The 125,039-nt window shown below is 43.7% G+C and overlaps 1 protein-coding gene across 13 annotated transcripts; it reads right to left on the bottom strand.

Moving 5' to 3' along the window:
• Positions 1 to 29,922: 29,922 nt before the first annotated feature.
• CREM (cAMP responsive element modulator) lies at positions 29,923 to 116,354 on the bottom strand. Of its 13 annotated transcripts, none has more exons than XR_003091180.2 (9): positions 99,496 to 99,774; positions 97,750 to 97,873; positions 79,364 to 79,510; positions 73,114 to 73,211; positions 72,651 to 72,793; positions 57,330 to 57,518; positions 44,570 to 44,637; positions 34,499 to 34,655; positions 30,281 to 30,504 (listed from the first exon to the last, which is right to left on the bottom strand). XR_003091180.2 is itself a non-coding variant. In XM_025189627.2 (8 exons), the coding sequence occupies exons 1-8, from the start codon at positions 99,537 to 99,539 to the stop codon at positions 30,360 to 30,362; spliced, it is 1,047 nt and encodes a 348-aa protein (XP_025045412.1). In that variant the 5' UTR covers positions 99,540 to 99,759; the 3' UTR covers positions 29,923 to 30,359. The 13 variants fall into 13 exon arrangements, 11 of the variants coding, with proteins under 11 accessions (XP_025045412.1, XP_006133077.2, XP_075778808.1 ...); XR_012902103.1 differs by lacking the exon at positions 30,281 to 30,504 and adding an exon at positions 30,772 to 30,908 and having other exon boundaries at positions 99,496 to 99,766; XM_025189627.2 differs by lacking the exon at positions 44,570 to 44,637 and having other exon boundaries at positions 29,923 to 30,504; positions 99,496 to 99,759.
• Positions 116,355 to 125,039: the final 8,685 nt, after the last annotated feature.

Here is a 125,039-nt window from a genome sequence, read left to right as displayed (position 1 = left end):
CACACACACACGCTTAATTTTAGGTATCACAAATCAACACACACACACACACACACACACACACACACACACACACACGTGCTTAATTTTAGGTATCACTGATTAGGAAAGTTCCTTTGTGACATAATGTGGGACTATACCAAGGGAGTCATTGGAATGAGATCTCAGAAGGCAAGCAAATAATGTTGAGCCTTGTTGAGACAAGGTTTTGTCTAGAAATGAGTGACAGGGGAGAGATCATGTGAGGATTACCTGTTGTGTTTCTTCCCTTTGGGGAATCTGGCATTGGCCACTGTCCACAGACAGAATCATAGAATCATAGAACCATAGAGCTGGAAGAGACCTCCAAAGGTCATCAAGTCCAGCCCCCTGCTTTAGGCAGGACCAATCCCAACTAAATCAACTGAGCCAGGGCTTTGTCAAGCCGAGACTTAAACACCTCTAGGGATGGAGACTCCATTACTTCCCTAAATAACCCATTCCAGTGCTTCACTACCCTCCTAGTGAAATAGTTTTTCCTAATATCCAACCTGGACCTCTCCCACCTCAACTTGAGACCATTGCTTCTTTTTCTGCCATCTGTCACTACTGAGAACAGTCTTTCTCCATCCTCTGAAGGCTGAAGGCTGCTATCAAATGCCCCCTCGGTCTTTGCTTCTGCAGACTAAACAGACACAACTCCCTCAGCCTCTCCTCATAGGTCATATGCTCCAACCCCCTAATAATTTTGGTTGCCCTCCGCTGAACCCTCTCCAATGCATCCACATCCTTTTTCTAGTGGGGGATCCAGAACTGGACACAATACTCCAGATGTGGCCTAACCAGAGCCGAATAAAGGGGAATAATGACATCTCTGGATCTGCTGGCAATGCTCCTCTTAATGCAACCTAATATGCCATGAACCTTCTTGGCTACAAGGGCACACTGTTGACTCATATCCAGCTTCTCATCCACTGTAACCCCCAGGTCCTTTTCTGCAGAACTACTTCTTAGCTGGTTGGTCCCCAGCCTGTAACAATGCTTGGGATTCTTTCGTCCCAAGTACAGGACTCTGCACTTGTCCTTGTTGAACCTCATCAGATTTCTTGTGGCCCAATCCTCCAATTTGTCTAAGTCCCTCTGGACCCTATCTCTGCCCTCAAGCGTATCTACCTCTCCCCCTAGCTTAGTGTCATCCGCAAACTTGCTGAAGGTGCAATCCATCATTTTATCCAGGTCATTAATAAAGATATTGAACAAAACCAGTCCTAGAACCGAACCTTGGGGCACTCCACTAGAAACCAACCGCCATCCTGACATCGAGCTGTTGATCACTACCCGCTGGTCCTGGCCTTCTAGCCATCTTTCTAGCCATCTTACTGTCCATTTATCCAATCCACATTCCCTTAACTTGCTGGCAAGAATATTGTGGGAAACCGTATCAAAAGCCTTGCTAAAGTCAAGGTATATCACTTCCACTGACTTTCCCATGTCCACAGAGCCAGTTACCTCATCATAGAAGCTAATCAGATTGATCAGGCAGACTTACCCTTTGTGAATCCATGCTGACTATTCCTAATCACTTTCCTCTCTTCCAAGTGCTCCAAGATCCTTAAGGATCTCTTCCATGATTTTTCCAGGAACCGAGGTAAGACTGACTGGCCTGGAGTTCCCTGGATCGTCCTTCTTCTCTTTTTTGAAGATGGGCACTACATTTGCCTTTTTCTAATCATCCGGGATTTCTCCCGACCTCCACAACTTTTCAAAGATAATGGCTAAAGGCTCCTTGATGGCATTTGCCAACTCCTTCAGTACCCTCTGATGCATTAAGTCTGGATCCATGGCTTTGTGTACGTTTAGCTTTTCTAAATAGTTCCTAACCTGTTCTTTACCCACCAAAGGCTGTCCATCTTCATCCCATCTTGTGTCACTTAGCGCATTAGTCCGGGAGCACACCTACTCCATGAATACAGAGGCAAAGAAAGCATTGAGTACTTCAGCTTTCCCCACATCATCTGTCACTAGGGGTATGTCTACACTACAATGCTAATTCGAACTAACTTAGTTTGAATTAGTTAATTCGAACTAAGCTAATTCGAACTAGCGCATCTAGAACTAAAAACTAGTTCGAATTAGCGTTTTGCTAATTCGAACTAGTGCGTCCACACTGATTGGACGCAGGGGGGCATTTAAGGGCAGCTGAAACGGTTCTGGCAGGGCATCAGGTCAGTAGTTGCTTTGTGTGGCTGCTGTCTGAGGCTATCTGAGGCTTGAGCTTAAAGGGACCCCCCTGGACAGCCGGTTCTCAGCTTTTCCTGCTTGCTTGCCAACCTCGCCGAGGGACAGCAAAGCGTTGGTCTCTGTGCCCGTCTGTGTCAGTGCTTCCCTTCGGGGGGGCCGCCGCAGGTGGCAACATGGAGCCAGAGCTCGCCCTGCACCTTCTGGTGCACTTTCTGGACTTGCTGCTGCAAGCCTGCCACCAATGGCTCAAGGTTGCCTGGCACCTCCTGGTGCACGTCAGCCCCCTGCCTCTCCGCCTGGCCACCCTGGGGGCCGTGGAGGAGCCGCGGCGGCGCCCCGGCACCGGCGTGCTCCGCCGCGTCTGGCGTCTGGACACCAGCACCGACTGGTGGGACCGCATCGTCCTGGAGCGCTGGGAGGACCGACAGTGGACCCAGAACTTCAGGATGAGGAGGGACACCTTCCTGGAGCTCTGCGAGTGGCTCACCCCTGCCCTGCGCAGAAGGGACACTCGCATGAGGCCCGCCATCCCCCTCCAGAAGCGGGTGGCCATCGCCCTCTGGAAGCTCTCCACGCCGGACAGCTACCGATCCGTCGGGAACCAGTTCAACGTGGGGAGATCCACCGTCGGAGTGGTGCTCATGCAGGTATGGCACTCGTCGGCCACCGAGCCGGGGGCGAGGGGAGCTGCGAGGAGGGGATGGGCCGCCCCAGGGACAAAGGGGGGGCGGGAGGAGGCGAAAGCTCCCCGCACCGGAGGGGTCGGTCTGTCCCGGCCGTACTACACACTGCCAGGGGAGTTGCTTCCGGGAGTGGGGCGCGGGGCACTGCCAGGGCACGAACGCTCCCAGCCACCTGGGCGCCCCACTGATTGGCGCTTTGCTGTGTCTCTCTCTGCAGGTGGTCAAGACCATCAACCGGGTGCTGCTCCGCAGGGTGGTCCGCCTCGCCGACCTGGATGCCGTCATCCGGGGATTCAGCGCCCTCGGCTTCCCCAACTGCAGGGGGGCCATCGACGGGACGCACATCCCCATCCGTGCCCCAGAACACCAGGCGTCCTATTACGTGAACCGCAAAGGGTACTTCTCCATCCTCCTGCAGGCTGTGTGTGACCACCGGGGACAGTTCACGGACATTAATGTGGGCTGGTCTGGCAAAGCACACGACGCCCAGGTGTACCGCAACTCCTCCGTGTGCCAGCGGCTGCAGGCCGGGACCTTCTTCCCCGACCGCCACATCAGGGTCGGGGATGTGGACATGCCCGTGTGCCTGGTGGGGGATGCCGCCTACCCACTGCAGCCGTGGCTGATGAAGCCCTACACGGGGCACCTCAATCCCTCCCGCCAGGCCTTCAATGCCAGGCTGACCAGGGCCCGCATCGTGGTGGAGGGGGCCTTCGGGCGACTGAAAGCCCACTTTCGATGCCTCCTCACCCGTCAGGACCTGGCCGAGCACAACATCCCTCCCGTGGTGGCAGCATGTTGTGTGCTCCACAATTTATGTGAGCGAAAGGGGGAGGCTTTCCTGCCAGCCTGCATGGCTGAGGCTGACCGCATGGATGGACACTACGGTCAGCCCCGCACCACCGCCGTCCGGGAAGCTCAGCGGGGGGCCGTCCGGATCCGGGAAGCCCTGCGGGAGAGCTTCCTGGTGGAGGAGGAGGACTGACCTCTCCCTTGCATGCCCCACTGGGGCCTTCTTCCACCCTACCCCCTTCCGCTTTCCCCTCCCTACCTACTGTCAAATAAAGACACCTGTTTTTCAAACAAAAATGTCTTTTTATTTAACATAACTGGGGTGGGGGAAGGGAGGAAGAAGGGTGGGAGAGGGGAGGGGGAAACCTGGGATGAGGGAGCAGGAAGGGGAGGGAAGGGAGGAAGGGAAAGGAAAGCTCAGGGGTGGGAGTCCAGCTGCCTCTCCCGTCTCGCCACACTGCGGGTCCGGGGGCATTGGTGGGGAATGGTTGTGGAGGGTGGGGCAGGAGGGACGGCGGGTGTGGAGGACACAGGAGCGGGAGCAGGAGGAGGAGCAGGGGGAGCAGGTGCAGGAGCAGGAGGAATTGGGAAGCGATCCAGCAGGCTCTGGAGGTGGCCTCGCAGGGCACGGCCCTCCTCCTCCAGGGCCTCCAAGCTCCTCCGGCGCAGCCTCAGGTCCTCCTGGACCCAGTGGTCCTGGAGACGGAGCTGTTGCTCCAGGAACTGGAGGTGCCGCCTCTGGTACTCCTCTTGGTTCCTGGCTCTCCTGCTGGCCAGGGCGCGGGCAGCTGCTGCAGGCGGGGTGGTGCACCCTGCAGGCCCAGGTGCTGCGGCTGTGGTGCAACAAGAACAGCGGTCAATTACCCCAGGGGCCCAGGTGTGAAACCCAGCTCCCCTCTGCAAGGCCAGGGCCCCTGCAGGATCCACAGCTGCTGCTCCGTGGTGGGCAAGGCCCAGGTGCACAGTCCCGGGGCTCCCTCTCGCCCCAGCCCCCCGTACACATAAGGGGAGCACGATGGTACTCACAGGTGGACGCCTCCCCGGCCTCAGACGACACAGGCGTGCGGCTCTGTGGGGTGCCTCGGGGGTCCCGGGTTCTGGGCAGGCTCCTGGCTCTCGGAGCCCTCCTCCTCGTCCTCCTCGGTCTCTTGCAGCGGTCCCTCTGCCCCGGGGTCTATCACGTCCCGGGGGCAGGGACGGCATGAGCCCCCAGGAGGCGGTCCAGGGCGTGAAAGTGGGGGCAGGCCTCCGGGTCGGCCCCTGGCAGGCAGGCCCGGGAGTAGGACTGCCACAGGTCCTTGATTTTGCAGCGCACCTGCTCCCGGCTGCGCTGGTGGCCCCTGGCGGCCAGGCTGGCAGCCATGCGGCCGTAGATTGCCGCGTTCCTGTGGCTAGTGAGGAGATCGTGGACATTGGAGGCTTCCCTCCAAACCTCGATGAGGTCCACGATCTCTGCACTAGACCACGCGGGCACCCGCCTTTTGCGGCCCTGGGCAGGCTTCTGGGAGCCGCCAGGCTGGTCCCGGGAAGAGGGAGAGGGCTGGGTGTCCTCGGGTGGCTGGCTCATGGGTGTCAGGTGCAGGGTGTGCTGGCACGGGTGCTGGCAGGCTTGCAACTGGCACAAACTGTGTAGCCAGCCCGTGGCCCTTTAAGGGCTCCGGGGCCGGAAGGGGGGCAGACAAGTTTGCCTGGTGTTGGCCAGAGTGGCCACCAGGGCAAGCTGGGAAGGGCTAGCCTCCCACTAGTTCGAATTAAGGGTCTACACAGCCCTTAATTCGAACTAGCTAGTTTGAACTAGGCTTAATCCTCGTAAAATGAGGTTTTCCTAGTTTGAACTAAGCGCTCCGTTAGTTCGAATTAAGTTTGAACTAACAGAGCGCTAGTGTAGCGCCTATGAAAGTTAGTTCGAACTAACGTCCGTTAGTTCGAACTAACTTTGTAGTGTAGACATACCCTTACCCATTACCGAGATAGCTTCCCCAATTATCACCTCTAATACCATTAACTCACAAACATCCCACTCTCCCCACCTCTAATATCATCAATTCACAGACACTTACCTTCCTTCCTTCCTCGCCCCCGCATCCCCCTCCTGTTCTGAAATGTGATTTGTCCTTTTCATATGTGTTCATTTTTTTTAATTGTATCCTTTGGTATATATGGTTGTGACTATTTTCTTCCACTATTTGATCTGAGGAAGTGGGTCTGGCCCACGAAAGCTCATCATCTAATAAACCATCTTGTTAGTCTTTAAAGTGCTACATTGTCCTGCATTTTGCTTCAGCTACCCCAGACTAACACGGCTACATTTCTATCACTATATTTCACTAGTAATGCAATGTAGTTGCCTATTCTAATCTGGAGGTTTGCTGATGAATATGCCTTTCTCGCCATTGTGTCCAACCTCCTCCAATCTCTGTTGTAGAGAATTGTACATGTAGCTTGTTGCTTCTCTCTTTGATTCATGGCTTCCACTCACTACAAGAGAGTTTGGTGTCAGGTGAGAGAACAGGAATTCTGCTCCTCTGGGATGACATAGTATTTTCTATCTGCTCGTTTGGATGTTGGCGAGCTTGTAGCAGGTGTGTGCCAGATATTCTTGGTGGGATCCATAAGCGCTTCGTTCACGGGGATAGCCAATTCGCATAGAGAGATGTGTGCAATATGTTTGTCAGCTTATGTTGTATCTGACAGGAAAATCTCTAAGGTGTCTGCAACTCTTTCGTAAAGTTCCTGGAATGATTTACAATCATCCCCCGTGGTTGGTGGTGGGGGCATGATTGTATTGTCAGGAAGTGAAGATGAGGTGTGTGTGAGTGGAGGAGAGCGCACTTTCTGTTCCTGGCCCGTAATATCCATATTCTGCTCCTCTGCATCTGAACTATACTGCTCTGGAGACTGCACTGTTGGTGTGTGGGACTGCGGTGCTAGGAATGGGTGTTGTGGCTGTTGCACCTGCTGTGGTCTATAAGTCACCCATGGGGTCTCCGTGTGGCCAGTTAAGCAGAATAGGTGGTGGAAACCACTGTGGAGGCTGCCATTTTTGCATTTGTTGTTGAGGCTTAGGCGAAGAGTGTCCCAGTAAGTGTGCTCAATTAGACATCTTCTCCTCGTCATCACTAAACATTGGGGAAGCTGAAGTGGCTGGAGTGGATGAGAAGCTGTACCTTCAGGTGTACATGGTGCCGCCAGTATCAAACAGAGGACTCTCTGGTACCGAGTTTACAGAGAGCTCCACTGCCGTTGTAAAGTGTGGTATTGGCAGGGGAGGAGTAGCAATAGAGCTGCGAGGTGTGTGGAGTGTGCAGTGGTGGTATTTTGAATGCTGGCTACTTTTTGTGCGAGGTTGGCACTGAGTGCTTTGGTGGTGCTGATGCTGCCATCTGAGGCAGAGCGCTTGTGCTCGGTGCTGCTTGCAGGCACTGCTTCTTATGCGCTATGGCTGGTGCTGAGGGTGTTTTAGCCGGTGCTGACAAGGGGGCTTTGTGTTTTGTCTCTGTTGGTGCCTTAGCTTGGGATCATGGCTCCTTCCATTACCAGTTCCGCTTGTCCAACCCCTTTTGTGCTTGGGATGGAGGTGTAGCATTTTTGTGGAGAGGATGCTTCCTCAGGGGAGAATCAGTCCCTGAGGAAGAATAGGACCTTTTCTTTGGGTGAGTATTATCACAGTCCTTTTGGCTCAACCCGATGAGAGCCGCTCTCTCCGACCCTGTCTAAGCCTTTTTCTTCAGCTGGAGCATTTTTAGTTGTAATTCCCTCAATTTCCTGGTAAACGCTGTCAGTTTCTGACAATGAGGACAGTGTTCTGTGGGATGCTCTTCCTGCAGACAGCAGACACACTGTTTGTGTCTATCTGAGATAGAAAGAGACAGCCCGAAGCCCATACACGTTTTGAAGCCAGGTGAACCAGGCATGTCCCAGACACCAGTCCAATTTGTGTGGAGCTGCTATGTCCGCTTGACCATTTGTCTAAAAAAATCTAGCTATAGTAGGACTTATCTATAGAAAACAGTTTTTAACTATCACTAAAGTCGAAGAGAAAGTGTAACGAATAATAACTAGGAAAGGATTTCTGAGGTAATAACTATCTAAAAAAACTGGCTAACTAAATAACTTGTCAATGAGGTAAAGAGCAATTGCTGAACTGTGACTGAAGCCGCCCTGAACTGCGACCAAAGCTGGTGGCGGTTGAGAAGGAACTGAAAAGGTGGCTGGCTGTGCATGCATGGTAGCCTCTTCAGATCGCATGCTGGCCTCCATGCATGCAGCTGGCCATGGGCATTGCTGTCTCAAATCTCTGATTAGAGGCACAGCAGCGCTGAGACACCTGAAGGTGGAGCACCCCCGGGGACACTCCTCTAAGAAGAAGGAACACTTTCCACTCAAAGGGTGGATTTTCTCCACCCTTTGTCTCCACCATTTTGCTTTGGTTTCATGTCTTCTAATAGTTTTTTCTTCTACTATCTCTTTTCTTCCTCTCTTTCTCCAACACCAAAATTACCTTTCAACATCCCAATTAAAATTAAAGTATTTCCTTCCACCTCCATATGCTTTTTCAAAAGGACTGATTTTTAATATATTTTACAATTTTAATCATCACTAACTACCTGCCAACCTCTAGGAACCATCAGATTTATCACGCTGAATAAACTTTGCGGTGTAAATTCTTGACATTTATGTAACAGTTTATATTTAATGATTTTTTTCAGTAGTCACAAAACAGCTTTTAGTCTGGAATTCAATGCTAATTATAAAATAAATTCTTTATGCCTTCCATTGGCATTGTTTGATCCTTTACAATACATTGTTTCTTGGAAAATGATAAATCAAGTTAATACTTTAAGTCCACTAGGTGTCACTATAAAACAATCATAAGACTCATTTACTTTCTCTCTGTTTGGTCACCACACACACACACACACAAAACCAGCACAATGGGGATTTCTACAATTAGCAAGTATATTTAGAAGCCAACCTATTGAAAAAGTATTTATCAGATTTGGTGTTACAAAAATGTTAATATATAATGCTCCATTTTATGTTAACATCTATGTGTTACTTATTAAGGATACACTTCACTGCCTTTTACACAACTAAAATTGGCTTAGCAAAAGAGCAGAGGACAATTTGATGATTTAGGCATAAAAGGAAGTTACTTACCTTGTGCAATAATGACTGTTCTTAGAGGTGTGTGCCCCCATGGGTGCTCCATGTAAGATGATGGATCATCCCCAGAGCTGCAGAGTTGGAGCTTTTTCATAGCAGTTAGCAGTCGGGCTGCGCATGTGCAACAGGTGGCTCATGCTGTTGGCAGCTGGTCACTTCACGTGCGGCCCAACTCCCCCCTTCAGTTCCTTGTCTACTGCAGAACAATTGGACTCCAAGTAGTGGGGAGGAAGGGAGGGTCATGGAGCACCCACGGGGACACACACCTCAAATAACAGTCGTTACTGCACAGGGTGAGTAACTTCCTTTTCTTCTTCGGGTGATATCCCCTTGGGTGCTCCATGTAAGGTGACTGCAAAGCAGTACTCACTATGGCTGGTGAGACTTGGAGTTACTGCTTCGTAGCAGCAGATAGAATTGCCGTAGCCACTGCTGTGTCTGCCGCTAGCTGAGGCATGACAGCGTAATGCTTAGAAAACATGTGGTTGGATGACCAAGTGGCTGCCCGATAAATGTCTTTGAAAGGAACACTGCTGAGGAATGCCATGGATGTTGCTGTAGCATGAGTAGAGTGTGCTCTTGGTGCCATCCTCAGTGGTTTGTTGCAAAGGGAATGGCACTGGAGTATGCAACCTGCTATCAGTTTGGAAATGCATTGTATGGAAATTGGGTTGCCCGAAGTAGTTTGCAATAGAGACGAACTGATGTGGGAACTTGCGAAACATCTGAGTTCTGTGGATATAAAAAGTGAAAGCCCTTCTGACATTCAAGGTGTGAAGCATGGCATGTGTGGGAGATGCATCCGGCTTTGGAAAAAACATAGGTAGGACTACAGGCTCATTAATGTGGAAACAGGTACTGACTTTAGGTAGAAAAACCAGATGCAGTATCAGAGTCGCTTTGTCTTTGGCAAATACTGTATATGGTGGGCCCACCATTAGGTTTCCTATCTCGCTGACCCTTCTTGTGGAGGTGATGGACACTAGAAAAAGCACCTTCATAGTGAGGAGTAGGAGAGGGCATGTGGCCATAGGTTCAAAGGGAGGTCCCATACGGGACTGAAGAGCCAGGTTTAGGTCCCATGAGGGTGGTGGGGGTCCTGTGAGGAGAGTAAAGGTTCTGGAGTCCCTTGAGAAATCTTCTAGTCACTGGATGTGCAAACACTGATGTCCCCTCAATGAAGTCATGGAAGGCCGCAATGGCTGCCAGGTGTACTTTAGTGGACGAAATAGATAGGCTGCTAGTCCTCAAGCCATGTAGGTAATAGAGTACCACATGAAATGGAGCTTTGCTAGGGTTGACGTGCGTCTGATGACACCAGGATGAGAAGCGCTTCCATTTTTTTAAGGAACATTTTTCTAGTAGATTGCCTTCTGCTAAGAAGGAGGACGGTTCTTACTTGCTCAGAGCAGCCCACTTCAGCTCCATGGAACCAGACAGGAGCCAAGACTGTAGATGAAGGGTCTGACGATGGGGGTGGTTGAAAGATAAATACATGAAACTGAAAGCTCCTGTGAGGAGAGAAAGAGTTCTGTTAACAACAAAGGGCGGTAGCAGAGGAACTGGAAGGGAGAGTCAGGCCACATGAGAAGCGGTTAACCGCCAACAGCGTGAGCCACCTGCTGTGCATGCTCAGCCCGACTGCTAACTGTATGAAAAAGCTCCAATTCTGTGGCTCCATGGATGACCCTATGTCACCTTATGTTGAGCACCCATGGGGACATCCCCCAAAGAACAGGGTTTTAAAATTCTTATATTAAAAATGTGTTCTCTTCCAAGGAAGTTTTTCTAACCATAACATCCACACTTACTTTCCCCTTTGAAATACAATGTGATGTATGCCAAAAAAAGTTAGGCACATTTTTAAAAATATCAGAAAAGCAAGATCTCAGTTCGAAAGAACCCATGCTATTAAAGTACAGATTTTCAATTTGTGTGCCTAAGAATGTGTTTGTTCCAGGCAGATGGTGGCAATAGTTTATCCTGGGAAGAGATCCTTTTTTAAGCATGTGCAAATTTCATCATAGCCTGTTTTAAAAGCAAGTGAAAGAATGGCTGAGGGGTATCCAGAGTTGAGAGTCCCAGCTCGGGAGATGGGGAGGAAAGCTGGCTGGGGTGGAAGAAAGGAATGCTGCTGGAGTGGGGTTGAGGGACCATGCTGGGGAATGGAAGGAAGGCTGGCTGCAGTGTGGGCTGAATTGGGTACACAGGTTGGCCTACAGAAGCAACCAAGTATGCAATTTTCTAGTAAAAATGTTGTGCTTTATCCAAAGCCATAAGACCTCAGGCACTAATTCTGCCCTATTCAGTAAAGTCCTTGAACAAGCTTAACTTCAACAATGTGCTTAATAGGACTTGACTTCAATAGGAGCTATTAAATGCTATGCTGAATTTGAGAACTTCTTCAGTAGAACAAGCATCTCTGGCCCTAAGTCTTAATTTAAAATAATTATTCTTTATAATAATTTTGATTATTTCATTAGACCCTGCTGGTGCTCAATATGTGATTTATGCAGCTATCTATTGAGTTATATATTATGCCTTTTCAGATAGGTAAGTCCTCCTTCTGCCTCTTGTGTTTTTCTCTGGGAGATAACAAGTGTAATAGAACTATTTATCTGGTGTGTGCTCAGCCACATATGAAGCATCATGGAAAAACATCCTCACATGTGGTTGCAACGGCCAGGAAGTGGCTCATATTCAAGACCACAGAACTGTTACAATCTTGAAAACAACCAGGAGCCACATAACAAAACAATAGCTTAGCTGCATCACAAGACTTCTGAGTAGAGACATTTTTACAGGATGAATTAACCACATCAGCCTTAACTCATGTGATCATTAAAGAAGAGGGAAAAACTCAGGAGGTAACAAAACAAAACATTTCTTTTGCTGTTTTTTCTATTTAATTTTAAAAGATTTCAAGCTGCAACTGATATGACTAAGAGCTTTCCACTTAAATTGATACCCAATGCTAAGCTCTCACAATATCAGCAATTGTTTTGATTGTGTGAGGTCACTGAGGCTTGAGATGTCATTTCCAGGTTATGGGAACCCTGCAACCTCTGTAATTTAATGTGGTGGTAAAACAAACCACCTCTTTTTGTGAGGGGCTACACCACTACATCCCCATGTCAGTTGCAGTTACTACATTTTACTGACAATTACTAGAGTACTACTCTCATCATTACCTACCTGCTGGACACCAATGATGTCATGGAGGCTCATTAGAAATCTGTGAAGAGTAAACAGGAGAAGGACTGGCTGTGGAATAGACATTAGATATGGAAAAGATCTATTTGATCCGCTTATTTCCCTCCCTCCTCCCCCACCAGATTGATTTGGTGTAATTATTCCATTTGCCCTAAATCTTAGTACTTAAAATACTGAAACTTAAGAAAGTTATAAGTTAATGTTCTCCCATTAGCCAATGACACTAATGACCCTTTTACTGACAGTTCCAGCCCTAGGATTCTATGATTCCATGACTCTAAGATCTCTTGTGTAGTTGTAGCTAAATTAGTCCCCATTATTTTGTATGTATAGTTGGGATTATTTTTTCCAGTATTTATCAACATTAAAATTAACTTGCCATTTTGTTGCCTAATCACCTAATTTTGTGAGATTCTTTTGAAGCTCTTCACAGTCTGCTTTGGTCTTAACTATCTTGAGCAGTTTAGTATCATTTGCCAATGTTGCCACCTCATTGTTTACTCCTTTCTCCAGATCATTTATAAATAGGTTGAATAGGATTGGTCCCAGTATGGATCATTGGGGGACACCACCAGTGTCCTCTCTCCATTCTGAAAACTGACTATATATTGCTAGGATATTTTATTTTCCCCCTAAGGGTACCACCTCAACTGACCCCTGGAATGGTGCCTCACTGGTGCAGTTTAAGTGATGCTGCATGTGTAACCACCACCAGGTGGATTTGAACCTGGGACCTCTGGAGCTGAGTATAGGAGTCTCTACCCTCTGAGCTAAAAATCAGCTGCCTCCTAAACCCATGCTGTAGAGATCTCTTGATCTTAACTGTTGCTGTGGTTTAAGTGCATCGGACAGTAAACCACATTAGGGCTATGTCTGCACTGGCAGGTTGTTGCGCCAGAAGTATGCAAATGAGGCTAAGCATGGAATATCGCTGAGCCTCATTTGCATACCTAATCAGCCATCATTTTTGTGGAAGAGGCTCTTGCGCTAGAAGGAGCTGTCTACACTGCCCCTTCTTGTGCAAGAAAAACCCTCTTGTGCAATGCCGTTATTCTGGAAAATAATCAGGGTAGCAGCATCACGCAAGAGGGTTTTTCTTGCGCAAAAAGGGGCAGTGTAGACAGCTCCTTCTAGCACAAGAGCCTCTTCTGCAAACATGGTGGCTCATTAGCCTCATTTGCATACTTCTGGCGCAACAACCCGCTAATGTAGACATAGCCTAGGTATGTGGGTTACACATGCTCCTCCCACCCTCGGTTCCTTCTTCCCAGAGACTCCAACTGTGGGAAAGGAGAGCAGGATGTGGAATCTGAGGAACACATTTTTTATTTTAGAAGGTGAAGAAAGCTACTAGGGGGAAGACTGTTGGAGTGGGGAACAGACTGGGACTGAGCAGGGAGCTTGGGGGGCCATGAAAAAATGTAAATCAAAATGGGGGTCCTTGGGTTGCTAAAGTTTGAGAACTGCTGTCCTAGATCATAGTTACCCTCAATTCCTGGGGGTATGTCTACACTAGAAAGTTAGTTCAAACTAACGGACGTTAGTTCGAACTAACTTTAATAGGTGCTACACTAGCGCTCCGCTAGTTCGAATTTGAATCGAACTAGCGGAGCGCTTAGTTCGAACTAGGTAAACCTCATTTTACGAGGACTAACGCCTAGTTCGAACTAGCTAGTTCGAACTAAGGGCTGTGTAGCCCTTTAGTTCGAACTAGTGGGAGGCTAGCCCTCCCCAGGTTTCCCTGGTGGCCACTCTGGCCAACACCAGGGAAACTCTATGCCCCCCTCCCGGCCCCGGACCACTTAAAGGGGCACGGGCTGGCTACGGTGCCCGTGCCAGGTGCAAGCCTGCCAGCACCCAGCTAGCAGACCCTGCACCTGGCACGGCACAGAGCCACCCACCCGATGCCCCCCAGCCCACCCCCTCTTGCCGGGACCAGGCTGGCGGCTCCTGGGAGCTTGCCCTGGACCGCAAGAGGCGGGCACCTTCCTGGGCTACTGCGGACATCGTGGACCTCGTCCACGATCTCCGCACTAGGCACAGGAAAGTGGCCGTCTAGGGCAGGAGAGCTGCCAGCCTGGCCACCCAGGACCAGGTGTGCATGAAAATCAAGGGGGTCCACTGAGACCCCCGACACTGAGCCCTGAGCTTACAATGGCCGTCCTGGGTCAGACCAAAGGTCCATCTAGCCCAGTAGCCTGTCTGCCGACAGCGGCCAACCCTAGGGACCCTGGAGGGGATGGACCGAAGACAATGACCAAGCCATTTGTCTCGTGCCATCCCTCTCCAGCCTTCCACAAACTTTGGGCAGGGACACCACTCCTACCCTCTGGCTAATAGGACTCCATGGACCCAACCTCCATGACTTGATCTCACTTCCCTTTAAACTCTGTTGTAGTTCTAGCCTTCACAGCCTCCTGCAGCAAGGAGTTCCACAGGTTAACTATTTGCTTTGTCAAGAAGAACAACTTTCTCTTACTAGTTTGAAGGCTGCTACCCATTCCTTTCCTCTGGTGTCCTCTAGTCCTTCTTTATGGGAACTCAGGAAGAACTTTTCTGAATGCACCCTCTCCACCCAACCCCTGCTTTTAGAGACCTCTATCCTGTCCCCCCTCCGTCTCCTCTTTTCTAAGCTGAACAGTCCCAGTCTCTGTAGCCTCTCTTCATCTGGGACCTGTTCCCAACCCCTGATCATATTAGTTGCCCTCCCCTCTCCCAGCCTTTCTCTTCCCCTCTCCCACCTCCTTTTCCCAGTCTCCCCCAGTTTTTTTTCAATAAAGACAGAGTCAATGTTGGAAGAAACGTTATCTTTATTTTGTACATCAATAAGAAGGGGGGCTAAGGAAGGGTAAGTGGAAGGAGGTGAGGGAGGAATGGGGTACGAGCCCCCGATGGGGAGGACTGGGCTGGCTCTGCGGGCTTCTGGGGGTGGAAGCTCTCCTGCAGCCCCCCAATTACTCCCTCTCCCCAGATGGCAGCCTGCGGCAAGTGCAGCTGGGCTGATGGCCGAGTGGTGTGATGTGCCCAGTGTGGGCACTCAGGGCACTCCAAGCCAGAACTTCTTTGCAAGCGGGGCACCCCTTAGAACTGTGTGTCCGGGGTGGGGGTCGGGACCCTTTAAGCGCAGCCCTCGGCTAGCCTGAGACAGCATCTCCATGCTCTAAGTCCTCCTTTTATGCCCTGCCGGCACTGCTTCCGGCCATCCTTAAGCCCTGTTCAGAGTCCACTCAATGTGGACTTGCTAGTTCGAACTAGCAAAACGCTAGTTCGAACTAGTTTTTAGTTCTAGACGCGTTAGTTCGAACTAGCTTAGTTCGAATTAACTAATTCGAACTAAGTTAGTTCGAACTAGCGCTGTAGTGTAGACGTACCCTGGGTGATTTTCTAATGAAATTCACTAAAACTTTATCTAACTGATCTCACTAAGGTAGCCAAGAGACTGGGTATTCTTGTTCCAAGAAGGAGAAAAACAGTTCCCTGAAATTAGCTACTAACTATAATCTGGGCTTCTTAAAGATAGTTTTTATAAGGATCCGAATCCAAATTTTATGAGAAAACAAGTTGCATATTTTATGAAAATACAAGTTGGGTCCATATCCCAGGGCATAGATCTTGCCTTTCTCAGTTCATCAATATAGCTTGGGAGAGAAAAGACATTACTGTAGTACTAGCCTAGACGTTTCCCTTATGGAGTCCGGTGCAGGTGTGAAGAGGACCCCAAGCGTAGGGGTGCCCCTGCCAAGCATAGGTGTGCCCCTGGAACATAGTCACAGAGGTTTGAAGTGCTGGTACCAGCGACCAAGGTGGCAACCACTGAGGTAGGTGGCGATAAATGGTTGAATGAGTAGCATAGGGTGATGCAGTTGGAAATCCAATGAGATAATCTTTGGGATGATATGTGACTTCTCTTGTTGTGATCAGCAATGGAAATGAAAAGTCGTGGAGAAAGTCTAAAGGGGTTTGTTCTGTGGATATAAAAGGAGAGCATCCTTCTGACATCAAGGGTATGCATCTGTGCCTTGAAGGCATTGGTGTGAGGTTTTGGGAAGAATACAGGTTAAGTGTAGTGTATAGTTTGGTTTAGATGAAAGGAGGAGCGCACTTTTGGTAAGAATCTGGGGTGTGGTTGCAGCCAGGGCTGGCCTTAGGCCGATTCGACCAATTAGGCTGAATCGGGCCCCGTGCCTAAGGGGGCTCCACGCCCCTGAACCTGGAAGTGCCGGCGAGTTACTATTCAGAGCCAGGGGCCCTACTCCAAAAATATGTGGAGCTGGGTCTCTCCCCTGACTCTGCCTGGAACAGGCCCTGTCCCCCCCCCCCCGCCATCCCTCCATGTGTCCTCCCATCCCACCTCCAGAGCGTCACCCTTGGCCCTGTCCCGTCCCTGACGTGCACGGCTCCCCCTCACCAGCTGCTGCTGCCATGCGCAGCATTGCAGGTGGGTGGGGAGGACACTCTGGTGTGATGTGAAATCACAGCCCAGGATTTTAAAACTGCTGGGAGCCACGCTGCAGGGTGTGGCCTGCCTCCAGGTTCGGACTCTGGTGCTTGAGTGCAGACTCCGGCCCCGCAAAGGGGAAGGCAGAAGGTAGGGAAGGGGCTTGGGCGAGGGGGGAGGGAAAGGGGCTTGTGCGGTGGGGAGGGGGCAAGGGACTTGTGCGGAGAGGGAGGGGAAAAGGGGCTTGGGTGGAGGGGGAGGGAAAGGGGCTTGGGTGGAGGGGGAGGAGAAGGGGCTTGTGCGGAGGGGGAAAAGGACGAAAGGGGAAGGCACCAAGAGACAGGGTGGAGGAGAGACAAATGGCAGAGAGCCAAGTGCAGACAATGAGGGAAAGGACAGGAGGGGAAGTGTCAGTAGGAGGGGGGACAGGGTGATGCTGGGAGAGGAGAGGGTAAGGGCATTGGGGGCTAGAGGGGGAGAGGGAGGTGCTGGGAGAAGGCTTGAAAGAAGGGATGGGCATGAGAAAGGTGGGGATGGAGCAAGTCATGTGTGAGGGCACAGAGGGGCAAGAGGGGAACGGGGCAGAGTGTGGTGAGGGAGTGGGCATCAGGGAAAAAGAGGGCAAAGGGGGCAGGGGCAGTAAAGGAAGGGGGAGGCACCAGGAGGGTGCAGGGCTAAGGGAAGGTGCAGGTTCCAGGGGATTCTGGGGTGAAGCAGAAGGGCAGACACCTGCAGGGGAGGGACCAGCACCAGAGGAGAGAGGCAGGGCAGGTGTATAAATGAAAGTGTTTGAAGAGGGTATGAGGAGGGGTAGCTCACTTGATCAGAGTGGGCTACTGGAGGAGTGGGCACCGGGGTGAGTGAAGGGCTTGTGGAGAGGGACAAGTCGCAGGAGGGCTGAGGGCAGTGAGAAGGGCAGGAGTCAGGACAGCAGAGGAGGATGAGGAGTTGGGGAGCAGCAGGCACCAGGGGAGATGATGGAGCAAGGAGAGGAGACATGGCAGCAGAGAGAAAAGGTAACGGTTTGAAAATATTTATTAATAATTTGGTATGCTGCCCACGGCCAGTTTGTTTGTCACCCGCGGTGCAGTTTGAGTTTATGTGGGCATCAACACGTGGCCGGCAAGTGGGAGCCAAAACACAAAAGTAGTCAGTGTAATGATCTGTTGATATGCATTTTAGTAGTTAAATTCTTGGACTGTCACTGCTCATGAAAAATGCTGTCACATAGGTAGAAATCGGGTAAATACTGCATTTTATTAATATCAGCAGAACTGACTTAAATGGGGCCTGTGTGTTGTGTAGTCTTGCTTTAATCTTTGTATTCATGCCTGTCTGTGTGAGAGATGCTATTTGTATATATTTGCTTGCATATGCAACCACACCTAAGTTGAGGCCTTCAGCACGTTCTGTAAGTATCAGAGTGGTCCCTAGGGCTTCCAAAGTTGAGTTTCCCTAGCTCATCCCTGACAGGTGTCTGTCTAACCTGGTCTTAAATATCTCCAGTGATGGAGATTCCACAATCTCACTAGGCAATTTATTCCAGTGTTTAATCACCCTGACAGGCATGAAGTTTTTCCTAATGTCCAACCTAAACCTCCCTTGCTGCAGTTTAAGCCCATTGCTTCTCATCCTAACCTCAGAGGCCAAGGAGAACAATTTTTCTTCCTCTTCCTTATGATACTCTTTTAGATACTTGAAAGCTGCTCTCATGCCCTTTTCGGTCTTCTCTTTTCTAAGGTAAACAAGGCCAATTCCTTCAGCCTTGCCTCATAGCTCATGTTCTTTAGACCTTTAATCATTTGTGTTGATCTTCTCTGGACTTTCTCCAGTTTCTCCACGGTTCCTGAAATGTGGCGCCCAGAACTGGACATGATACTCCAGCTGCAGCCTAATGTAGATGGCTCATTCCCTGCCTAGGGGACGTGAGACTGGGCGGGTTAATTTCCAGTCCTCCTGTTTATTCTTTTCCTAAGCCAGGAGGGCACAGTAGTTCTGATGGAGGCTCTGCAGGAAGGCAGCCCACACTGCCCCCTGCCTGAAACCTTATGCAGGTGTTAAACAGCTGTCCAGCCCACCCTAGAAGTGACTATATTTCAGCGCGCCTGAAGCAACACAGCACCAGCAATGGACAGGAGAATGGCTCCCGGGCATGGTTTGCTCATGACTGCTTCAGTCCCTTTGGATGGACTTCAGCCTCTTTTCTTCCCCTCCCCTGCTTTGCAATGGGGCTGTAGACTCTGGAGGGAGAGGGGTGGAGGCAGGCAGAGGTGTCTCCCTGCAGCAGATGTAGACACGTCTCTGTATTAATCATTCTCTCATTGAAGTTTTTAGCTTTGTATTGAGTCCTTTTACATGGAAACTTTGTATTAAGTCTTGGTAGAATAGTCCCTAGGACAAGTGAGGCAGAGACTGTCCCTGTTCGGTGAATGAGGTGGGAATGTAGAAGGTGGAAGGTGAGCACCTCTGGGCAGTTGCAAATGTTGGAGAGGGGATGGAAGCCATACCAAAGATCAATGAGCCCTGGGAAATGGGCCCATTGAAAGGAGACTGGACCCGTGGATGCCTTGGGGGTCAGCAGCAAGGGCCGGCTTTGGGAAGCCCCGTCTTTGGAGGTGTATGTGGCAGCATTGACACACCACCCAGAAGCCGGCAGACATTAACTGCAGGTTCATGGGACGGATCTCACAGATCTTGCACACGCATAAGATGATAGATCTGCGGGAAGGAGGGGGCGGGAGGGGAGTGGAAAGGGGGCCAGAGGGATCAGTTTTCCCTGGGTACCATGCTAGGTAGGCTCCAATTTAATCCCATTCTGCTCCCCCCATTATTCCTTCAGCTCACGTGCTCCTACTCTGCCTGCCACCAGCAACTGGAGCCTCCTCCCTGCCTCTCTGCTCCAAGCCTGACCCTGCTCCAAGCCCAACCCTCCTCCATCTCCACTGGAGGGTTAATGCTTGTGGGAGCCCGGCCCCAAACTGTAGGGGGAAGATTCGGTACAAGTTTCCCTCAGCTGTGCACCAGGCTTGGGGCCGTGCCACATGGCGGCGGGGGGCGCAAATTTTTCCTTTGCCCCCGGGCACATAACACTCTCGCTACGCCTCTGATGGCACATCCAAACAAGCCATATGAACTCAGTACAGGTTCACAACACAAAATCCATTCTGCTCATGAGAGGAAACTCTTAGGCTATGTCTACACTGGCGCAAGAACATCTTGCGCAAGGGTTCTTGTACAAGAAGTCTTGCGCAAGAACACGTCCACACTGCCATGTGCAAGCTGTGCATTTGCTCAAGAGCATCCATGGCACTGTGGACGCTCTCTTGCGCAAGAAAGCTCCAATGGCCATTTTAGCCATAGGGGTTTCTTGCACAAGAAATCCCTGCCGAGCATCCACACTGACCTCTTGCACAAGAGAGCTTACATCTGTTAGAAAAGAGTATAGCTCTTGCGCAAGACGCCCTCTCTTACCACGCCATACTGTAAATTTTCTTGCACAAGAGCAGATGGGCAGTGTGGCTGCTCTGTGGGTTCTTGCGCAAGAACGGCTGTGCAAGAAGCCATGAGTGTAGACATAGCCTTAGAGGGAACACTTCCCCCAGCCTCTCTGCCCCCAAGTTAATGTCACACACATTGAGTTAATGCAACTGCAGGATAGTTGCATGAGGGGGGTTTGGTGGGGGCCAAACTAATCCCTGTTGGTAGGAGAATGGTGGGAAAAGTCCTTCGAGAGGGGTGACATGACACCTTTTACTTCTGGTCATGTGTCCATCTTGCCCTGAGCATGTTGCCTCCAGAGGCCTGGCTAATATGGGCCAGGGGGTGTGGCTAACGGGACACTACCAAAAATTATACAAATCTGCTGGCCCTGGAGGAGGAATGCATTGGCTGCCTGTGCCACAGGCGGTGTGAGTTTAGCGCAGGGTGTGTGTGTGTGTTGGCGGGGGATTTTTTTTGTGCTGTTTGGATTTTTTTTTTTTTTTTGCTCAACCAAAATTGGTGTGGAGCCCCGTCGAAATTGTTCGAATTGAGCCCCACACTTCCCAAAGCCAGCCCTGGTTGCAGCAGGACTTTATTCTTAAAAAAAGATGGTAAATGGTGGGTCAGCCATTAGGGTAGCCATCTCACCCACTCTACGTGCCAACGTTATTGCGACTAGGAATGCTGTTTTTAGGGTTAGATGGAGTAGAGAGCATGTGGCCACGTGTTCAAATGGAGGTTTCGTAAGCATTCTCAATACCAGGTGTAGATCCCTTGGTTCCCGAGAAGTGTTAATGTCGGGATATAGGGCCTCTAGGCCTTTTAAGGAGCCCGCAGTTACAGGATGTGCAAACACTGTGGTGTCATCAACTGACATGTGGAAGGTTATTATTGCTGCCAGATGGACTCTGATCGAGCTCAGGGAAAGTTGTGATTACCTACTGCATCTCAAGCAATCTAGGATTGTAGGGAATGGGGAATCCTGCAGTGATATATTGCAGGAGGCTGCCCAATGAGTGAAACGAGTCCTTCTTGTTGTAGGGGACCCGCTGTATGAGAGGACGTTATGTACCTGTCATGAACATTGGAGTTCTATGCCTGTGAACCATCGAGGTACCATGCTTTGAGGTAAAGAGTTGGAAACTGAGGGTGAGGAGTAGCGGTCCCTGGTTGGGATAGTATGGTCAGGCTGTACAGAAGGGTGAATGGGCGATGTTGGGCCATTCTGTTTAGGAAGGGAAAACATGGTTGTCAAGGCCAGTAAGGTGCTATTAGGATCACTCTCAATTTGTCGATGATGAGAGCTTGTTGGTATCCTGTTTTCTGGATGTCGAGGATGCCGGTGCCACTGTTATCAGTGCTGCCATAATTTTGCAGAGGTCCTTTGGTTCTGTGATTTTGGCTTGACGGCTATGCCCGGTTCCTGAGGTGCCCAGCTTATCACCAGAGCTAATGAGGTTCGATGTCAATGGCAGCAAAGACAGCGCTGGTGAACTTGCATGCTGTTTTTCTGTCCTGGGTGGCTCAGGGTGAGCAGTGGAGTCCCAGTAGGTGAAGGCTGAAGAGCCTTATTGAAGAGGAACACGCAGAGCAGCATCTCCCTATCTCTGCGAGCTCAGGCTGTTAGTTTGCTTCAGTGAGGACATTTCTGCAGAATATGTCCATCACCAAGGCAGCAAAAGCATGAGGAGTGGCCATCGGAGACTGGCATGACCTTCAGGCATGGTCCATCATATTATTATTATTGTTAGATTCAAATATTATATATTTTGGGGGTATTTTTTTTGGCAGCCGGGCTATAGCAGTTTTGGGTTTGCTTTCTGACTGACGTTAAAATTCTGAGGTGGCTCTTTGAGGAGAGCCGCTCAAAGTTCCATCTGCAGCTGAGGGAGGCAATGAAAGAACTGAGGAAGGGTCGGCTGCACATGTGAAACAAAAGGCGTGAGCATCACGAGGTGCCTACTGCGCATGCGTGACCCAACTGGCTACTGCTGTGCAAAACTCCAATCTTCAGTGCCGAGGCAACCCAACACGTAGAGTGGAGCTCCCCCTGAGACATCACTTGAAGGAGAACAAGAAGGCCATCGCTGCATCCAAATAGTTCCCGGCCCCTTTTTTTAATAATAAATAAACTCATTGTAGTTGATGCCAAACGAGAGGCAGATTGATGTCCCTAAAACAGGGGTGGATAGTAATTTTTAATGGGGTCCGCTCCAAGAATTTGGAAAATGGTCAAGGGTTGCACTCTTCCATGATTTTAATGGAGGAGATGTGGGATCCAGGATGGAGGTTTGATGCAGAAGGGAGCTCGGGGTAAGGTATTGGGGTGTAGCGGTGGTGTAGGATATGTGAGGGAGTGTGGATGGAGGGGTTATGACCTGTGGTAGAGGACTGCGGTGCAGAGGGCTTGGGTTACATGAGGTAGGAGTGCAGGAGGGAGGGCGGGAGATTGGAGTACATAGTCTAGAAGGGATATAGGAGACAGGAGCGGGGAGGGGATGGATTGCCAGAGGCAGGCTCTGGCTAGGGCAGTGGTTTCCAACCTTTCTACACTTTATAAATGGCAGGGCAAGCCAGGATCTACCCCATCCCTTCCCCAAAACCCCACCCCTTTCTCAAGGCTCTGCCCCCTCCAAACCTTTCCGTGGACTATCAGTTGCTAATGGAAACTCACCATTAATTACATAATTACACCCGAGCTATTTTGCTAGTGCTGCAGCTGAGGAGAATGGTTTAAATTAAATTAGTAATCAGATTAAGCATTTTAACTTTCTGAGGTTAGTTGATCAAAGTTCATTTTAAATAAAATAAAACATTATGTCCAACACAAAAAGTTTCAATGTTTTATTTATGGCAGAGGTGGGGAATCTTTTTTGGGTCGGGGGCCACTGACTCACAGAAAAATCAGTTGGGGACCACACAACTGAGAAGCAAAAAAAATCCTCCCAATACCCCCAAACCTCACTGATGTGGCCCACAACTGACACACCTCACTTTTCTGGCACTCCAGCCCCAACAAGGTGAGAGGAAGGGGCAGGGAGGACTGAAATTCAGGGCTTCCCATATACCAGATTTACTTTTCTGAGGTTTCAGAGTAGTGGATTTTGTGGACCCCTTTAGGCTTTGGGTAGGAACAAAAATGAGGGGCTCAATGTGCATGACAGACACAAATCCATGGGTCCGGATTTAATGCCACTGAGGGTACTGAGGGAGTTGGCAAATGTCATTGCAGAGACTTTAGCCATTATCTCGGAAAACTCATGGAGACCAGGAGAGGTCCCAGATGATTGGAAAATGGCAAATGTAGTGCCCATCTTTAAAAAAGGGAAGGACAATCCAGGGAACTACAGACCAGTCAGCCTTACCTCAGTCCCCAGAAAAATCATGGAGGGGATCCTCAAGGAATCCATTTTGAAGCACTTGGGAAAGTGATCAGGAATAGTCAACATGCATTCATGAAGGGCAAGTCATGCCTGACCAATCTGATTAGATTCTATTATGAGGTAACTGGCTCTGTGGACATGGGAAAGTCAGTGGATGTGATATACCTTGACTTTAGCAAGGCTTTTGATATGGTCTCCCACAATTTTCTTGCCAGCAAGTTAAGCAAGTATGGATTGGATGAATGGACTAGAAGGTGGATAGAAAGCTGGCTAGATTGCCGGGGCCAGTGGGTATTGATCAATGGCTCCATGTCTGGTTGGCGGTCGGTTTCAAGTGGAGTGCCCCAAGGACTGGTTCTAGGATGAGGGGATGGATTGCATCAAGTTTCCAGATGACACTAAGCTAGAGGCAGAGGTAGATATGTTGGAATGCAGGGACAAGGTCCAAAGTGACCTAGACAAATTAGAGAATTGGGCCAAAAGCTATTTGATGAGGTTCAACAAGAACAAGTGCAGAGTCCTGCACTTGGGAAGGAAGAATCCCTCCCAAGCATTGTTACAGGCTGGGGACTGACTGGCTAAGGAGCAGTTCAGTAGAAAAGGACCTGGAGATTACGGTGATAGAAATGTAGTCGTGTTAGTCTGGTCTAGCTGAAACAAAAAACAGGACTATGTAGCACTTTAAAGACTAACAAGATGGCTCATCATCTAATAAACCATCTTGTTAGTCTTTAAAGTGCTACATAGTCCTGTTTTCTGGAGATTACAGTGGATGAGAAGCTGGATACGAATCAACAGAGTTCTCTTGTAACCAAGAAGGCTAATGGAATATTAGGGTGAATTAGGAGGAGCATTGCCAGCAGATCTAGTGATGTTATTATCCTCTTTATATGGCATTGGTGAGGCCCCATCTGGAGTATTGCATCCAATTCTGGGCCCCCTACTACAGAAAGGATGTGGACGCACTGGAGAGGGTCCAGAGGAGGGCAATCAAAATGATTAGGGAGCTGAAGCACGTGACCTATGAGGACAGGCTGAGGAATTTTAGCTCATTTAGTCTGAAGAAGAGAAGAGTGAGGAGGGATTTGATATCAGCCTTCAACTTCCTGAAGGGAAGTTCCAAAGAGGATGAAGAGAAGCTGTTCTCAGTGGCGACAGATGGCAGAACAAGGAGCAATGGTTTCAAGTTACAGTGGGGGAGGTTTAGGTTGGATATTAGGAAAATCTACTTCACTAGGAGGGTGGTGAAGCTCTGGAATGGGTTACTTAGGGAGGTTTTTAAGTCTCGGCTTGACAAAGCCCTGGCTGGGATGATTTAGTTGGGGTTGGTCCTGGTCCTGCTTTGGGCAGGGGGCTGGACTCAATGACCTCCTGAGGTCTCTTCCAGCCCTATGATTCTATGACAGGGATGTCAGCAAGTGGGATAGGGATGCAGTATCTGGGTGGGAGGTGGGGTGCAGGGTCTGGAAGGGAATTTGTGGGGTGGGGGTATGAGAGGGAATTTGGGGGCAGGAGGGGGTTGAGACAGTAATGTAGAAAAGATGAAAGGGTGAGAATGCACCCAAATAACTAGGTGGGGAAGGAGGCAAAGAAGTGGGAAGTAAAGAAAAATTCAGCTTCTGCAAAGTAAAATTGTATCCCCCTCAAATCTTACCTCTGCTCCAGCCTCGCTCCCCATGATTCCCCCACCCTGATCCCCTTCATCATCCCATACTCCTCAGTGCAACCCCTACCCCCTCCCATTCTGTCCCTGCATCCTCCTTCACCCCACAGACCTGTGCCCCCAGTGCACTCACCAGATGGACAGCAGAACTGGGACTTGCAGCCACTAGCGAGCATGACTGGGGCAAGGATGGGGAGAGGGCAGAGTCTCTTCCTTGCCCAGCCCAGCCCTTTCCTGCAGGCAGCAGCTCCGGGGCTGGGCAGGCAGAGCGTGGGGTTGCCCAGGGCTGGCTTCAGCTGGGCCATGGGCAGCAAGGCGCTGGAGAAAGAATTCCCCGAACCCACACACATCCCGGCTGAGTGCAGCGGGATGCTGGGGAAGGTGGCTCTCCAAACCCCACGCAGTCTGCAGGGAATAGTGTGGTGTAACTCTGTCCCCAGCACACCACCTGTGCCAGCCACCCAGCTCCCTCCCGGAGCAGGAGGCAAGAGTGGGAATGCATGCATGCCTCTTCCCCTACTCCAGCCAGAAAGCTAACTTGGGGTATGTCTACACTTGCACCCTCTTTCGAGAGAGGGATGCAAATGAAGACATTCGAAATTGCAAATGAAGCCGTGATTTAAATATCCCACGCTTCATTTGCATTTTCACATTATGGCGCTATTTCGAAATAAAAGATGCTGTTAAGACGTGGTTATTTCAAGAGAAAACCCTTCTCTTGAAATAACTGGTAAGCCTCATACAATGAGGAATAAGGGTTATTTCGAGAGAAGGGTTTTCAAATGTCTTCATTTGCATCCCTCTCGAAAGAGGGGGTAAGTGTCGACATACCCAAAGAGGGACAGCCGCCTCCGTGCTGAGGCTGCGCTGTGCTCAAACTGGGCTGGATGAAAGAAGGGCAGCTAGCAGGGCGGCTGCCCCTCTTTGATCCAGCCCAGCTGGAGCACAGTGCAGCCTTGGTGGGTTGAATGCCAAGCTGGGCAGGAGCAAACAGGGGCAGCTACCGGGACTGTACTGTGCTCCAGCTGGGCTGAATCAAAGAGGGGCAGCCTCTTTGCCAGCTGGCTGCAGCAACTGACCACTTGGCTAGGAGATGTTTACTTGGGCAACTCCCAGCCAGCAGCCCAGCAAGTTTTTCAACCAGGCTCCCTGCCTTCCATGTCCCCACACACCACTGAGAGCAGCCAGCTGCAAGGGGCCATGTGTGCTTCCCTGAAGCACCTAGTACTGCAGGGTGGGCAATAATTTTCTCAAGGGGGCCACTTCCCAAATTTTAGTACCTGGTTGTGGGCTGGCTCTAGCCCCCCTGGAAGGGGCAAGGCCTCGGGCAGAAGGAGCAGGGCTGGGGGGGGGGGCGAGAGAGAGACAGAAAGAGAGAGACTTTGCGTGTGAAACCCACAGCATAGGTGGGGAAAAGAGACAGCAGTGTATGTGGGGCAGTGATTGTGTGCAGCACAGAGACCGTTTGGCACGAACTGGGTGTGTGAGACAGTGACACATGGTGTGTGCTGGCTAAGTTTCTGAGAGAACCCATGCTCTGTCTCCTCCTGCCCCCACTCTGCACTCCTCTGAGATGCATGCTTCAGATTGGAGCAACTCTGCTGCCTCTGCCTCTACAACCCCTGTTCTGCAGAGAAGGGATGCAGACACAGGGAACAGCCTGACTGTAGCTCTCTCCTTTGTCCTCCACCTTCCTGCACAGCTAGCAAGAAAATCCTGGAAACAGCTCTACTGCAGAATAGAGCAAAATGAGGAAGGGGTAGCTGAACACATGCTACTGGTTGCCAGCTGTAAGTATGCACCTATGCTAATTAGCTGGGCAGGCTGCAGAGAAATGCTTGTCAGGTTGAATCTGACCCCTGGGTTTGAGTTTTCCCACTCCTGCCCTAAAGCAAGCAAGGAAAGGGTAACAAGATCCAATCTAAGTGGTCACTAGATTGCTGTAAGCTACAGACTCTCTCTCTCTCTCTGTGTGTGTGTGCGCGTGCGTGCGTGTGAATATGCTTTTCAATTTGGATTTTCAATAAACATTGCTTTTTCCCCAGAAAAATATCCTGTGTGTTTCTTATCAGCATAACTTAGAAGATTTATCTGGCATTGCTCAGATCTTTAACTCCATTTTTGTTTTTTTGGAAAATAAAGTAAAAATGTGTTTCATTTAAATCATTGCTCTGGGTTGGGACTGGGATAAAAGGCTCATTATGCAGGCTGCCCTGGGAAGAGAAGACAACCCCAGCCCTCTCTCATCACAGGAGCTTGGGGCTAGGTGAGAAGCACCTCTCCATGGCCACTCCACCTCCAGTGAGTATAGTTGTGGAAGGGGTGTATGTTCCCTGGTTGTGGAAGGTCCAGGTTAGACAGAGTAGAGTCCACAGAAGGACCACCTATCTCTCAGTAGCAGGAACTCTGGGGCAGGTCCAGATGGGGTGCCATGGCTGGGCGGGGAGGTGCTCTTTCCTCTGGCCCCACTTTGGAGAAGACTCAGCTGGGAGTGACAAGGGGTGCCTCCAGCATAGAGCTGCTATGGCCAGGGGGTGAGACACCACCACCTCCTAAGGCCTCAGCACAGAGCAGCCACAGCTGGGGGGAGGGGAGGCACAGCCCCTAGCAGGCCAAGAACAGAGCTCTTTGAACATTTGCTCAATTATAGCAATTTTAAGAACTATTTGATTTGGTGATTCTGTCTCTTCTGTTTGGTTTTATGAACAGCATCCCATTCCAGTCACGTTCCATTTTCCTGGCACAACCAAACCCTTATGTTGCTTTAAGTTTTAAGAGGAAGCTGTATACTAAATTTGGTGATCCTAGCTCTGCCTACTTAGTTCTTGAGCAAACCAATATAATACAAACTCTCTCAAATATATAGTAGACAATGGTGTCACTGTCCTCTTTTTGCCAAAAGCTGGGAATGGATATCAGGGAACATATCACTTGATAACTATCTGTTCTGTTCATTTCCTCTAAGGCCCTTGTATTGGCCACTGTTGGAAGACAGGATATGGGGCTAGATGGACCTTTGGTCTGACCCAGTATGGCTGTTCTTAAGTTTCTTACGTTATAAACTGAAGTGGAAGACTTGTTTAGGAGATCCCAAAATGAAGGAGAGAGTTCCCTAGCACCTCCTTCTGAGTAAGTAGTACCACTAAATAAAACCACAAAGTTCCTGATAACTACTCTTGATTTAAGACTGTTTTGGAGGAGTGGGGAGAGAGAGTACTAAGTAACGGGATCCATTGTACACAGAGGAGTAGAAAAATGGAAATGGTTTGTACAGGAGACAGCACCATCTTCCATATGCACAAATATCTTCCCATCTAGTTTCTGAAGAGGTTGGGGAGAGCAGTACTTGAACTGCTTACAGTGAATGAAACTGAGTTCTGAGGTGCAGATGGCTTTCAAAAGTCACTGAGCCCTGCAAGTCAGCCAAATGAATGGCCAAGCAGGGGACCTTTTCCTGGTGCCTTGCAAAGGGACTTCTCTCCTAAATCACTTCTGAAAATGGAAGTTAGAGTGGTAAGCCACTTAAATTGTTTTGAAATTTTGACCCAAAAGGCCAGATTTTTTAAAGTGACTTAGGTATCTAAAGATGCAGATAGGTTCCTGATGGGATTTTCAAAAGCATCTAAGAAGACTGAATCCCTAATTCTCATTGATTTAAATCCCTATGAAAATCTTGTCCTACCTGTTGAAGGGATAAAAAAAAAACCCTCCAGCTAGCCCTAGGCAGCTGACTTGGGCTTGCAGCATTTAGAATGTGGAGCTGAAAAATCATCATGTAGATGTTCAGACTTTGGCTGGAGGCCCAAGCAATGGGACCTTGCAGAGGGAATGGGGAGTGGGTGGGAAGAGAGTCCAAGAGCTTGTTCTCCGAGCTAACCCGGGCAACAGATCTATTATTTCCATGCAGACATATTCTAAGTGATGTGGCCCAAATCAAGCAAAGTCAGGACTCACTCAAGTTTCTCATCTTTCAGTCTTCGGATGAAACTGTGATCCCACTGAAATCAATGGGAGTTTTGTCATTTACTTTAATGCGGACAGGATTTCATCCTCAATTTCTAAAAAAACAAATTAAATGAGTTTTTTTCTTCCCTTTTTATAAGGCAATGTGAGTGACTAGTTACCATATGTCCAAATGTCTTATATGCACAACTTGGACCTATCACTGACTATTTGATCACTCCTGTAATATTTTATAAAATTGTCATATACGAAAAGATGCAATAATGCATAATGGCAAGCTGAGTTTACCAGAATTTTCAACCAATTTAGAATGGATTTATTTTTAAAACATTCAGCTCTCAAAAGCCACTGCAGAACACCATAAATCAGCAGAGAGCTAATGTTGATAGGAGAGCCTCCCTTATTTTAAAAGAAAACAAAAACATTTCTGTCCTTTTTGCCATCTCACAGAAAGACAAAAAAGATTCCACATATCAGCCCCCATTATAATTAACAGCTTGGTCCTGTTCAGAATACTGATCAGTTAGCAGTCAAGATGCAAAGTCAATTCTGACACATAATCCACTATTACATCAGATATTTTGTATAATGCTTGAAGTAAAGGTAACAAGGAGCCATCTAACAGGTATTTGAAATTTCACCCAGGTATTTAAAATATTATAATATTTAAGAGCTTGCTCATGTTATATAAAGTTAATACTAAAAACTTCTCCAAGGTATTTTTCATATCGCACCATCAGTTTAAAAACAGCCTAAGCATGCCAGATATTTAAATAAACAATAAATGCTACAAAGGGTAAACAACATTGTTCTATTAAAAACTGTCTTCAACTATGGTACTCAGTGACAGAAATATAATATTTTTTTGGCAAAGCAACTAAGAAAAATAGGCCATAAATTCATTTATCAGTAGTCTAGTAGTCTGATACATTCATGTAATTATAGCATACTTTATATAAACTATTTCCTGAGATACTTTGGGTAGTTTATTTTTGTTGTATTACTGGATGCATTATCTTTGATGATTCACTTTAAAACACCTGTGCAATATTTTTGTGTAGCGGACACAATCAATAACACATAAAAAGTAGTAAATGCAAATATATGGCAATGGGACAGCTCTTATAAATGTTGCACTTTCAACCATGTTACACATACTTTAACATCTGTCTCTGTTGGGGGAAAAAATGAATTTACAGCTAAGAATCTACAAATGCAAAAAAGTATTTCAGGAATGTTGGGGTCAAAGCATAAGATAAATGACACTAAGAAAAAGTCGTAATTCTTATTATCTAAGTATTGTCTTCAAAAGCAACTGGACATGTTGTAATCAGTTCACAGCATAATAAATATTTCTACTAATCTGTTTTGGAAGAACAAATGTCTTTTAAGGTTTCAAGCTCCTCTATAAGTTTCTTGTTCTGAACTTCTAGCACTGCAACTCGACTCTCCAGACATTTTATATATTCTTTCTTCCGACGTCGACATTCTTTAGCAGCTTCCCTGAAAAAGCAGAAGTAAAGAGTGCAAACAAAAAAGCCATTTGGAGCTATTATGAAATGCAGATTGAAGAAAGCTCAGTATAATATGGAGATCATGACAGCATTCCAAATTTCCCAAATCAGTCTGAAAACACTAAACAAAACTGGGTTCACAAGGGTCACAAGCGTCCCTTCCTCAAATTCACATGGCAATCTGTAGAACTGCTTCATCTCATGACTTGATTAAAGTTCATAATAAACAAAGTCTAAGTCAAAGACAGTTATTCTGCCTTATGGCAATAAAGATCTTTGAGGGCCTTGAGTTCCTCAATCAGTGTCTTGTTTTGGTTTTCAAGCACAGCCACACGATTTTCAAGACATTTGACATACTCCTTCTTCTTTCTGCGACATTCTCGAGCAGCTTCCCTAGAACCAACACAAGGTAAATAACTACAGGAACAGCCACAACACGGCAAACTCTGGATAAGTGAAATTACCTGAAATCCCTACAAATTCCACAATAAATCAATCATGCATCAGACAAAAAGAAAGCTAAGCAATAATTGTAGACAACTGCACGATTCAGAAGCAACTTAATACAACAGGAACAGCTTGTTAATTAATACAGGTTGCACAGCTTCTACAGTATGAGGAAAGAACTTTTTATTCACATGAACTGATACACACAAACAGTGGAGACAATAATCAGATGTTAAGAACTGCCTTCAACTGCACTATTACAATTAAATTATTGCTTTCATTTCTGCAAACAGAATCTGTTATTCCCATCACATCCCACATCCATTGATGTGCTTATGGAAGTATTTAGGGCATCATATTCTGCAACCAAAAAGTTTAACTCCAAAAATGTTACAGAATTGCTTTTCTGAACACTTAATGTAGCAGCAATTCTCTCCAGATTAAATGCTAAATAACAGTCTAAAAGATGATGTAACTTTGACTTGACTTGCAAAACTACAGGTTAGGATTGTAGTTCAAAATGGGTATATATGTTTTCTTTAAACACATTCACTTGTACATATACAGTCCTGATTCTTCTTTTTATGCAAAGGTAACCACCCATTTCACAATCTATTAACAATTCTGTTACATAAAAGTTAAGCAGTTTGGGAAAGATTTTCAAAAGCACTTCAGTGAGTTACCACTCACTTACTGGTATTGAAGCATTCCTTCATTAGGCATTTAAGCACTCCTGAGAATGTCACCCCTTAATATTTACAGGGATGATGTTATACATTATCATAATATATTTTTTTTAAAATGCCTTCCTGCATGCTCTGAATAAGTAGATGTGAAACTAGCTCAGAAACTGAAAAGAAAAACAAGAGAAAGCAGTATAAAAACACATCAGTCCTCAAGAGTGATTTAAAACAAAGACAGGCAAGGCAACACAATATGATGAGAAATCAGAAAGGATGCAGCTATTTAGTAACTTAGAGATCTACAGAGAGGTCTATTTCTTCCTGCTACGTGTATGCATCTAAGTTCCACTGAGGTTAGAAGCAGGTATGCACATGCAAAGATGAGAAAACACCATTATAAAACAGGCAGAGTAATGCATGAAAAAAGCATGATAGTTTAGCTTATTCTGCACAACAAAGTACATCCAAAGAAATTAAAATACCTGTCCAAAATGACCCAATACATCACTGTCCACATAAATCTCCCAAAATCAAAGTTATCCTGTGGCAGTTATATTCTGCAAAAACATCTTCCTGCCAGCATACCACATAACACAATATACAACAATCATTTTGAAATACAATAAAACTTTCTTTTACAGTTCACACTGCACAGATATTTCATTACAGTCACCAAATTTAAATGTAGTTTGTATTTTAAAAGTACCAGCCACAAAGGAGAGAGTGTAATTTGTGTTACACAGAAAATAACTGCTTTTAATTGCACATATATTTTCATCCTGCAGGATTTATACTTTTGATATATAGTTGGGATAAAGTTTTGAACATAATGCAGATATCTGAGTTTCAGACAGCAATAGTTTTATGCTTCCTTCCAAAAGGAGCAAGCAGATTGCAACTGCAGCCCATATGCTTTTTATTTATGGTTGTCACCCCTCCAGGATTGTCCTGAAGCCTCCAGAAACTAAAGATTAATTTTTAATTTAAGATTATGTCATGTGAGGAAACCAATCCAATCCAATCCATCCAATCTAAATTGGCAGCCCTATTTATATTGCATCATTTGACATCATCTGAAGATGTACGGAGTGTAATGCAGGGCAACATAGTTAAGTTATGTCTACAACTGTATTTGATCAACAAAACTTTTGTCATTCACGAGTGCTTAAGAAACCACATGCAACAAAGTTTTGCTATGGCAAGTGAAAATGTGAACACAGCTTTCTCAGCAGGAGCTCTCATGCTGACAAACTGAAACTCCCTCACAGAGGGTGGAAGTATTTTGTCGGCTAAAGTGCTGATAAACAGCGTTCACATAAGCTGATTTTTAATAACTAGCCTGTGTCAACATCGGCTTATCGCTAAAAGCTGGGTAGACATACCCTTAGAAGGGCTCAAAAATATAAAGAAATATAGTGTGGCAGTTACTTAAGTGCATCTACACTGCAGGGCTTTACTCGAAATGCACTACGCAAATTGAGCTACATCAATTATGTAGCTATTTCAAAATAGCTTATTTCAAAATTGGGAGTGTTTACACAGCACTTATTTCAAAATAGAGCACACTTCCTCTGACTTTTCTTACTCCTCATAAAATGAGGGTTACAGGAGTTGGATTAAGAAGTCTTGCAGCTTGACAGTATTTTAACATTATTTCGAAATAACTGCCTGCTGTGTAGACTTGGAAGAAGTTATATCAAAATAATGCTAGTTATTCCGAAATAATATTGCTGTGTAGATGTACCCTATTAGACATACTCGTGCCCTTTTTCTGAAAGTGTATAGGAAGCTTTCATTGTGGATGATCTGCCTAGCTTGACAGGTCACTCCCAGAGAGGTGAGCCAATGAAAGAATACTGGCAAAGCACAGGACTGACAGAAATATCTGCTGAAAAGCTGGGTCCCAGTACCTATACCCTTCTGAATGCAGGCTAAAGGTTTATTTTTCACTAGCAACCAAAGAAACTAGTGTGCTATTCCAAAAGCTGAATGGTTCTTGCTGTGGAGGTCTCTAGACTTTCTGTCTGCTGACAGGATTCTGAAGAGTTTGAAAGGAATGAGATGAAGCCATTTTCCCCAAGCTTTGAAGAGTCCAGATGATACATATTACATATTATGACTACACTACAGTATAAAAAAAATTATCTGAAAGATGATCAGAGCGGAATGTGTTTATATATGCATGTTAAATAACAAACTGTAAATGTAATGTTGATAACTTATATTTAGATATATTTTAGAGCAGCAAAACAATGGGTTTTTGGCTCTGGAGAAGTGTAGATGATTGTGATGACTACATAAGTACACTAACTGGATACTGCTACAAAATATGATGACCGGCAATGAATAAGTTAACATTGTTATTTAAATTGTTATATTTCAGCATTGAAAATCCATGGGGTTGAGTAGGTCAGCTCATGCCTTTTAGAATGATTGTTTCAGTCTCTCTGTAGACTCAGGAAAACAACACAGCACTGATTTCTGCTCTATTAACTGTGAATATGTGATTTTTCACAATCATGAAGTCTAGAAACATTACTTGTTTTCAATGAAACTGGATTTAGTAACATTGTTTTGCAGGAAAGGGTGTTCTTCATGACTCAGTGGAAGAAAAGCTACTTATGGTTTAGGCACTTATTGGCCATTCTACATCAGTGCTTTGTAGGTACACACTTGCTGGTGACGTGATTTAACAGTTAAGAATGTTCTGCTCTCCCTCCATCACATCAAGGGCTACATGACCTTAAGAGTAAGAATTTATTGTAATATTTTCCTTTTCAGGTGATTAATCTTAGCTGACATTTGCCCTTTGCAGCAGTGACTAATAATTATATTATAGTTACATTGTCTTACCTATTTTTCATAAGTCTCAGCTCCCTTTTGCGTGTTGCCTCTTCTGCTAGCTGCTGAGGGCTGTGCAAAGTTCCTGGAGAGGCTGCCATTACCACTCCTTGAGGCAAGGCTGTAGTGGGAGTTCGGATCTGGTAAGTTGGCATGTCTCCAGTGGCAGCTGTATTAAGAAGAAGATTATATGTTCATACAAACGTATCTGTCAAAATGTAACTGAAATAGCAGACTTATTTTATAATGTTAATCATTAAACATTATAAACTTATTTTATAATGTTAATCATTGTTACATCAAACATTTCAGAGACTTGTGATGTGATGATACAAAAGCTAACAAATACAACTTACACAGTCTTCTATCTACTTTTTAACACATTAGTTACACAATACATTTTAAAAGATGCTTTTATGTTTTTAACTCGGAACCAGTTTAATGTTCTCTGTTTTCTTATTTCCTGTAATTTTTTGCTCATTTCTAAGATATTCTTTTTGTAGTTTTATGACAAAGACAACCATTAAAATGTCATTAAAGTTGGGTAAGTCAATGTACTTGGCATATCTTAACATTTAAAGTTACTATACATTTAAATGTTGAGTGTCCTATACTTAAAAATAAGAGCAAATTCTTGCCTGTTTATTTTTATGTTTTTCATATCATTGTCAACAAAAAAGCATAACTTTTCCTCATCACAGCAGATGAATAGAGAAGATAAATCACATTTCAGGTGTTGTCACATCATCTCATTAAATTTTGTACTTTGTTTCTTTAAAAGAATGCTACACAAATAATGGAACACTCAGTAAAATTCAGGAATGGACTAAAATAATATAAAAGGTAAAACTTCTTCAACAATACACTTTTTTAAGGAGGGGGAAGATTGGGAAGATGGAGAAGTCAGTTAGATGGAGGAAAATATTGTAAAAAGCTAAATGAATAAATAATTACCCTTCTTATAGACTTCTTCCACATCTTTTTACACCAGTGGATCTTCTAAAGCAGTGGTCAGAATTTGTTAAATGGAGAAAAAAAATGTAAAATAATAGACTCCTAGGAAGACCATACCAAAAATTCACTGGACATAGTCACATTCAAGCAGGAGAGGATGGCCTGGTACATAAGGCACAGGAGGACTGGGATCTGGGATCAGTATTGGACTCCCTGTGTGACCAAGGGTCAAGTCAGTTAGATTCTGATTTGTACTTAAGCACCTTGATTTTTGTTTTAATTTACTATCTGTAAAATGGAATACTAATACTTCCTTAGTTCTAGACTATGGCCAGGTCTACACTATAAGGCTAAGTCTACACTGCCCAGTCTTGTGCAGGAACATATGCAAATGAGGCACGGCGATGAATATGCTTATTTTCAGGCAGAACTGCTCTTGAGCAAGAGGGAGTTTTTGCACAAGAAGGAGCAGTGTAGACTGTTCCTTCTTGCGCAAAATGGTGGCTCATTAAGTATGCAAATGAGGTGCAGCGATATTCATCACCACGCCTCTTTTGCATATGTTCTTGCACAAGACTGGGCAATGTAGATGTAGCCTAAGAGAAACTTGACCTAAGGTACGCAACTCTAGCTATGAGAATAGCATAGCTGGAGTCGACTTACCTTAGGTTGAAATTCTATAGTGTTCCCAGTGCAAGAGGTCGATGAGAGAAACTCTCCTGTCAACTTCCCTTATTTCTCGCAACAACATGGAGTATTGGGGTTGATGGAGGCACTATTAGCATTTGATTTAGTGGGTTCTTTATAGACCTGTGGTGATGGGGTTGCAGGGGCCAACGGAGAAAGTCCCGCACCCCGCACTAACGTGGTGCACCACCCAGCTGTCACAGGAAGCACCCGGCGGTGCCGGGTGTGTTCCGCCGCAGCTGCAAGCGGCTGCGCGGTAGCCCTCAGCTGGCGGGAGCCAGAAGGAAGAAGAGCGCAGGTGCCGGCGTCCGGGGCGGATGGCACCACCTTTGAAAAAGACCAGCTAGGGGTGGTAAGGGGGGGCGGTGCGGAGAGAAGGGGACCCGGCAGGGACGAAGAGGTGGCGGTGCCGGCTGGCAAAGGGGGGAGAGTTCCCGGCCACAAGGGGTGCGCCGGGTAAAGGATAGCCCGGGGTAGCGCACGAACCCTGCAGGGTTCCATGACCCCTCACCAGGGGGTAGGAAGCAGTCCAGGAAAGGGAGATCACGGAGCCCATGGGCCATACAGGAAGGTCGGCTTCCTATCCTTAGGGTCCTGGGCTGAGACCTGGAGAGAGGGTGGGCCCACGTCTCCCTTTCCTCCCTCCCCCGCCCCCGGCAGACCTAGATTACTCAAGCCCTAAGACGTTCACGAGCCCTCAATGAGGGGAATCTTACGGGACGGCAGTTGCTCCAGAAGGTGCCAGGGGTGAAATTCTAACAACCAGCTAAATTGAACCCTGGGAGATGAATCTCTAGAGCATCTAGCTCGGGGAAAATAAAAACAAGCCTTATATTTCATAGAATCATAGAATCATAGGACTGGAAGGGACCTCAAGAGGTCATCGAGTCCAGCCCCCCGCCCTCAAGGCAGGACCAAGCTCCGTCTACACCATCCCTGACAGATGTCTATCTAACCTGTTCTTAAATATCTCCAGAGAGGGAGATTCCACCACCTCCCTTGGCAATTTATTCCAATATTTGACCACCCTGACAGTTAGGAATTTTTTCCTAATGTCCAATCTAAACCTCCCCTGCTGCACTTTAAGCCCATTACTCCTTGTCCTGTCCTCAGAAACCAAGAGGAACAAATTTTCTCCTTCCTCCTTGTGACTCCCTTTTAGATATTTGAAAACTGCTATCATGTCCCCCCTTAATCTTCTTTTTTCCAAACTAAACAAGCCCAGTTCATGAAGCCTGGCTTCATAGGTCATGTTCTCTAAACCTTTAATCATTCTTGTCGCACCGCCCCCCCTTACCACCCCTAGCTGGTCTATTTGTCATGTCTATTTAGATTGTAAGCTTTTCAGACTAGAGATTTAAAACAACAGCAGGTTTAAAACAAACAAAAGGAAGTTTTTCTTCACTCAGTGTATAGTTAACCTATGGAACTCCTTGCTAGAGGATGTGGTGAAGGCTAGGACTTTAACAGGGTTCAAAAAAAGAGCTAAATAGATTAATGGAAGTTAGGTCCATCCATGGCTATTGGCCAGGATGGGTAGGAATGGTGTCCCTAGCCTCTGTTTTTCTGGAAGTGGGTGACAGGGGAGGGATCACGTGAGGATTACCTGTTGTGTTCCCTCCTTCTGGGGCATCTGGTATTGTCCACTGTCAGCCGACAGGATACTGGGTTGTATGGACCTTTGGTCTGACCCAGTATGGCCATTCTTATGGATGTAAATTCTCTGCAGGATTGCATCCTAAGTACCATAATTTGCCACAAATGGTCTTTCAGTAGGTGTCTTTCCTTAGGAAAAAGGTGTCATCTTAAACAGAGTTAGCTAACATGAATCAAAATCCTAGTGAAGATAAGAAAGGTTTTAATTAAGCTCAGCTGTTAACTTCTGTGAAAACTACAAATTGCCTTTATTTTCTTCACTAGGATTTTACTGCATGTCAGCTAACTCAAGATGAAAACACGTTTTTCCTCTAGTGAACACAATGCGTCTGTGTGTGTGTGTGTGTGTGTGTGTGTGTGTGTGTGTGTGTGTGTATGTATACACACAGGCAGTCCCCGAGTTACGCGGATCTGACTTATGTCGGATCCGTACTTACGAACGGGGCTTTTCTTGCCCCGGAGGATGCGGGCGGCGGGACCGCCGAGACGCGCCGCGGTCCCGCTGCCCGCGTCCTCCGGGGCGAGAAAAGCTGCTCCGCGTCTCCGTGGTCTGCTCGGGGGGGGAGAGGGGAGGGCCAGCAGCGCCCCAGCTGCTCTGCCCCAGGCGTCCTGATTCAGCCGCTGCTGAAACTGACCAGCAGACCGGGCTTTTCTTGCGGACGCCTGTGGTAGAGCAGCTGGGGCACTGCCGGTTGGTCCCGCAGTGCCGCTCCTCGACGCTACTGGAGCAACCCGGCAGCGCCCCAGCTGCTCTGCCCCAGGTGTCCCCAAGTCAGCCGCTACTGAAACTGACCAGCGGCTGACTACAGGAAGCCCGAGGCAGAGTTGCTCTGCCCCGGGCTTCCTGCAATCAGCCGCTGATCAGTTTCAGCAGCAGCTGACTTGGGGACACCTGGGGTAGAGCAGCTGGGGTGCTGCCGGGTAGGTCCCCGCAGTGCCGAGGTGCAGCGCTGCGGGGACCTACCCGGCAGTGCCCCAGCTGCTCTGTCCCAGGCGTCCAGATTCAGCTGCTGTTGAAACTGATCAGCGGCTGATTCCAGGAAGCCCGGGGCAGAACTGGTCAATTTCAGCAGCGGCTGAATCTGGACGCCATTTCCGACTTAAGTACAAATTCAACTTAAGTACAAACCTACAGTCCCTATCTTGTACATAACCCGGGGACTGCCTGTATATAGTTCTAGCCCAATTAAGCCCTTATCCCAAATGGTGCCTCTAGAGGATGCTACTGTAATTCAAATAAATAATGCTAATAATGCCTTGACCAGGTCAGCATAATGTCTTTCCCTCCCTAACAAATAGCTGCCAGTGAGTTCTAAAAGCGTGATGTTAGAGGAAAACAATTGTTTTGATCCAGCAAAGCTAGCAATTGAATCACTACACGAAAACTCAGACAAAGCCTCAACATTTTTAGTTTACATCATAGGATAACAAGATAATATAATTACGCAGTAGAGTAAATTTCTTTAATGTACTTTACAACACACTGAATGACATCGGTTTTGAGTTATGGTTATTTCTACCTGCAAACCATTTTATATAATGTCTCCAAAAACTGGAAGTAACCGGAAAGGAAATTGCCAATTTTCTTAAAGACAAGCTGCTAAAAGTGATGTGAACAGTTGTACATACATAGTATATCCACCTGTTTTTCTGTTATTAATTATTAGTTGCTTTGCACCAAGAGCCTTTGGTGCTATCCAACATGCAGTAATAAAGATAGTTCCTGTCCCAAAAGATATCACAGCCTAAAAGACAGACCCAAAAGATGGGGAACACTGTGTACTCCAGAAAATGGGGTTGTTTTATTTAATTTGTTGATGGTGGTGGCTGAGTTTTAATTATCGGTAAAACAAATTCTTATGAGACTCACAAAAAAGTGGGTATTTAAGAGGAACTTGAAAGTGAAGACAGGACTATACTTGGAAAGCTGGTATGAGCACTATTGCCTAACCATAAGGTGGTATAAAAATGCAGAGCCATGAAGAGAGAAAGAAATTATGCACTGAGACTAGAATCACTGTGTGAACTGGTTAAGAGGGGACAAAAGGCAAGGTTTAAGATTTAAGTAGGGGATGGAATTATGAAAAGTTTTGATAAGAAGACTGAGATGCTTTACAGGTACTGATGTTTGATACCATTCTAAACTACATGAAATGTGTCCAAATGCCATAGTGATGAATGCCTCACAAATACGTGCAATAACTAATAAAATAATAACGATAAATTAAACACTGGAAGAGTGGAAGTGAAAAGCTTCAAAATAAAGAGGGTCATTCAAGTTTATTTTTTTCTTTAAACTAATCTGTTTTGTCGTTCTGGTCCCCCAACATACAGATTCACCAGCTCCTGCCTTATATGATACTGTACCACGTATTCTTTTGGTGACTTCCCTGGCAGGTATGAGATCACCGTCACAGAGAAAGTCAAAGCATCATATGGAGTAGGAGTCTATGAGACTGTATTTCAACAACCTAAAAAGCAAAAGAAATAATATAATCTGATGGGCCCCTAAAAACATGTGAAACCCTATTGTTTTAAATGGTATTCTATTCAAGTGTAAGAGTTTGGTCTACCATATAAATCAGACTGAAGGATTTTATTAGAGAGGAAAGTGGTCTTTTTTCGTCCTGAACAAAATCCCCAAAAAATCTGAGTCACAATAAAAAATATGTGATTAATTTTCTTATCTTATGAAAATACAGTAATATTCATTATGTCTCTGTAAAAAACTGCATGTACATTGTTATTGTAAATTATTTTCACAATACAGACCAAACTGAAATCAAACATTAACTCAGTGGTAGAAATTGGTAACAGCCAATGACTAGGAACCAGGACAGTTCTTTAATGGCTGACCCAAACTCTCACTGCATTGCCCAGGCTAGTTACTTTTCCTTAAGATTATTGAAAAGAATTAAGCAAATTTTGCAAAAAGCATCACTGAAAGCCTTGGGCTGTATCAGAGTTCAGGTACATAATTTACAAAATGACTAAATTACCAAAAAATCCCACCTAAGAAACTTTTAATCTTACTGCTATTAGGCAAATTAACCCTGTAAATTCATCTTATCTGGAAGGCTTAATAAGAACAATATGCTAATAAAATCCCTTTAAAAACAGGCTTTTGAATTTTTTTCTGTTTCTAAACACCAGAGAGTATGCAGAGTTAAATTTTTATAAGGGCTATTCAGGAAAAGAGAATCTGACATGCTATATATCTTTCCCCCTCGGTGAAGCAAATGTAGTGTCTACCTTATTAGAAAGGTTTTTAGCTTTACCATATAATCTTTCTAGTTAACTCCTAAAGAATTGTTTGTTTGAGCACTAGAACTTGAAGAGTAGACCTAAAGAAGATACACTTTTGGAGTAATAAAATAAAGTATATGAAACAGTTTTACTCAGCTAACAGTAGCATGTAGGCACAGGCTGCAAACTAGTTAAGATTACAACTCTGCCATCAGCGTTTGATGAAGCAGAAAGGAACTGACTAAATCACAGCATGACTCGGAGCTGACGTCAATGTGTATCTTGTTTGGAGTTTAACTTTTCCAGTTCCCTACTGCAACATGATTCCAGGAAATCTAATGACGTCAGCCTTTTGAACTCAATTAGCTGAGGAACGCACCATTTTAAACAGAGGAGGAAAGAAACAAGCAGGCATTACAACACTCAAAACACTGCAGCTCTTTCACATGCATTTGTGCTCTCTATTTTATTTAGCAATTAATAGAAAAGGCTTATTTAAATAATTGGAACAGAGAACATCTTTCACTTACAACTGCACTTTAGTTTTGACAGACTAAAATAATCTAACATGAGTTTTATTTTTAAACCAAAAAGCAAAAGACCAGCTGCACATATCATTTATAAAGAAAAGAGACTGCTGCAGTGCTGAAGTTAGCAATGCAACAACAAAGACACACTAAAGAGTGCTTTTAAAATGGCAAATTTACACTAAAATGTTTATCAGCTAATGGGGAATAAAAATAATTGGCACCAACTTTTGCCAGTTAGCATTATACGTTAAATAGGTACTCCATCAAGTTCTAAAAACAAATTCCTCATACTTCTAACCACAAAATATTTTCTTTATTTCCAAATAATCTATGCAGCCTGCTATTTTAAATACCCTGACAAGAGATTCTTACCTGTTTCATCTCCTGTTACTGCCATGATCAGCTTTTGCATACAGGATTCTCTTGTTGCTCTATCACAGCCCAACATGAAATGTTCCAAACTAGCAAGCATGTGCAGGATTACAAGCAGGAACACTGACATCACAATGACCTCACTGGCCTACCACTGTTATTACCATGCTTTGTCCTGGAGCAGCTCACTAAAACTGCAGCCCAAAAAAACCTGCTTTTGACGATAAACCATCCTTTCATATTTCTGTAGCATAGCTTTGTTTTTTTAATTTACATATGCACCTAATTTACAAAACACACTCCTCACAGATCTACTTGCAATCAGACTCAAAGATACATGACAGCAAAAGCTGATAAAAATTATTTCATAATCTTAGTGTTGCCAACTCCAAAAATCAAGACCCAGGTGATTAAAATCATTAAAGTAGAACAAAAATAAAGCTCATCATCTGAAGAAGTGGGTTTTACCCACAAAAGCTCATGATACTATATATTTCTGTTCATCTCAACAGTGCCATAGGACTACTTGTTGTTTTTAAAGTTACAGACTAATACAGTTATATCTCTGAGACAAAAATAAAGAGATTTTAAAAAGAAGTATGAATCATATTTTTGGTCTGTCTTCTAATTTTTCAACTCTTTCTGCCATCTCACAATACATGTAATGATTATAGAATTACCAACATCTACAAATATACAGCAAGTAAGGAGGTTTTGTTTCTCCGGCAGAAACTATTCCTAGAATACCCAATTGAGACCATTGCCCCATTGTGCTAGGTATTGTTGAAAAACATGGTAAGACATAGTCTCTGTCCCCAAAAGCCTACAATGAAGTGAAAAATATAGTGATGAGTTTGTGACATGGGAACTCAAACTGGGACTCACCAATCTCATCTCATATGGGACTACAAAACATCCATTAGATGGGAACAATCCTTGCTGAACTCAGAAAGAGTGGTGAAAGCCTCTATAGCTCCTTAGCAATGCCCTGAGGCATCCAGTATTCTGTACGTACAAATGTTATATCTTTGAGAATGAGGCTGCGTTTTGGAAAATAAAGTTTATTAAATCAAGTTCTGACTTACTTGGCATTTGCACAGATGGGTCTTCCACTCTCTGGCCACACAGGCAAAATATCCCACAATTGCTCTTACCACTAAAATATGCTCTACAATGAAATCCCATGCCTGCTTTAATAGAGACTGCCTCCCATTAATCAAAATACAAATACTAAAAATGCAATAGTAAAAAACAAGTATGAATGCAACATCCAATTTCACATCCAAGATAAAATGATTCCACCACTTACTATATCCAAGGTCCTTACACTACCTTGGGGACAAACATATACAATTTTGCACCTCTGCTAGAGTCATCAATGGGATATGACTCCTCAGTCTTCAGATTCACAACACAGACCTCTTCTACGTTAGCTACAGAAGAATGAAAGTATACCCTTATCCTTACGTGGACTAATCCATAAAGAAAAGCACAACACGCATTACCAGTGGGTTACACAAGTATTTGTTAGACAGCAACGCAATTCTCAGCATCAGGATTTCTGGTTTCTATTCTTGGATCTGGAAGCAAATTGTATTCTAGAGTTACAGACCATGTAGCCAAATGTAACAAAACCCCGTATGAGTTGTCTGCAGGGACAGACTAAACTGTGGAACCTCTGGATATAAATGCCTGAGCTAAAGATTTAGAGTCCAAATATGGAAGTCGCAACAGAGTTATAAACGCTCTACATGTGATCTAGTCACTAGTGGAAAACAAAAAGCCACACTATTTGTGTGAATTATAGAAGCACATAATTTGACATGCTCCTTCTGAAAAGCTGTTGGCAAACTGAATAAGATTTGGCTTTATTAGAGACTTAGGCTCAATTCTCCACTTGCCTGACCCTGTATAAGCTTCCAATGATCTTTTCTGAAAAATGGGTGAACAATAGTTATGACAGTTACTGATCCCTCAAGGTAGCAGTAAGAAGATACATTAATAGTTACAAAAGCACAGCAATATTAATAGCAATCAGCTGGGATGTAGATGGGTCAGGCCTGGTGGTTTGTGCAGGGAAGGGTGAACAAATCTTCATGCCAGATAGGGTTCAGAACCAGGAAGTCAGGACTGAGATCAAGAACCATAAACAGATATCAAGAACCAGACCAAGTCAGGAAACCAGGAGGTCATCATCAGGAATAGGCAGTGGTGGTGCAGTCCAAAGCAGGATGGAATCCCAGTATATAAACAACCTCCTGTTCCTCCTTTTATCATAAGTAGGATGAATGGGCCAGTCAGAAGCTCTAGTGTTCTGCCAATTGGAGCCCAGGACTGGAGCCTTCTATCTGAGTTGGGCAAGGAGTCACAGTTCTAGTGATATAAATAAGCCATCAGGTGGAGGGTGAAGCATGCTTCCCCTCCACCCCACCCCCAAAGGAACCATGCAGACCTGGGTTTGAGAGCTGTGGGTCATGACATCACCTTCACTACAAGCACCTTCCTGATAATTCTGGTTTAGTCTTTCCAAGGTTACTATTGTGGAAGACTCAAGCCTGGGTGAACTTTTTTTTTGCTGATTCCCAGGTGTGCTCTTCAGGACCATAACCTTTCTAGTAAATCAGGTACCAGAGCCTACCTTATTTAAGTTGGAGTCTAAAACTTCATGAATGGTGTATTCCTCATGGCCCAGTACATGGTTGGGTCCTGTGGGGAAATGAGTTCTTTCAGTTTGATTTTAGGAGTGATACATGGAACACTGGATGGATTAAAAAAGATCAGGGTAGGTGGAGCTCAAATGTTACAGACTTAATTTATCACTGGATTTGACAGGGCCTAACAACCTGGTAGTAAAGTTTACAAGAGGGTATGTCTGTACAAAATTGCTCCATAAAGAGCCATACTATTTTTGTCCCTCTGAACAGGTCCCTGCTGACAACGCTGACCTGCATATCATTTAGTCTGTTTTTGCCTTTTCCAGGTGTCCCCTCACCTCCTTCTGGATTTGATTATTTTGTTGTGCCAAATTCAAGGCAGTCTTGTTAGAGGAGGTTGCCCATAGTTTCAGATGAAATTAAAGGTGGCAAAAAAGGTGGATTTTACCATGAGTCACTATACATAAATTTCACATATGAAAAAAAAAGTGATGACACCTCATACTGGTGGTAACTGAGAAACACTGCAGTTACCGTTGAAGGAACCAATTCACCCTCTTTTGTCTTGCTGTTGGACTAGGGATGTTAGGCAGAGGAAGTCTGTGTGTGGGAGCCCTCCCTCTTTTCCCTCTCCACCTCTCTCCCCACAAGTATGCTCAGGTTCTTGCATCAGGACCAGGAAATCAATTGTGGTCCTCTATTGGCGGTAAAATGATCCATGTAACCTTTGGGTTAAGATATAAGTAGAAGTTAGGTTTGGGGCCTAAGTATAGAGGAGCATGAGAAACTGAAGTTGCTAGTGTGAAAAGAGTCAAAGATCAGTTAGAGACAAATGTTTTATGAGAGGGTAAAAGGTTGTAAGGACATGACTCATGTTTATGTTACGATTATGTTTTGGTTATTACTGTTTTGAGCAAGGTTATGTTTTTGAGATCTGTGAATGTATTATTACTATATGCTATCTATACTGATAGTACAGCAAGAACACTGGTGCACATGTCAATTTAAATAATGTTCAATGTAAACAGTCAATAAAAAAAGGTGATGGAATTTAATTATGGTAAACAGCAGTTGAATGTTAATTAGTATTATAATCATGGAATACAAGAGAAATAGATTTGCTAAATTGCAGGAGATTTCCATTTAATATCAAAAGAGTACCACTATACTTCAGAATTATAAGGCTACATTGCACTCTGTTGACAATGCACAGATCATCCATTGAGACCCCATTTCATTCTTGAGTAGTAGTATGGCAGTAGCTTTTGTGCAAATAGAAATTGTATGCCTGTTTGCTTAACCAATCACTTTTCTTTTAAAAATGGACCCTGTGATGGATACGAAGAGTGCTGGCCAGCCCCCGGTGACTAAGGGAGTTTTTGTAAGCAGAGACTATAGAGTCAAGGTATTTAAAGTCTCTTGTGGGCCCTCATCTTCTGCACTTGAAGTGCCAGAGTGGCGAACAGCCCTGACTGATCTCTACTGGTCTTCCACTGAATATATTTTTAACCAGCTTAGAAACATGAACTTAATAACTAAGTTAGGTTTTATTGTACCCTTATCTTTAACAATTTCATTTTAATTGGGAACTTTTTAAACAAAGGTTACAAAAAGCTACACCTAAGGGGCCATGGAGACAGACTGTGTTGTTTATCCATAGTTGAGCTGTTTCCTTAACAGGGAGTAGATTAGTTTAAGGAATAAAACTGTCCATCCTGGTGAAGTGGATTGTGATCAAAACTGTCATGAATCTATTAGATTCCAGTACTTCCATGATGAGAACCTAGACAACAGCTGCCCAGAATTTCCAGAGATTGGGGAAGACTGCAGGGTTTTTGATGGCTGTCTGGATGTAAGTAAGATATGCTAGAATTGAGGGTTATTTGGAGTCACAAAAAATGGAATGCTAGCCGTTGGATATTAGAGCACCAAAGTCCCATGATAGAGGGAAGTTATGACATAACTTAGGGATACCTCTCTTGCAGGACCTGGAGGAATATAAATACCGTCATCCATGAAATGATCCCTCGAACTGTATGTGGTTCTTTGTTTATAATGGCAAGTTCATCAGATGGAATCCCTGAGGCGGAAGCAGAATGTATCAGTGTGAATAGAGCCTGGTGGAGAGCTGCATTAAGGAAGTGCCCAGGCTTCAGAATGTGGGCCAGTTCCTGGCTGAGACCTCATGCGCCAGTTCCTTATCCTTTTGTGATAGGGAATTAACCCGGCCATTTTTGGTCCTGGGGTAATACATAATGGTAAAACTGAAATTTGAGAAGAATACAGTCCACTAGAGCTGCTATTGGTTCCAGGGCTTGTCCCTGTTGTAAGTGCTCTATGATGTGCTGATTGGTAAACACTTGGACCAAGTGATAAACCTTTCCAAATAATGTCACCACTACTCAAAGGTGGTTTTGACTGCTAGAAGTTCTTTAATTGTGCTCTTACAGTTTTGTTCCACAAAGGTAAGTTTTCTAGTAACATGAAAAGATACAATACTTGCTTTGGTCTTTGTTTTTGGGAAAGAACTACTCTAATTGCAATGCTGGAGGGGTCAACATCCACAACAAAAGCTTGGAGGACATCTGAGTGAGCCAATATAGGAGGGATGGTGAAGGTAAGTGTGGCCTGGTTCCTGGAGGCTGTGTAGCCTAGTGGCTAAGTCACAGAATAAGCAGGCAAGGAGAGGGGGCATTGGGCCCCCTGTCGCTAGTGCTCCTGGCCCAGGAAATCCAAACCACTGCCTAGTCAAGTCCTTAAGCTTGGGGCATGGTCCCAAGATTCCAGATTTGCCTTAGTTGGGGCTTCTCCATAGGTTCCCCTCCCCTTTTCCCAGAGGGGTTGGAGTGGGGAATTACTTGCTCCCATGGCTGCAAAGCAGACAGGTTCTGGTTCGTGTTCTGTAGACTGCTGAACCAGGCTCCCGCTTCCTTGCTTGTCAGCCCTTAACTGAGCCAGGCTCCTTCTTTTTCTCCTGCCTCCAGGCCTGGCACTGTCCGCAAATAAAGCAGGATGGGACTAGCTAGACCCAAAACTTTCTTTAACCCTTGTGATACCCTTTCTCCATTCCCTCAGAGTAAGGCTCAACTGTTCAAATGCACACAGGGTCTCAGGGGACCAATGGAGCTGGATGTTTTCCAGAGCAGACTACTGAGGGGTGGAATTTGTTTTGAAACATTTGGAATGAACTGTTAATACAAATTTAACAAACCCTCAAAAATTATATAGGTTGCATACATTACATGGAGCTGCCCAGTCACAGAGAGTCTAAACCTTGGGTGAGTCCATCTTGATTCATTTTGGGGGCAGAATAAACTTTGTAGTGTTCTAGTCAAATGACTCTCTTCAAACTTGGCATAGAGACCATGCTGCCATAGCCTCTCCAGGACAGTTCAGACATGAACAGTATGCTCTTCAGGTTCATCTAAAAAGACCAATATGGGAAACTCTCGCCATTCATGGTAGATGCTTTCCTGGTACCACCACTAATGATGAAATTCATAAATACTGGGAGCTGTAGCTCCCAGCCCCTGGAGTCAGCTCCCCATAGCTTCTGAACTCACAACAGGAAATTCACCATGGGGATCAGGATCAATGGGGAATTAATTTCAGCTGCCAGGAGCTGTAGGGAACTCACTGCTCTCCCCTCTTCTCAGTTGGAACAGGAGACCGCTCGCAAATATGCCACACCGCAAACAGCAATTCCGTGAATCATGAGGGTATCCTGTGTATATCATCCAGGTAGACTACAATGTACTGATCCAATATATTTTATATCACATTGTTTTTAAAATGTTGGTTGAACATGGGGCATTTGTCAACCCAAACAATATTGTTAAATATTCAAAGTGGTCATAGTGAATTCAGAAGACAATCTTCATTCATCCCTGACCTGCTGAAAACAATATTGTAGGTTACCAGGAGCTCCAGGCTGGTGTATATACTTGAATGTCCCTACACAGCCCAAAAATTCTAAAATTAGAAGAAGCAAATACCAGAGCCTGATCATTGTCTGATTTAAAGCTCAGTCAACACAGGGTCAGAGACTGCTATCTTTTTTTCTTAATGAAGAGGCCAAGAACACAACCCGAGGACCTGATGTGTAGGTGAGCTTTCTGACACCAGCTGGGTTCTGAGTGGTATTTTCACTCTTTCCTGAAATTCAATCAAAGTCCTGGTATGGAGGGAAGTTTTATGTGCTTTTCTTTTCAAATATGTTGGTGTGGTCATGATATTTAAGGGAGAGTACTGACCTATTTTCAGTGACACAGCTACTTAAACTCTACACAGGAGCTCAGGGCAGCCGCATAGCACCCCACCTTTGCCCACAAGCTCCAACACACAGCTGCTATGGCAGGTGCTGTCAGGGAAGTGCAACTCTTCCCCGGCTGTGTCAGCTCCTTGCTGTGGCAAGGGGCAGCAGGGCCTCTCCAGTGACCACATCAGCTCCATGCTGGGGCCAGCAGAGAGGGATGCCTCCTCCCCAACTGCAGCTGCTCTGTGTTATATGATACATCACCTCCATATTGGCGCACATAACAAAAGTTATTCTGCACACAGACATAAAGCACAGGTTCCAATATAGGTTCAGCAGATGTCCCTGCCTGGGTGATCATCTCTTTCTGAGGTTTGTGCCTAACAACACTGCTGACAGAATTCTGAAGGGAAACTGACTTCCTATTCTTGTCAGTGAATGAGATTATGAAGGGTCAGCCAAGAAATATCAAGAATCAGAGGAAAGAGTGGGGATTTAATTACACCAAATCTCAGTATTTCTTGGAGCCTATGAATTATAGCTTCCAGGAGGACTGTCTCCTCATCTACGAGACACAAAGACAATAGGGAGCCATCAATAGTTTTTTTAGGAATGAAGTAGTATTCTGTTACAAAGAATCTGTGAAATTGTTGACTGCTTTCAAATTAAGGCGAGTCCATTGTATCAGAATCCACTGGGGATGTGCATTGCTAGATATATACTTGAAAATGGGAAGCCTCTAAATGGGATTTGGTGCGTGTTCCAATTAGGATCAAGGTCTTTTTTATCCTCACAGAGCCATGTCAGTCACTCTTACCATGCCAGAGCTGACTCATTTCCCAGCGTCTTTGGGGTCATGCAGGACAGGTGGAAATGGCTTGTTGCAATAGACGCATAGGTGATGCCAATGGTGTCATTCCTTTTTTTAGGGGTGAATTGTTAACAAGCCAGATTGACCTCTGTAGTGAGGTGTCTACTTCACTCTGCCCAGAAGGGGTTAAAGCACACTGGAGGGAGACTGCACAGAGCCCCCATACAATGAGGAAAGGGCTCCTATGGGAGCCAGAGTGCAGCTTCCTGGGGTAGCCCTGTTTATAAGGAGGTGCTCAGCAAAGCAGAGAGCAGTTGGGTTCTGACCAAAAAGGGTGCAGGAATGGCTCCCAGTGAAGAAGCTCCTTTGATAGAGCAGTGCTGGACAGGCTCATGGGAGCCAAAGAAAGAGGCTCTGGCCTGACACCTGCCAGACTTTAGGCCTTGATACAGAGGCCAAGGAGGTGCAAGGGGAAGTGTGGCCCAGGAAGCGAGAGGTCAGGAGTAGGCTGTGGCCAGAGAGTCCCTGGGCAAAGACCCAGAGTAATAGGCAGGCCTGGTTCTCCTCCACTTCCCTCTTTGCATTGCATCTAGCCACCACAGGAGCGTAGCTTCTACAGGCTGTAGCTTGCCCCTGAGGTGAGGGTCTAAACATTGGCTGCAGTTGGTCATGGTGGTAGGTACAATATTGAGATCTGCTGATACCCCCAGAGTGGTGGGCACTGCTGGAGGGCAGTGTCTTGAAGAGAACAACATGGTCCTGAGAACGATGTGGGGCCACAGTTATAAAGTAGAGAGAGTACAGAGTGACAACAGGTGAGAGACCAGCGAGAAGGGGCACCCTCCTGAGGACTGAGCTAATGCCCAGAGTGACATGCAGGAGGCACCATGCCGGTAAGTCTCAGACCCCATTATAACCTCCTTTAGTTTAGCAGGTGAAATTGGTGCTAAAGTAACAGCATGAAGATGGAAGAACTGTAGAGGCCTTCTCTTTTCCCATAACTGATTATCTATGTGGTTAGCAGTCAGTGAAGGCATCCAGACTTATAGACGCCTCAACATAGGTCAATTAATCTTTCATCTCTTCCCACAGAACGGGTAATGCTACGTAACCTTCTTCCATTCTGTGTCTGCAGTGAAATGAAGAAATGCACTATGTAAGTAGCAATGGCATCCTTACCCTGCTGTAGGTTCTTTAGAGCAGCCTTGAATGAATGTGCTTTATAGAGACTGTCAAAGATCAGTAATACAGATTGCAGGAAGGAGTTCCAATTTGACATCACTGTGCTGTTAACACTCCAGCAAGGGAAAGGCCCAGTCAGCAGACTGATTACCAAGCTCACCTTGGCCAGGTGAGAGGCACAGTCGGAGGATGCAATAGGAACAGAGGGGGGCATTGATTCATTAAGGCCTTGAATCACTGGTGACACCTACTAAATCATTCTGGTGTGGATAGTACAGGCCCCTGTTCCAGAAAGGGCACTGTTGGCTATGTCAAAGAACATAAGAACAGCCATACTGGGTCAGACCAATGGTCCATCCAGCCCAGTATCCTGTCTGCCGACAGTGGCCAATACCAGATGCCCCAGAGGAAGGAAACACAGCAGCTAATCCTCACGTGATCCCTCCCTTGTCACCCACCTCCAGAGAAACAGAGGTTAGGGACACCATTCCTACCCATCCTGGCTAATAAGCTATTGATGGACATAACCTCCAAGAATCTATCTAGCTCTTTTTTGTTCCCTGTTAAAGTTCTAGCCTTCACCACATCCTGTGCCCTTGCTATGGCTGGGGGAGAAGCAACTATCCTGTGGTCCTAGCCCTAGAGTCGCTGTGGCAGGGAGAGACTTCTCTCCCTCTAATCCCAGGTACTGCTGCAGGTAGGGAGTGCTTGGGGGAGTCCTCTCTCCTCACTGTAGCCATGGGGCAGCCTGCACCCCAAACCCTCATCCACAGCCCCATCCCAGAGCCCACATCCCCAATGTTTCCATTTGATAAAAGTGGTGAAGGGTCTATGTTCAGAAAATCATATGTAAGGAATATTTGCCTGAGTATGTACCTTTTGCATCCCCACTCAGAGATGCATCTGGGGTAGTTGTTCATCTATTGCCTCCAAAATTAAGGAGTTAAGGGCCAGACGGGAAAATAAAAATCCTGAACTCTTGCCCTGAAAGTAGTAAGTCTGTCTGTCTACTTTATTGCTAGGCGTGTGGGTGGACAGTAGCTGAGGTGTGCTAAATTGTCTTGTCTTTGTTTACAGGAAGGTCTATCTGTGCTGAAGGTGATGTGTGAAGAATGTCCAGTTATTTGTGCTGAGTTTCTTGGATCTCTTCTAATGGGATTTGAAGTGTATTTATTATTCTTTTCATAAAATCCTGAAATTGTTTAAAATTGGAGGTGGATAAATACTTCATTGAGAAGAGTGTACCCCTTCATTAGCTCTCCTTTCTTCCTCCTCAGACATCTCATCCTGCAGTGAAGACTGCTGTGGAGGAATAAAGGGAAATGGAGAGTGCTGTCTTTGGTATTTCCTGCAAGCACTGTGTACCTTGGGAAATAGTTGGAGGTTGTGATGCGGTGTACTAACCCCCCCCCCCGGCCAGGGAGGGGTTAACCAGGCTTACTGGGCTAAGAAGGCTCCTCCCCTGCAGCCCTGCTGGTCATGCTCCCACTGCAGAACCAATATAAAGGCCAGAGGAGCTGCTCAGTTGGGACTGACCACCAGAGGAGAAGAAGCTCCTGCCAGAGCACAGAAGACACCACCGCTGCTAGACCAGCTGCTGCTGCTGCACCAGCTGCGAGCCACAGCCGCCGCACCAGCCACAGGTGCTGACACCAACGCAACAGCATTCGCCAGCACAGGTGCGGACTGTGCTGGCCAGTGGACAGGTGTAGGAAGCAGTCCAGGGCGGGGAGCAGGAAGCATCCTCAGTGTACTTCGGGGGAAACTCTCAACCAGGCCAGTGGTGGGAACCACCTACTGTTGAAAGGGCCCTGGCCCTTGCTCCCCAGAGGAGGGAGCCAATCTACTGAACTACACGTGGCCGCTGCGTAGGGTTGCTAGATACTTTCACAAAAAATCCTGAACATGGCGGGGAAAATTTGGTTGAACAAAAAAACAAAACAAAACAAAAAACCACACGCCATTTAAATCCCCCGGTATTTTCTGGATTGTTTTTTTACCCGACAGGGGCCACAAATACCAGTTCATACCTAAGTTTACCACATTAGCAGCACCCCTAACCGACATGACAAAGAACTAGTGACCCCGGAAAGTCGAGTGGACAGCAGGATGTGAAGCAGCTTTTGAGGCCATGTGGGACCACCTGGTACAAAAACCGGTACTTGCCCAACCAGACTTCACAAAATCATTTATTCTCCAGAAAGACACCTCAGAGGTGGGTCATGGGGCAGGAGACAGGAGGGGAAGAACACCCCATTCTATATCTGAGCCACAAACTGTTCTCCAAAGAGACAAGGTACTCCACGATAGAGCCGGAAGTGTTGGCAGTGAAATGGGCTATTAAGGCCCTCCAATATTACCTTTTGGGTAATCCTTTTACGTTAGTGACTGACCATGTCCCGCTGAACTGGCTACATAGCATGAAAGATTCAAACATACCAATTATGCGCTGGTATTTATCATTACAACCCTATTCGTTTCAGATGCGCACCTCCCCAGGAGTCCCTCTTAAGGGGAAGTGTGTGTGACTGAGTATACCAATCCCGCACTGGCTGGGGAGGGGTTAACCAGGCCTGCTGGGCTGAGAATGCCCCTCCCCCACAGCCCTGCTGGGCACACTCCAACTAAAGACCCAATATAAAGGAGCAGCTCAGTTGGGACTGACCGCCGGAAGGGAAGGAGCTCTTCCCAGAGCACAGAAGCCACCACCCCCTCTAGACCAGCTGCAGCCACCATGTCAGCCACGGGCCATAGCTGCCGCTGCACCAACTGCAGCCGCCGTACCAGCCACAGCCGCCAATGGAGCAGCATTCGCCAGCACAGGTGGGGACTACACAGGCCAGTGGACAGGGTAGGAAGCAGACCAGGGAGGGGGAGCAGGAGGCTTCTTGGCTGACTCGGCTTGCTTCGGGGGGAACTCCTCACCGAGCCAGTGGCGGGAACCACTTACCACTGACAAGGCCCTGGGCTGGGGCCCGGTAGAGAGGGAGGACCTGGGCCCCCCCAAGTCCCTTCCTTACTCCCCAGAGGAGGGAGCCAATCTAGTGAACTATAGACTCAGCTGGGTCATATTTACCCCATGGATGGGGGTGCTATAGACACAGCTGATGGGCCATGTCACCCTGCAGATGGGAGGCGCTAGAGACTTGGCCGCCAGCCCGCACCACCCCACCAACTGCGGCATGGTAGACTAGGCCCCGAGCTGTAACGCCCACTCTACAGGGGCTTTCGCTGGGGCTAGACTACGGGGTGAGCTGCTGTGCCTGGGTCCCCAAAGGGGGGTCAGGCTACCCACCCCGTGACATGGCACCAGGCAGAGCAAAGCAGGGAGTAGGAAGCCCCTTTGCATAACAAAGGGACATTCTGCAGGACCCCCAAATGGATTAGCCTCCGTCTCACCCAGAAATGGGGCAGGACCAGAGAATCACTTCCTGCCCAGCAGCCAGGCTATGAGGTGCATGGCTCCCATCTCACTGGGAAGGGCTACCCACCCCGTGACAGAGGTCAATAGCCTAAGAGCCTCAATATAGCAATACGGGAATGGAGGAGGCATTTAGAATGGACAATACCAAGGAGGATGCTGAGCAGATCAAGGCTTCCCTAATTTTAATATATCTCTTGAAGGAACAGATTCTGGAAAGGGTGGCCAAAGTAGGTAATCATAAGACCTCTCAAGATAGCCTAGGCAGAAGCCATTAGTGGATGCAGGATAGCTGCTATAGTGGATCTCTTAGAGGTATGCTATTTCTGAAGAGTGTTAGTACTCCTTTTTCCCATATTGCTTGCAGGTCTCCTGGAGGCCACTGTATTGGGGAGGATTTCTAGGCCTACATCTGAAGCCACATGAAGGTAGCATTACATCATAAAGAAGCAAAGTTTAATTTTCCTGTCCCTCTTGGAGTAGATCTTAAAACCAGTGCAGATTTTTCACTTTGAGGGCATGTATGTATCTCTGAGGCACTGATTACAGAAAAAGTGGCCATCACTAAATGGGAAGGACTTCCAGCAACTAAGGCAACATTTGAAGCCTCATTTCTTAAGCATACTCCAAAACAAAACAGGCTTCTGTGAAAGGCGGACGACCTCTATACATGAGGCCATGGGTGGAAACAGGAGGCAAAAATGTTGGCCAATGGAAAAAAGAACTGGCAAAGAATAAAAGAATAAAATAAATAAAAGAATAAAAACTATTGGTTATAAAAAACCTATAAAAGTATCAAGTAGGCAGGAATCTGCAAGCACTATGAATGCTCTCTCTCTGCTAGGACAGTCAACAAGGAACTGAAAGTGATTGGTCCATCATAGCTCCATGTATCCGCAATACAAGGCACAAAGACAGCTAGAGTACATTTGCAGACCAAATGAAGAGTACTGCTGAAAATCTCTGACACAAGATGCACAGGGCACATGCATACCTCAAGTGAGTACCCATAGGAGCAATACGCCAAGAAGAATTTCATATTCCCAAAAATAATAAACCTAAACCTGAACTTGGTGGTAAATGAATGAAAAGAACCAAACAAATATAAATGAACAATCACTCGGTCAATCAACATTTTTAGAAGGGCCATTTGACATGCATGCACTTTTTCTGATACAGTCATCTATTTGGATACCACGGTGGCAGAGGGCAAGTAAAACTTTCCATCATTACAGTAGGATTTTCCACAGACTGCCCTTGCACTTTCAAGTTACATTAATTTACACTTACTCTTATCAGCCTAAAACTTCTAATTAATTCAGTGGTATCCTTTTTCTTTAAACCAGTAGCAATATTGTGTTGTCTTACTCGTTCAATCTGTTTCTTACAATGAGTAAGTTAATAAAATCATATGACATCTATCCAGAATCCATAGTAAGATTTTTAAACACACTGCTTCTTTTATATTATTAAAAATTGTGTCACCACAGAATTAATAGTCAACTATATCACATAGTGCGTATATACTATGAAATGCTATTGTACTGGATTCCCACACCAACAATATATGACATTTCCTTCCATCACACCTGGCAAGGAGATAGCAGACAATCTTAGTTTACAAGTTTTAAAATGCACTAAAGTGTTATGTACCCTGTGACTGTATTATTTTCTCTTGTTCTGACTGATTCAAGGTGATTGGTGATATATAAATAGCCTATCAGACAGAGCTGTGCAGTATCTCTCTATTTCTTAGGGAAACACACCCATAGGAGTCGTCACAAAATAAAAGAAAAAGATTAAAAAAAGATAAAAAAAGATTTTTTTTATCAAAAACTGTATCATCTTGAAATCTTGTACATTTCAATTGTTTACATTAAATACAAGAACTTATAATTCATGCCGAGCTGACTTCTTTCCCTTTTTATTTATTTTGCCTTTTTCCCATTTTATGTAATGTTTTCTTTCCTTCTGTTAAGTATGAGGATCACGCCAGTCACTGATAACTCACAGAAAAATCCTCCCCATAAACTCGTCTGAACAGCCTTTACGGCTGCTATAGTGACCAGCTCCGCATATAGAAGCAGCATTCTCCTTGGCCCATGGAGAGGTACAAGAAGTGAAGAAGGGGACTCCCTCACGCCTACCACTCCACTTCTTGGCACTTCCCACCTCATGGAAGTAAGGAAAGATCATCTTATCCCCTGCTGCATCTTTCAGCTCCATGCCCTGTAGAGCGATCCAGGAATTGAAGCTCTCCAGGAATTTGCCTTCCTTGCCACCTTCATCTCTCAGTTCTCTCCACAAGGCAGCCCTAATGTCACTGCTGCTTCAGTTAGTCTTGATCAGAATCCAAGAAGAAACCTACTGGCCTTACTGAATCCTATTTGTCTCCTCTTTCAGTTATTTCTCTGCTGTTTGGAATGGCTAAACAGAGAAGAAGGAAAAGAACCTGTAGGCCTTTGCTACTGCTTAATATACCAAAAAGAGTAATTCATCATCCATGGCTCAGTGCACAGGGATGGAGTAAAAGAACTACTCTCCTGACTGCTCTTCTATGCGCCTATCTAGCTACCCACAGAAGTTTCCTGATTAGTAGAACAGATTTCCATCTTATCCTGACACCTGAAGCAATCTCAGATTGCATGGAAATACTGTCCCAAACATCCTATCACTTCTTAGGCTCCTATAGGACATATTAAAGTCCTATGTCCATTTTCAAATGCTTGATTAGAAAATTCTTAATTTCATTTTATTTACTAGACAGCAGCTTCACTCTTGTGCTACTATGAAACTCTCTCACAAGCCCTGGACAAAAATGTACATATGAACAAGCTATTGCATCATGCTCTTCCTTCACTACTGCATTTCAACTAAAATATATAAATGTTTATTTTCAAATGAAAGTGACTGTCTTTAATGGGCAAACCAATCCTTTCTTTTCCTAACACTAATTTTTTCATTTTGTTTTACTAGTAACTCTTCCACTGATTTAATATGATACTGTACACCAACAAGCATTATGTGAAAAAATCATTTGTTTAAATCTAAAATTTAGTAGATCACAAAATATACCTTGGACAACAACTTGGCTTCCAGGTACAAAAAATTGCTGTGTGCCATCAGGTGTTTGTGCTGCATATTGAACAATGGTAGCACCTGGCTGAGGAGCTCCTGAATTTGTCATTGTTAAAGTCTGCAGTCCCTGGACACCATCAGATGCTGGATTAGAAATCTGGATTGCTCCACCTTGGGCTATGGCAACTAAATAAAAAAAAATATATGTATTAGTCAATAGAAACAAATATATACAACATACTATACTATATTTACCACTTTGGGAATAAAAGGTTTTTTTCCATCAGCTAGGGACTTCAAATCATATATATCTACTTAAAGAAATTTTAAGAACTAATATTATATGCTGAATTAATGTATTTTCAAAAAACTGTACCAGACTTTATGTGATATACTTCTGTTGTCTATTAGTCACTTCTTGGGTCAATCACATGGAGAATGCACTACTTCATCTGTTTTTTTTCAATTTCTAATCCCAGCAATTCTAATGCTTCAGTAATGATTTCCACATAAGTCTGATAAAGATACAGGGCATCAAGCCCTTGGGAAAATGGAGTAGATTGAGATTAATTATAACAGATGAAACAGGAAAAATAAAAAGAGAATCAAATTTATCCAGATCTTTGCATAAGATGCAAAGTACTAGGGGATCAGAGGGAAGGTGTAAAGGTACATTCCCTGGAACTCAAAATCTTCCTCCTTTTCTGAAGTTAGGATGTCCACAGTTTGACCCCTTGGAATTTCTAGTTCTCTCTGTGAGAAAAGACTGGGAAATTTTGTTCTGACACAGCAAAATGTGAAAATCAGAATCTATTACCACGCAGTAAAAAATGAGAGAAAGTGTATATATGCATTTTGCTCGTCAACTTGATTAAATTCTTCCATCTGACTCAAGGAATACTTAGCATAATAACTGTTGTAAAAATAAAATTCATTAAAGGGGTAGATGCTAATTTCAGCAGAAATTCACAAATACTCATTTTAAAAAACCAGAATATATTACTGATTTCTATAATACTCGCTTAGAAACATCATTTAGGGAGCACCCATTTCCCCGGAAAAGCAAATGGTCTTTCTATAAATGTATTTAAACTGTATACATCATCAAAGTATTTAAATGTTGCGATGTGATAGTACATAAAAATCTATTATAAGCATAGATCAGTGTTGCCAACACATGATTATACTGTGAGGCTCCTGTTACTTGGTGGTGTTCTTAAAGTCTCAGCTTCTGGAATCATATGAGTAAAGGAGAATCTCAACTTTCATTATTTTTTAAAAATAAGTTTTTACCTTTCTTTGTTTTGGAGAAAAGCTATAAAATGTGAAACCTAAAGTTTCACAAACAATAAAATAAATAAAAATGTGTGTATTATTTTTACACATCATGATTTTTAAACAAATTAGATGATTTGAGGGGTCATGACTTGTGCTTTTTGAATGCCTGTGGTGAGCAATATAGGATATTTTTCTTTAAAATGCAACATAGTGCATTAAACCTAGCACATATTAGAGACCCTTCAATTACTGACAGTTATCTAGACAGAAGATACACATAATGTAACTTCATATGGTTAAAACTTTTGAAATGCAGGGCTCTTTTTTTTTTTTTTTTTTTTAGAGAGAGCCAGATATGATGGTGCAGTTGCCCCATAGGTAACTTAGCTGAATATAGAGAATTTGCCCTCTATACAAGGTTGGATGAAGAAATTAGCCTCGCTTGAATCACTGAGATACGGTTCAATCCTATCTTCAAACTGACTCTAGTGCAATAAACCCTACAGGATATTCTGTATGTCGCAAGCCAAACAGACTTGAGAGAGCAACATAAAAAAAGAGAGGAGGTCAACCAGGATTAACGAGGAGATCTATGATCTAAAAATCAAAGAGGCGTCATATAAAAAGTAGAAAGTAGGTCAAATTACAAAAGATGAATATAAGCAAACAACACTTATGCAGGGGGAAGATTAGAAAGGCAAAGAAGAAAACCAAGGACCAGGGCAGGCTCATTGCTCAGTGAAAAAGGAGAAGCAATAACAGGAAACTTGAAAATGGCAGAGGCGCTTAGTGACTTCTTTGTTTTGGTTTTCGTCAAGAAGATGGATGGTGACAGGATGCCTAACATAGTGAATGCTAGTGAAAATGGGGCATGGGGTAAGTTTAGAAGTTAAAATAAAAAATGAACAACTTAAAAATTACTTAGAAAAGTTAGATGTCTGCAAGTCACCATGGTCTGATGAAATGCATCCTAGAATTCTCAAGGAGCTGAAAGAGGAGGTATCTTAGCCTTTAGCTCTCATCTTTGAAAAATCACGGATGTTGTAAGAGATTCCATAAGATTGGAAAAAGGTCAAATATAGTGCCCATCTATAAAAAGGGAAATGAGAACAACCCAGAAAACTACAGACCAGTCAGTTTAACTTCTGTGCCAGGGAAGATAATGGAGCAAGTAATTAAGGAATCCATGTGGCAAACATCTGGAAGATAATAAGGTGATAGGTAACAGCCAGCACGGATTTATAAAGAGCAAATCATGTCAAACCAAGAAGTGGTGGACATAGTATACCTAGACTTTAGTAAGGCATTTGACAAGATCTCATATGTCCTTCTTATCAATAAACTAGGGAAATACTCCCTATATGGGGCTACTCTAAGGTAGGTGCATAACTGGCTGGATAACCATTCTCAGCGTAGTTATTAACGGTTCACAATCATGCTAGAAGGGCATAACAAGTTGGGTTCTGTAGGGGTCTGTTTTGGGACCGGTTCTGTTCAATATTTTCATCAATGATTTAGATGATGGCATAGAGAGTATGGTTATTAAGTTTGCAGATGATTCTAAGCTGGGAGGGGTTGCAAGTGCTTTAGATGATACGGTCATAATTCAAAATGATCTTGACAAACTGAGGGTGGACATGATAGCAGTGAATTGCCTAGGAAGGTTGCCTAGGGAGGTTGTGGAATCTCCATCACTGGAGATATTAAAAGCAGATTGGATACACATCTATCAGGGATGATCTAGACAGTACTTGGTCCTGCTGTGAGGGCAAGGGACTAGACTCAATGACCTCTCCAGGTCCCTTCCAGTTCTAGGATTCTATGAGGTGAAAAAACAGTTACCTACCTTTCAAAACTGTTGTTCTTCGTATGTGCTGCTCATGTTTATTTTAAGCAGGTGTGTGCACACTGTGTGCACAGTCATCAGGTTTTTTCCCTTAGAAATACCCGTCAGTCAACTGTGGAGCACCCTGAAGTGGAGCCACTATGGTGCTATATATTGTTCCTTCTTGCTGAAAGACTCCAACACAGGGGAGGCAGATAGGTTTTGGAATAGACATGAACAACACATCTTGAAGAACAGATACAAAAGGTAGGTACCATTTTTTCTTCTTTGAGTGATTGCTCATGTCAGCTTAAAGCAGGTGACTCCCAAGCAGTTATCTGGTGGAAGGGTGGGAGATCACTGAGTTACCAACTGAAGCACTGCTCTTCCAAAAAATGGCATAGTCTCTGGTGTGCAAATGAATAGCATAGTGAGATGTAAGTGTATGGACTGAAGACCAAGTTGCCACCCTGCAAATATCCTGGATCAACACCAAGTATGCAGTGGAGGAAACCTGTGCCTGTATAGAGTGGGCAGTCAGCAGAGGAGCCAGGATCTTGGCGAGATCATAACAGGACCTAATGCAGGTTATGCTCCATGAAGAGATTTTCTGGGAGGTAATTGGGAAGCCTTTCATTGTATCAGTAATGGAAACCAACAGGTGGATGGATTTCCTGAACAGTTTAGTATGTTATAGATAAAAAAAAGTCACACTGGATGCTGAGAAGCTCCTTGTTGGAGTTATGCAGCTTGGGGTAAAAACAATGTAGAAAAATATCCTGGTTGGCATGAAAATCTGAAACCATCATAGGTGAAGAAGATGGGTATGGCCTAAGATGGACCTTGTTCATATAAAAGACTGTATAAGAAGCTCGGACATCAATATCTTGAGTACAGAAACCCTCCTGGCTGATATGATAGCCACTAGAAAGGCCACTTTCCAAGACAGATATAAGAGGAAATATGTTGCTAGAGGCTCAAAGGACAGTCCCATTAATTTAGATAGTACTAAATTAAGGTCCCATTGAGGAAAAGGGTTATATGGGGATAAAGTCTGTCCAAACTCTTCAGGAAATGGGTTATCACCGGATCTGTAAACACAAATCAGCTTGCTGAGCTGGGATGGAAGGCTGAGATAGCTGCCCAGTGTATGCTCACAGAAACTACTGCCAGCCTTTGCTGCTTTAAAAGAAGGACATAGTCCAGAATAACAGGAATAGAGACGTCCTCTGGCTGAATACCCTTTTCAAGTGACCGGACCGAAAACCTCTTTTGTTTGGCAATATAGGTAGCAAGTTTAGAAGGCTTTCTACTGCCTAAGAGAACCTCATTTACCACTGATGAACATGCAATCTCACGCAGATTTAACCATGGAGCATCCAGGCTGTCAGATGGAGCAGCTTCAGGTTGTGATGCTGAAGGTGACTGTGGACCTATGTGAGCAAATCTGGAATTGGGGTAAAGGGAAAGAGGTGTCCACTGACAGGTGTATCAGAATGGAGAACCAGTGCTGCCTGGGCCATGCTGGGGCTACCATGAACACTGGCGCCTTGTCCTGATGAATTTTAAGCAGGACTTTGTGGATGAGGGGAAGAGCAGGAAGGCATAAAACAGGCTGCCTTTCCACAACATGAGGAAAGCATCTGCCAGGCTATTAACAAGGAAGGAATAAAAACTGTGACATTTCCTGTTCTGGCATGCTATAAAGAGGTCTACCTGGCGAGACCGTCGCCTATGGAAAAGGAAGCTGTCTCTGTTCGGGACAAGCAAACACTCATGACAGTGGAAAAAGCAGCTGAGGTGATCGGCCAACTCATTCTGAACCCCTGGCAAATATGAGGCCTTTAGGTGTATTTTGTGGCCAATGCAAAAGTTCCACAGCTTGAGGGCTTTGTGACAAAGGGGAGAAGAGTGAACATCACCCTGGTTGTTTATATAAAACACCGCTGTGGTGTTAGCTGTTAACATTGAAACATGTTTGCTCTGGAGGTGTGCACAGAACATTCTCCAGGCGAAATAAACTGTCCACTGTTCTGTAATGTTGATGTGAATAGGGATCTCTACAGAAGATCCTCTCCAGAGACCTTGTGTACTGACACCACCTAAGTGAGCTCCCCAGCCCATTGCTGATGCTGAAGCAAGGTGAGGACCTGAAGAGTAGCAGTGACTACTAAGTCCAATCGATCTCAATTCAGTCTGTACACTTGGACCAGCCACGTATGCAGAGGCCAGAGTAGAAGTCTGGCATATTGTACTGCATAAGTGCAGGATAACATGTAACTGAGGAGCTTAAGGTAGTTCCTGGCACTAGTGGTGGGAAAGGCTATAAGGTTCTGCATTAGTGCACTCATTGTGAGACTGAGGAAGGTAAGCCCTGGCCTGTGTGTAGTCTGTTTGAGACCTTATGAATCCTATCCTTTGAGATGGAGTTAGCGTTGATTTTACTGTGTTTAGAACCAGGCCTAGACTTCAAAAAGTATCCCATACCAGGTTCACATGCTCCTTGACTTGGACCTGGCATCTGCCCTTGATGAGTCAATTGTCCAAGCAGGGGAACATCTGGACACCCTTTCTCTATACAGGGCTGGATCAAGGGGTGGGGGGGCTAGCCGAGCAGCTGCCCGGGTCGCCAACATATGGGGGGGTGCCTGATGGCAGCTGTAAGGGGCGCCGTGTGCCTGGCCACGCGGCACTCCTCAGAGCTGCCATCAGGCGCTGCACGCCCAGGGCCTGCACGGCACCCCTTAGAGCTGCCATCAGGCGCTGCGCGCCCGACTGCAGCTGTAAGGTACACAGCGCGCTGGGGGTGGGGCCGTGCATGCACCATGCACCCAGGGGTGGAGCCGCGCATGTGTTGCGCGCCCGCTGCCCTGGACACAGGAATGGCTCGAGCCGGCCCTGCCTCTATAGGAAGGCTGCTACGATGGCCATGCACCTTGTAAATACCCAAAGGGCCACAGGCAGACTGAAGGGGAGGATCATGAACTGAAATAGCTGGTGAGATGGAGTTATGGCAATGTGAAAATAAGCATCTTTCAAATTGAGGGCAGCACACCAGTTGCCCAGATCCAGAGAAAGGACGATAGTGACTAGCGACACCATCCAAAACTTCAGCTTTTTCATGTACTGGTTTAGGTTGCGGAGGTCTAAAATAGGTTGGAGGCCTCCATTTGCCTTGAGGATTAGAAAGCAACCAGAGTAGAAACCCATGCCCCTGAACTCTGGAGGGACCTGCTCCATTGCTCCTAATTGTAAGAGCAATAGCACCTCCTGAACTAGAAACTGCTCATGACAGTAGCCCCTGAATAGGGATGGAGAGGGTGGAAGGAAGGCATTGTAGAAAACTAGAGGGAATATCCCAATTCAATTATGCTTAAGACCCACCGGTCCAAAGTGATCTGAGACCAAGGGCAGTAGAAGTTAGATAACTGGTTCCCAAATTTCGGGGTAGGATCCAGGAGTGAAACAGTAAAAATGTTTGTACCCTTTAGATGGAACTAAATATTTCCTCTCCACACCTTTTGCAGTGAGAGGAATGAAGATGGGTTCTGCCACATAGACTTTGTCATGTTAGAAATTGTCCTAATGAATGGCAAAACTACCCTAGAAAAGCTCTCTGGGGCAAGAATGTTTACCATAAAGTTGAGATCTCCAGTGATCTCCTCTGTCTGCAGGCCTAAATTTTGAGCCTCCCTCATGAGCAGGTCATGGTGAGCTCTATTGTCAATGGATGATAAGGAGGTAGGTGAACTTGCCACTGTCTCATCGGGAGAGGAGGAAGATGACACTTCAGTGGTCCTCTTGCCCTTCAAGCTCTCGCAAGATGTCCATGGACAAAGACGGGACTACTGGCCTCACCTCTGTATCACAATGATAGATGCCAGTTACAGTGCCGGGTTGCACATTGTTTGCAACACAGGGATGTGTACCAGTCACGGTGCTGGGTTGTATGCCAACTGCAGGACTAGATTGCACACCTAAACAAGCCAGATTTGCCTAATGATGACACCAAAGTGATCGCTGAGATAGGTCTAGCAATTACTCTCTGAGAGGAGGAACAATGGGCTGTCATTTTTTGCGATCCCATGCTGCTTCAAAAGTCTCAAATCCCCTATCTGGTTACCCCGTGTTCGGGAGTCAAGAGGCACCAGACTGGATGGTTCCCCTGGTGGTGCCACAATTGACAGCCCTGGTTGATCCACAGGCACCACAGAATATCCCAATGCAGGATGCACGCCTTTGACCTTATTAGCCTTGGTCACTGGCAACCCTCCTCACTCCAGTCATTCATCTTATGAGGTACTGGAGAGTGAGTGGTACTGAGAAGCTGTCTCTGCAGCTTTTGATCCCGGAGAGTGCCGGTGCCAAGGGCTCTTAGAGGCTGATTCTTTTGATGGTGCCAGGCTGCCCCTCACAGAAGACAGCATGCTAGGCACCAAGGAGGCCAGTTTTGGGATCAGTCCCAGCTGTGCAGGCTGAGGGTGCAGAGCTGACTTCATCAGGAGGAGTTTTAGCCTGAAGTCTCTTTCTTTTTTGGTTCTTCAATGAAAACCCCCTACAAATCTTGCACTTGTCCATTTGATGTGCTTTGCCTAATCACTTATGGCAAGATTTGTGATGATCTCCTGTGGACATAGGCTTCTGACAAGAAGCACAGAATCTGAAACCCTCAGACTGAGGTATGCCCCAGCCCCCAGGGAGGAAGGATGGGATTACTCTCCACTGACTAAAAGATAATACTTAACTAGAAAAACCAACACTAACAACAATATTAAGAAGTATTTACACTACAAAAGCTAAGAGCTAGGGAAACTGCTTACCCAAGGCAAGAGAAGTTGAAACCTCCAATGACCATCACTGGCAGTAAGAAGGAACCGAGCAGGAGGAGGATTGGCAGTGGACTATATACATCACCATAACTGTACCACTTCAGGGGATTCCACAGCTGACCAATGGATAAAGCAAGGGGAAAAGCCTTCCAACAACTGTGCACATGGTGCATACAAACCTGCTGGGAATCAACATGAGCAATCACTCAAAGAGGAAGCAGCAGTTCTGCTCCCCTCTAGCCTTGGATGCAGAAAACTTAGTGCATGCCACCCAGCCACTGTAGCTGTGGCTGTGGGGTCCTGCTGCAGTTGGGAGGTCCTGCCAGCCCCTCTAAGGCCAGGGCTGCTCTAACCTGGCATGGCTGGCCGCCGGCAGAATTCACTGGCAAAAGCCAGTTAACCAGTAAGCACACTGGTAAGCCTCATATTCATTGGTATGCTTGCTAGCTAACTATCTAACATTCCTATTTCCTGCTTGATTATACAGAGCTGCTCTCCAGCATGGTACTGGAATCATCAGATTCCCTCAACATTTGCAGGCAACCTCAATGATTCAGCAGCACTTGCTGTCATGCTTGCATGGAAACCATGGGACTCTCCCAAGCCATCTCTGGACCTATATAAGCAACCAGACATAAACAGTACTTGTCATTGGAAACTTCATCAGTATCACCAATCTTCTAATCCAATTCCAAGCAGACATCAGACCTTTTTCTCCTTCCAATCAGGTAGTAAACAACCAAAACTGATCCTCCCGCAAGACTTCTGAATACCTTAGGTTTTCTATTCATCCCAGAAGAACAAGCCTCCCAAATACAAAGTCAAGGTGCAAATGAGTTTGTACAACAGTATAATAAAAGGGATGTAAAATTCCAGTTGTACAACAGTATAGTAAAAGGGATGTAAAATCCCAGTTAATCAGCTAACTAGTTAAACTTTAGGTTAACTTAACATAAAACTGGTTAACCACTTAGCAGGATCTCACCGCTCCATCCTAGGGATGTTAAATATCGGTTAACTGAATAATCGATTAACCTCATGAATTCTTAACAGTTAGTCAACTATTCCATAGTCCCCGGGGTTGGGGCCAGCAGTCAGTGTGCTCTGTCTCCACTCCCAAGGAGCCCTCTACCACTCCATGCTGCTGCTTCTGTATCAGAGGCAGCAGCGCAGGGTACCAGGGGGAACTGGTCTGCGAGGGGAGCCAGTTTAAAAAGCAGCTCCCCTCATGGACCAGCTTCCTATTGCCCCATGCTACTGCGTCTGATACAAAGGCAGCAGTGCAGGGTGGCAGCAGTCCCTGTCTGGGGGGGCGGGCCTGAGCTCCTGGATCCAGTGCGAGCCAGAACTGAGACAAGCTGCCTGCCCGCCTGGCTCCTAATATACCTTAAATGCAGAGCCACAGTGGGGTAGGTTCCACACCGGGTGGCCAGCCTGCTAAAAATTTACTGGCAAGGGGGAAGAAAGGGATGCGTGTAGTCTATAGCAGTGATTCCCAACCTTTTTCCCATGGAGGAACCCCTAAAATAATTATTCATATCCCGAGGAATCCCTACCTATGAAAATGTTTGCTTGGCCAAAAAAAGTTGACAGCAGGGAGCGCAAGTCAATTACTGCTAAATTATTGTCAAGAAAATGTATTTGTAAAGAGCTGTTTTTATACATACACACACATACACACACAGGGCTCAACAAACACTACAATCTACTCACCCATGGCAAGTAGATTTCAGCCGCGTGCCCTGTTCATTCGCGGCACGCGCATGCACAATGTGGCTCTTGCACATGCACGGTATGAGGCTGGTGAGCAGTTTTCGCAGCCATTTGTCAAGCTGTGTGTGTGTGTGTGAGCTTAAATTTAAAAAAATGTCTTACAATGTCTTTGTTCCACGACTTCTCACAGAACCCCTGACAATGGTCTGAGGAACCCCAGGGTTCCGCGAAACCCTGGTTGGGAAACACTGGTCTATAGCATTAATCTATAAGCTTTTGCTTACTGGTTAATCAGTTAATCGACTACACGAGGGGTTCTCAAACTTTGTGACACCGCGACCCCCCTCTAAGTTGCTCGTGACCTCCCTCTAAGTTGCTCGCAACCCCCTGGGGGGACCCACAGTTCGAGAAATGCGGCACTACACTATTATATCCCTACATCAGCCCCTTGCCCACGGCCAGCATCCTGCTCCTGCCACTAGCCACCTGGAGCTGGCTGCCCAGGCTGGAGCAGCCCTCCACTCACAGCAGGCCAGAAACAGAGGGCTGCTCCCTGAGGAACCAGTTAACTGTTACCCGGTAAGCATCACCCAGGTAGATCCCTATATGGCATCTTGTTGTCTACTACTACTAACAGTTTGGTTCAAGCCGTCCCCCCACAGAAATAACAATGATCACTATGGGTCACATATGTGCTCTGCCAGAAGAAGCATACATCAAGAAATGTTGAATGCCAGCGATGCAAAACATGTTTTGAATTTCCAGATAAAACTTATAGGACTATAACACTGCAGCAAAAATGGCAAAATGAAGCTTCTACTACTCTAGAATCAATGTAGCAGAAACAAAGCCTACAGAGATATCTTGCACTGTGATCTGCCTAATCAACCCAAACTGGATAGCCCAAATATCAAAGCTGTGAAGAACTGTCAAAATATTTTAATTATATTAACTAAATACATATATAAAACTGAGACAGAAAATTCTATCCCAACCAGATTGCATTATCCTCCACTCTCCAAGTTAGATGTCTTCAAGTTACCAGGGCCTGATGAAACGCATCTTAGAATACTCAAGAAGCTAATTCAGGAGATATCTGAGCCATTAGCTATTTTCTTTGGAAAATCATGGAAAACAGAACAGATTCCAGAAGACTGGAAAAGACACATGAAGTGCACATCTATAGAGAGGGAAATAATGGCAACTCAGGGAATTATAGACCAGTCAACTTAACTTCTTTACTGGGAAAAATAATGGAGCAAATAATGAAAGAATCAATTTGAAAATATCTGGAAGATAATAAAGTGATAAGTAACAGTCAGTATTGATTTGTCAAGAAAAAAACTTGTCAAGCCAACCTGATAGCTTTATTTGACAAGAGTAACAAGCCTTAAGGTGAAGATGGAAGAAGTAGACATGATATATCTAGACTTTAATAAAGCATTTGACAGTCTTGCATGGCCTTCTCATTAACAAACTAAGGAAGTACAAGCTAGATGGAATTACTATTAGGTGGATACTAAGGATGTGAATTGATAACTCATTAAACGGGTAGCCGGGAGCAGCCCACTGTGGGTGGAGGGCTGCTCTAGTCTCGTGGGGCTGCTGGCCCCCAGACTGCATGGGCTGCAAGTCAGCAGCTTCATAGGGGCAGCCTGTGTGGGCTTACAGGCTGGGAGCCTACAGTCTTCCCCCTCCTGCTTCCATCCCATGCAAGCCTGCTGATTCCCAGCCTGCATGGGCTGGGGACTGGCAGCCCTACTGCCCCACTGCCTCTTCTGCTCCTCCCCAGCTACCACTCCAGTCCAACCATGGCAGGCCGTTTAATAGGTTAACTAATTAAATGGGGGGATTTTACATCCCTAGAGGATATATATCTGCTTGGATAACTGATATACTAAGTATGCTGCAATAAAAGATGGATGGGATTTTGTTTTCAGGTTTTTTTCATTTTTATATACAACGGAGAACTTCTTCTGACCAAGTTAATGAACTGAAAAATTATGGACTAAAAAAAAAACTGCTTGCAAAAAGATATGGCTTTAAAAACAAAGTTCCCAAACCAGACTCTATCATGGCATAAGAAGTTTGTTGTCTGAATCCTTGAACAGTGCCTAATATTGAAGTATACTGCTGCAAATACATTTAACAAATCCTGCATATTAAATCAGTCTAAAAATGTAGCACATGTTTTTCTAAGCTATTAGCATGATTTCTTATTTGAGGGAAGAACAGCATGCATTGGGACTCTTGTAGCTCAGACTCATGCCAAAGCCTGTTTAAAATTAGATTAAGTACGAATTAATTAAATTTTGTATGTCCTTTGCTAATTCAAGCAAACATTGGTAGGGTTTTTTTTGTTTTGCTTTGTTTTTTTGTTTTTGCTTATTCCAAAGTAGATGTCTTACTGAACAAATATTTTAGTTAAAATAGAGAAAAAAGCCTAAGCTTCTGGTTAGTACAGATTTAGCAAATTATAAAAAAGGAAAGTGATGTGCAATTACAATTTTTAAAAAAATCTTGTTACTAGAGTTTGCACTTAATTTCTTTTAAAACATTCAATTTTTTAAAAACATACTAAACTCTTGCACAAATGATCAGAATAAAGTTTAAATGAATTCTTTCAGATTAAACAGAAGAGTGATCCGTGAGCCCAGAAAGGAAGGATGGCTACCTAGAGAGTATTTCCTTTAAATAAGCCCAAAATGAAATGGAAAAGCAAAGAGCAGATGCATGCAAGAATGCCCAGGAGTGCTCCTGATATACTGAAAGCCAGGAGGTGGAGATCCCGACCAATGAAATCACACAAGTTCTTCTTCAGGCTTTACCTAATGACACCTCAGACCTTAGCTGCTAGAAGGAAGACAATGATTTGACTAGTGAAAACTCTGGTCCCCAGATGGACTGGCAGCTGAGTTAAGATATTTTAATTCCTAGTCTATCACAAACCTGTAGGTCCGAAGGTTCATTGTGTATCTGTTACAATACATCTCCTAGGGAGTTCCCCTTGTACACCAAAGATGATAAATGTCTGATTGCACATACAACCAACCCAACCCAAAACTAATGGATCACTGATATTTAATGATACCTACATTTCTGACATGAGGAACACAGTTAAGAAAAGAAAAAGTTGGAAAACATGTTGAAAGGAATTTTTTACTCAGAAAGATTTATTCTTTGTAACACTCAGTAAGAGTATTTGACACTCGTTTTTTATGCTGATGGAAATGCTTAACCATTCATACATAAGGTCCCATTCTTTTTCCATTCAAACCAGTTTTCCAAATGCATACTGACTGCAACAAAGTAAAATTGAACTACAATTCATGTACAGCTTCTTTTATATATACTGAAAATTGCTGTATAGCATAAGTAATCACTGAATTTGCTTTTAATTTCCAAATGTAGATAATTTCTTCTAGCACTTTTTTTTCAGTCTTGAGAAATAGTCAACTCTACTGATTTGTGTTTTACTACTTTCATTGCTTCAAATCTATCCAGGTTTTCCTGAAAAGGTTACATTTTGGAATGAATTTTTCACATTTTTTAATATAACTTCAATGCTGACTCTTGATGAAAGTGTACTTTGATCATGAAGACCCAAAATGTAAAGGTAACAACTACTAGATGCAATTTCCAACTGAATGGCATAATTTGCGAGCAGCTCCCAAGAGATCCTGAGCCCTTCTGTTGCAGTCATTGGGAATTAAGGACTCAGCACCAAGCAGGAGTGATTATCAATGGCAGGGATGTGAATAAGTAACTGGTTACCAGGCAAGCCGGAGTCTTAATGGGTGATGCTTACCAGGTAACAATTAACTATTACCTGGGAGTAGCTCATGGCAGGCCCATAGCTGAGCATGGACTCGCAGGCTGGGAGTCGACAGCATTGCGTGGGGCTGGAAGGAGCTAATTCCAGCTCCACATGAACCTGCTGACTGCCAGCATGTGAGTCTGCACAAGCTGGGAGCTAGCAGCCCTCCTCCCGCTACCACTTCTGGCTTCGCGCGAAGCTGCTAACTCCCAGCCTGCACAAGGCTGCTAGCAGGTTCCAACATACTGGAATGGCCCCACCCCATCCGACCCTGCTTAATCAGTTAGCCAGTTAAGCTTAACGTTTAATTGGTTAACTGTTTACATGGGATTTTAAATCCCTAATCAATATCCTTACTTTTTATATCCAAAGGATTTAAGGACTTTCATATTCTACAGAATCTTAATTTGATCATCACCATTAACATTTCTATAACCAAAATAATAATATGAAGAGTAGTAATTACTAGTTCAGTGCTAAATGTAAATGTTGTTTTCTTGATATTACTTTTACAAATCATAAAGGATAGCTGGAAGACTTCTAAGACTATTTTAACCGTTAATTTATTTAGAAAGAGACATTCTATCCTTAACATTTTAATAGGGAGTCCTCTGTTCTCATCTATATGCTTCAGAAGAAACAGATCTTCTTGCCATTGTGTAGGAGAAAATACACTGCTGTTTTTAATAAAAATCTTCATGATTTCTACACATGAGAATACTTGACACATAAATGACTCACTAAATCAATAAATTCTTTTTTTAATAGTATAAAAACTGTATATGAAAAAGAAAAAGATTAATGGAAATTCAACTACATAAGAAAAATGGCTGCAAAATCTAAGATGCATGACAATATGTGAAATATTTAACATGTAAATAAAGCAAAAAACATTTATGGAATACTGCTATGAAACTATTTTTTCTGTCGCTGCTTAGCGAAAATAGATCAGCAATTGGAAATTGTAGTTTATAGTTAATTTCAGACAGAAAAATATGTTAATACAACAAGAAGACTGGAATATCAACTAATCAAAAGCAGAAAACAGAAAGTTCAAACAGAAAGTTCTATTATACGTTTCCCTCCTGTGCTTATTTCTAAATTATGGTCTCTATCTCATTACAAATTATATGTCAATTCATACAACAAATAAAAGAATGAAAAATGTTACTTGTCCACTGTAGCATGCAATATTATAGCACAGTACATACATTTTTCAGATGACTTGTTTACTGACACAACTAGAGATATGAATACAATTCAATTTTATATTATATCGCTCTTTTGCTTTAGATTAGCAAACTATATTAAATTTCTGAAGACAAAAAGAGAGCCATAGTCGCACAGAACTTTGTATTGCACTGTATTAATGTTTTAATCAATATTTTCCAATCAAAATGAACATGTAATACAGTATTAAAACAATACAGGAATGAAACACAAAATATTCTTATATATATGCTAGTACAAATAATTGTGTATGTGTAAAAGATAAGAAAGACACTTACATTTTGCTTTTCACTCAATGCCTGGTTCTTCTATACTTTAAGGAATAGTACAATTTCAAAATGACCCCATGTTTGGGAAATAGACCAGAAAAAGGTGGGTTTTTTTGGTTTTGAGGGCGTTTTTTACTTGTGTGTTATTGGGTGTTTTTTTTTTTTTTTTTTTTTTGATAATGTGATAAGGCAGAAGATGCAATTTACAATCCTCTTGGTCAATTCTGAAGATAAATATCATACTTCGTCATGGTCCAAACAGTTATCTCCATTTACACTCTACTATTTTTAAATTCATCAAAAGATAGCAAATGATTTTTTAAATTAAAATGCTATACTCTATCTTAGCATACATACTGTATTGCCCTGTGCTAGTCTGATACAGACTGGTTGGTACTGCCATTGCAGGGATGCCAGAAGGTGTTCCTTCTTCCTCTGACTTTTCTTCTTCAATCTTAGGGACACCAGTAGCGTCGGAAGATAGTTCATTCAGAATTTTTCTAAAACATGATGTAAACAATTTAATTTAAAGCAGATTTAAAATCAGTACCCATAAGAGAAACATTTTGAGGACAGTCTTTTACTAATAGCTATACTTTGAGTAGTATATATATATATATATATGATATGTTGTATCCATGTTGGTTCCAGGATATTAGTGAGGCATGGCAGATGAGGTAATATCTTTTATTGGACAGATTTCTGATGGTGAGAGACACAAGCTTTTGAGCATACAGAGAGCTCATCTTCAGGTATTATTAGTAATAATATGAATAGCATGTGACAGTTAAGCTAGTTTTTTAAAAAAGCATAAACTTACCGATATGAAGGCCTTCTTGAAAGAATCTCTCTACGTTTTTGAGAATCAGTTACACCCTCTGAGTCTGCAGAGTCCTCTGCATTTGCAACGGATGCTACCTACAATTCCAAAATTTCTGAAATTTATCATCTCATGTAATACAGAGGCAGGTAACAAGGGTGACTAACTTATAGGCTATGCCTACACTATAAGCAAGGGTGCAATTTCCTCAGCTCATATACATATACTTGCACTAGATCTGATTGAGATGGCATGAATATGAACAGGATTATAGCTTCAATAGCTACTACGCATGCTACTGCAGCTTCCCTACTATTTATATTCACTCTAGTTTGGTGAGAACTACTGAGTGCAAATGAGTATGAGGACAATGTTTTCTTCCACAAGTATGTGTCCTCCTTCTACTGCTACTATGTAGTTAGATGTAGTCTTACATATAAACGATTTCCATGTTCAGTGTGGTGGGAACCTTGAAATTTGATACATTCATTCATTATAAACTATAAGGCTGTAACCAAATCTGAACTCTGACATTTCTGTCATAGATCATCAAAACTGGTCACCAGTTTGAAAACTATATTAATTTTTTCTATGTAGTGATCTCCAGTTTGGAGAAATGAAGGTAATTCAAATTCCATGTGTCTTATTTTAGCTACAAAAAAAAAAAAAATCTGTCAGAGGTGAACAAGTGTACTACATAAATCCATGTTGTTAGTCACATCGATTCAAAAGGTAGGTTATTATCAACTAGTAAAATAAAAGCTTTTCTTAAATTGTAATTAGAGCATTAATCAGTTTCAATTGAACAGCTTAGTCCAACTAAATACTAAATGCAAAATGTTAGACTAATATTTTAATTTTAACTTTAATGCTAATGCACAATATACATGGAACGCAAAAGTTAAAGTGAGTGTGGAACCTCACAACAAAGACATTAATTTAGCATACAAAAATTAAGGAACACATTTAACAATATAAATGATCATCTAAAATACAACATCCCACATGTACATTGCATCTAGATTACTAATACAATGGAAACTTCAACTTGAGAACTTTCTGCCTTTTGTGAGTTTACATTCATTTTGCTAAAAATTGTATTAGCATCAATTTTACATTTTAATTTCCACTTGGAGGATTTTAAAAAACTGCACAGCTAAACCACAGTCTTTACCAGAAGATGTTATTCTGTGCAAAACTGAAACTGCAATTAACTGAGTAAGGAAAAACACCAGTTACTTGATTAGTTTAACTGTTGTGTAGGATATGTGCAAAAGAGGAACTTTTTGTGCCATTATATTAGTTATTAGCAGACTTCTCTGGGTCATTCAGGGTCTATGGCTGGCAGTGTAGGGGTGCAGGAGTCAGGCAGAGCCTTGAGGATGTGGGGGGTGGAAGTGCAGGAGGATGGGGGTTGTAAGAGGGGTTGAGAGATGGAGGATGAGAAGAGCCGTAGGGCAAGTGGTCCCATTTGACATGGGCCTCTTTTCTTCCCCTTCCAGCCACCTGGGGCCTTCCCCTCCCCGCCATGCACTTCAGCTTTTTAAATGTATTAAGAGCCAGCAGGCTCTTAATATATATTAAAAGCTGAAGCGCAGCATCTGGGACTGGGCACAAGCCGGGAATCAGATGATTTCTAGCTCGTGCCCGGTCGTCCGCTATGCCTCTGCCTGCTCTGCCCCCTGTGGAGATGGTGCGGGTTTCTCCAGCACCGGCTCCTGCTCCCGCTCCTTGTTGCCTCTGATAGAGGCAGTAAGCAGGGGGAAAGCGACTATCAGAGCAGCTTATGCTTCTCAGATAGTCAACTAGTCACTTACATTCCTACTCTGGGCCAAGGATTGGAAGGGGGAAAAGGGTTACCTACTGGTGTGCTGACAGGCAAGATGGCAGAGCCCCAGCCCTGCTAGCCACTCTCTTGGTAGTACTGCTGCCTGCAATAGACACTCTGCAGTATAGCTCTCTCCTGGAGGCTCGCTGGCCCAGTGGCCACTCTCATATCATGTCCCTCCAAACAGTAGCCTCTCCCTTTTCAGATGTTATGAAAAATAGTCCCTTTCCTGGGGTTTCCTGTTGTCCTGGCACAACCAAACTCTGATTTTGCTTTAAGTTAATAGAAGAGGAAGCTTCATACCAAATTTGGTGATCCTAACTCTTACCGTTTAAGAGGAATTCTTGAAGAAATGGATTCACAGACAGAAACATAATCAGTCAGATGCACTCTATAATATACATATAGATGCAGAAAATATCATTTTCACACAGAGTGAAAATAAGCTGAAATTCAAAACATTCAATGCAGAGTAGTTAAGATCCATAATTTTTGGCAAGAGTTTTTTTATTCAAACCAAAAACTACAGAGTTTTTAGATTAGACTATTTTTAAACTACCTGAATAATCTAAACATTAACTAGATCCAACAAAAATGAACTAGAACTCTGAAGAGTCAGTATGGGACACGGTGGAGCTAGCATCAGTAAAGATAGAATCCAGATGATTGCTATATCTGTTTCACACAATCTAAGGCCCTAAGTGCTCTGAGCACAAAGCAGTTATCCTGGAAGATTAAAAAACTTGTGGTACTGAGACACCTCATCCCAAGAGTACAAACAGTCAGAGGTCATGACTTCAAAGAATTATAGGTTACTATAACCAAAATAAAACTATTATTTCTTCCTTTTTCTGAGTTGAATGCAATTCTGTTTCTCCTCAAAACCATTTTGCACAGTATGGCACTTCCTAGAATAAAGCGAGGGACATACACACTAAAATGAAACATACAAACAATTCAGAAACATAGTGAGAGGAATTTCTACAACTGTGCACAAACCTAATTTTAATCTACACTGCAAAACCCAGCTAGGATGAGCAGAATCAATTTGTGGTGGTGATTATGCTCATTCCTCTTACAGAAATAATGAAGGGATGCAAAGAGGACTTAAAGTTGCCTTAAGGATTCCCCTTGTCTAATGTAAGCACAGGGTCACTCTGAAGTAGGCTGAAGGCATGACATGGTTTGTCCAAGGGACAGGGCAGGAACATGATGCTCTTCAGTAAAAATGTCAGGCACAGTGGTTCTTGAGGGCCCTTATCTGATGTGCAGCATTGTTGTAATACACTAGGGCTACGTCTACACTGCAACATTTTTGCACAAAAATGGCCTTTTTTGCGCAAAAACCTGCAGAGTATCCACACCTCAAATGCACTTTTGCACAAGTAAATCAGCAGTAAAATGGCAGAACAGAGGGCTTTTGCCAGTGTAGGTAAACCTCCTTCTATGAAGCATAACTCCCTTTTGTGCTACGGCTATTGCACAAAAAGGCAAGTGTGGATGCTCCAGAGGAGTTTCTTGTGCAAGAAACCCCTATGGGAAAAAGCACAGGTGCACTGATGGCCATTCTGTGAATGGTCATCAGAGCTTTCTTGTGCAAGAGTGTCCATGCAGTGAGGATGCTCTCTTGCACAAAAGCACATCACTTTTGCGATGCGCTTTGAGGTGTGGATGTGCTCTTGAGCACGAAGTTTTTGCGCAAAAACTCTTGTACAAAAGGCTTCTTGCGCAAGAAGCCTGCAGTGTAGACATGGCCTAGGAGATCTAGCCTCAAGTAGTGACTAAAATCAATAGATGTAATTTCTCAGCTATCTGTACGTATAATTGAGGGTTATACCAATGGAAGGGATATACAATTTGTTGGCTATAATAAGTGCTGTACCTGTGAATTATTTAATGATATAATAAAAAAAACTTAACACTTGCTTTTTGGTGAATGATTATCAGAAAGACTTTATTAGAGAGCAGCCAGATCTGCTGGTTCTACAAGCTTTCACCATCTCCATTCTTTCCCAGATCTACTACCATCCACAGCTCTAGATTGGTGTTTAACTCCAGTGCATTTTTCCTATTTTCCAAGCCCAAATTGAAGTTCAAGGTCAAGGTGGGTAAAGGCCCTTCAGTCCCTAATTCTTGATCCCTGCTGTAGCCACCTGACAAAATGCAGAGAGAACTGGGTGGGAAAAGAAAATAACTTCAAAGAATAAGCTGAAATACAAAACATTCATCATAACGCAGAGCAGTTAGGACCCTTAATGTTGGACAACAGCTTTTTTCACGCAAAAGTCTGTGGTGTCCCAAAATGCTCAGACTTTTGTCCCTTCTTGTTCAGCCTCTTATGAAGTCATATGGTAGAAGGGGGCAGGAATCTGTGTGCAGGTACAGGTATCATGCCATCAACATGCAGAAGACACTGTGCTTCTTTTAGTGAAACCCAGATGGTATCATTTCCTCTGTGCCCCAGTGTCTTATAGAAATGGGTTTGGTGAAAGCCAGCAAAATAAGGAGGTACTTCTGACTGGATGGGGAGAATACTTTAAGGGTCTGATGAAATCTAAAATTGCTCATGTGCATATCAGCCTTTTATGGCTTTTTTGTTTAGGGCACAGGTTCTTTCTTCTCTCTACTCTCATTGTGGGAAAAGACTATGGGAAAGCAGTTGGTTTTTATTTCCCTAATAAAAGAGATAGTTGGTAAGAAACCCAGGGGAAATGCTTCTCTTCATGGGTGACTTCAAGCCATGGGGCTGCATGTTTATTCCAAACTAAACTGAGTTGAAGAAAGGTGATGATAGCAAATGAGAAGGGCTCTCTGGGTTTTTTTTATTATTTGTTTTATTGATAGCACTGAATCTGCTGTATATTACTTTTGAAAGCAGTATTTTCTTTTGAAATTCAAACATTAGTGTGTCTGCCAGACTGTGGTCCAGGCCAAAGCTAGGCCTCCTATAACCATTTAACAGAACTGTGGTCTTGCGTACTTCCTAGGCTGCACACTAGATACCTGGTGTCCCAGATAACAGCAGGGCCAGAAGTTCAATGTTCCACTTTCCACTGGATATGAGACTGTATTCCTCCCTCACAGACATATCCTCGTCACGTTTAGACATATTTTGTTATCTAACGGGCTACTCAGAAGCTTCAGCAAATGCAGCATGTTGCTGTCTGCCTTTCAAGTGGCACAGTAAGAACACATTGTTCTTGTGCTTTTACACATCAACTAATTTCTGGATTAAATTTGAGGTCTCTCAAGTCCTTGGTAACGGAGACTAGATTCCAGTTATCTAAAAGACCATCTTTCCTTGATAGGAACATGTCAGCTGTCTGTGTCAAGAGTAAAACAAAGATCAAAAATCAAAACAAGATCAGCTCTAGGAATGTTTGCCAAACACATGCTACTAGTTTTGAAGCCATTTTACATTTTTTATCTATACCATTAAAAACAAACCCAGATGCAATAATGAATGCTGATGACAATAAACAATAAGAAGAAAAGCTGTATTTATAATACTTTTATTTGCACTGCTCCCAGATAATCTCTTCAGTATAGTAGACCCACTATTCTAGACTTTCTATTAAAACAATGAAGAGATAATCCGTGCATGGAAGAGTTTATAATAGAGATATAACATCCCCTTTAATTGATTAATGGGGAAGAGATTGAGGGGCCACTCCAACCAGATTAGAACAACCCCTCCCCTGTCACAGGCAAGGACTACACGGGCCAGGCTATTAGTATCCCCTGCCTACAGCAGGCCAGGGTGCCCTGCAGGCAGGGCACTTGGGCCCACCATGGACAGAGGCTACTCTGGCCAGGACAATGGAGCAGCTCCTGCTTGGAGGGTGCCTGGGCCTGCTGCAGACAGTGGCTGCTCTGACCAGGACTCCAGCCCAGCCAGAGCAGCCCCTGTCTGTAGTGGGCCCCCAGTGGGGATGGAGCAGCCCTCTGCCCATGGCAGGCAGAGAGCTGCTCGAGTCCCAACTGGTTATCCTTAACCAGTAAGCCTCACCCATTAAAGATGAGGTTTACCAGTTAACCATTCACATCCCTAATTTATAATCCCATTTGAGACAAGATGTGGAGGGAACAGAACAACAAAATGAGAAAACAAAGTGGAAGAGTCATTAAAATAGGACCATGTGATTATAGAAATTTGCTATTGCACAAATTGAGGATTCCAAGGCATCATTAATTTAAAATATAAAACAAATATATTAATGAATCTCTATAGGCCATCTGCTTAGCTATTAGCAGTTAGCCATTACTCATGTGCATCATGGTAGAGGTGGGTCTTCTATACACTGGTGAGAAAGAAGATGGGAAGTTGAAGATCTAGGGTTGAGGTTTCAAAGTGGATGGAAGGGGAACCACAAGCTTTAAAAAAATCCACAACTACAGTAAAAAATATAAAGGACAGCTAACCTGAACAGCCTGCATTGGTGGTGACTGAATCACTGATGACTGTGTGGCTTGAATCACTCCCTGGACATGTACAGTTTGACCAGAAGGCAACTGTACCAGAGTTACAGATGGAGATCCTCTCCCAGCACTAGAGCCAGCTACAGAAACCTGCAAGAATTATGATAATCATGTTTAAATAAAGCATTCTGTGGATTTCAACAGATACTTCCAAAAGCAATAACACAGATCAGTTAAATGATAAAAATTTTGAGTCAAACTGTAAGAAAAATGCACATTATGCTACTTACTAGTAGGATAAAATTATACTATTTGTGCTAATTATATACCCTTAAGCTGTCTCAAGTTGGTGAGTTTTTGTCTTCATTTTTCAAGGGCCCTGGCTATTCTTAATTAAAGATCTCACAGCTTTCAGAGACTAAATCCTCAACTCCTATCTTGTGCTTTACAACAGAGTCATAGAGATCTCAGCTAGAAGTATCAGTGTGGGGTGAACAACTGCAGTCCTGACAGGATACTCTTTTAGCCCAACTTTGATTTCCTAACTTGTGTTCTAATATGGAAGACAATTCTTCCAATAACAAAACAGTTGTATCACTAAAACAATACTTGGATTGTAAACTCTTCCAAGCAATGATTGTGTCTATATCACGTTCATACAGTAGCCAGCACCATGGGGCCAGTGCCTCTCAACAATATTGCAATATAAATAATAATAATATACAGCACAACTAATAATTCATAATCCTCAAAGATGACATAGTATAGGAACATGGTTTCCTACCCAGATTAGCAATTTTTCGGGACTCTTTTTCTTATAATATTCTACAACAAATTCTTCCTCCCTTAGGCCTTATTACTGCACCAGAGACTATCAATGATCCAGGTGTTGGTCGAGAGAAAAAATATTCTAATCCTTATGGTGGAACGTTTTAAAGTTTATCAGTTTACCTACCTTCGGGTATCCAGAAAGTCTTTAAAAGAGTCCAATAAACCTTAACTAACTGAATGCAATTTTCTCTCTTTTCTGGGTCTCCAAAACCAAATGTTGGAATCTTGTGGAATTAAGATACCTCCATGGGTACGTCTAGACTACAGGCTTCTGTCGACAGAAGTTTTGTCGACAGATACTGTCAACAAAACTTCTGTCGACAAAGAGCGTCTAGACTACATTGAGTTCTGTCGACAAAGCAAGGTGCTTTGTCGACATGGTAGTGTAGATGCAAAGGACAGTTTACATGCAATAACACCTTCTGTTGACAGAAACTCTGTCGACAGAAGGTGTTATGCCTCGTAAAATGAGGTTTACCAGCGTCGACAAAACTGCAGTTCCCTGATAAATGTGCCCCCCTGAAGCCTCGGGGGGGGGGGGGGGGTGTCATGTGGCCCTCCTTGCCCCTCCCACATGTCACCAATTTGACAGGATCTCATATCACATTCTCATGAGCAAACAGGAAAATGTGGTCTAGATGAAATTACTAAATGGTGGGTACACAACTGATTGAAAGACTGTACTCCAAGATTTATTATCAATGCTATGCTGTCAGCAGGGGAGAGCATACATAGCAGGATGCCACAGTGGCCAGTCCTGGGTCCAGTACTATTGTCATTAAGTGTCTTGGATAATGGACTGGAAAGTATGCTTATAAAATCTGCAAATGACATCAGGCTGGGAAGGGTTGCAAACACTTTGGAGGACATAATACAAATTCAAAATACCCATGACAAATTGGAGAAAATTCAATTAAGGCACGTGAAAAGTACTTCTCTTAAGAAGGTAAAATCTAATGTACAGCTACAAACTAGGGTATGACTGGTTAGGGGGTTGCACTGCTGATCTGGATCTTGGGGTTCTCTTGGATCACAGACTGAATATGAGTCAAAATGTGATGGAACAGAAAAAAGATTAATATCCTTCTGGAGTATACAGGCAGTCCCCAGGTTACATGGATCCGACTTACATCGGATCCCTACTTACAAATGGGGTGAGGCAACCCCGCACTAGCTGCTTCCCCCCAGCAGACATGGGAGACGCGAAGCTAGCGCCCCCCCCCCCAACAGACCAGGGAGACGCGGAGCGGCTTTTCTCAGCAGACACCTCAGCTTGAGAATAAAGGACTGAGGGAAGTGAGGTGTGGGAGAATAAAACTGAGCTCTGGAGAAATGTTTGGCTAGAGTTTCCCCTACAATATGTACCAGTTCCGACTTACATACAAATTCAACTTAAGAACAAACCTACAGTCCCTATCTTGTACGTAACCCGGGGACTGCCTGTATTAACAAGAGTGTTATATGTAAGATTGGGACAGTTATCTCCCCTCTCTACACAGCACTGGTGAGGCCTCAGCTGGAATATTATGTCCAATTCTGGGTGACATGCTTTAGGAAAAATGTGGACAAATTGGAGAAAATCTAGAGAAGAGGAACAAAAATGCAAAAATAAGGCAGGGGACAGCAACTTTTGGCATGTGGCCTCTCATGGTAATCCACTGGCAGGCCACAAGACAAGCACGGCCCCTGCAGCATCCAATGGTCATGGTTCACCATTCCCAGCCAATGGTAAACATGGGCGGAAGCAGCAAGGTTGCAGGAAAGTGCTGGCCACCGCTTCCCACAGCTCCCATTGGTCAGTAACAGTGAACCATGGCCACTGGAAGCAGCTGGGAAGCATGCCTGTGGTTGCTCAATGTTGTCGAGCCTGGTATAGGGGAAATATTAAAACAATAGGCATGTTTATTCTTGTGAAAAGAAGACTGATGGGGAGTTGATAAGTTTGTAATGAAGGCACAGACATCAGTAATATGAAACAATGTTGTAACTGACATGAACAAATTATACCACAACTGATAGTTACTGCAGCCTGTTTCCCGTACTTTAGTATAACACATGAACTTTTCATAACAAGGGCTTGAATAATCAGGAATAACGGAGTTCTGATTAACTGCCATACCTGGATAACCAAGGTGAATTACAGAGGGAAAGACGTCTGTTTCAGAAAAAGGAAAAGGAAAAGGAAAAGGAAAAGGAAAAGGAAAAGGAAAAGGAAAAGGAAAAGGAAAAGGGAAGGAAAGAGTTCTGTGGCACTTTAAAGATTAACCATTTTATTTGGGCATAAGATTTTGTGAGCTGGAGCCCACGTCGTCAGATGCATGAAGTGGAAATTTCAGTTTGGCAGAGATATATATGTACAGTAAAACTCCGATGGTCTGGCATCTGATGGTCCGGCACTCCTGATGGTCCGGCACCATCAGGAACCCAGAAGTGCTCCAGGCAGCCAGACCATTGGAGCTGCTCTGCCCCCAGCTTCCCCGATTCAGCAGCGGCTAAATCAGGGACTGCTGGGGCAGAGCCGGATTATCGGAAGAGGGGGCTATGAGGGGTCTGGGTTGGCATCCCTCCCCACCCCAGATCCCTCATAGCCCCCCCTTCCGATAGTCCGGCAAATCTGATAATCCAGCACCCCCTGGGTCCTAAAGGTGCCGGATTATTGGAAGTTTACTGTACATACAAAGATGGGAGTTATATATAAAATGTACATATAAACTATGCAGAAGACCAGCATTAACGAGGCCGATTCAATTAGGGTGGATCTGGCTCACTCCCAAGAGTTGATAAGAAAGTGAGAATATGAAAAGGGGGGAAAATGCTAGTTATTCCTAGTCTGTATTCAGACCCAGTTTGACCGTGTCCAGCTCTGTAGTTTCATGCTGAAGGTCTGTTTTTGAAGGTTTCTTTGCTCAAGTATGGCAACTTTCAGGTCTGTTACTGAGCATCCATGGAGGTTGAAGTGCTCTTCCATTGTTTTTTTAATGTTACTGTCCCTGATGTCTGATTTGTGTCCATTTATTTTTTTGCATAGAGACAGTCTGATTTGGCTAATGTACAGAGAAGCACTGCTGACACGTGATTGGCATATATCACATCAGTAGACATACAGGTAAATAACACCCTGATGGTATGGCTGATGTGGTTAGGGCCTATGATAGTGTCATTAAGGTAAATATGTGGACAGAGTTGGCAACTGGGTTTGTTGCAGGGTTAATGTTTCTGTTGTGTGGTGGTATTTGTTTCAAATTAGAGGCATGACTCCTAAGGTCTGAAGGTATGTCTACACTACCACCCTAGTTCGAACTAGGATGGTAATGTAGTCAACCAGAGTTGCAAATGAAGCCCGGGATTTGAATTTCCCGGGCTTCATTTGCATGTTGCCGGGCGCCGCCATTTTTAAATGTCCGCTAGTTCAGACTTCGTCCCCCGCGGCTACACGCGGCACAAACTAGGTAGTTCGGACTAGGCTTCCTAGTCCGAACTACCATTACTCCTCGTTCCACAAGGGGTAACGCTATGGGTATGTCTACACTTGCAGCCTATTTCGGAATAGGGCTGCAAATGTAGGCATTTGGAATTACAAATCAAGCCCGGGATTTAATGAGGTTTAACAGGTAGTTCAAACCAGGGCTTTATTTCCAATGCCCATTTCACTGCTGCATGTAGACGCGGGCAGTTAGTCCGGGCTTTTGAATTTCAAAAATGGCACCCGGCCGGGAAGATGCAAATCAAGTGCAGGATATTTAAATCCCGGGCTTGATTTGCAATTTCAAATGCCTACATTTGCAGCCCTATTTCGAATTAGGCTGCAAGTGTAGACCTACCCTATCAGAGTAAAGCTTATTTAAAATTAAACAGGGAAAAATTATTTTGCTTTAATGAGTTCATACATGAGATTATGTTCTGGGTGAAAAAAGCAACAAGGAGTCCTATAGCACCTTATAGACTAACAGATGTATTGGAGCATAAGCTTTCATGGACAAAGACCCACTTCATCAGATGCACGGGTGAAAACAGGCCATTTAAAGCTAGACCAAACTAAAATTAATCTGTTCTTGTTTATAGAAAGAACTACACAAATAGAAAAACATAATTTACACATCAAACTAGAGTTACGTAAAAATATTACATTTGAATGATTTTTTCTTTTAACATTTGAAGAGCCTTATCCACAATTAATTTCAAAGTAATTTCAAACATCAGATTTACTTCTATATTTTTAACTGAGTAATCATGTTTCCACTCTGATACCGTGCATCTCTTTAAAACAAAAATACAGTATAAATAATCCTATTAATGCAACCTAATATGCCATTAGCCTTCTTGGCTACAAGGGCACACTGTTAACTCATATCTAGCTTCTCATCCACTGTAACCCCCAGGTCCTTTTCTGCAGAACTACTACTTAACCGGTTGGTCCCCAGCTTGTAACTATGCTTGGGATTCTTCCGTCCCAAGTGCAGGACTCTACACTTGTCCTTGTTGAACCTCATCAGATTTATTGTGGCCCAATCCTCCAATTTGTCTAAGTCATTCTGTACCCTATCTCTGCCCTTAAGCGTATCTACCTCTCCCCCCAGCTTAGTGTCATCCGCAAACTTGCTGAGGGTGCAATCCATCCCCTCATCCAGGTCCTTAATAAAGATATTGAACAAAACCGGTCCTAGAACCGAACCTTGGGGCACTCCGCTAGAAACCTACCGCCTTCCTGACATCGAGCCATTAATCACTATTCGCTGGGCCCGGCCTTCTAGCCATCTTTCTATCCATCTTACCGTCCATTTATCCAATCCACAATCCCTTAACTTGCTGGCAAGAATATTGTGGGAGACCGTATCAAAAGCCTTGCTAAAGTCAAGGTATATAACATCCACTGACTTCCCCATGTCCACCAAGCCAGTTACCTCATTTTCTTTCATTCTAAATTTCTGACTGTATGTCAAAATTGCAGTCTCTTGCATTAACTAAAATACCAGAACATTTTGACCTGTTTATTCAATTAATTGTGTACTGATGGAAGTAGTCTTGGCAAGCCATGCAATCCTTACGTCAGTGTTGAATGATGATGCCTAAAACAGCTGAATTTCAAGGCTTGCTTAGACTGCCAATTAGTGAAGGCAAATGATCAGCAGTGGTAATTCAGTAACCTGAAAAACACTGAATAGTGCAATTTTTTACAATGCATTTCACACTGTCCTAAACATAGAAAAGAAATGAAATTCTGCATCACGTAGTATTATGGGATTTGATCCACTAAGTTCAGTACCTTCAAATGCCAATGATTTCAACAGGTATTAATGACACTAAGCATCACATAGGAACTCATATTCTGTATATTTAGAGTCAGATTGTGTCCTACTTCTGGGTCCACATGAAAGAGAGGCGGTGTAAGGACTACTCACAATCGCTATTCTTATGGTTGGGCCTGTATACATTCAAAAGGAAGAGTTTTCATAGGTAGTAGCACTGCAGGGCTATGTCTACACTGGTGGCTTCTTGCACAAGAACATCTGACAGAATCAATGCACACAAAACAGGCATCAGACAGTTTCACAAAGAAAAAACAGTTTCTTGTCATTTCAACCAGAATGGGCATTGTCTCAATGACCTGATTACCTGCATCCTACTTCAAAGAGATTTTAACACAAGACTTCAAAGAGAAGCCTCTGAACTGTCATTCATGCTTAAACTTGGCACTTTACAAATGGGCCTTAACAAAGATGCTAATTATCTTACCCATTACAAAGATAGCTTCCCCCAATCATCACCTCTAATATCATTAGCTCATAGGCATTAACCTCCTCCCCCCCCTCATTTCCCCTCTGTTCTAAAATCTGATTTGTCTATTTTATGTGTTCACTTGTTTTTATTGTATCCCTTTGGTATATGTGGTCATGCCAATTTTCTTCAACAATTTGATCTGAGGAAGTGGGTCTGGCCCACGAAAGCTCATCACCTAATAAACCATCTTGTTAGTCTGTAAAGTGCTACACAGTCCTGTCTTTTGTTTCAAGATCACAAACAACTGAGAAGCGTGACAGTATCTTCTCAATCAAGGGAGTAGGTACAAACCCTTGTCTTTTCAAATATACTTTCCTCTACTTAGCAACATCAGGTTTATTTTTTCTGTACTGAATTTAAAATAAGCACTGAAAAATTAGACTGAATATTCCAGGTTTGATGTGAAGACAGTTCAATTTCATCAACTTAATTATAATATAACCGCTCAAAATGCCTTTCTTCAACAGCCTTATTGGGGGGGGGTAATACAAATTGCATAAAAATAATGTACAGGTTGTACCTCCCTTAACCAGGACTCTCTGGTACAGCAACATCTATAGTCCAGTAGGACCATGGATATTCCTGGACCACAGAGCCCAGGTATAGGGAGGTTGGGCCATGGACAGGAGCGAGTACTCAGCCTGGAGCCAAGGACAGGGTGCAGCAGGGAGCTCTGGGTCCCTGCGGACAGGTAGTAGCCACAGAGCTCTAGCAGCGCTGCTGTAGCAGAGTTCCGACCCCGGCTGTGGAACTCAATCTCCGGCTGTGGACCTCTGGCACAGGCAGCAGCCAGGGAGTTCTATCCCTGGCTGCGGAGCTCTGACTCGTGGCAGCCACAGCCAGGCAGGCAGCAGCAGGGCTAGGCTGGAGCCGTAGCTGGGGTCAGCAGGACAGCATGGGCCATGTTGGGAGGGACCTCCCTTGGTCCAGCAAATCCCCTCGTTCGGGATCAGTCAGGTCCCAAGGGTGCCAGACAAGGGAGGTCCAACGTATAGTGCAATATTTTTGTCACGAAAGTGTAACTTTCAAATGTCAAATTAGGTACAAAAAACTGCACTAAAAAAACAACAACCCCAATGTAGAGCTTCAGCGCCTACTGGTCCACTCAGTCCTACTTCTTCAGCCAGTTACTTAGACAAACAAGTTTGTTTACACTTGCAGGAGATAATGCTGCCCACTTCTTGTTGTCACTTTCAGATGATATGTTAACAAGTATTTGCATGTGATGAGATGCTATTTTTTATTGGACCAAATTTTGTTGATGAGAGAGGAGCTTTCAGATGGCCTGAAGAACTCTGTGCAAGCTCAAAAGTTTCTTTCTTATAAACAACAGTTGGTCCAATAAATTATTAGCCCACCCATCTTGACACTTTTACCAGTTTATTTAACATCTTGTTCCTCTGTATAAAGGCTGAATTACAGTCAAAAGTGAGATGTTGTATCTCTTCAAATATTCAAACCATTTGACCATGTTGCTAGGCATATTTAATCCAGAGATAGCATAGAGAAAGCTGCAAACTAATTAATATTGCATAACCCATTAAAAATCTCATGCTTCTGATTTAGTTACTCAGAAGCAAGGTAAATAAGCAACTGGTTTGACAGAACAAAAAGGAAAAAAAAAGACAGGTGACTAGCTATCTTAAATGTCACTCAAATATCACCTGCCTTGAAAAGTACTAAACCATAAACTCATAGGCTGTGTCTACACTGGGCCACTTATTCCGGAAAATCAGCCGCTTTTCCAGAATAAGCTGCGAGCTGTCTACACTGGCCCTTGAATTTCCGGAAAAGCAACGACGCTCTACTGTACAAAATCAGCCGCTATTCCGGAAAAACTATTCTGCTCCCGCTCGGGCATAAGTCCTTATTCCAGAACACTGTTCCGGAAAAGGGCCAGTGTAGACAGCCCAGTAGTCTTTTCCGGAAAAAAGCCCCGATCAGGAAAATGGCGATCGGGGCTCTTTTCCGGAAAAGCGCATCTACATTGGCCACAGACGCTTTTCTGGAAAAAGGGCTTTTCCGGAAAAGCAGCCTGGCAATGTAGACGCTCCTTTTCCGGAAAAACTGAAAGCGGAATAGTATTCCGTTTTAAGCAGTTCCGGAAATTCATGCCAGTGTAGACACAGCCCTAGACTTCAGGCCAGAAGAGACCATTGCACACATTTAATCCGGCTTCCTGCACATCATAAGCCACAGAACATGAGCCACTCATTCCTATAATATGCCCATACACTCTGGCTGAGTTACCAAAGTCCTCAAATCATGATTTAAAGACTTTACAGAGAATCCACCATTTACTCTAGCTTAAACCAGCAAATGACCCATGCCCCATGATACAGAGGAAGATGAAAGTCACAGTGAACCCCCTTGTTACTAATAGTGGGTAGCAACCAGATAACTGGTATAGAGAGATTATTTCAAAGTTAAAGAAAACAACATTCCACTCAGTTGCTTTTCCTTTAATTCATCCAGAGACATAATACCTGAGAGAAACAACTTTAGGGAGAGAGACTCATCAATATGTGAACATACTGCACAATTACATATATGAATTCTTTATGGAATGAGTGTGCAAACATTTTCCATTCCATATATGTACAAAAATATCCATTTGATACTCCTGACTCGAAAGCTTACTTCCTAAGGAAGTGAGTATACTAGAAACATCTTTAAGCTTTGGTATAAGACAGTGGCTTACCTTCAGACTCAGGAGCACAGAAGTGTCCTTGACAAGGCAATTTGTTAACCAGTCCTACTTAAGTCAGGAAATAAATTAAAAGGGGACCATTGAAATGCTAATACAATGTGTTCCTTCACAGAAGTAGGCCGTAGTGCAGAACCAGGTTGTGGCCTTGCAGGAAGAAGGTGCTGGGAAAAGCTGATCTATGAATATAAAGCTGGACAGAAGCATTTGGGGAAACCAGATCCTGAGAGTGGCAGCCAACTCTTGTTCTAACTGACTGTGGTGGAAATGAGTCCAGACAGGAGAAAAACAGCAGTTTACTATAATGTTTTGCTTAATAGGAACAACTGGCTGGAACAACTTCACAGTTAAGAAAAAATGTCAGGCTGAGCAAAAGCTGTATGCAGCTGAAGCTGTGTGCCCCTGGTGGCCAGAAAGCTAAAATGCATGATGATCTGCAAGAGTTACCAGAATGCCATTTTGGCTGCTCACAACTCTCAGCAACCCTCCTGCTGCTGCAGATTATTTTATGGTTGCACCAGTTTTTTTCAGGAAGTAAGCTATTTTTTATAAGTTTAAGATACTGATTTTTTTAGAAGGGTTGAGCACCTCCAGCTGTCACTGACCTCAGCTGAAGTTGTGAGCACTCAACACTTCTGAAGATCAGATCACATGTTTTAGCACTTACCACTGATAAGAAAACTTTCCAAATGTGAATTGATTCTGTGCTCTCTTCCTGAGTCTGCACAAAAACAAGGCGTAAATGGCTTTAACTATAGATTTCCATGTCATATGTAAGTTTCAATATTTCTTATTATTTTCAGTTGATCATTTTAATTGAAGTCAAGGGTGCATATCTAGTTTGGCTGAAAATCAGAGAAATCACCTTGTGCCAATTGTGACAGATCTGACAATTTCCTGCAACGTACTTAAACATTAAGGAATGAAAAATCTCAGAAGGGTAGCCATGTTAGTCTATAAATTTAAAAACGAGTGATCCTGTGGCACCTAAGGGTGCATCTACACTGCACCATTATTTCAAGATAATTAGTGTTTTGAAATAACAATGTAAGCATCTACTGAACCATTCCGTTATTTCAAAATTTAAAAATAACAGATGGCTTATTCCAAAATTTGTAAACCTCATTCTACGAGGAATAATGCCTATTCCGAAATAACTTTTTTGAAATAGGTGTGTGTATATGCTCCCCTACTGCTATTTTGAAATAGCCCCTCACCAGGATCATTCTAAGTTATTCCTCCCCAGTGCCTCAGTGGACTCCCAATCAAGATAGCATATCTACATTAGGGAAGCCAGCCTCAGACTAATTTTGAAAGTGTAGACATGCTATTTTGAAATAAGTTATTTTGGAATATCTATTCTGGAATAGCTTATTTCAAAATAAGCATGCAATGTCGATGTACCCTTAGAAACTTACCAAATATATAGAATCAAGAGTTTTCATGGGCAAATCAGATGAACTGGAGTGGAAATAACAGAAACCAAGGAAGATACATAATAGCAGAAGTAGTACCTGTCAATTGTAGGATCCTGGTAATGAGACTAATTAAATGTGTCGGATAGGTCCCATACATAGCTTTTAATATGGAAATATAGACGTTAATGGCAGGAGAAATTAGCTTTGTAATGAGGCAGCCACTCAACGTCTGTTTAAGCCGGGTGTCAAATCTGTAAATAAATTCCAGTTATGCAGACTCTCCAACTGGTTACTGAAATTCCTTTGTAGAAGAATGGCTACTTTTAAATCCATGACTGAGTGACCAGGCAGGTTAAAAGAGGAAGTTATTCACCTTGTGCAGTAACTGATGTTCAAGTGAGTGTTCCAGTGGGTGCTCCACAGTAGCTATTGGTGCACCCCTGTGCCATTGATTGTAGGCTTTTAGAACAGTGTCCTGGGGTTGAATTTGCGTGGTGCCTGGGTGGCATGCTTTCAGTGTCCTGACACAGTGTGTAATGGGGTGCAGTCATAGAAGATCTATGGGACTGCTTCTTGGTGTGCTGACAGCCACTGACACTTGCCTTCTTGCTCTCTGGGGCTTCTTACCACACTGTCCTGCTAGGCCAGGCCTTCTGGTCTTCCCCAGGCAAGGCACAGAGCTGAGACTACCTCCTCCAAAGAGAAATGCAGACACTGAATCACTTCAGCTCTGAGAAGAATGTAGTTTCAGCCACAGCATTCAGGAAACCAGCCCCCCACATGTTGAAAACTCATTCAGGCAAGCCCCTTTAACACTGAAAGGAGGATGTACAGACTGATTGCTATGCCAGGTAATAATTATTTACACTGGGCTTGATAGCAAATAAAGGTAATATTGTGAAGGGATTTCAGAAGTTTCAAGTGAAAACCGACAGAGCAAAGTACATTACAAATTTAAAATAAAAGAAAACACATAGCAAGTTCTAACACACTAAAGCCTATTGCAAACTTAAGGATGTTAAGGAAAGAGTATTTTGCTAATTGTGTAGTCAATACAATTTGTATCAACTATTTGTATCAACTACACAATTAGTCAACAATGGGAGGCACTCTGCAGAGCCACAGTCCTGGTTCATGCCAACTCTGCGACCACTGCCCCTCCGCATTTTAAATATAGTAAGAGCCCGGTGCCATGAACAGAAGTTGCTCCTGCAGCAGGCCCTGTTCACGGTGGCTGGGGCTGGCCACGGACAAAAGCTGCCACTGAGCAGGCCCTGTCCCTGGCCAGCCCGGGCCGTTAGACATGGGCTCCTTTGTGGCAGCAGCCTCAGTCCACAGGGGAGGCCCAGTTCCCCACTGGGACCCCCGCAGACGGGCTGATGACAGAGCAGTCTCTCCTACCCCATCCCCCACTGCTGCCTCTGAGGCACCAGTCAGGGGGGCAGGTAGCACCCGGAGACTGTGATGGGAGGAACGGGCTTTTAAGCCACTTCCCCTCACCTCACCCCAGGCTCCTGTTTCCAAATAGGGGGAGGAGGGAGAAAGCAAGTAGTCAAGTACTCCACTCGACTACCCAATAAGCTTAGGCTTATTGCGTAGTCGAGTACTTGCTTATATCGCTATGCAAACTTAAGTTAAAACTGTTATTTTGGGCAAAAAACCTGCAAGCTGAAGACGATCTTTTTTCTCCGTGGGGTCTCCAACTCCATTAGGGTCTGTCATGCCAGCCAAAGATAAAGAGACTGAAAACTCAGCATCTTAAATAGACTTCTTTTTAGGTGTGAATTCTTCCTTTCTACACCCGCTGTCATGGAAAGTTACCTGGTTAAACTGATATATCAGCATAAATTGGTTCAGTCACATGCTTTTCCATGACCAATCACTGCTCAAATTTAAGAGACAAAACCCTGCTGTTTACAGGCAATTATGTTGATCACACAGTGATCAAGGTTGTCAGAGCTTTGGAGACACCCTTGATGGCTTTCATTTGCATATTTAAAACCATAAACAATTCCATACCCCATATTTCAAACTTTACATACAGGAATGAAACATACACCAAAATAAGATATACAGATCCAGCAGACCAAGACATTAAAATTGATAGGTTACATGCAGTATTTTGTCCAAAGCATCTTCAAGTTATGCATATTTGTATCCATAAGATTATCTCATACGGCATGGGGGGAAACATCACACTTCATATACACCCCTACCCCCGGTTCCTTCTCTACCCAGAGAGCCAGCCTCAGTACTCCAAAGTAGAGGGGGGAAGGTTAGTAGAGCGCCCACAGGGACGCTCATTTCAAACAACGTCAAGCAGCGGGCGGCCTCCCAATCTCCATTCGGGGGCAAGGGTGCTCTTCTGTCATCCTTCCTCCCTGGGCCAGTAGGCAGCCTCCAGGTCCTGGTCAGTGGAGGGGACAGACCTCTGGTTCCCATCCAGGGGGTGCTCCTCCGTTGTCCAGGAGGATGGGGGTGCTCCTCTCTTGTCCTTCCACGCTAGAGAGTAGGGGAGCAGGCAGCCTCCTAGTCCTGGTCCATGGGGGGGAGGGGGTGCAGCAAGGAAGCAGGCATCCTTCTGGTCCCCGTCCGGGGGGGGTGCTCCATTGTCCGGGGGGCGGGAGGTTGGGTACGGGGTATAGACATAAAGGAAATAGTATATCCCAATCGTATCGTCTGCAACACCCATCTATCTGATGTGATATACTGCCAATTGAGATAGAAGGGGAGAAGACAGTGATCAAATAATTTTTGAGAGGATAAGTGGCCCTGGAGAGAATAAGTGGCTTCCCAAGCCCTCAACAGAAGCCTCAAATTTGTTTATTCAGTTGAGGAGGCTGGTTCATGTTATTAGAAAGTGTGCACTGACTCTGAGGCTTATTTCGGTTGCAGTCAGTGGTCTTACCTATGATTTTGGTGGGTATATGGTGGATATTGTGGCCTAGGATAAAGATGGTCTCTAAATTGCCTTCTCCTAGGTGTCAGCTTGTGGATCCCCAGGAAGCAGAATGTGGCTCTAGATTCCTTCATCATGTGCAGAAATCCATTTTTGGTGGCAGAGAAAAGCTTTTCCCCTTGGATTGGATTTTGCATGGGAAGGTGACTGAGTTAAACCATTAAGCAAGCCTCATTATGACCACAATGGCTGTGGATCTGGTGGTAGGGATGTTAAATTTAATGTAATCAACAAATTGACTAGTTGAGGGAATTTCCATCAACTTGTCAATTAGCCAATATGCAACAGAGCCGCAGCAGGTTAGCACCCACTCCAGGAGCTAACCCCGCTACAGCTCTGCCTTTTAAATTTATTAAGAGCCAGCAGGTTCTAAATACATGTAAAAGGTTGGTGCACAGCAGGGGGGACACGGCACAAGCCAGGAATCAGCTGTCCCAGCTTGCGCTGGTTCCCCTGCTGCGCTTCTCCTTTTTAAATGTATTAAGAGCCATCTGGCTGCCAACTCTTAATACATTTATAAAGCAGAGGCGCAGTATTTGAGACTGGGAGCAAGCTGGAAATCAGCTGAACCCTGGCAGAGACGGTGCTGGGGGGAATCAGCTTTTAAGCCAAGTCCCCACAGCACTGGCTTCTGCTTCCCCCTTGCTACTTCTGATAGAGGCCGCAAGAGGGAGGGCGAAGTGACTAGTCAAGGCACTAGTCAACTATCCAATAAGCTTATGCTAACTGGATAGTCAACTAGTTGCTTACGTCCCTATCTGATAGCTGTGTCTGCCGCATCGAGGGCCACCTGTAATGCCACATGAAAGATCACGTGGCCCTCAGATGACTACCTTAAACTGTTGCTTTTTTGCTTCTACAATGTCATTAATAAATCCGTTAAGTTTGGAATAATTGTTGGGATCATATTTACTCAAGGGGGTAGCATAAATTGCTACTCTAACTTGTAGCCTGGATGAGGTAAAAGACTTTTCTTCTGAAAAGATCCAGCCTTTTGCTGTCTCAGTCATAGGTGTGGAGTAGGGATGTAATAGTGTAGTCAATTAACCAATAAGTAAAAGTTGATAGGTTAATGCTATGGACTACACACATACACCTCTACTCCCTTGACAGTAATTTTTTTAGCAGGCAAGCCAGCACCCCAGCTCAGTCCTGGCCTGCAATGGGTCTGAGACCTTCCCCCACTGTGACTCTGCATTTAAAGTATATTAGGAGCCAGGTGGACAGGCCGTCTGGCTCAGTCCTGGCTCGTGCCGGGTCTGGGAGCTCAGATCCTCCCCGCACAGGGTCTGCTGCCACCATGTGTTGCTGCCTCTGTATCAGAGGCAGCAGCGTGGGGCAAGAGGCAGCCGGTCTGCAAGGGGAGCTGGTTTTTAAACTGGCTCCACTCGCAGACCAGCTCCCACCTCCATACAAAGGCAGCATCATGGAGTGCTAGGGAGCTCCTTGGGAGTGGGGATGGAGTGCACTGGCTGCTGGCCCCACCCCCAGAGACTATAGAATAGTCAACTAACCAATAGGAATTCATTAGGTTAATCAATTATTCAATTAACTGATGTTTAACATCCCTAGAGTACAGCGAACGTGCTATTGCTTATTCTTCTTGTCTGCCACTTCTACAACCAAAGTTTGGGGAAGGGTGAGTGAAAAGAAGTTCAGGGCCCTTGGGAGGGACATCATATTTCCTGTCTGCTCACTTACAGGTAGGTGGTCTCAGCAGGGGTCCATTGTGGCAGAATTAATAGGTAAGGCAATCTTAGGTGAGGTTACTGATTCTAAGATGTTGGTAAGCTCCGGTTGGTTCACTGTAACCTCTTCCAGGGTAATATAAATGTCTGCTGCCGCTCATTTAATAAGATCCTGGAAGTGGGTGAAATCATCTGCTGCTATTGGAGATGGTGACATAATCACCTCATGGGGTTATACATCTTGACCCTCTTCCTCTTGGTGCTGTGGTGATTGGTATTGGGGGGTGGAGATGAGTCGCGCAGTGTGATGTGTCATTTAGTAAGCCATTGTCTGCAATGGGGTCCCCATGGGCTCCAATACTGCCAGTGTCTTGGGTAGAGGGGCATAGACAATGGCTTCCATGGGTGCCCAGCCCAAGGAGGAACATCATTTTGGCCTACCTGGGTTAAGTACATGCTGTTAGTATAGAAGAACCTGTGTGAGGAAAGGTTTGTGGTGAGAAAACTATTTCCATGTCATCATCTTCATGACTGGAGAGACCTGTTGGTGATAAAGTTGCTGCGATGCAGGGATACCTGGTGAGGAGTTGGAACCGAGGAACAGAGAACTGAGTGTTGAAGAGACTAACAGGTCTCTGTGGTGAATATATCTCGGTGCTGGATTAGACGGTGCTGTGCTGGGCTGCACTGAGGCGAGGGAGTGAGGAGTCATGTGGCAGTGCGGAAGAAGCTCGAGGTACCATAGATAGAGCCTGTGGCACTAGTGTAAGAGTGTCCATAACCGGTGGTGTCATAATAATCTGAGGCAAACAACTTGAAGCCTTTGGCTTCAGCATGGGATTGATGCGTGCTGTGCATAGTGGTGGTGCAGGCAGTGCCAGAGATGCCCTGAGTGTCATACATGCTGAAGAACAGATGTTGTCAGAACCAAATTGGCCAGAAAGCACCATGTCAGAGAAGGGGCTTTGTGCAGCACTGAGGAGGAATGCTTTTTTAAATTCTTTCCCTTCTAGACTGAGGAGCTTCTGAGGGCTCAGTCCCTGGATCTGAGGCTGGACGAAGGGATTTTTCAAGCAAAATGTGCTTGTGGTGAAAGTCTTTATCCCTGCGAACACACGCCTTCAGTTTTGAACAGAGGGGCAGATGTAGGGAACATGAGACTCCCCCAAACATAGGATACACTCAGAATGCCCATCTAATATGGGCATAACATCATTACAAGTGCTACAATGCTTAAAACCTGGCAAGCCAGGCATCCTAACTAACTACAAGTATGTAACTAGAAAGCGAACTGCAGAAAGAAAAAAAGATTTTTTTTAAACAGGAAGAACTTGGAGAAAAACTAAATGAAGAAAATGGAGAGAAAAGAACTACTTGTCTAACTGTAAAAACTCTAATGAAGATAGATTGCTGAGGAACACTGCAAAGCTCTATCTATGACCAGACAGCAAGAAGGAACTGGAGGGAGGAGGCTGCACAAGCACAGTGTCAGTGCACTGAACACACATGACTCGGGTAATGTGCATGCGCAGCCTCAGAACACTCATCTAAAAGACTCAGTATGCAGTAGCATACTGACACCTATTGTGGAGCACCCACAGGGGACATTTCTCAAAGAATGTTCCCCTACCTGTGTTACCATTTCTGATGTCTGATTTGTGTCCATTTATCCTTTCTCTGGTTTAACCAATATACATGACAAAAGAACATTGCTGGCACTTGATGATATATATCACATTAGAGGATGTGCAGTTGAATGAGCCTCTGATGATGTGGCTTATGTGGTTTGATCCTGTGTTGGTCTCGCTTGTGTAGATATGTGGACAGAGTTGACAACGGGATTTATTGCAGGGGTAGGTAATTGGGTGAGTGTATGTGAGGTGTGATGTGTATCTCCCAGAAAAGATTTGCTTCAAATTGAGGAGACTGACTATAGGCAAGGATTAGCCTCTTTCCCAAGGCTTGTGAAGTTGAAGGGCAGTGAAGTATTATAGGTAGTAAAGTATTCAAAGAATTTAGATATAATTATTGGCCAGTATAATATATTGAAATATTAGTAGCATTTTCTTTTTAGTATAGATGAATACATTCTTTAAAATCTTAAGGCTTTATGGAGATCACACAATATAGCAAACTAAGTTTTACATTTTGTCATCTCCATTCTATTAACCAGAAAAATACTTTTCTAGAGAATATCTAAAATTTCTTTTAAAAAATACAGGAAGTGTCATCAAGTCCATAAGGCAGAAACACAAGTAACAACTCTAAGAAGTTTTACCTGCAAGATTGGACTCATTTTGAGTAAACAAGAGTACTGGAGGAGGAGGGGAACAAAATATCTTCATCTATTCATAAGTTGCTGCATTAAGCATCTGCAGTTTTTAGAACACATGAGATTCCTCTAATCTTGTAGATGCCTCAACTTAACAGGACACCATTATCAGACTATTATTATATAGCAGTACTTCGAAGAACATGGAAGAACCATCTACTGGCTAACACTGCAGAACCATCCTGAGAAACTCTTGAAGTGTTACTTCTGAGGATGACTTAAAATAATGTGCTTTAATATCTGTGGCCCATATGCTGTCATGTCCATAACATAGTAGTAATCATTTGGGACTATACCTTTATTGTTTTAAATATGAAATTGCTGCTTTAATAATAAATTCCTGATACAGGACAGGGGGATTTAATTTTGAATTACAGAAAAAGTATCATGTTCATCTAAATCAGGGGTGGGGAACCTAAGGCCCAGAGGATGTATCTGGCCCCTGGGTTACCTAGATCTGGCCCCCAAGGCGTAGGGCCTCCTCCAGCACTGGGGAGCCTGTGCTGGCACTCCAGCCCCCCTGCTGCCTCCCCACAGCCTCTGGGCCCTCAATTGATTTTTCTGTGGGTAGAGGCCCCCAACCCAAAAAGGGTTCCCCACCCCTGATCTAAATGCAAATTACAATTCTAAATGATCATTTTATTTGTTTTTCTCAGCTTCTTGTAAGTCAAATTACCTGAGCTATGGGGGGAATCTGACTTTGGCCTGGTTGATTTTGTATGCAAACAGCATCGCTCTCTGCCACAGAATCTGTTGCACTTCCATCCTGTTGCGATTCAACCATTTCCATGGTCATTTGTCTAAAAATAAATAATATATTGCAAGGAAATGAATTCAGACCTGAAGTAGGAATATTTAAATTTCAACTCTGTTAAATTATTTTTCTCCTCAACTCCCAAATTCACCTCATTTTCCTAGATGAAATTGGTGAAATTGACAAAAGAACAACACAACAGTACCCTAACATCAAAAAATGTTGCTGTGCAAGACTAGTAAATTAGGTATCAAGCTTACTCCTTTGGTTAGTCAGGACTAGATGGAGCATGTGTAGGTAATACTCCCAGCACTGAATAAGGAAAGCAAAACCTCATTCTTTAGCAACCTGATGGCTACGTCTAGACTGGCCACAAATTGCGGAAAAGGGATGCAAATCAGGTAAGTCAGCATAGGGAAATCCGCGGGGGATTTAAATATCCCCCGCGGATTTAAATAAACATGTCCGCCGCTTTTTTTCCGGCTTGGGGAAAAGCCAGAAAAAAAACATCTAGACTGGCACGATCCTCTGGAATAAAGCCCTTTTCCGGAGGATCTCTTATTCCTACTTTCAGGTAGGAATAAGAGATCCTCCGGAAAAGGGCTTTATTCCAGAGGATCGCGCCAGTCTAGACGCTTTTTTTCCGGCTTTTCCCCAAGCCGGAAAAAAAGCGGCGGACATGTTGATTTAAATCCGCAGGGGATATTTAAATCCCCCGCGGATTTCCCTATGCTGACTTACCTGCTTTGCATCCCTTTTCCGTTTTTAGGGGCCAGTGTAGACGTAGCCAACGTTGTGTCTAGCACTGCTGATTCCAGAAAAAAAACCTATTCACCCCTTCCGTATTGGGAGTAGAGGCATGGAAGGAACATTAAATTATCATCCTAAGTTTCCCCTTGTTTTAACTGGGAAAAACAAGGAAACCATTCTGAGGAACCCCAAGGGAGAAATATCTGGCAACTATTCAGAGAATTCTTTAAAGGAGTGGTAGTGCATTGACTCAGTATAGTACAAGTGGAAGTGATAACTTGGTATCTAGGAAGAATTTATTAGAATTTTTCATCTTTTATTTATTCTGTTTAGTTAGACAGTCATGATACTATGTACCCTGAAATGGACAAAATCAGAACCACAAGATTATACCTAACAAGTTAATATTTGTTCTGCATCACTACATCTAGATTGTTCTTGTTTTGTTTTGTTTTGTAATGAAAATATAATTTTCCTTCATTCTTATCTGCATAAATTGCCCACTGGAGAGAGATACCAGAATATGAAATTTAAAATATTGATACATCTGAAGAATGCTGATAGAAGTATGTACATAAATCCTACTGTTCTGTCCCTCTAAATAGAAATATCCTACTTTAGACAAAAAATAATTTTGGTTATATTCTTGTTTCTTTTGTTAGAATAACTCCAAACAGGAAGTTCTCATATTCGGAAGACTGAATAGATTTTGTTTTGAACCAAATGACAGATGTTTAATAATAGATTTTTAAATTGGTATCAGCAACTCTCTTATGATATTTCAAAACCATTTTATATCCTTTAAATCTTAAACCTAAATTTGGGTAAGTTACATCCATCAATTGAAACATATAAACTGAAAGATTATGTTAGGGGAGATTATATTCAAATATATCAGCTACACAAAAGCACAATTACCTTACAGTTGTTTTCCCATTATATTTCTTGACATACTTGCTCATAATGAAAAGTGGAAGTGTTTAAAACAAGAGCTTTGTTTTCCTCAGCTTACTTTCTCTCCTGCTTAACACTGCAGTGAAGTTATGATGTTGAAGTTGTGATGTCATAATCATCACCATAGCAACAAACCAATGTCACAAACTGTATACAGCCTTCACTGCAGGATCTAAGATAAGTGGGACACTAACAGAGAAATCTTGTTTGGCATATGTTAATACCAAATATTATAGAAAATACAGGGAAAACACCAAAGAAAGGAGATTCGTTCTAAATTTTCTGAAAATATAATCTGATCCGATTCCTATTCTTGGGCAGGAACACCCTATTTCAATGGTTTTGAAGCTTCTGAAGTATCCATATCTATTTTTAATACACAAGCCAACTCCTGGTATCTCAGTGCTCTCTGAGACATTGTTTCAAGTGAGAAGCAAATAGCTCCTTAAACACTACACATTTATGTCCAAAATAAGTTGTCAAAATGTTTGTCTTCCACTGAGAAGGAATCAAATGAAAGGATATAATCAGAGAAGCACAATTACAGATAATTTTCACATCTCTAAGGATACCATCTTGAATGGATATACAAAAAAGCCCAGCTTCCTTTCCTCTCAAACTCTTCTGCTGATCTCAAGTTGTAGTACAGGCAGTCCCTGAGTTACACGGATCCGACTTATGTCGGATCCGCAGTTACAAACGGGGTTTTTTTGCCCCAGAGGACGGGAGTGGCGGGACGCCCAGATGAGCCGCGGTCCCGCCGCCCGCGTCCTCCGGGGCGAGAAAAGCTGCTCCCCGTCTCCCTGGTCTGCTGGTCAGACCAGGGAGACGGGGAGCAAAGCCTCGGAGGCCGCCCGTAGCGGGACAGCCGCGGTGCGCCTGGGCTGTCCCGCTGCAGGCGTCTTCCGCAGCTTTGGTCCGCGTCTCCCTGGTCTGCTGGGGGGGGGGGGCGCAGCTGCTCTGCCCCAGGCGTCCCCAAGTCAGCTGCTGCTGAAACTGACCAGCAGCTGACTACAGGAAACCCGAGGCAGAGTTGCTCTGCCTCCGGCTTCCTGGAATCAGCCGCTGATCAGTTTCAGCAGCAGCTGACTTGGGGACGCCTGGGGTTCTTAAGTTGAATCTGTATGTAAGTCAGAACTGGCGTCCAGATTCAGCCGCTGCTGAAAGTGATCAGTTTCAGCAGCAGCTGAATCTGGACACCAGTTCCGACTTACATACAGATTCAACTTAAGAACAAACCTACAGTCCCTATCTTGTACGTAACCTGGGGACTGCCTGTATGTCTCTTAGTAACTAGGTCTTGAGTGACTCACAGCCTTAGTCAAATTGATCAGAGTGCTAGCATTCATACACTTTTAAAGTAAAGCTCCTCTTAAGTTAGCTTGTTCCCAAATGGTGTCAATATACACACCATGAAGAATGTACTAAAGTAGTCTCTCTCATGTAGCTTATTAGAAAAGAATTATTTAGTATATTAACAGCAGTTTTAAATTCAATCCATAATATACAATATTTAATATACACCCCTCTTGCATTCCTGTTTCTTCTCATGAGTTCCTTTCCCCAGATACAATGATAAAATAATTGTGCTGTCAAAATCTCAGGCTATTAGCACTGGTGCTCAATATGTACCAGGATCTTAATCAGAGGAGAGTGCATAACTTTAAATGGGGGCAATTCTGGATTTACTCAGAGGCTATTCTGAAGATCTCCTACTGTATCCAGCCACTCCTCCTTGCAGCACATGTAAGTGAGAAGCATATGTTGCTGAATCACTGTACTTTTTATGAACATACTTGATATAGTAATAGACTATTTCTTGCTAGATGGCTGCCTTTATCCCAAAAATGTCACTATGACCCTAGAGCGGGGATAGGCAACCACGAATAGTGGGGAGGCTGCATGAGTTGCCCTCCTTCACCTCAATGGGCCGTAGCAGCCCTCAGACTACCTATGCCCCACGGCTTCTCTGTCTGCTCTCTTCCCCATGCGTCTCTTGCATATTAGGGCACTAGAGCCCTACTCTTACTTGCTATTTCCCCTCCCAGCATTTCAGAGCATGCAAATTGCCTGGTTCATCCTCAGTCCCCAGGCCTCACCCTCTCACCCAGAGCTGGAATGCCATGACCAATTGATTTGCAGCATTCCAGCTCTGGGGGGGAGGGGGGGAGAGCACGAATCTGGCACTTTGCAGCTCCTCTGAAAGCGCTTAAAGGGAGAGGAAAGATGTAGGAATTGCAAGACTTTGGTGCCCCAGTGTGCAAGAGGCACATGAGGGAGGTGGGTCAGCAAAGGGGTTAGTGAGTTGCAGGTGGAGCCCCGGCAGGCCGCAGGTTGCCCACCACTACCCTTGAGACTCAGTTATGAAGACACTAGCTATTTAATATGTACATCCAAAAGGACATCCCCATATATCAAGACAGCTTAAATAACAAGCTCAATAATGTAATCAGTATGCATTACCAACATAGTCACTAAAACTTTCTTCTGGAATTAAAAAATAGGATCCAGATTATTTTTCCTTATGTGGGTCCAAAATCATACTTCATATTTTATATCCAATATTGTCTGTCATTCTAAGAGAAGATTTAGTTCAAAATTACTAAATTTATCCCATCCTACTAAAAAGGTTCCATTGACTTCTCTTGGCAGGGATGATCTATTATGCTGTGGAAACTGACGTTTCCAATTTTACTACTTTATTGCTTTGGGAATGATTTATTTTAAATCTGGACACATACATCTGTTAGAAATGTAGTACTTTTCTCTTTGGTGAAAAGACAGACTCCATTAGCTGCTACATGTCACTGTGTGTTGTTTTAAGGATCACTGAAACAAAAGCAATGAAGTGTTACAGGAAAATGCCTATCTTCTTTTGTAGTCTTGTTAATACCTTTTATTTCTTAGAAAGAACCTCCTTCTACAAAAAAGCTGTAATTTTTTTTTATGTCCCTATCATCCTCCCTGGTCTTTCAAATCTTTCATATAGCATGGAAAGTTAAACTCGTAATAACCAATTTCCATTCAAAAGTATGCACTGAACTTATGTAAAGAGCGAGGACAACTAAATGATTAAGAAATTATTTCCAGGATATCTGCAGCTTTACAAAATATGACAAAGAACAGTGTATTTTTATTATGCTCTAAATTTTAGGTAAAACTCATGGGAAATTACAATGTAAATCTTAAATGCAGAACACCACTTCCAAGTGTGGGAAGCTATTCAAAGGCATACTCCAGAGATACAGATGAACATACTGAATTTTTTATATTGTCCTTTTAGTGGTATTCCTGAGTTTTGTTAATATCATTCTTCTCCTAACATTACTTGGGACCAAACCATTATTGTTATTATTTTCAAGTGAAAATGAATTGAAATGTCAACAGCATATGAAAACATGCACTTATTGAAACAAAAATGCTAAACTGAGAATAGAAATTGCCTTTTCCAAGTCTGGAGACAGTCAAATGAAACCTAAATATTGGGCCTATAAAAAGCAAATGCTTAAAAAAGGTAAGTAGTCATTTTAGGTGTGCTAGTTCCCTTGGCATAAACTTATACAAGAAGCCTGACTAAAAAAAAGGTGCAGTATAAAGCCGCATAATATAAAGTACAAGACAAATGACCTATTTTGGTTGGCATATCTGAAAATAGCTATAGGTTTTTCCAAAAAACTGTTAATGTTCACAATAGCAAGCACCATGAAACAAACTGTTATTAATTCAGACTAGAGACTACTGAAATGGATGACATTTTCTTCCTATAACTTAAGCGGTTTTGATTAGAGGCAAAACACTGATGTCAATGGAAATGTATTGACAGATCCATTGCTCCTAAATTTCAAAACAAGGATATACATACATGATAAGCTCTTTGGGGCAGGAGCCATCATTTTCTGCACTTGTGTAGCACAAAGAACACGGGGGTTCTAGTGCAGTGGATTTTCAGACCTCACAGCACCACAACCTCCTTCTGACAACAAAGATGACATGACCTAGGGAGGGGGAACTGAAGACACAGTCCGCCTGAACCCCAGCTACAGTGGGGCAGCAGGGCCAAAGCTGAAGTCCAAGGGTATTTGCCCTGAGTGGGGATCATGTAATCTTAACCCAAGGTAGTAAGGATTCACCCCCGTGGAATGTGGCTTGGGCTTCAGACTTACTGGGACTCCCAGTCAACAACAACTTTGGCAACACCATTAAAATGGAATAGTTCAAGCACCTCTTTTTCTAGTCCATGGCTAGGGCTCCTAGGTGCTATGGTAATAAAAATAAAACATCTTACACCCCATATTTCATCCAAAGAGATTTGTAAGGAAGCCTTATATGATCCATGAATAATTAAATTTAAGTTTCAGCTTCGTATATACAGCAATGATCGTAGCTCTTTTTAATGACAGAGATCGTGTTATGTTGAAAAATCAGGAATAGTTTGTTCGTTTGTTTGTAGGAAGACTTGAGCTTTCAAATCATTGTAATTTTATAAGCCTTATGTATGGATTTAATCCTAAACTGAAACATTGCACAAAGCTTTATTTTATTTTAAGCTAATTTAATTACAAATTAGCTACACATCATGCGAGTTACTTTGACATTAAATATTAATAGGGTTAATTTTTTTCAACAGGGTTGGTTACTATTTTTCAACACTTATGTAGAAATACACTGATACTAATTAGATGGGATTTTTATCTTAAAATGAACATATAATTACATGGCTGCACCTCTCTCAATTATGATTGAAAAATATATTGTCATTTATAGTAAGATAAATTTATGTGTTTTTTCCCCCCTGGAGGTCGTGAGGAAAAAATCATGGGGCTGGCAGGAAGTATATAGACCTCATGAGTGTCCCTCATTCACCTAAGAGGGCCACAACAACTCCCAGCCCAGTGGGGTTCCACTTGCTGCTCCTTCTCTGTGCCCCTCCCCACACACTTCTCACGTACTGGGCACCCCCACAGCACTTTTGGAGCATGTGAATCATCTCATTCATGCTCCATCCCCCCTCCTCTCTTTTCCTCCCAGAACAGGTGGAATGCAACAAATCAGGTGTTTGCAGTTGTTCGAGCTCCAAAAGTGCTGGGAAGGAGAGAGAGGCATAGGAAATACAGGGCTCTAGTGTCCCAGTGAACAAGCAGTGGCTGGGGGAGTGCGGCAGCCAGGGCAGCTGCAGACCAGACAGAAGTGGCCTGCAGTATGCCCACCACTGCCATAAGCGTATTTGCTCTGTCTGATTAATGATGTTATAATAACTTACTGTGACTCTGTTTATTGTGTATCCATTCAGAAATGAGATTGTGCACAGTGTATGGATAACAGGTATACTCTTCATTTGTAAATGTGCTTATCTGTGTCTTTACTGTTAAATTTGCAGTATTTAAATTTCACAACGTTAGGAAATCTGAAATCCTCTATAGAACTGCTTTTACTGTTCAAAAGCATATAAGAAATTGTATTGTGATTCATTTATTTTATTTATCAATTGCTTTAATCTAGTTTTTGCAAAGCTTATTTTAGCTTTTGGGATTGATGTTTAGCACTGGCTTTATATCAGAACTTTAAGGAGCATATGGACATATTGCTCAATTAAAAAGAAAATGCGAGTATATTAGGAATGTCACTGGCAATAGAATCTGTATGTAAAAATAACTTGAAAGTAATGTTAAGTATGTCAAATGTGAAAGAGAATAAAGACAGACAGAAGAAACTATCTTCTATCCCTCCTCCCAAAATAAATCTCAGCCAGAAAATTAATTCCATCAGAAACCATTTGCCTTATGAGCCATAGACACAGCAGTGATTGGAAAACAGCCAGCTAGAAGCAGACACAGGTGGAAAAGCTGAGCATGTGTAGAGTCTTGCAAATCTACGGATATCCACTTTATATTAGCAAATGCAGATATCCTCAGACTATGCCTGTAGATCACAGAAGGATGAGGATCCAAATTTTATATCCACAGCACTGCAAATCTGCAGATATCCAATTTGTATCCACAGACCATGTTTGTGCAGAGGTCACTCCAATTTAGAAGCATGAATCTTTTAAAACTTTTTTCTCCACTGGAGACTGATTTAAAACAAAACTTAGCCCTATAAAGATTAACTAAATACTTTTGAAGAAAATTATTGCATGCTGTTCCTAATTTTTAAATCCTCACAATAAAAGTTAATCTTTAATATCTGTTAAGATTTAGCTGCATAACCAGGAATAAAACTGCTCCAGAATTCAGTATAACCTGAAGCATCAGATACCTTTATTAAATACACAGAGCCATAGGAAAATAAATAGTTTATTCCAACACACTTTTATGACAAAATATCAAAATGTACAAATTCTCAACAAAGGTTGCTTAGTAGTAAAGAAACTTCTACTAATATATTTTTGTTAGTCTCTAAGGTGCTACAGGACCACTGTTGTTTTTTTAAGTTATTCTTGCTACTAAATAAAAGACAGATAAACTGTAATTTAGCACTTCCACTATTGTCTGACTGGGGGCATCGTTTTTCTGAATGGTGCAAATCTTTCAAATGTCAGATGGATGATAAACATTTTAAAGGCTTTATTCTTCTTGACTATCAATCTTGCAAACTTCTTTCATAGAAAGCAGGGCCTGCTGTTTGAGGGTAAAGTTGCAGACAGGAAACTCAGAATCCATTTTTTATGGATTTCAAGGGCATTTTTAATTCAGGCCAACTTCCACATACATTCCATTGACTACTCAATTAGCTTACTAACCACTATTTAACATCCCTAGTATTAGTACAAGTAAGATGCTATATGTCACACAGGACACATCTTGCCCTCCTAATACTACAGGCTGAGAGAAATCTAGTATTAGATTTGCAGTGATTTTTAGACACGCAAAAACAGTGTCAAAGAACAAGATGGATCTACAATTACAGTCTATATAAGATTATAATTTAATGTGAAGCTCTGGTTGGAACATCTGTGCAGCTGCATGAGCTACAACTGGACTCACGCCAGGTAAAAGCCTGGCATCATCAGTGTTAGAGCTGAGATACTGACTCAAAGTTTGAAGAGAGACTTTTTTTTTTTTAAACCAACCCCACGAGAATCTTCTCTTCCCTTGCCTAGAAGGCAATAATCTAGTTAAAAGGATCAGGCCCATCCAGATCCCTTCTCAGAGAATTGCCAAGGAAGGCTGTCAAAAAAAACAAACAGTAAATCTGTCTCTTTCACCCCAAATATTCTACAAATATATTCAATTTTATAAATACATTAGAAGCAAGAGGAAGACCAAGGACAGGGTAGGCCCACTAGTCAGTGAGGAGGGAGAAACAGTAACAGGAAAATAGGAAATGGCAGAGATGCTCAAGGACTTCTTTGTTTTGGTCTTCACCGAGAAGTCTGTAGGAACGCCTAACATAGTGAATGCTAGTAGAAAGGGGGTAGTTTTAGAAGGTAAAATAAAAAAACAAGTTAAGAATCACCTAGAAAAGTTAGATGCCTGCAAATCAACAGGGCCTGATGAAATGCATCCTAGAATACTCAAGGAGCTGATAAAGGAGGTATCTGAGCCTCTAGCTATCATCTTTGGAAAATCATGGGAGACACAAGAGATTCCAGAGGACTGGAAAAGGGCAAATATAGTGCCCATCTATAGAAAGGGAAATAAGAACAACCCAGGAAACTACAGACCAGTTAGTTTAACTTCTGTGCCAGGGAAGATAATGGAGCAAGTAATTAAGGAAATCATCTGTAAACACTTGGAAAGTGGCAAGGTGATAGGGAACAGCCAGCATGGATTTGTAAAGAACAAATCATGTCAAACCAATGTGATAGCTTTCTTTAATAGGATAACGAGTCTTGTGGATAAGGGAGAAGCGGTGGATGTGGTATACTTAGACTTTAGTAAGGCGTTTGATACGGTCTCACATGATATTCTTATCAATAAACTAGGTAAATACAACTTAGATGGGGCTACTATAAGGTGGGTGCATAACTGGCTGGATAACCATACTCAGAGAGTAGTTATTAATGGTTCACAATCCTGCTGGAAAGGCATAACAAGTGCAGTTCCGCAGGGGTCTGTTCTGGGACCGGCTCTGTTCGATATCTTCATCAACTATTTAGATATTGGTATAGAAAATACACTTATTAAGTTTGCAGATGATACCAAGCTGGGAGGGATTGCGACTAATCTGGAGGATAGGGTCATAATTCAAAATGACCTGGACAAATTGGAGAAATGGTCTGAGGAAAATAGGATGAAGTTTAATAAAGAGAAATGCAAAGTGCTCCACTTAGGAAGGAACAATCAGTTTCATACATACAGAATGGGAAGCGACTGTCTGGGAAGGAGTACAGCAGAAAGACATCTAGGGGTCATAGTGGACCACAAGCTGAATATGAGACAGCAGTGTGATGCTGTTGCAAAAAAAGCATACATGATTCTGGGATACATTAACAGGTATGTGATGAGCAAGACACGAGAAATCATTCTTCCGCTCTACTCTGTGCTGGTTAGGCCTCAGTTGGAGTACTGTGTCCAGTTCTGGGCACCGCATTTCAAGAAAAACGTGGAGAAATTGGAGAGGGTCCAGAGAAGAGCAACGAAAATGATTAAAGGTCTAGAGAACATGAGCTATGAGGGAAGGCTGAAGGAATTAGGTTGAGGGGGGACATGATAGTTTTCAGATATCTAAAAGGGTGTCATAAGGAGGAGGGAGAAAACTTGTTCATCTTGGATAGAACAAGAAGCAATGGGCTTAAACTGCAGCCAGGGAGGTTTAGGTTGGACATTAGGAAAAAGTTCCTAACTGTCAGGGTAGTCAAACACTGGAATAAATTGCCCAGGGAGGTTGTGGAATCTCCATCTGTGGAGATATTTAAGAGTAGGTTAGACAAATGTCTATCAGGGATGGTCTAGACAGTATTTGGTCCTTCCATGATGACCTCTCGAGGTCCCTTCCAGTCCTAGTATTCTATGATTCTATGATTCCCCAGCAATACACACGCATATTTCTTGAGTCTGCAGTTTGTGCAAATGGCTAAAGTAAAGTGCGTCCCCCATAACTTGCCACGCCATAAGTTACCTCTGGATACATTTGTTACACATTACTCCTACCGTAATCACACAGAAACTTGCTAAGGCCTTCCCCCAGGTTGTGTGTCCTCACTCACTTTCTACCAATGTTTTGCAACCTTTCAAGACTTTCACCCTCTAAGGAATCTGATTTGTCTTGCATACACCAAGTTTCACCTCACTTAAAAACTATTTGCTTGCAAAATCAGGCAAAAGGCAAAAATACAAAGGTGTCATAGCACACTAATAATAAAAAAATAGTATTTTCTCATTTTACTATATAAAATAAATTGGAATACATCATAGTTATATTTCACTGTTTAGTACATGTATCAGTAAAAATAAGTTGTATTAAAATTTAATTTGTACGGCACTGACTAGTATTTTTTTATGTAGCCTGCTATAAAACTAGGCAAATACTTGAGTTGCTGTATTCCGAGAAGACCTCTATGTACCCCTAAGAGCACGTGTGCCTTTGCTGAGAACCACTGCTCTATATAATCAATGTGCATCCTCTCACACACCATACCAAGTACTGGCTGCCTGTTGCCAGCTGTACTCATATAGTGTGTCAGTGCATCCCCAGCTAACCCCTTTTCATCAGCACGGACCTTATTACTGTTTCATGCTAGAATGGAAATGACTTTTACTCTCTCTCTCACTGACAGACTCAAGACAGAATGACACTGAAATGGCATTAGGGCATCCAACTGAGAGGGGATCTCAGTCTATACCCCCTGCTTCAATCGCTCATAAGTTACCTGTTGTGACGTAGTGGGGGGGGAACTTGCTGGTTTCTATGGGTCTGTGGTAACCCCACTGGCTGCCGTGGGTACCGCGGCCCAGAAGGACAGGCCATGAGTCATTATGCAAAGAAGGTCTCAACCTGTCTGACCAGTCACCCCTCATGGAGAGGGACAAAGGAAGGTGGATGCTGCCCTGGCTGGGGAGCAGGGCTAGAGGAGAGGGAGTTAGTTTCTCTCTGGGAGCATGGAGGAAGCAGCCTCAGCAAAGGCTGGGGGGTTTAGAAGCCAAGACCCCTGGCCCATATCAAGGGGGGCTGAGGCATCCTAGGCTTGCCCTGTAACCCGATGACATCTGTGCTGTGCTGTATACTGGAGAAGCAATAAACCACCTCTATTCTACTGGCTGGCGGAGTCTGTTCATGCCATTTCGGGGGTGCAGGAGATGGGGGACCCCCAACGTGCCGTCACACCTGTCAACAAGGGAACTGCTTGCAGAGGAGAGACTGAGGGAGCCCCACATCAGAAAATCCCACAGTTCAGTGGTTAGAGCACTCTCCTGAAGAGTATGAAATCCTTTTTCCTCCTTCTAACAGAGAGAGATGGTACTGAACTTAGATTTCCCACATCCCAGACAAGCGCACTAATACTGTGATAAAACAAGGAGTCCTGTGGCACCTTAAAGACTAACTGATTTATTTGGACATAAATCAGCTTTTGTGGGTAAAAACCACTTAGATGTCAGTGGCTTTTGCCCATGGAAGTTTATACCCAAATACATCAGTAGTCATTAAGGTGCTTCAAGACTCGTTTTTGCAGATACAGACTAACAGAGCTAACCCAGTGAGACAAGGATGAAAATTTTAAGGTTGGGGACAGAACCTACTCTGGCTGTTTGTGTGGAATGAAGCAGGTACCTTATTTCTTCAAGCAGCAGGTTCATCAGTGAGACACCTTGCTCCACAGATGATAAACAGAGATAAGTCTGATCTGCAGGGAGAAGTCTAAGTACCCCACAATTGCATAGATCTGTGTAAAATTTCAAACTGTGTGATGCAGTAGATCCGTGGTCCCCAAACTGGTGCCCGTGGGCGCCATGGCGCCCGCCGGGCCCTTTACATGCGCCCACAAAGCAATCTGGGCTAGCCCCGCCCCCGGGCGTGCGGCAGGTGCCAGTCCTGGGCGCATGGCTGGCCCCGGTCCCGGGTGCGCCGCGCATGCCGGTGCCGACCCTGCCCCCTGCCCCCGGGGGCGCCGCGCCAGCCCTGGCCCCAACCCCGGCGGCGCCATGCAGAACCTGGGCAGCCCCTGCCCAGGATCGCAGCACATGCCGGTGCCGACCTCGGGCGTGCAGCGCATGCTTGGCCCCGCCCCCAGTCACGTGGCCTGTGAGCGGCCCCGCCCCCATACGCGCAGCGCGTTAGCAGGCCTGCCCCCAGGTGCCCGGTAGCCCCAAAACGTTGGGGACCACTGCAGTAGATTGACCTAGCCCTGCCTCACATAGATGAAGCTAGGTCAAGTGGAATAAACTCTTCCACTGACATAATCACTCTTCCACTGACATAACCACTGCCTCTCAAATAGATATACGTTACTAGAGCGAGGGAAACTTCTTTTTAACTAAGCTACACCAGCAACAGCTCTGCTCCTGTACCACTGCTAGAGATACTCTTAGGTGACTCGGAAAGCAGGGCTAGGGGTAGCACATGTCCCTCTCTAAGGTGGCCTCTGACCCTGGCTTGCTTAGGCGGCTCCTGCTCTAACCTGCAGGCGTTTGTGGATCGCACTGTACTTTTTAAGGCGGCTGAGTCCCCTCCCTGCATCGCAGTGAGATGCCTAGGCGCGAAATTCTGCTTTGGGGCTTGCTCAGCAGGACCCGTAATTTTCTAGGCACCTAAGCTTTGGGTGCTGTGGTGCCCAGCAGTGCCCCGTGGGCACCCCCTCGAAGCCTCTCCGTGTCTCAGATGCCCAATGGGAAAGGCGGAGAGAGCAGCACGTCCCCTACCACCCCGGCTGGTGCAAAGCTGAGCGCCCCGCAGACTGAAGCGCTGAGCTCCTACCGCCGTGAAACCGAACGAGCACCCGCTCCTGACAGGCGCTGGTTCACGGGCAGGGAGCGAAGACACCAAGCTACAGCTCAGGCGGGCCCGAGACTGCGACGGTGGGGAGCCGGGCTGCCCGGCCGAATCGCACCCTGTAAGGAGGGACGAGCGGCTGGGTAAACCACCTCCTAAGAGCGAGAGCGGGGTACCGAAGGCGGCAAGCGCGTCTCTCCTCCCCTACGCAATAAGGGCGGCTGCTCCCGCCGTGCTCTTGCCTCTCTGCCATCCCCTCGCTGTCTCAGCCGCCCCGGCAGGGGGTCGGGCTGCGCGCACACGTGTCCCCGCCCCTTCCCGCACTCACCCGCCGCCCCGTACGTGACGCCCCCGTCACAGGCAGGTGGGGGGGTAAGGGCCGGGCGGAGCCGCACGTCGCCTCCACGTCAGCGCTGATGCAGCCGCGCCGCCGCGGGGGCGCTGAGGAAATGGCGTCCGCGACGGCTCCCACAGGCAGCGGTCGCAGGAGGAGGAGCCCCGGCCTAGGCAGCCGTAGCCGCTAGCGCCGATTGGTTACAAACGGGATCTAACGGCCGACCTCGCGCCAACCGCCGCCACGGGGCCGCCGTCCCGCTACCTGATTGGCTGCGGGAGGAAACGTCTGTTCTCGTCGGGCTCCCCGTTTGGGGGGGGGGAGAGAGAGATCGGTGGGCATCGCACCCCGCTGGCTCTGGGGAGGTGCCGTCTGCGTGCTTGAAGCCGCACCCCATCCCCTTCTCAGTGGCGTGGGTAACCCGTGGGGTGCGGCCGGTCCACACAGTCTTCATCCCTGCTAGATGTGCCTTGGTGTGCACCTCCTATACAGGCACTGGGAAGGGTGCGGCTGTGCCCCAGCCTCACCAGGACAGGCAGAGGGGTCCCGAATCAAGGCTTCTGGGTTTTATAACCCGTCCGACTGCTGGTTTCTGGGACTTTGCCTAAATCACTTCTCTGCCACAGTTCACCTTTCGGCAAAATAGATGAAAACTCTTATGGAAGTGTCGGAGCGCTTTAAAGTATTCTCAGTGGGCAGCAGGAAGCCACGGTCTTTCTGTAACATCACTCAACCTGCTTGTATTAGGAAATTGAATTGCCTGAGAAATGCTTTGATAGCCTTGGCAGACTGACATTAACAGAGGGAACTTACGTATTTCTTTTCATCTGCTGCTATCACCATAGTGAGGTTACTTCAGCAAGAGGTTGAACGCTATGCTCAAGGATACGCTGGGGGAATATTTGTTTTACCCACAAAAATACTTGAATTCAGATTATATTGCTAAAGTATTTTTGTTTAAGGGTTTCAATCCTATATTTTATTTTTTTAATTGCAGGAACTTAGAGTAAATCAGAAAGCTGCTAAATGATAAAAGATGTAGCTATGCTAATGTTCTCTCAGAGCCAAATGAATACATTTAATGACTATAAATAAATGTGTGATACTTGCTGTGCATTTGACATCTTTGTAGTATTCTAGAAGATGTAATTGATAGCTTTAATTTTGATTATGCTCAAATTATGGTAAATTTGAGCCAGAGAGATTTTTGCTACTCTTAATACATCTTCTCTTACAAATATTAATGTTTACCAGTATACAAAAAAGGAAAAATGAGCTTGTGGTTAGGGCACTTACCTGGGGATTTGTGAGATTCAGGGTTGATTTCCCTGCTTCCCAAACTTGTGTGTGATTTTATACCAGTCAGTTAGAGCACAGATCCTCAGGGGTATTTAGGCACATATCCCTTACATAAGTAGGAGTCAGTTAGTCCCCCAAATACTTCTAAGGCTCTCTACCTCTGTAAAATAGGCATAATCTCTTCTTCACAGGGGTAGTGGGAGGATGAGCACAATACTGACTGTACAGGGTTAATGGGATTTGTACTTCCAAAGTATAAAATATTAAGGACCTAAATGAAAGGAAGGAAGGAAACTAAGTCATCAAGTCGCTGAATAAACACTCAAAGAACTGTAGAATACCAAGTGTAATATTTAAGACTCAAATGTTTATAGCAGTGTTTCTTAAACTGTGGTCTGCTGCACACCGGTATAGCAGGCGACTCCCCCCTCCCCCCCATATAAATTTTTTTTTTTATGGTGTTCCTCATAAAAAAATTGTTTGGTGTTAAAAAGTTTAAGAAACACTAGTTTATACCATGTTTATATGGCACACAACCTTTTTTCTTGTCACCTCAAAGTACTGTCCAGAAATACTGTGTATAACAGCGAATTTCTTCTAAAAGCTTGCTTAAGTATTTGAGAACCTGTTCTGTAGTGGGGTTTGATTCTCAGCCTGCAGCCCAATCAGCACAATGCTGCAGTCCTTGTGACATCCTATACAGACAGTACTGGATGAAGACCACATAATACATTGTGGGCTAGATATGCAGCTCACAAGGATAAATACGTCTAAATTTTCAGGGGAATTACTATGCTAATGGGTCAGCAGTGTCAGGACTGGCTATTTTTTGTCCACTCCCATCCTCCTGAAAAGTAGGTCAGGTTTTCAGTCTCTCACTGAGTGAGGGAGAAGTCTGGACATCTGTTCTGTTTACAAATCATGATTGGCTGGCTCCATCTCTGGTCCTACTTCTGAGGCACAAGTAAATTGACATCAAGCTTTCCCAGTTAAGTTTGTTAATTTTCCCTTATTTAGTCAGTTCCTAATAGATGTTTCCCCAATAAGAGATTATTTAGCACAACTGAAAAAATTCCATATAATGCAAGTAAAGTAGCAATATAAAGTTTGTAGGAATCTAAACATCACTTTTGAAATATTTGTTCTCATGCTACATTTCCTTTGTTGAAATATTGAACAACAGCCCCTTCCTGTTTTGAATTATTTCCACCTTCTCTTATTCATTTTGACTTCCTGTGTGCTTCCCTTTTGAAAATTTTGTATTGCTCTTTCCTTGTTTTGTTCCACTAAGCCTTTCCTGTTAGCATGGAAGTCAATTAACCCACTAGGTCCTAGAGCAACTTATTAAAAGATCAATTGCTGGAGCCAATAATTTTTTTAAATATGTCAATTAAAACTATTTAAAAGAATATTATGGATGTCAGTGCTTTTTTTGTACCGGCACCTCCAGTCAGAGCTTAACAACTTTTCGCCTGGAGTACTGGCACCTTTTTTTATACACCAAAAAAAAAAAAAAAAAAGCACTGATTGATGTGATAGTGTACACACCAGCTCCCTGCATGTACCAGCTTTTGCCAGCCCCCTGAACTGCTGTCTCTGGAACAGAGGCAGCAGCAAGTGTGTGTGTGTGACCGCGTGTAATAGTGAAGTTTCACTGATGAGCCCAGGCTTTAAATGAAGAGAAACATTTTTTGTCAAGGACCCAAGCAACACCAGGTAAATCTTCTAACATTAAGTAAAAGAATGGGTTTCATGTCCATTTGAACCAGGCTTAGGTTTTCTGCCTTCCAGTATGAAATGTAAAGGGCAAACCACCGGTCTTCTGTATAATATTCTAGGTAAAGGATGACTAAGTCATTTTATCTTCCAGGAGATTTGCTAGCACCTTGCAGCTTTCAAAACCAGGCTTTTCAAAGTTAATTTATTACAGCTTTATTCGGCATACCAATATGATGTTCCCTTGATGCTTTTAATTGCATAGAGATTTTAAACGGTAATCTGGAAACAGAGGCACCCCCCAGCTGCTGCAAACTCAAATGAAAATCAAGAGGCAAGAAATCAAAATAATTGTATTCTAGAGCAACAGAGATGATGGACCAAGTTCAGCTGTGGTATAAATTGGCCTGGATGCATGGAAGCCAATGGCACTGTGCCTGTCAAAGCCAGAGTTAAGTTGAGCTCAGATGGTCTTTGAAAATGGTAGTAATGTGATGAAGAAAATTGCTGCATTCTTGCACTAATAAGTTAGGGACAGTATATCTGTTTTCTTTGTTGAGACCCAGCCCTTGCATGTAATGAAAGAAGACTATTAGTTTACCTAAAAATTACTTGAAAAATTATTCTGATTACACTAAAGAAAATTCCTAATACAGCAGTACTCAAACCAGTGTAGCCATATATCCAGGATGGAGGGCAACTCAGTGTTTTTAGTACCACCACAACACAGAGCTTAAAATAGGATGCAGGAAGGAAGTGGGACAAGTATATCTGGATTTGCAGAAGAGCTTACATTGCACTTAAGTTGAAAAAAGTGATCTTGCGGATAAAAGGTTAGAGACCACTGATGAACAGACATATCTATGAACAGAACTCTAAGGCTTCTAGTTCACATGCTGAGCAGCTTGTGTTTGGGACAAAGGAAATAGAAGCCACGTGGCAAAAGGATTATAAGAGATAGCTACATCTTCTCCAGCTTGTCTTCATTCCTTCTTCTTGCCTCTGAAGTAACCTTTCTACAAACAAAACTCTAAACAAAGGGCTGTGTCATGGGGTAGGTATGCCTATTCCCCTCAGAAACAGGGCATTACGCCTCTGAGGCCTCTCAAAGGGTGCATCACCCCATGTGCATTTCAATCCCAATGGTTCAGGGCAAATAACCAAACCCCATCCCTATTAGGCAGTACAGCCCAGCAACTACAGTCAGTAAGTAGAGGCCTAGTGGTCAGAATAAGTGTCAACACCCCTTCACGTACGGCTGACTGGCCTCGCAGCCCAAGTCAATAGCAATGAATGTAGTACTCACTTGGGGGTTAATGGGGATAAGGTAGGAAGACAAAGGCCCATTCTCTCCACCAAGAGCCAGCCCCGGGCTCTGTAAGTGGTGTGGTGGCCCACCCCTCGTTCAGCAATTAATCCACCCAAAACATGCCAAGCTCTTGGGGATCTAACTCCCTGCCCTGGGCTATTTCCTACTAGACTCACCATAACCACCTTCTTCCAGACTGGGGGTTTCCTCCAGCTGTTCCCTGCTGACTGGACTCTGCAGGTCATTCCAGCCACAGCTCTTGTTCTGGCAACATCTTCTTCCCCAGCAGCAGTCAACCCAGACTGAGCTGTTCCACCAGCATTTATAGCTGGCCTCCAGATGAAGCATGCCCAGCAGGGCTGGGCTCTCACAACCAGGTAACTCTGGTTAACCCTTACAGCTCAAATGTAGGATTGGTATGCCCAGTCACAGGCTGAATAATCCACCAAACTGGGTGTATTCCAGAAGAACTTTCAAGCCATAAAACTCACCAATTCTGCTAGGAATCTGATGGACTTCGAACAGAAGTGAAAGTAGGCTGGTACCATGTACCAATAAGAAGTGACTGCAGGTTCCACCCTTTACACAGCTGCCCCTTCTTAAAACTTGGAGCTGTGCCTCTGATCTGGTATGACTTAAATTACTTTCACCCCTGACTTTACAGTCTTTATGTGTATGTGACTGATCATTTAACATCTCTCTTCCTGTTTTCTTCTTTCTTTGTAATAAATCTTTAGTTTTAGATAGTAAAGGATTGGCTGGCAAAGTAGCATTTTGGGTAAAATCCAAACTTATACGGACCTGATAACGTGACTGGCCCTTTGGGATTAGAAGAACATTTTGTACATGTGAGCAGAATTTTAAAATAACTTCTCACTCTATTGGCTCAAGGTGCTGATTAGGAACCATAGATCTAGAATGCAATAAAGAGGGCTGCGTGGTTTCTTTTTTGACTTCTTAATAACAGCGTGGGGGATCAGAAACACAGTTTGTAACAGGTTGGGGAGACTAACTTCACTGTTACCTTCCAGGTTTGGGAGTATCTGATCTCCCTTTTTGCAGCCTGCCCTGAGTTTGATATTCCCAGGATTGTTCCAAGAGGCTGTTAAACCAGCTCTAACACTGTATACCTGAGACTGAAAAAATGACCTATGTTATAAATAGTGGTGTCACAAATGCTCAAATACATTTAGTGGCCACATTTCTTTGAATTTAACAAAAAAAATCCTACGAATATGACTACAAATGTCAGTCTAAACGGTTTATTGTTAAGACATGCAATATATATTAAAATAGAGATCACAACTAAGATGAAAACATCTTTTGGGTCTTATTAAATAAGTTTCTCAGTATAGTATTGCAATCTAACCAAATTTTTATTTTTCATTTCATATATACCCAAACCACATTGTTGTTACTGCCACTTTCATCAGAGAGTTGGGGGGGGACCATCATCCTGGACAACAGGAAGCCGGTTTTTTATACTGCAGGGCCACGTCTACACTGGCAGCTTCTTGTGCAAGAACTGTTTTGTGGAAGAGTTTTTGCGCAAAAGTCTTCCACAAGAGTGTGTCTACACTGGCATGTCCTTTAGCGCAAGAGCGTCTATGGCAGGGTGGACGCTCTCTTGCGCAAGAAAGCTCTGATGGCCATTTTAATCATAGGGGCTTCTTGCGCAAGAAATTTATGTTGCCTGTCTACACTGCCCTCTTGTGGAAGAGCTCTTGCGCAAGAGGGCTTATTCTTCGTGGGGAGAGGAATAACTCTTCTGGAAGAAGCCCTGTTTTACAACGCTATACTGTAAATTTACTTGCTCAAGAACGCTCACGCAGTGTAGACAGCAGGCAAGTTTTTGCATAAGAATACCTGTTCTTGCACAAGAAGCTGCCAGTGTAGACATAGCCCAAGGCTGTCTCTAGACTGGCCGCTTGAATTTCTGCAAGGACACTGACTTCATGCTTCCCAATGCTTTTAGTGGCTAGTATTTACTAGTGCTTGCAAAATGCTTTGAGATTTTTGGATGGTAGGTGTAACATTTGTGTAAAGTGTGATTTTGAACCAATGACACATGCAAATATTTGTTTCCCTTTCCAAACAAGCAAGATCAGTTTTCCTTACTAAATTATTTGGTAAGTTTTACTTTGCAAACAGCATAAAAGTGATACAGTGATACTTGAGTTCACCAGTATGGAAAACTAAATGGAAGCCATGAAAAGGCTCAAATAGTTGAATGTGCATATCTAGCACTATATGAGTGTGCATCTTGCAAAATGGCATTTTTCAAAGGCCACATACTCTAGTACAGTGTTTCTCAACCAGTGGTACGAGTACCTTTAGGAGTACTTGAGAGAAGTCTGGGAGGGTACATCAACACAACTGAAATTTGAAGAAAACTGACTTTTTTGTTTTAAGTTTTACAGAGCTTTATTATTTTTGTATTTTTTACATCCAAAAATTTCATCACCCGCCATCTACATGTTTTGTTAGTCTATAAAATGCTACCAGACCATTTGCTTGCTGGTTTTTTTCTGTAACAGACTAACTCGGCTACCCCCTGAAGCTCCTAAACAAATGTGTTGCAATGGTAGAAAAAAATTGTGTGTCTGAAAATTGTAGGTACTCAGGGTACTTATTTATTTATTTATTTATTAAAAAGGGGTACTTTATAAAAAAAAAAGTTGAGAAACACTGCTCTAGTACAGTGGTCCCCAACCTGTGGTCCATGGACCCCTGGTGGTCTGTGATGGTACTGCAGTGGGTCCATAGACAGTTTAAAAATAAGGACTGTGCCCAATTCTTACATTTCTTTTTCTTTTATTTTTTTCTCCCCCAGGGAGGGGTCCAGGAAATTTTAATTGATTTAAAAGGGGTCTGTATGCTCAAAAAGGTTGGGAACCACTGCTCTAGTACTTAGCAGTACAAGCTCTTTTAATAATGTAGCTGTTGAGAAGCTGCCTCACTGGTAATATGCAAGCACGGGAAAGTGATGTGCAGACTTGGGGATAAATACCCATCGCACAGTTTGCTCAAGGAGGTCTTCACAACACACACACCACTGTGCATGTGCCTTCCCATATACTTCAAAGCGATGCCAGCCTGATCAACTGACCAGCCAAATCCCCCGACTCCCGGGCGTAACCAAGGCCTTCGCAACCAAACTGATATCTTTGAAATGTTCTGTGTGCTGTGTAAGTTGGTATGTATGATTTGATTTTATTTGTTGTATAAGCTTAGTGTTGTAGTTGTTTTTGGTAGTACATAGAGTTTGTAGTTATCACTGTTATTTAATTAGTGTAGCTGGATATCTTTAGAATAGAGACTATTCCCCTTGCCATTCCCATCCTTATATTTCTGACACGTTTAAGTAGAAATCATAGAATAAATATAATAAATACTGTACATTCATTATTAACACGGTCTATTAAAAATCTTAAAATAAATACTATAAATTCATCACTGTCATAAATAAATATATTTTATTTACTAAAACGGTCCACCTCATTCTGTCCTTCCCCCCTTGGGTATGCATCATCGGACCTGTGGTTCTCGCGACACAATGTTCACTATATAGGAAGAGCAACAAGCTAAACAGGAGGCAATTTAATCCACCAAGCTATTCTACAAATGCCATGTCAGATTCCCTTTGTTCTCTTTCAGTCTAAACAACAACAATTTTATGGTTAAATAATAATAATTAATAAAAGCAGGGATAAAGCAACAGGTTTTTCGGTGCCTGGCCCTTTTTCTTCAAATGTTGAATCAGCTAAAATACTTTGCCAGCTTGCTTATTCATATGGCCTGTCTTCGCCACAACCCTCACCCCCCACCAAGTTATATGTACACCTTGTGCACCTAGAAATGTTTTGTTCTTGAATAACTAATGAAAACAAGTAGTATACTGAACTAAGTAAATAAAAATGGACATATTCTTTGGAATCAGCCTTTCTTTTCCAGACTGTGGAAACTGTTGTACTTGAATCTGACATAGAAGCAAGATGTTTAAAATATACAGGTGTGATTCTACTTTGAAACTTGACACTCTAAAAATGGCACTGTGAAGCTTCATATTTATTGTACATCAGTTACTCCAAATCCTCTCTCCTGAGGTTACATATACAAAGATGTTGCTTGTAATGCCAGCTCTGCAAATTCAACCTTGACTCTGAAAGCTGAGCTGTATTATGTCTGGTTTGTGAATCATCAGTAATAAAGATTCTGGAAGCCATATTTTCCTCTCAAATATGTGTCTTTAGCTTCATTTTCAGTTAACAGACATCTACTCGGAGCTAATCTGTGCCAGGAAACATTGAGAAACACAGATTCCTCTCATAAAACTGGTTGAACATTTTTCCCCCCTGGCTATTGTGCTTCCCTATATCATTCCCTTGTCAGGATTATTTTGGGATGATTTATAGTAAATTATGTATAGAAAGCATAATTCATATATTTAAATGAGATGTGAAGTTATGCCCAGTAAATTAAATGTCACTTTTAAGTAGAAAAGTTACATCTGATGGCTTTTGAGCAGTTTTTGTGAAATATATGGATTACCAAAGACAATGTGTAAGACTGTAGAGAACATTTCACTACTGCTATTAAAAAGAAATATAGTTTGTTATATAGAGAAATGAAATTTATATGCTACACATTTTCAGCCCTTCAATCCATAGGATATGGTGCCCTCATGTGGCTGTTTCATTTTCGTAGTACATCTGTACAATTTGTAATGACTGTTTTAGCTTTTCTGTTGACCAAAGAGCTTAACTAAATTGTATCATTTGTGGGTTTTATAAAATATACATCCTGTAGGACTGTGCGTAAGCTGGTGTGTAAATTCCCCAGCCAGGAAAAGAAAAAGTCCCAACTCCAGGTCATTTACTAGCCTTGCCTTTAGGGATGGCTTTATTTCCAAAAACAAAACTCAGAACCAGAACAAATCTACTCAGACTACTAGATAATAATAAGCAACCTATTATTTTCCAGTTTCACACAGTTGGGAAAAGAAAACACACAGTTTCTTTTTGTTACTGTCCATTGCACCAGCTTTCCCTTTCCTTGTATAAGCCTGCCCAAATCAGCTATGTGATAGACAGGAACCCAGTAACTACTTACATGCCAGAGTATGTGTATGCCTTGTCTCACATGTTTCTATACATTATATTAATAGCACTTGTTACACCCCGGGCTTCAACAAGCATTATACAAGTTTTTCCACACAATTTTGTCTTAGTTTCAGTGCCATTAAAATTACAGATCAAATTTTAAAAAAACCACTCCTTGTAGAAAAGAAAACAAATTTTAATATATTATGAAATGTATGAACAATGTTCAAAAATATAGTTAAAAGATCATTAAAAGCAAAATTTAACATTTTTAAAATAGGGGTGGCAGGATATAAAGTAGTGGATTCTTTCCACATTATATTCTGAAGCCTGGCCTAAATCTAGAATTGCTCTTGTACTTTGATCCCATACTGGACGTAATTTCATGGAAATACAAGGCTGAAGTAGAATTATACCCTTGTAATGATTACAGGGTATATCCATAGACATCTGTTAGCAAGGTGTGCTCACTAAGAGTGCATCTATACTGCACCCGTAGCTTATTTCCAGTTAATTTCGAAATAGCCACCAGCGTGTCCAAGCGCGGAGCCCACACCGCACGGTGGGTTTGCAGCGCATGCACCCTGGACGCCAGTAAGGTGGCAGACTTTAGGACCCAGGGGGAGAGACAGGGGCACGTCGCTCCAGTGACATGCCATACGGGACGTATAAAACTCAGAAGGACAGGTAGTGGGGGGGGGACGCAGTTGAGAGGGAGAGAATGGTCCCTTCCCTGTTAGCCAAGGAAGGCTGGCTATAATCTCTCCAGCAGGAGACGGAGAGGAGAAGGCCGAGGTCACCAGACCTGATGGTGTGGAGCTACGCCCTCGGCTCATCTGAAGCAGAAGACTACGTGCCTCATGAAATGAGGTTTACAGGAACATCAGAAGAATGAGCCTGTTATATTTTGAAATACTGGGCATACTCAAAAGATGTGGAATAGCTGTTTCAGGATACCTCCGGTATCCTGAAATAGCACTGCAATGTAGACATAGCCTTCTTAAAGTTTCTCAGAAGAACAGTAACAATTTCATAGAATCTTAGAGTTGGAAGAGACCTCAGGAGGCCATCAAATCCAACCCGCTGCTAAAAGCAGGACCAATCCCAGCTAAATCATTGCAGCCAGGGCTTTGTCAAGCCAGGACAAAAGACCACAGCAACTAGCATGGTCGCTGTGGTCTTCTAATGTAAATATTTATACCATCCAAAGACTTACAGAGACAATCCTTGTCCAGGAATTTGAGTGAACTAGGTAATCAACTAACTGTAATTAACTCAAATTAAAATGGTTTAACAGAGCCGAATGTATCTTATTCAGCACTTGAGCATCATTCAGAGACAGCTGTGGCCAGAACAGATATATCCACAGATCAGCAAAGATCTAAATATTTGTAATTATAAAAACTGAAGTTTCTAAAATGATTTACAATTCTGATAAAACTTGACAAACTGCTTTTTGCTCACTTAAATTCTATACTATAGTTCACTATTAAGTTTTATCATTTTAAAAATACACAATTTAAATATACAATTATACTAAATGGGTGCGTCTAGACTGGTAAGATTTTGCGCAGAAGCAGTTGCTTTTGCGCAAAAACTTGCCAGCTGTCTACACTGGCCGCTTGAATTTGCGCAAGAGCACTGACTTTGTAATGTACAAAATCAGTACTTCTTGCGCAAATACTTTCACGCTCCCGCTCGGGAAAAAGCCCTCTTGCGCAAGAATACTTGCTCAAGAGGGCCAGTGTAGACAGGGAAGAATTGTTTTGCGCAAAAAAGCGCCGATGGCTAAAATGGCGATTGGGGCTTTCTTGTGCAAAATCGCATCTAGGCTGGCCATGGATGCTTTTGCACAAAAGCACTTTTTGCGCAAAAGCATCCTTGCCAATCTAGATGCTCTTCTGCGGAAATACTTTTAACAGAAAAACTTTTCCATTAAAAGTATTTCCGCAAAATCATGCCAGTCTAGATGTAGCCAATGATTTTAATTTACACATTAATAAAATATATTCCAGCTCTGTGTTCACTAGCAATATAAAAAGTGTGGGGAAAGTACAAAGACAATCTAAATCAGGAGTTGCTAAAGAGGTATGGAGCCTTTAGCTGCTTAGGTATCCTATGTAAACTAAATTATGATCTTGATGTTTGTTTACATCATAAATTATATTTTTGGACCCCTTATTGGCAGTCTCAGCAGAGATATTGAGAAAGTCCTGGAAACTGAACTAACACTCTCACCATTAAAGATGGCGGGGTGATCAATTCACATGGGCTGGAAAACTTGGATTCCCAGTTTTCCTATTTTTGTGGTTAAATAGATTGAGACCTCTTCCATGAACAATAAACATTCTGTTACTACTCAAGAAAGATCGTGGAGTCATTGTGGACAGTTCTCTGAATACATCCCCTCAATGTGCAGAAGCAGCCAAAAAAGCAAACAAAATGTTGGTAATCATTAAGAAAGGGCTAGATAAGAAGACAGAAAATATCATGTTACCTCTATATACATCTATGGTATGCCCACGTCTTGAATACTGCATACAGAACTGGTTGCTCCATCTCAAAAAAGATACATTGGAATTGGGAAAGGTTCAGAAAAGGGCAATAAAAATGATTAGGGGTATGGAATGGCTCAGATGAGGAGAGACTAATAAGACTGAGACTTTTCAGATTGGAAAAGAGACAAATATGGGGAGGATATGACAGATAGCTATACAATCATAACTAGTGTGAAGAAGATAAATAAGGAAGTGTTATTTATTCCTTCTAATACAATAATTATGGGGCACCAAATGAAATTAATAAGCAGTAGGTTTTAAACCAAGGGAAACATTTTTTTCACTCGTTGCCAGAAGATATTGTGAAGGCTAAGACTATAACAAGGTTTTAAAAGAGACTTGATGGCTACGTCTACACTGGCCCCTTTTCCGGAAGGGGCATGTTAATTTCACCTATCGTAGTAGGGAAATCCGCGGGGGATTTAAATATCCCCCGCGGCATTTAAATAAAAATGTCCGCCGCTTTTTTCCGGCTTTTAAAAAAGCCGTAAAAGAGCGTCTACACTGGCCCCGATCCTCCGGAAAAAGCGCCCTTTTCCGGAGGCTCTTATTCCTACTTCAAAGAGGCTCCGGAATAAGAGCCTCCGGAAAAGGGCGCTTTTTCCGGAGGATCGGGCCAGTGTAGACGCTCTTTTCCGGCTTTTTTAAAAGCCGGAAAAAAGCGGCGGACATTTTTATTTAAATGCCGCGGGGGATATTTAAATCCCCCGCGGATTTCCCTACTACGATAGGTGAAATTAACATGCCCCTTCCGGAAAAGGGGCCAGTGTAGACGAGCCCGATGAGTTCATGGAAAGAAGGTCCATGAATAACTATTAGCCAGGATGGGCAGTGATGGTATCCCTAGCCACTGTTTGCCAGAAGCTGCAAATGGACATCAGGGAATGGCTCATTTGATGATTACCTGTTCTGTTCATTCCCACTGGGCATCTGGCATCTGCCATTGTTGGAAAACAGGATACCACACTAGACTGAGCTTTGGTCTTACCCAGTATGGCAGTTCTTATGTTTAATATCTATTAATTACATTCCAAATAAACTACCCAGTACTGCCATCTCATGACATAATTACATTGCTCTTTACCATGTCTTAGAAGACTAAGGGTACGTCTACACAACAACATTATTTTGAAATTATTATTGTTATTTTGAAATAACTTAGTCTGCATCTACTCAGCAGGCAGTTATTTTGATATAATGTTGAAATACTGTCAAGCTAAAGGACTTCTTTCTCTGGCTCCTGTAACCCTTATTGTACAAGGAGTAAAGGAAGTTGGAGGAAGAGGGCTCTATTTCTAAATAAGTGCTCTGTAGACACTCCC

Source organism: Pelodiscus sinensis, chromosome 2 (assembly GCF_049634645.1).
Source record: "Pelodiscus sinensis isolate JC-2024 chromosome 2, ASM4963464v1, whole genome shotgun sequence".
In the NCBI taxonomy this organism is placed as follows: domain Eukaryota; kingdom Metazoa; phylum Chordata; order Testudines; family Trionychidae; genus Pelodiscus; species Pelodiscus sinensis.
Note: the sequence above shows the minus strand (reverse complement) of the source record. Positions and strands in the feature narration are given on the sequence as shown.

Coding starts and splice junctions, on each gene's coding strand:
- CREM (XM_025189627.2), bottom strand. CDS start 99,539: ATGAGCAAGTATGTCAAGAAATATAATGGGAAAACAACTGTAAG. Junction 57,519..72,650: donor GACTAGCACAGGGCAATACA/GTATGTATGCTA, acceptor TTTTTTATTTAG/TTGCCATAGCCCAAGGTGGA. Junction 30,505..34,498: donor CTGAGACTTATGAAAAATAG/GTAAGACAATGT, acceptor CTGCTTTTTCAG/GGAAGCTGCTAAAGAATGTC.